General features: G+C 41.2%; 5 long non-coding RNA genes across 16 annotated transcripts; 2 read left to right on the top strand and 3 right to left on the bottom strand.

The window, feature by feature from the left end:
• Positions 1-19,946: 19,946 nt before the first annotated feature.
• LOC144320433 (uncharacterized) lies at positions 19,947-29,219 on the bottom strand. Its single transcript, XR_013385998.1, has 3 exons — positions 26,130-29,219; positions 22,317-22,480; positions 19,947-22,223 (listed from the first exon to the last, which is right to left on the bottom strand). It is a non-coding gene; the product is annotated as an uncharacterized LOC144320433 (long non-coding RNA).
• Positions 29,220-52,925: 23,706 nt separating this feature from the next.
• On the bottom strand, positions 52,926-59,490 carry LOC144320432 (uncharacterized). 11 transcript variants are annotated; one of them, XR_013385990.1, is made up of 5 exons: positions 59,081-59,490; positions 58,566-58,959; positions 55,757-55,867; positions 55,548-55,658; positions 52,926-53,160 (listed from the first exon to the last, which is right to left on the bottom strand). It is a non-coding gene; the product is annotated as an uncharacterized LOC144320432 (long non-coding RNA). The 11 variants fall into 11 exon arrangements; XR_013385996.1 differs by having other exon boundaries at positions 55,548-55,655; positions 59,081-59,489; XR_013385986.1 differs by having other exon boundaries at positions 58,476-58,959; positions 59,081-59,488.
• Positions 58,450-66,974, top strand: LOC144320434 (uncharacterized). Its single transcript, XR_013385999.1, has 3 exons — positions 58,450-58,845; positions 59,074-59,327; positions 66,522-66,974. It is a non-coding gene; the product is annotated as an uncharacterized LOC144320434 (long non-coding RNA).
• Positions 66,975-75,186: 8,212 nt separating this feature from the next.
• LOC144320430 (uncharacterized) lies at positions 75,187-93,867 on the bottom strand. 2 transcript variants are annotated; one of them, XR_013385984.1, is made up of 3 exons: positions 93,758-93,867; positions 77,734-78,156; positions 75,187-76,629 (listed from the first exon to the last, which is right to left on the bottom strand). It is a non-coding gene; the product is annotated as an uncharacterized LOC144320430 (long non-coding RNA). The 2 variants fall into 2 exon arrangements; XR_013385983.1 differs by having other exon boundaries at positions 77,734-78,151; positions 93,752-93,853.
• LOC144320431 (uncharacterized) lies at positions 87,500-137,857 on the top strand. Its single transcript, XR_013385985.1, has 4 exons — positions 87,500-87,574; positions 98,537-98,656; positions 132,101-132,266; positions 135,048-137,857. It is a non-coding gene; the product is annotated as an uncharacterized LOC144320431 (long non-coding RNA).
• The last annotated feature ends 6,322 nt before the right edge of the window (positions 137,858-144,179 follow it).

The following is a 144,179-nucleotide window of genomic DNA, read 5'->3' as shown; positions in this document are numbered from 1 at the left end:
ATTTTGTTGATGATTTTCTTTGCTGTACAAAAGATTTTTATTTTGATGTGGTCCTTATAGTTTATCTTTTCTGTTGTTTCCCTTGCCTTAGGAGACAAATCTAGAAAAATGTTGCCATGGCTGATGTCAGAGAAATTGCTGCCTATGTTCTAGGATATTAAAACTCTTTCTTTTTAATTGGTTTTTCAAGGGACCTGGGTGTACAATCAGATGTGGGAATCATAGTGTCTCCTATTTGCTATTTGTACTTAGTGCTTGGTTCATGTATTATAACTTTCCGAGCTCCCAGTGTGGAGGGATCCTTTCTTATTTATCTTTTTAATCTGTTCCCATCCTTTAGTACTAACACCTAGCACAGTGTTCTTCAAGTCTTATGCACTCAATGAATATCTTGTGAATGAATGATTAATGATTGAATGAATGAATGAATGAATGAACATTTCCCATTAGCTTTCTTCTTCAGGAGTTGAAGAGCACAAACCTCCAAAGCACATGTTCAAAATCATTCAATTCAGAGAATTTATTTTATAAATATGGTGTCAAATAAACCAGAGAGGGGAAGAGTCCTAGCTTTATCTTGGGAGTTTTTTTTGCCTTGGGGATGTTAAGAAATAAATGATTCCTTCTAAAAAGAACTTGGGCTTTTCATCAAAAGATAGATTATTCACCCACACAACATGGTGCATGTGAGTTATTTGTACAATATTTCAAAAACAGCAAATTGACTCAATAGAAAAGGAAACTTTCTAAATTATGCTGAAATTTTGCCTTGAAATATAAACCTTGAAAGAATAAGACCAGGAGCTTCTTTCATACTGGGAGATAGATGCAGTGATACAAATTTAATTTATTGTGTTATGGTTTATTTATCAGGCACTCTGCTTCCAAAAAGTTCAAAAAACCTGTGTCTGCGGAAAGAAGGCATGGCAAGTCCCCCACTTGGTTTGTATCTTGAAGGGGGACAATCTAGAAAATTTTGACTCTGAGAAAATCTTGGAGCTTGTTTGGCTATTTACATAGTCTGTGCTTCCAAGAGGCCCTTTGTCTTCTTTCTAATTTCTGGGGTTGCAGTCCTTCCAGAGGAGGCTTGAGGATTCCAAAAAGCTGCAAATGAGTGAGATAGAGAATCTGATTGGCCTGGACTTGATTGGCTGTGGTCTACAAGGTTCCAACCAGCAGCTTTAGGCAAGTTTGGCATTTTATCTAGGATGCTGGGGATTACAAATAATTTTTTTTCTCAGGTTCTCAAGAGTCTCTGTTAGGTGAATGCTATCTGAGTTTTTGGGCACCACTAACCATTTCTATCTTGAACTCAATTAGAATAAGTTTGTGAAATCTGTGCTTTGTATCACTGGCACCTGTACTTTGTTTTTCATTTTCTTCTTAAAAAACAAACACATGATAAGGTTATAATGTAATAAACTATTCAAATTAACATTGCACAGACAAAGAAAGCAATGGTGCTGAAAGTCAACCATTGGCAGGTTTGCTGTAGGGCCGTGCAATAACTTGAAATATTCACTATCAGCTGAAAGTCAAAAGGCTATGGTATGAAAGGTGTGTGGGAATGTCAGTGTTTAAAAATACACACTTCACAAAAGATACATTCACTGAAAGGTACTATAGGCTGGTTGGAGTAGAAACATCAGCATTGGCCTAGTTTTTGTCTGTGAGGTTTGGAATTGTGGCCACCAGGCCCTAGCCATCTTCTGCCCTGATTCCTATGTGTGTGTTAATTAATAGTGTTATGACAAGTATTGCTACTGCTACTTCTACCATTACTATCATTATACTCCTGGTTGTAATATTGCTGGCCCAGGCCATTCCATGAAGACAACTTGAGCAAGCCTGAGATTTGTCTTGGGCATAAGACTCCAGAACTATGACTAAGATTTGGACAAAGCCATGAGAGATTTGATCAGATATTCATTTAATACCTGTGAAGTATGTGACCCTACCTGACAAGGATATTCAAAGAAGGCAAGATTCCATCCAGTTCCAACGTCTGTACAAATAACCAAGACTTGAAAATATATTTTTTAAAAACTTATTTATTTACTCATGAGAGATACAGAGAGAAGCAGAGACAAAGGCAGAGGGAGAAGTAGACTCCCTGTGGGGAGCCCAATACAGGACTCGATCTTGGTACCCCAAGATCACACCCTGAGCCAAAGGCAGATGCTCAACCACTGAGTCACCCAGGCATCCCAAAGACTTAAAAATCTTAAGAACCAGAGAGGAGCATATGGGGGTTATACTAGAGTAGTAGTTGCAGACTTCTTGAGAAGTGGGCAATGCATTACTTCAGTTTCAGGCTTTTAGGGTGAGAACTCTCCATTTTGAGGGCAGTGATACAGAACTCTTAATAGGGCTCAAGGTGTCTCAGGGTGGTGGAGAAGAATTCAGTTGTTCTTGGCCAGGGAGCTCTCTAGTCACTAAGAAACCTTACCCTGCTAAGGAGGTGTTCCCAAAAATGTCAGGAAAGAGACCTCAAAACAGTTTTAGATGACAGATGATTTCTCTGCTGGATATGCATCTTTTGAACATTGAAAGGATTTCAGAATTAATTATAGAACTGTTTGAGAGAATCAAACCCATTCTGTTTTGGCTGTAAAAAATCTGGGACATTTTCATATTTTAAGCATTGTTAAGATGATCAAATAGTGATTTTTCTGCCCAAAAGTAGCAGTATAGTAGTAGCAGTATAGCAGCATAGGAAATCTGATACCATGATGTTCAAGGTTTTCAGCTTATCATTGTCACCACTGCATTGGCTGTCACTGAGAGATACTTACTAAAGACATACTTGAAAAATAAGCTAATCAGCTCTGAACTCTTTCCTTGAAATCTAGCAGTCCACTGAGTTGGTGAAAAAAAATTTTTTTTGTATATATATATATATATATATATATATTTTTTTTTTTTTTTTACAGAAAGTGATGATATGGCTTAATACTAGAAGCTCACTTTAAGCAAGTTAACTGTCCAGGTAACATTTCAAAGAAATCAAGTAGAGATACACTATAGAACACACTAAAAGTTTTCTAATTGGTTTTTATTCAGCAAAGACATTCTCTGACCATTGAAATCAACCTAGAACTCATACCCTCTTCTCAGCAAATTGCCAAATCACATTAAAACATATTGATATTTTGATGTGTGTCAAGCAGAAGCTTGCTAAAGAAACTCCAAAAAAGTGAGCTAATCTCTTGGCTTCAGGAGATGTCCACAAGTCTCTATCATTCTACTCTGTATCCTAGAAAGCTGCTGAATGGTAAAAAATTGAGATGTGATGACAAAATGAATTAAAACACTTTTCATTTGGATTTTTGGACTTTTTATAATTTAGAGCAAGAGTTAATCAATCTTTTCATTTCAGGTTTGGGTAGACTAAGCATTGTACATTCAAGAAGACACTAATCAAGCTGATTGTTATCTTTCATTTCGTTAGCCATCCACATTTACTGGTCCTAGAAATGTGCTAGCACCTTGGGAAATTAGAAAAGAAAATGGCGGTCTTATCCTCAAGTGTAAGTGAATGGAATTGTCTCTGGGTTTTTGTTGCAGACTTCGGCCGTCTTGGGCTCCTGAATTGTAAATTATTGGGAAGGAGGACCTTTTCTTCTATCTCCACCAGCATTTATCCTGTGCTCCGTAGAACACTTCTTCCCCCAGGGCAGTCCAGCTATCCATTTTTTTCCTGATTGTGGGATAGGAGCAGAGGTTTCTCCCCATTTTGCTGTTAGCAAAAGTGAAGCTAAGTAAATTATAAAGTCACTTCAGATAAATTCATCTGACTCAGAAATCTTAAGATTTTGCTGCAAGTAACAGAAGGAAAAGGGTTATAGATGACAAATGCAGGGTTTGTTCAATATTGGGTACTCTATTGTCATAAGCTATGCTTCCCAAAAGAGTATTGACAGGTGCAGAGTGATGTCTTCATGCAATTATAAAAAAGGGAAAAGTTACAGAAATCAGTGAGCCTGCACATCTCTCCCATGATGAAAGAGAATCCCCTGAATTTTCAAAGAGAGTTTTAGAAAGTCATGTATGTACTATCTTGAAAGCTGTAGTAGACGAAAAAACCCAATCCCCTCAGACAATAGACATATTTGGTGGAATTCTTGAGAGGGATGTAGTAATTTTATAACTGAGAAAACAAACGTAAATATTTAAGGAATGATAAGCTCTCCCAGTGGAAATCTCTTTCCCTTCCCTACGCGGTATGCAATTGCCTGCAGGCGTTTCTAGTCAAAGATGCCACCTGCATCTCTCACCCAGTGAATATTCAGGAAGACTCTCAGTACTTCTGCTAATTTATGTCTGTGTGATTAAGATTTATCGGAAAATTGTGCATTATCAAGATCAATAACAGGGGACTTTGGAACAGTAGCAGATATGCAGCAATTCCTCCGGTGGGATGGATGTGCAACTTGAAGAGAAGACACATCCCTCTGTCAATTAGGTTTTAGGTTTCATGGCCTGAGAAAATAATGAAATCAGTCAGGTATTTAGCAAGGGGGAGTAAGATACAATAAAATCTCTCATAATGAATTTAGTTCACTTGGAAAGCAAAGGGTAGAGGCCAAGAGAGAATGGTTGTATAGTTCAGATTGCTCCAAGATATTATAAATGGGCTTACTGACTGTGTCTCACAACAGCTATTGAGAATGTTTCCTTCTAATTGTACCATAACCAAGGTCTTAAACAATAATTGGGAGCAGGATTTGGATGAAAAAGGAAAAAAAGCCCACCTATATATTTACAGTAATTTTTCAGGACATATTTTTGGTCCTTTATTTCTTATTTTGGGCTTCTCTTGTTTTTTGAGAAAACCTGCATGTATCTCTAACTGGAAAAAAGAGTAAAGGATAACTTGAAAAATGTTTGTTTTCATTCCTTCACACTTGAATCTGCTCTGCCTTTGAGACATTTATGAGATGGAAGAAAAATCCTTTATACAGGACCCAGACTAGATGCTGCTCCCCACTTCCCCATAGCCTTCTTTTTACCCCAAACTCAACCACCTCCCACCACCAACTTGCCTTGGTGTCTTGATGTTGATCCTGAAGTGTTGCCATGACTTGACCTGTGGAGTGCATCCTTTTCCTGGAGTGCTATTAAAGAAGGACTGGGGTAATGCTGGAAGGGGCCCCAGAGAGTCCAGCTTCCCATAAAAGCTCTGCCCAGGAGCCCTAACTATTGTTTTTTGGTGCATCCAATTGCTATCTGAAGCACAAAAGTAGTTTTGAGTTCAGAGAGTCTTGAGGTATGTTTACATCTAACAGTTCTGTTAGCACAGTTTCCAGGCCAGAGGCTCAAGATCAGCATTTTAGCACCATGAATGGATATAGTCAGCAAATAACCACCTGTGTTTCCAGGCAGATCCAAAGAGAATTTGGGGAGTTGCTGTTGGGGGGATCAGCAATGGTGGCAGCCATTAGATTGGGCTGGTGCACATTCTTTTTAGCCCAAAAGGCCAAAGAGAGGCTGGTAAGACTCCCTTTCCTTAATAAAAGGGAATATTAAGACTAGAGGTGAAACAGAGAATTGCAAACAGGATCCAAGGAATTGCAATGCTGCAAAAAGGCCAAGTTCCCCATTATTGTACATATGGAGGCAGCATGTAAGGTATCGATGTAGCTAACTTGTTCTCTGGGTCACTTGAAAAGTTTTGTCTGGGGCTAATGAAACTGGACTAAACCTAAGTAATAGGTCTCCAAGGTCTTGCCCCAGCAGTGTTTTTGAGCCAACTTGCACTGACCTGGGGAGACCCAATTTTGTACATATCTTTCCAACTGTGTGTTCAGTGATATCGTGTTGGTAGCTGGAGATGGGCCACGAAGGGAGTATTTACACCATGAAAGCTGTAAAAATGTACAAGTCCAAGTTTTTACCTGTACACAGTTGTCTTGAACTCTTCCATTTTGAATGATTGGTCTAGTTTGGACTGAGGAATTCATTTTCCCTAGAGTAGATCTGCCTTTTGCCTCATAATCCTTGCCACTCACCTCTACTCTGGTGCCACTGCTATCCTGCTTGCCTCTGCTTAAAGCTCTTTCTCCCTTCATGTTTCTTCTAGCACTTTCTATATGCAGCACTGTGGACATTTGCAACCCTCACCTTGCTTGGGTTTGTTGTCATTGCTGTTTTATTGTATTCCCTGTATCTCCAACTAGAAGGTGAGGGTGTGGAGAGTGGGTACTGTTTGAGCATCAGCGATAATGGTAATAATGACAGACAGGGGTGGCCTAATAGGGGCTTGAACAGAAGGGAAAGTGACTTGAAAGGCATATTAAGATAAAGTCTCAGAGTAACACGCATTCAATACAAATGGCACAAGGGAGAATAATCTGTGGGTCTCATTCTGAAGATATTCAAATGTTTTCATAATGTGCCTTCCTTATGAGGCTTGCTTAGTGATTTTTTAAATCATCACTGTTGGTTCCCAGTCTGAACTGCTCAAGAAGTAGCCTTCTCTCTGGCTAGGAGAGGAAATTATGCAACCCCAGGAGATGCTTGCTGCATATCTCAAGAGATCCTTCAAGAGAGTTCTGGAATGGAAAGGAGGAGGGAGTAAGAGCTAACTCTAACAACTTCTGCTGTTTACTTGCCATGGGTCCTTTAGCAGGAGGTTTTCCTTTTGCTTTCTCATACATTACTGTCTTTTCTACTCCTTACTTTTACAGGCACTTGGGGCTTTTCTCCCATGTCCAAAGAGTCCCAGCAGGGCTCTGGCTCTCCATCTTCTGATTTCAGCATCCATGATCTTATATATTTGAAGGTCTTTCTACTGAAGGGATCCCAGATAAAGGTGACTTGTCAGAGGGGATCACCCAGCTGGTTTATAGAAGAAACTTCAAAGTAGTTGTAGGGACTTGAGCCTCCAGTGGAGGAGGTTCGGGCAACTACCAGGTGGGCACCATCCCCTTTGAGTTACAACAGGATACGGTGTCAGAGTCTGGCTTTTCTGGCGAATGTAGGTTTGCTTTTCTTTGTGAAGGTGAGCTGTCTTGATGTTGTATGTGTGTCTGTGTGGGTGGGGGTGGAGGAGATGTGCCAGAGAAGAGAGGTGAGTACAGGCTCTGCTGTCACCTTGGGACTGCGAGTCTCTGCTCACAAAGGCACTGGAAGAGGTTGCTGCTTTTGTTCTGCTTTCCAGTCATACTGGCCCGGCTAACCTATCCACTAATTTTACTAATATGTGGAAGACTCTTTGAAGACAAAAAGATGAGGGAGGGTGTGGGGCTTTGGGAATAGTAATGATGAAAAGGTGAAGACAAAGGAACAGCTTTATTTTCTTTCCCTGGAGGAGCCTTTCTGTCCTCCTGGAACATACATTGGTGTCCTACACATAAGGTATTGGGATTTTTTAAGCAAAATACTGTCTGTTGAGCAATGTAAATGCCATTCCACATCACCATTTCAAACATATCGGTAAATGACATTGCTCACCAATGCTCCTCTGCAAGTGGAGTTTACTTTGAAAATACTCAAAGAAGAGGATGAGAGGATAGTTGACATACGGGTTATAAACAGAAACATTTTCATTTGTTATTAATATTTAATTAGCTTTCCCCACCTCCACTAAATAGACACTGAAAAAATAGTAAAAGAATACTAGAGGAAGGGATGCTAAACTATTAGCCTACTCAGAGTACCCACATGTTTTGATCTGGGCTTGTGAATGAATGAGAGAATGAATGATGACTTGGAATAAACATCACTGTTGTCAGCTGTTCCAGAACCAAACCTAGAGGGGAAAAAACCTCTAGTCTTTGAATTAAGATGGTAAGATCATTTAGATGTGTGTGGAGGGAAGGGGAAATAGACCTATATGTCAAAATGATTGCTCCACTCTTTTAAAAAAACTTGGAAACTCTGTTTACTTTTAATTTGACTTGGCCCATTACATCTACCTGGGCTCATATTACTTACCTACTTTTCTTTCTCCTTTCTTTCTTTCTTACTTACTTTCTTTCTTTTTTAATTTGAGAGAGACAGAGGGAGACAGAGCAGATAGGGAGAGGGGCAGAGGGAGAGAATCTTCAAGCAGACTCCCCGCTGAGCACAGAGCCCCACTCAGGGCTTGACTCCACAACCCACAACAAGATCATGATGTGAGCTGAAACCAAGAGTCAAAATCCCCACCAACTGAGCCACCCACGTGCTCCCCTACCTACTTTTAAGTGCCTTGAAATCAACATTTGGAGGAACTTAATTCTTCACAAACACAGATTCTCTACCCGAACTGTCACTTTTGTCTTTAGGTGAAAGTAAATGCTATTTCAGGTGATCACAGTCCTAAGAAAATGATTAAGGTCTGCTGTCTCTTTATTCAAGCATCTGGCTCCTTAACACCATAAATTAAAGCAAGCCTTGAAGCACAGGTTATGATAAACACAAGGATTTTTGACATCAGGACAAACAACCCTGTTCCTACATGTTCCACATAATTGGACAGCAGACAATGCTTCTTTTCTTCCTTATGATCCTCTGTATTGCTGTGGAAATCTGAGCAAAATTGTGATAGTTCCTATGATTGTGCACTTAACATTCCAGCACAGCAAGGATGAAGAAAGAGTAGCAAGCTCTTTGTGGTTTTCACAAAATCTAGTAAAACTTGGGCTAGATGGTGGCCAGTTTTGGCCATTGATACCAGGTACTAAGATGTTCAGTTTTTGAAAAACACACTTACCAGTGAACTTCTGACAATTTTTTTTTAAAGATTTTATTTATTCTTGAGAGACAGAAGGGGGTGGGGGGTGCAGAGACACAGGCAGAGGGAGAAGCAGGCTCTGTGCAGGGAGCCTGATGTGGGACTCGATCCCGGGACTCCAGGATTACACCCTGGGCCAAAGGCAGGTGCTAAATCACTGAGCCACCCACCCGGGCTGCCCAACCTCTGACAAATTTTAAGTAACTGTTTCATCTGTATTTGTTGCAAATGCTCTTTGTGATCCATTATGTGTGGTGTTCTAACCAGACAGCCTACTGCTCATAAGAAGAGGCTAGAAGGCAAAAGGCACAAACTGTGGTTTGACTGGCTGTTTCTCCCTACCCTACACCTAAAGCTCTATCTAGGACTAACTACGTAATTTGTGGGGCTCATTGCAAAATGAAAAGGCAGGGTCCCTTGCAGAAAATTTATTAAGAATTTTAAAGCAGTAGCAGCAAAGCAGTAAATCAAGTATAGAACCCTTTATTTATTTACTTTTTAAAGATTTTATTTATTCATGCGAGACACAGAGAGGCAGAGACATAGGCAGAGGAAGAAGCAGGCTCATTCTGGGGAGCCTGATGAGGGACTCAATCCCAGGACCCTGGGATCAATCACACTCTGAGCCGAAGGCGGATGTTCAATCACTGAGCCACCCAGGTTGCCCCGCTTGGGACACTTTTAAGACCCTTCATTATTTCACTTTTAAGCAAGGGGCTCTGTGTGACTCATAGGTCACAGGCCCATGAAGCTGGCCCTGGCTCTGCCTTTCCTAAATAAGTAGATGGGATAGGAAGGGAAGGACCCTGATTCTTTCCAACACAGTTGACAGTATGTGCCAAATGCTTGCAAGGAAGAGGTGATGCTCCACTGAGGGCCCAGGGATCCTCTCCTCCTGCCCTTGGTGAATAGGAGACAGAAGGCCAAGTGAAATGTCTAGGACAACTTTGAGAAGCTTCTGATCCTCCACATGTATAAATTTGGAAGCCTTTATTGTGAAGAGACTCTACTTCTCAGATGTCACACTTTTCCTCATTACTCTTCACAAATTGAGAATCGTGGCTTTACCACTTAATAACAATTATGACTGGGGTATGACCCGTGGCTGGTCATCTTTGAGACTCAGTTTCCTTGTTTGTGAAACAGAGAGAATACTTCATGGGGTGTTTGTGAGGATTAAATTAAACACCAGATGTAAAGTGGTGCTCAGTAGAGTTCCGGGCACACGGTCAACTCTCAATAAATGGGGTTATTATCACTATTATTACGGTAACCCCTTGCTTTTGAAAAAGTGTATGTAGGAGAGAAAAGCCCTCTTTGTGTACTACCCACTCAGGCCCCAGAGTGACAACTCGGTTGAAGGCTTATGCTACCCCAGTAGGCCTTCTCTGACTCTTTTTTCCCCCCCAGCTTCCTCCAGCTTAACTCTTTTCAAATGTAGAATCTTTTGAATATGATGAAAGTCCACACACTAACAAAGCCACTGCTGCCAGCAAGGTCACCCAAGGAGAGGCAGCCTTGTCCTCTGGGCATGCAGAACCACATGCATTTATTCAGATGCTCTGGAGGCTGGCTGGCTGAGCCGAGCCCCAGCATAGATTCCCTACTATGGCCTCTTTCCAAGCCAGGCTGGGGGAGTCTCTTAAACAACTGATTCAGCTTAGAGGGGGTGGTCCAGATCCATTTGAGACTTTGTTGGTGACATCAGACCTTTTCGCAGATCCTCTTCTGATCAGAGTGACTGGGAGGCACGAGCTGGCTCTTTCCAATGAAGGATGGAGTCCGTGTGGTCATTCCTCGTCTTGCCTCAGAGAATGGGAGTGGGCATGGAGTCACTGGCCTGAGTTGGGTGAGAGGTGGGCTGACTCATTTGAAATCTTTCCAACGTCCACACTTGCTCCTCAGGATTAAGAGAATCTCTTAGACCCGGTGCACCTCCCCTCCCCCACCCTGAGACTTCCCCTGCCTTGGGGCTTTTTGTGGGATCCGATTTCTCTGCCTCCAAAGCTTTCAGGATGCGATCCTTCTCAGTGGGAAAGAGTGCGTTATTTTGGCAGTGGGGTATGGTTTTAAATTATTTGCACCTTTGCTTTAGCCTTTTGGAGCAGATGGCTGAGCACAGATCTTTGGCCATAGTAGCTTTGCCAGGACAAAGAGGAGACTAGCATTTGTCAAGCACCTTCCGGGTTCCTGGCACTGTACTAGGGTTGCCATTATTTCTTCTCAGAAGGTGGAAATTATTATCTCAGTTTTCTGTCAGTGAAGGAACTCGGGCTGTTTCAGTGTGTTATCCAAACGCACATAGCTGGTAAGAGGTAGAAGCAGCACTGAAATCCAATTCTGACTTAACATTTCTCTCAGCAACTGTTTGTTGCCTCAGCAGACTGGCATCCTCAAATAGGAACATTCATCCTCATGGGTGGGGATGGGGCTGCCAAGGCAGACACATGTTCTGTATACACAGGTAGGGAGGAGCAAAGAAGGGCAGAGCACAGTAGGGTGCCTGCTCCAGAACATGGGCAGTATTAGGAGGGCACAGGAGTCCCCAGAAGGCTGTCTGCTGGCACTTGGCTCTCATTAGAAGACAGAGTGAACATGGGGCCCAGAGAACCTTGGGTACTGTCTAGATATATAGTTTCTGCCATGATTAGCTATAAGAAGAGAAGCAACTAAAAGTAATTATCAGGATAGAAATATCTGGAGACATGGTAGAAAGAGACCCATAGAATTCTATTGTACATGGACTCAGGGAAGATGTAAAAACCAGCTCTTTAAAAATGTGGATGAAGGTGCTGAGCCAGGTACCCCACTGACATTTCTGGCAACATTGCCTTTGAGGCATCCCAGTTAATGGGGCTGTGACTTCTAGGTAGAGATTTTTTGAACAGCTTGGCAGGGCAACAGGTAGGTGTCAATAGAAGACTTGGCCATGCCACCATGAAACAAGGTTCTCTCTGCTTTAGAAGAAGGCTCCTACTGAGACCCACTCCAGACCCCTCCCATTAATGGGAGTGGTGGCCCCTGGCTCCTGATATCTCCTAGGGTGGGAGGGTCTGACTGGGAAACTGGGCTGCTGTTGGTGGAGGTCCCTAGCACTTAGCAGTTGGGAGCTATAAGCAACAGCCACTAATGCTTCCATTTTAGGTGTTCCATGATTATCCCAGGGTAGGGATAAGCTTGATAGAGGGTGGTAACATCAGTGGGACTTAAGGGTGACAGATTTTATCCCTGACCTCCTTGATTATGACAGTCCCTCTATTATGCACACTCATAATACAAGGAAAATGGTATCACAGTTTGTTTTTTCACATTATTGGTATGATTCTTTGAGTGATGTATCTTCCAGTCAGTCTGTTTTTGCTCATCACTGACTCCCAGTGCTTAGTACATTGCCTGCCATGTACAGCAAGTGTTCAGATAAATATTTCTTGAGTGAATGAATTAGTGAAAAAAACTTTGGAAGTACTAGGAAGGAAGAAAGTGCTTCAGAAATAGTGTAGCGCTGCGTTTCTCAGTTCTGCTGATTAAATGCACGACATATACCATAATTATTGGAGTTCCAGATAAGAATCCAGAACATGCTATTTTTTGCAGTGTCATAGGAAGACAACCTTTGTTCCTCTTCACTGGCTGGTGATACACTTGCCTTTGAATGAAATGAGGCACGGGGGCAGTCAATATGCCCTTTTGCCCTGGCCCTGGACTTACCAGTTACAGGTCCCCCAGTGGAGGCATGAGAGTTTTCAGGAAAAGCCAAAAGAAATAAAATAGATCTTCCATCTCTGCTTGGGGATTCAAGATCAAGGCAAACTTTGGGAGGTTGAAAGCAGGAAGATTTAGGGGTTGTCTGTGTGGTCTGAAGACATCTAAAAGCCTAGCTTGACAAAAACACCCCTTTTTATTAGCCTAATTGGAGATTCACATATTTCTATGTTTAGAAACATAGAATTTAAGAGTTTGGCTTATGAAATGACTCTTAAGGAAGTATAACAGTATAAACATTTTCCTGGGTGAGGCAGGCATGGGCACCTTGGAAGCATGGAAGCATGAATTATTTTGATAAGCTAGCCAGCTCTTACTGAGCCAAAGTCTTTCAAGGGCCAGAAGGAAAGTGATAGGCAAGATGGCAAGGAAATTGTAGCGTGGGGAGTTTGGAGGCTGGTGGGAGTTGGGGAGAGAGGTTTTGAGGAGGATGGTCTCATGGAGCATTCTTGTGGGGTCAAGTAGGCACTTGCAGAGAAATATTGCCAGGGTCCAGGCAAATATGTGGGTATACTCAAACTGGATAGTTTAATAAAGAAGCTATTAGAAATGTGTGATCAAGGAATAGGTAAATCAAACCAGAGACAGAATAGTACCTTGGGACAAACACTAATAAGGAGCCAGCTGGAGTTGCTGCCCTGATGGAGCAAGGGGAAGGGGAGAGAGCAGTTATTAGACCCTGAAAAGGTAGGTGTAGGAGAGACTCCTTATAAACTGTCATGGATTAAATGGGATTAAAGTCTAAAATTCTTTGATAACATCCTTATATCAGGAGGTGGGGGGGCGGGGTCTGTGTTCTCTCCTCTTGAATCCGGGGGGCCTCTGTGACTGCTTTGATCAAGAACACACAGCAGAAGTGATATTGTGCCAGTTTCTAGGCCCAGGCCTTCAGAGATTGGTAGCTTCCATTTCTGTTCTCTTGGACCACTCACTTTGCTGGGAGGAAGTCTAACAGCTCCCAGGAGAGGCCCACCTGGAGAACTGAAGGTCATTGGGATGAACCCAATGAGAGCCAGAGGACAAGAAATCTGTCGATGTTGTCCTTATAGGTCAGAACCCTGGGAGAAGATTGACAGGAGGGAGGGACAAATGGAAGATATCGAGCACAAGCACCAGGCAACTTAATGTTAATATCATGGTGTTGATCCCATTTGATAAAACTCAACTGTCCAACACAACAGAACACAAATCTTTTTTTTTTTTTTTTAAACAGAACACAAATCTTAAAAGACAAAGACAAGTGTCAATTTTGGAACGTAGCCAGGTATATGATCAATAAGCCAGAAAGGAGAAAAGTTTGCTTATAGACTTTAGGCTCGAAAATGTGGCAACACCCTATAAATGCTGGCCCTCCAGGACCAGGAAAGGCTGGGGCTGAGCTACTCCTTCTGTAATTTCCTAACTGACCACCTGAGGGGAGCCCTGGAGAACCAATGGAGGAATTGGATTTGCCTTTATATCCCATAAAATAAGTATTTGGGCTTCCAGAGAAATTGGAATCATCTCTAAGGAAGAGAGAGCTGCCTTCCTAGGACTGGAAGCCTCAGATAGGCATGGGTGACCTGGGTCTAATCAAGACTGGTATTACCTTGCTAGTCAGAGGCAGTTTGCAGAGAGGGAGGAGTCTTTTCAGAGATGCCTTTAGGAGTGGGGGAGGGCTACTCCCTGGGCTTCAGGGCCAGTTCCCGGACCAGAGTGATGCTAGCCAATGTCTAGGAGGAAATTTGCAAAACCAAAAGAACAGAAGCTTTGGAAAATTGCTCTGAGAGGGAGGTGGTGGAATGTGATGATTAGAGCTGGGGTTCAAGAGTCTAGCTACCTCGAATCAAATTCTGACTCTGCCTCTTGCTAGCTGTGTAATGGTTTAACTCTTCTATGACTCAGTTTTCTCATCAGTAAGATGGAAACACTAGTGCATATGATGTGCAGCTTCTGTGAAGGATAAGTGAGCTTGTGCCACACACTCAGGGAAACACTAGGATGAAGTGGTATTTTAAGGGCACAGGCCAGGCAGTCAGATTTGAATCTGGACTCCACCGCAGACCATATGCATGAAGTGGGTCAAGTTATTGGATTTCTCTGTCGTGGTGTCCTGTTTTATGGGGGTAATAACAGCACCTCCTTTATTTGGCTGTCATGAAGACTAATGAGTTAATCTAGGTGAAGGGTTTAGAGTGGGTGGTGGCTGTGCTCAGCGAGCAGTCCCTTAGCTGTGGTGACCAGGACGCCAGCTCCATCCCAATGTGGGTGAACTCTTGGGGCCTACAGTAACCCAGCAATAATATTTGCATTCTGCTGGAAGCACACACTAGAAGGAGAAATCCATGAGCTCTGTGCAGATTTATCAGGAGATCCCTACAGCCCTGCCTCTGGGCGGCTGGCTCTGTGGGTAGAGTTGAGCTGCCTGTTCCCTCCGGTTGTGGTCACACTGGCTTCTTTGTTTTATTCTTTTCTCTGTTCTAGTCTTATCTTCGCTTCTAGGCTGTCCACCAAAGACATTATTCCCCTACTGCTGCCCCCAGCAGTGTTCGTAGACCTGGCTGGGCAGAACAGGGCAGCTGCAGCCAGTGTGGGGTGACTGATGGCTCATGGGGAGCTGGGCTTCCTTTCTGCCCTAGGGCCTGGTTGTAGAAAAAAAAAAGCAAATGAAAAATGGTAGCAATAAAGAAGACTGCTGCTGGTAGACAATGCTTCTTTGTTTCTGGGTAAATGATAAGGCTTAGGCCTTCCACCAAGGAGTCTAAGTAACCTGGTTCTCTTTCCAGCTTCTGGAACCCACTTGTGTTACTGCTACTGCCCTGTTCCTAAGGTATACCACTCCCTTATGGTCCTGCCTTATAAAGGCCTCCTCATGATTTGCCTGTTCCTGCATGGCTTGCTTTGAGAGACAAACACAGGGGTGGGATGTGGCAAGACTCACAGCAGCTACTGGTAAACATTCCAGAGCACCACCAGGCAGGAGAGCAAACTCAGTTTTGGCCCATGCTGGTAGACTGGGGGAAGTCACATTAGTAATTAACCTCTTGGGGCCTTTTTTTGCAAAATGAAGGTGACATTAACTGACTTTAGGAAGTATCCTGAGACTAATGAAATCCTCAGAGAAAGAGCTAAGGGATACCAAGTGGTGGTATTTACTGTGTTGACAGAACAATAATACTCATTAGATCTTCTGATTTTAAGGCCTGAGGGTGATCATCCTCAGGTGGATAGTTCTTCCCACTGCTACCCTTCCCTCCTTCCCTCCAGTCCCAGTCCTTCTCTGAAGATCAGGAATATTTTCAAGAATTGTTAACCTTTGGACTGGCAGAGGGGCAGGAATTCTGGAAAGAGAGCCATTCCGGGAGCCTGGTTTGACCCTGAGATACAGTGAGGCGGGTCCTCTGAGAGCCTAAAGAATGGCTTTCCTCATCCTCCTCACCCATCCTCCTCACTGACCTGGGAAAACTGCCACCCACAGATCACACCCTGTTTCTTCACTCTGCCCTTTCCATAAAGTACCTTTCCTCTTGAGAGAACAGAGCTACAGTGGTGCTTGGGTGGCTCAGTTGGCTAAGTGTCTGCCTTCAGCTCAGGTCATGGTCTCAGGGTCCTGGGATCAGGCTGTCTGCTCAGTGGGGAGTCTGCTTCTCCCTTTGCCCCTCTCCGCTGCTTGTGCACACTGTCTCTCAAATAAACGAAAAAAGCCTTAAAAAAAAAAAAGAAAGAGGTAATACAAAGTCCAGCAAATACGGTTACAGTTTCCAACATCCAACAAAAGAGCATGGGGGCAAAATGAAGCTATCCTGTCGAACTGCAATTTCTGCAGTTAAGTGTTCAGTCAGCCACCAGAGGGTGCCCACAGAGCTCTCTGAAAATGACCAAAACCTGAAGAATTAGAGAAGAAAGATGATTTCCTGTGAATTTAAGGCCAAGACAAAATGTAGCTCGCTCACACCTGACTTGAACAGATGCACAGGCCAGCTATGAAGACATGAGTTTGCAGGGGAAGGACAGCCAGGGTGGGAGTGATAGAAATTACCTGAATTTTAGCTAAACAAGTTGCTTCTTGATTTTTCAATTGGCAGCTGCAATCGCACTTTGAGGATTGGCTCAGGGCACATTCTCATTCCTTGGCAAAACTCCCTTCCCCACCTTTTCCCCATCCTTGTGTACAAAGGAAATGCAAATACATGTAAATATTACCCTAAGCCACAGGCTTCTTGGAAGAGTAAGGCTGCTGCCCCTGCTGCTGTTTAAAAAAAAAAATCCTATAATGCAAGTGAAAGGACAGATTTTCTGAGCCACTGCTCCTGCACCAGGGTGAGGCCTCTGAAAGAAGAAATGGAGAAGCCATGGTTCTCTGAAGAGAGGGCCTGTATGGAGCGTGCCTGGAATGAGAGGAGCGGAGGGACAGCTCCTGCGCTCTCCCCAGCGGGGCCTGGCAAGCAGGCTGTGTCTGGCATCCTTGGATCTCCAGGGCCTGGCACAATGACTGACATACAGTAGGTGCCCGTAGATGTTTGTTGAACGAGTGAGTGAATGAATGGGGAGTAAGCTGGAGTGGCTGGCTGGGAGCATCACCAGCGTACGGGGAGAATTGGGAAAGGGGTGGGTGGGGGTTAGGGGGTAGGGTAACTTTTCAGGGACAAGAGGTCCCGTGTTCTGGTTTGCTTCTACCTCAGGCCTTTTCCGTGGATGTCCAAGACTCCAGAACAAAATGTTCGACTTTGTCCTAATGCTGGTCAAACTACTCAGTGGCCCCATTCATTCATATGGTCTACTCATTTATGGTGATCGAGCAGCAATGGGGGCCCACTCAGGGGACCCCGGTCTCCTTTGGCCATTCCTGGTGAAGCAGGGATGTGAATGTTGGAGAAACTGAGCACGTTACTAATACCGAGCAGGGGCTTTGGCTCTCTGGAAACCCAGCTAGTGTGGAAATGGGCTTAGGCATTGGTTACTGGGTAATTGCGCCATTGATCTTTCCGGACAAGAGCAGGCAATGTGTGTGTGTGTGCTGTTTAAAAAAAAAACATATATATATGTGTGTATATATATATATATGCTCTTTGTGTGCTTGTGTGGGTATGACTTTGCAAGCATGAGAATGGGTTGCATTAATGCCTTGCCCTTGATGTAACAAATTACTACAAACTGGATGGCTCGAAATAACAGAAATATATTCTCTCATGGTTCGGGAGGCCAGAAGTCTGAAATCAAGGTGTTAGCAAAACAGGTTTCTGCTGGAGGCTATGTGGTGGAGAATCTGTTCCATGCTTCTCTCCTACCTGCTGGTGGCTATCAATAATTCTTGGCATTCCTTGGCTTGTAGATGCATTGCTTCAATCTCTGCCTTTGTTGTCTTCACATGGTATTCCATGGTCTCTACAATTTTATTTCTGTCTCTTATAAGGATACTTGTCATAGGAGTTGGGGCTTACCCTAATCCCGGATGATCTTGTCTAAAGAACTTTACCTTAATTACATCTGCAAAGAACAAATAAAGTTATATTCTGAGGTTCTGGGTGGATATGTCTTTTTGGGGAACACCATTTAACCCAGTACAAACAAGATACAAATGTGTTTATTGCTGGATTACTCAGCTGGTGGATCACACATGTGTTTAAATAAGCAAATTTTGGGGTATTGAGAGCGAGAGATTGATTTTATTTTTGAAAGAATTTGATATTTCAAAAAAAATGAAGTCCTTGTGGAAAAAATGTGATTTAGGATTTTTTTAAATTCTTTTTTTTAAAAAAAGATTTATTTATTTGAAAAAGAGAGCATGAGCAAGCACAGACCAAGCAGGGGGGAGGGGCAGAGGGAGAGGGAGAAACAGACTCCCACTGAGCAGGGAGCCTCTATGTTGGCTTCATTCTAGGACCCCAAGATCATGACCTGAGCAGAAGTAGATGCTTAACTGACCGAGCCACCCATGTGCCCCGGATTGTTTTAAGTTCTAATTTCATATCAATATGGGAGAAAGAAATCATGCTTTCACTGCCTGGGGTCTCTAAAGGTGTTGATCAAGGCAGTTAATGAATTTTATGTAGGTCAATATGGTAAGAAGGTAGAATGTGAGAGTCTTTATTGTTTTGTGCCTTGCAGCGATCGAGGTCACTGGTGACCTTAGCAAGAGCAACCATCATATTGTTAACATCAGTGGGTTGGTGTTGAGGATTGAATGGAGGTGAAGAGATGGTTAGTGTGGATATCTTTTTGCAAGGAACTTGATTGTGAAGTGAGAGAGAAGATTTAGTGGTCCCGGAGATGTGGTCTGTGACCTTAGAAGGTTAATTAATAATTTGCTATTTGTGCTTGCTACAATTAGCTTTAACTGCTGCCAGAACTTCTTAGGGGTAGTATCCACGATCATGTCTCTTCAATAGTGCAAACGGAGGTTGCTAGCCAGGCCCAAAGCTTCCCCCCAGGTGCCTTTGTGTCCTGGGTAGAGCAGCACCTCAGCACCCAATTCCACAGCTTGACAGAACCTCAGCACACCATGCCAGTGCCTGCCCTGTCCTTTGCCCAGCTGTATCCCCTGCCCATGTGTTCTTCTTCTGTTACCTGCTCATCTTTTTTTTTTTTTTTAAAGATTTTATTTATTCATGAGAAACATAGAGAGAGAGGCAGAAACATAGGCAGAGGGAGAAGCAGGCTCCCTGCAAGGGAGCCCGATATGGGAGTCGATCTCAGGACCCCAGGATCATGACCTGAGCCAAAGGCAGACACTCAACCACTGAGCCACCCAGGCGCCCCTACCTGCTCATCCATTAAAGCTCAGCTGGCATATTCCCTGTTTGTTCTACCCTTCCCCCATGAAATTGCTCAGTCTTTAGAACTCCCATAGCACCCTTAAATTATGGACATAGCACTTATCACAGTAATATGGAATTCCTACATTTTCTGCCTCTTTCATTAAATCCTTGGGATCAGGATCCATGTCTTTCCTTTTTCCAGTCCTTTGCTCCTCACACAGTATTGGGTCTTTAGTATGAGGAGTTCAAAAAATATTTATTAAGTTAGTTTGCAATTATTACATTACCATTCAAACAATAAGTATGTGTGAAGGAGAACATTGTTGGATGTCCAGCAAAGGAATCCAGTTAGGAGAGAGAAAAAGAGGGGAATGGAGCGCTCATTACCAGCATCCTTTACCCATTTCCAGTGCTACTTGAATCCAGGTTTTGTGCAGGTATCTGCATTCTTCCAAGCAGTCATGTGCCTTAGAGGAAACTCACCCTTCTCCAGCCTAATTGGGTGGATCTGATTGGACTGCAGGTAATCACATTGCTATTGCCAGAGGTTGATTGATGAATGGGCATTACACCCAGTTCTGGCCAATGAGACATGGATGACTTCTGAGAAATGTTTTCTTGTTCCTAAGAGAACAAAAGAGATGTCTCTTCTTTCACAGGATGTTGTCACGTCTGGAGGGGAGACCTGGAATTACTGAAACCATCTTGCCATCAGCCTGAGATGGAGCAGATGCATGAGGATGGCAGAGCAGAAAGATGGTAAGAGGGGCGGGGAAAAAAAAAAAGAAAGAAAGATAGTAAGAGCCTGGATCAATAATCATATAGCTGGGCCACTGAAACTGCCTACCGAACCCTCTGCCCCTTAAGAATTACAGTTATTGCAATTAATGCCATTTCCCGATTGTTTAACGATGCTTGAATCTGTTTTTATGATTTGAAGCCAAAAGCATCCTAACTGAAACAACTTGCCATATAATAAACATTCATAAAATATAACTTGATTTTAAAGTGATGGCCTTAGAAACAAAAGAGCGTGTTCCCTGAGACCCCCCATGCACTAGGATTTGGAAAAGTAAAATATGGTATTCCCATGGTCTTCTCCCTATCGGCTTAAGATTATTTCATTTATTTGCCTATGCCACTCAGATGATAGAAGCAAAATTTCTTTTCCTAGGAGATTAAGAAAAAATTGGTCATGAGCTATCTGAGGGAAAATAAAGTTATAAGACACAGAGAAGAAACCTCGTTGCTTTGGGGAGATACATAAACAAAGCTTTAAAAATTGAAGTACAATTGATTTTGGTTAAGTTCTAAAATATTAAAATAGGGTACCGCTGGCTCATGAATAGAGAAATGAAACAGAATCAATATCCAGAAGTAGACCCCCAAACATATAGGGATTTAGCATATAATAAAGGTCTTATTTCAGATCAGTGGGGAAACTAGATGTTTTATCATTGGTGTTTGGACAACATGGTAAGCAGCTCTAACAATAAATACATAAATAAAGTTGGAGCCATACCTCATACTTTGCCAAAGATACTCCAAATGGGTCAAAGATTTTAAATATGCAAATATGAAGCCATAAAAATATGAAAAAATATGGACTTTTTCATGTAATTTATGACCAAAGAAAACTTTTTAGAATAAGACTCAAATTACAGCAGTTATAAAATAAAAGATTGAAAAATTTTACCATGTTTTAAAAAATATGCATGCAAAAACAACCATAAAAGGAGTCAAAAGTCAATGGACAAATTGGGAAATATATTTGCAATTCATTGCTACATAATCAATAAGAAAAAGACCAATAACGCAATATAAAAGTAAAGAATATTGTGTTAGGTGACATGGATTGGCAATTTGGCAGTATCTATCAAAATTACAAATATATATATAATCTTTGATTCAACAATTTTATTTATAGGAATTATTTATAATAATTCTGTTAGTAGCAATTCTATTAAATTACAGACATACTCCTAGATGTGGAAATCACTTATTGAACAATGTTATTCATTGCAACATTGCTTGTGGTATCAAAAAGTTGGAAATAATGGACGTGATCACTAATAGGAGAGTGGTTAGACAAATGATACTATGTTAATATAATGAATTACTACTCATCATGGAGAAAGATTGAGGAGCTTTTAGTGTACTGGTGTGGAGTGACTTCTGGTATATATTAAGTAAAAAAGAGTAAGGAATGGAACAGAATAGTGGGTTAGCTATCATTTGTATAAACAAAAGATGGTGAGAGGTGGGGTGCCTGGGTAGTGAATTGGTTAAGCATCAGACTTTTGGTTTCAGCTGGTGTCCTGACTTTGGGGTCATGGGGTCATGATCTTGGGGTCCTGTTGAGCTCCATGCTCAGCAGGGAGTCAGCTTGAGATGATCTCTCTCCTTCTGCCTCTCCCCGCTCAAATAAATAAATTAAAAAAAAAAAAAGATGATGAGAGATGCCTTGCACAAATTTACTTGTATGTTTCTGCAAGGAAAAGTAGGAAATCAGTGACACTGATGCCTCTGGAGTGGAACTGGAAGGCTGGAGTATGTGCAGGGGAGAGAGACTTCACTGTGTAAAATTGTATGCGTTTGACTTATGAACCATGTGAATGTATTAACTATTCCAATTCCAAAACAGATAAATTACAAGATATCTTGAAAGCAACGGGGAGAAATAGAAAAGCCCTCAATGCTTTAAAAATGAAAACTGAAAATGACGAACTGTAAATCAAATTCAATAAATGCAGGACACCTGATTCCAGCATGAGTAGGGCCCTGCATCTCCATCTTCTCTCTCTACCAACCACAGATAGGTTGGAGTTTGATTTGCCAGCCCTAAGCCCCCTCCCTACTGCTTCCCATTCCTCCTGCCCCAAGGTCAAGCTCTCTGCTGGGAATTCACCTCTGTGCTTTGTCTTCTTTATACCCAGGTCACAGCACTAAGCTGAGGGCATCCTACTTTCCTCTGCTGGGCGCAAGTGATGGGTGCAATTGTCTGTCTGAAGGGTGGGAGAGGAGTTGAGACACTTAATTTTGGAAAATTAGACTAAGGCCGAAGAAAATGAATATAGGTCAAATTAGGAGGTTTTTACGTGTAGAGTGCTGTAACAGGGTAGGTGAGAAGAAATGATGATAAACCAAAGAAAGGGGAACCACCCAGTTGCCACTTGGCTGAATTTTTCTCTTCCCAGAGTTCTGTAGTTGATGCCTTATTAACATCAGAGGGGATTTGATGACTTGTCATATTCAGTCCTGACTATTGAAATGAAAAGGATAGAAAATGAAAAGTATGGAAAATGTAAATCAATTGCATTCTTTAATTTTAGTCATCCCATTCCTGGAGCATATTGAATACTACTTTGGGTTCTTTCATTGTTCAGGTTATTAATAACAAAGAACCAAAGTATTTCACATTCCTAAAGAGTCTTTCATCTCAAAGGAGCCAATGTAATTCACTAATTCAGTTACCTGAACTACATTTGGTAATTATTTGAGGATCACTTCACCCAGGGGTGAATTTCAACGAGTTGTGTGACACAGCCAACAGTCACTTCATTCTCCAGTCAGTGCAAAAGAAAAATGAATAGCTAATGGGGATGTCCTCCTGAAGGATTTGCCCAGTGAAAACTTCAGGGAGATGGATGCTGAAAGAATGTAATTAACTGCCCGAAATTAGTACCTCCACTCTTACTCAAGGTTTCCTGACCTCTTTACTAAAGTCAGGGTGGAGAGGTGTCTTATCTGAGAATGGGGCTTTCTAGCAGCCAAGAGACCTGTGAACAGCAGTCACTCCATTGTTATGTCTTTTTGAGTGACTATAAATGGTATTGTGTTTTTAATTTGTGTCCACATATTCACTGTAAGAATATAGAGATGCAATTAATTTTTCTATTGTTACAATTGATTTTTGTATGTCGATCTTGTATCTGTGATCTAGTTGAACTTACTAGTTTGAGGAATGTTTTCTTTTTTTAAAGATTCCTTGGAATTTCTATGTAGACCGTGATGATCTGCAAATAGGGGCATTTTTAGTTCTTACTTTCTTATCTGTATGCCTCTATTTTCTTTTCTTGCCTTATTGAGCTGGCTAGATCACAAGAATAGCAGTGATGAGAGCAGACAACTTTGTAGACGTCTTTACCTTATTCCTGGTCTTAGGGGAAAAGTGTTCAGTCTTTTACAGTTTGTTAGCTATAGGTTTTTTGTTGATGTTCTTTATCAAATTGAGGAAGTTTCTTGCTATTCCTAGTTTTTTGAGAGTTTTTACAATCATGAATAGGTGTAGAATTTTTATCAACTGATAAAAATTGATACATCAATTGATACAGTCACATCAATTGATACAGTCACAAGATTTTTCCTCTTTATGAATATGGGTGACTACATGGATGATTTCTGAACTTTGAACCAGACTTGCACTCTGTGAATAGCAGTTATTTCAATATTACCTATTTTAAAGTTTATTTACAATGAATGGTGCCTCAGTTATTTGATCCTATAATGGAGGTGGCTGTGGAGGGGGAGAAGAGGTTCAGTTGCTGGAGCTTTTCCAGCAAAGGGCATGTGGCTTGATCCACTTTACTGAATCCATTAAGATTTCTTTCTCTCTTCCATCTACTCTGCTATTACCCAGAAGTCGAGAAACTGCTGCCAGTAAGCCACCTGCCCATTACCCTTGAGGCTGGTCATTAGAGAGTGTAACATGGAGTTTGGCTACTGTGAAAGTTTGTGTATGCGGGAGCATGCTCACCAGTCTGCTGTCTCAGAAAGAATGATCTCCACTTCCCTTCTGTATAGCAGATAGCACATGAGTACATTTTATTTTATTTTATTTTATTAAAAAGATTTATTTATTTATTCATGATAGAGAGAGAGAGAGGGAGAGAGAGAGAGAGAGATACAGGCAGAGGGAGAAGCAGGCTCCATGCCGGGAGCCCGATGTGGGACTCCATCCTGGGACTCCAGGATCGCATCCTGGGCCAAAGGCAGGCGCTAAACCGCCGAGCCACCCAGGGATCCCCACATGAGTACATTTTAATGGCAGAAGATAAATTATATCTAAAACCCTAGCAGAAAAAGAGTAGGAAGGCATGGCTTTAATTCTTCCAACCCCTGTGATCCAGTAGGGAGCATTGAAAAGAGGCAGAAATAGATGCAGAGGGCCAAGAAACAAAATTTAGCACTCCCATCTGCCTCACTGAATCTGATAGGAAACAGACCTTCCATCTACTCTTCTTAATTACTTTGCAATTTCTTTCTCTTAAATTTTAATGTCATCTTTCCTCTTTTATTTCCATCATCATCATTCAAAAACCTACTTAGAAGGATGTATTTGCAAAGGTGGAGTTGAGGTAGAAAAGAAAGAGGTAAGATGCAATGCAAAACGATATCTACTATTTTAATGATCTATTTGAATGAGGTGTGTTTGAGAAGATGAGAAAGAAAGAAAGGCAAACAGAGCTTAACTATTTCCAGAAGAGTCTAGATTGTAGCAGCTGGAGTGGTCTACATATGTAGCCTGGAGATAGTGTGCAGAGTGAGCAAGAGTCAATTAAGGGCAGGATTCATGAGGCTGGGGGCTCAGTGATGGGACATGACCTTTGCTGAGAGGAATAGATGGGCAATGATCATGTTCAGAGAAACAGAGCCAAGGACTTGAGTAGGACAAGCTACAGTTTGATTGGCAAGTCAAAGTGGAAATCAAGGTAATTTGGAAGGAGAATTTGGAGTCAGGGGCTGGGATTGTTCCAGGGACTCTGGTGGAGCAGGTACGAGTCCTCAGCCCTCAGCTGGTGGCATTGTGTGAAGAGTGTTCTATAACCAATGAGCCTTGTGTGTATCACTTTTGAGGATCTGATGTGATTTCTGTGGATGGACGAGGGGTTCAGCCAGACAGGTGCTGATTTCCAAGATCCCAAGATCTTTATAGTTTAGTTCTTTCCCCAGAGCCCAGGTAAGATGTTCTGCTAATAGCATGATTAGAAGTCAAAATTGTGTGAAAGACCCAGGGCTGCCTCCCTTCCTCTTTCTCTTCCCAAAAATCTCAGTTGGGAACTGTTGCCCATATGGAAGACTACTGAACCTTTGGATAAAGATGTGCACTAAGACCGATGGGTTAGAGAGGTCAGGACTATGAGAGGTAACAAGAGCCAGTGAGTGACAAAATGCCTTCCTTATGGACACAGCTCCCTAGATTCCTCCAGTCTCTATGTAATACCTCAGAGCCCAGCTATGCACAGCTTTCTGGCTTGTTAGTTATTCTTCAGAGGATCTGAGTGCACCTTGAAGGTATCGGGGCTGACTAATTTTATTCCTGCATGGATCAGGCATTTTGTACTGCTTGGTGGCCGCAGACTGTTTCCTTAGGTGATCTACAAGTGGGAGATATTGGTCTCAAGAAGCATTAAACTGGCATCATCAGATCCATTGGCGATGTTAGGAGAATATAATCTCAGGAGCAATGGTATGCTCCAAATGTCCTTCTCACGTACAAAGGACCAAACGTTTTTCCATGCCAGTGATTTTCAAATTCTTTTGGCATTTAGATTCTTTTTTACCCCTCCAAATGAAATCTTACTTGGAAACTCAATATAAAAATCAAATCGAAGAGGAACTGTTCTGATTGAATATTGAGCATTCTGATACCCATGTATTTACCCCCATATTCCTTTGGACTACCTACAAAAATTTTCTAGGGCTTCAGTAAATAGATTGTTAAAATCACTATATTATGAGTTCTTTAAAGCTGGTTAGGACCCCTACTCAACTTCAGAGAAGAAACTGAGGCATGAAGGGGCTAAAGCTTACTTTGCCAAGATCATGCTGTGTGTTTGTATCAGTCAGGAACTGTACCTGGTCGATCTGAAAATTGATTTAAGCAACATAGAACTTTATTTTCCTCTCACCTAATAAGTTGTCCAGAAGTAGGCAATATAAGGCTGATGTGGTGGTGCCTTGAGAGCTTGAGAGATCCAAGGTCCTTGCAGCTTGCTATTCCATAATCCCTAGGGTAAATCTTCATCCCATGTTTGTAGTATGACTTCTAGAGCTCCAGCCACTTGATCCAGCATCTCGAAGATATAAAAAGTGGAACAGAAGGGGCCCTGCCATCTGAGTCAGTCCCTTTAAAGAGGGCTTTCTAGAAGGCCTCAATGCCTTTTACTTACATCTCACGTAAGTCATAAAATTAAACTAGGCATTCTGCTGGGCCTAGCAATATGGGAGCTCTGACAGTGAGGAAGGAGAGAATTGTTACTGGGTAGGTAACTAATGGTTCTCCACAAATATGACATCCTTACCCTCTAAGTGAGCACGTGTCTTGGATTTGGGATTAGTTCCAATTGCTGATAACCTGCCTGTTCTCCTAAACCCACAAAGTCAATATTTTCAGCACCTCAGTCTGTTTTTCCTCTTCAGAAAAGGCTCAAATATCCTTTGTCAGATTCATTGGTCCTGAATTTTATTTTAGAAAATGAAATGTTCATAAAATAACTTAATTTGTTATTTGTTCAAATTACTTGATGGGTCATTTTTTTTTTTTTTTAATATTGTTCATGTTGTGGATTCTCTTCAAGTGGCAGGTAGAAAGGTATCAATAGGTAATACATGGGGTTGGTGATCAAAAGTGGGATCCAGATTATTCTTCGGGGCACATTAATCCCCATCCTTTGACCTTTTACCACATGAAGGTCTTTACTGATTTCTCACTGAAGTTTTATCGTTCCCTACACGTTTTCCTGTCCACCTAATCACAGGTGATAGGGCACTATTGGCACATGCTGAGCCGCCACTGTCTGTGATGTGGTATGGAGGACAAATGTTGGACATAGACTAAAAAAATCTGGACTCAGCTCTGTGCCTTCCCAGGGGCCTCGCTGTGACCCTGAGACAAGCCTCTTCAGGCCTTCAGTAAAATCGGCGACGGCGGCGGGGTGGGGAGTTGACTAGATGAGCTCTGTAGACACCTGTCAAGTCAAACATTCTGATTGTATCTCCTGCTTTCATTCCGCTTCCCTCGTCCTCACCTGGATTGGAATGTGACCTACAAATGCTGCCAGGCACTGTGTGAGGGCTCTTGCAAGTCACCTGTCCCCTTTCTGCCACCAGAAAGAAATGTGATAAAAACCAGCCTGTTTTCTAGTTTCCCCAAAGATTTGTTTTCCAGACTCTAGAAAGAGGTTTTCTTAGTGTAGGTCTTTAACTAAAATGCCTCCAGTTGTAATTTAATGCCTTTTTGCTTTTGCCCTGTTGTTTGTATGATTCTTGTCTGGTTATTCATAGGAAAACTTCAGACAAAATCAAAATTGCAATAGGATGAAGAACATTTTCCACAGGAAGATATAGGATCCAGATTTCTCACTGTCTATTCATGAGTTCACTTTTTAGTTCATTCAATCAACTGATCAAGAAACCTGAGTGCCTATGTGCAAGTCACGCTTGGAAAATGTGGGCTTCCACCCTGACCTGGTCTATACTGTAGATAAAAATGCCATTGTGTGTCAGGTCCTGTCCCATGTGTGTTACATTCTTAGTTAATCTTTACAACAGCCGTATATATAGGGATTTATCATGGAATTTTATTGCTTTTGTCTGCTCCCTCTTTAGACTAGAGGGGCACACAATACTCCTTCACTAATAATTTATTTACCTAATTTGGGGGCACCTATTATGTGCGAGGCATTAGAGTTATGACCAAATAAGACAGAAAGGGTTTACCTGACAGGCCTGCCAATCTGTTAATCATAGTGCTCTGACTACTCCAAGCTTGGCCCATCACAAAACTTTGCGTCTTTTTTGATAGTGATTGGGCTGAGGCTTAGGAGAAAGACCCAAGCAGAACCAATTAGAGTTTTTATATGCCACGTGATCTGATTCTGGTTGTTGGAAAAGACAAAGTTTCTTTTTATTCGTTTGAGCCCTAGATTCAGTGTATATGGTAGCTAATCCACTATTATGCTTTCCAGTTTCATAAAGCAATAAAATCTTTTTGCCTGAATCATGGGTTCTAACCGTATAAAACCTCCATTTTTTTCATATTGGATATCAATAATTTCATTTAGTTTAACCTAATGATTTGACTTTCTGCTGCCTGCAATTGAAAGAATCCTAACAAATATGGTAGGATTGTTAGTAGAGTAGGAAAAATGAAGCTAGGGGTATTTATTTACTCCAGGTCATTTGGCTATTAGGCATAGCAAGAACTAAAACCCAGGTAACTTCAAAGCCTATTTTCCTGATTACTCTGGTACCAACCATAAAGTCAGACAAAAACTGAAGAGAAGAGACTTGTACTTAAGGAATGGTCCATAGGCAGTTGCCTACCAGCAAACTCTTCACTACTGGTCCAGGAGGTGGTAGGAAGTAATGAACCGGAATGTAAACAAAATATATCTCTAAGCACACTCTTTCAAGGTCAGCTGACATGTTTGTTTGTTTCTTTTGTTTGTTTGTTTGTTTTAAATAGCAAGACTTTCTTGATAAAGTAAGCAGTATGTTGATTTAGATTCTGATGCATGCTCTTTGTCTCCTCTTGGGCTGGCATCAAACTGTGGACAGGTACTTGGAGGAGCACTGGTAAGGGACTGTTGGGTTTGCTGCCCAGCTGACAACCATCCTCCTGTCTCTAGAGACTTTCACAGAAGCTGGGTCTTTATCATGTGACCTTTTCCCCCTCTTCTGTTGGTCACAACTGATTTGTTCAGGTCTTTTGTTTGAGTCAAGCTAGATGAACCAGATTTTCCTAAGAATATGGAATCTTAAAAACAGCAACAAAGGAACTGGGAGATGTGAGTTGCTGAGCTACAAAAATAGAATAAGCTCAGAAACTCTTGTTTTCATATCTCTGGAGCTGGTGTGATTCTTGACTTCTGAGGAGTGGCTGTTCAATCTTACATCTTCTAAGGTTATGAATATCCTTTTGAATAAATTCCCTTTTGTCTTAAGCTAGCCAGAGTTGGTTTCAAGAGAACTTTAATACCATTGAAAAATATAGGAAAGACTCACCTGTTCCTGACTCAGTCCCTGACTTTCTTTCTTTCTTTCTTTCTTTCTTTCTTTCTTTCTTTCTTTCTTTCTTTCTTTCTTTCTTTCTTCTTTCTTTCTTTCTTTCTTTCTTTCTTTCTTTCTTTTTTTCTTCTTTCTTTCTTTCTTTCTCCTTCCTTCCTTCCTTCCTTCCTTCCTTCCTTCCTTCCTTCCTTCGAAACACTGAGACAGAGGCAAAGACATAGGCAGAGGGAGAAGTAGGCTCCCTGCGGGAAGCCCAATGTGGGACCCGATCCCATGACCCCGGGATCATGACCTGAATGGCAGGCAGACACTCATACACTGAGCCACCCAGGTGCTCCCTGATGCAAAATTCTATTTATCATTACAATTATTAGGTAGCCTGTATGACACTGTCCTCCATAACTCTAGGTCTCAGTAATAGTTGGAAATGTTGCTACCTAAGCTGGGGACCCCACTATAAAATGGAAACAAAGATATACATAATCAATTACCCCTGGTGACTAAAGTAACTCTGATAAATACTAAACATCTTAATTAAGGCAGATAAATAATAACCTTTGTCTGTTTAACTATAGATAAATAGGACCCAAATGAATGAATTAACTCATTGCTAACTTTAGGAACACTACTACTCTGAGATGGAGCACTCACATCTACCCATCTAGCTGGCTTTCAAAGAATGACCATGTGCTCTGGGAAGACAGACATTATGTCCACCAGCTAAATGCAAATGACAGTTTTTTGAATTCATATTTGGCTTTTGGAAAACAACAACAACAACAACAACAGTGGAAACACAACCTGAATCCTCTTGTTACTTGGCTATATCTTTTTAGATGCAATATTTGATTTAAAAAATATTTGGCTGCCTCCTGAGATCATCTCACTATTTGAAGTTGCCAGTCCAGACAGAAGCAAGTCTCCTCCAACTTGGTGAAGGAAGCAGTGAAAGTGGAGGTTTGAAGATCCTTAGCAGCTAGAAGGGGCTGTATGGAGTGAGAGCGGGAGGAGAAAGAAAGCATGCACACTGTGTCTGCTGCTCTTACTTCAGTGGCGGAAAAACAGTGCTGGAAGGTGCTGGGAGAGGCTTCAAAGCTTGAAGCTTTCATCGTTTATTTCTGAATCCAGACAATCGTCTCCTCTGTGCTTACCTAAAATCTCTGTGATCTTGGTTCTGAATAGGTTAATCTATTTTTAAAGGGTATCCAAATGCTATTAGGATAATTCTTGCATTCCTTTGCTCTTTCTATTTAAAAATTAAAGTACTTATAGTAATAGATACCTCTGCCAGTATAGCCAAGAGGATCACCTACAAATGCTCTCTGAATAGAAAAAAAAACTTGAACCTGAGATTCAAATATCTATGCTTATAATTCTCTACATATAAAACCTCTTCTTAGTCTCTGTTTAAATTCTAATGATTTAGGGCCAGAGTTCTTTTTTTCTTAATTGTATTGCTAGGCATATATTAGGCATAATCCATAAGATTTTCAACATGATATCATACATCCAGCATTTTTTATTGTACTAAATTTCAGGGCTAATTTAAGTTTAAACTCTTTATTTTAGAAAATCAGTAACAGCAACTAATTAGCACATCTCATTCTGGATGTATTTGCCAACCAATTTCAGAGACTCATTTGCCTGTTAAGAGATTTTATTGAACACCAGCACCACAGACTCTCCTTTTTTTCTAGTAAACAGCTCATGCTTATTATCTTATTACAGGAATGCCACTGGTTAAATCAGGCTCTGAATATAAATAGCCATATTACTGCCATCAGGCATCAATGTTTATTTAGTGGCTGTGAGTCATGCATACCTCTTTGATCGGGTTTGGAATGAGCCGTTGCAGTTTTTGTTCAAAAAGGTTATTTGCAAAGGCTACAGAAGTATCAGTTAGATTAAACATGAAATTAATCAGTGTGGAATTTTATCAGCCATTTCTGCCACCAAACACCAGGTGTCAAGAGCACGTGCAAATGAGGGCTGAATGTAATGAAACTGGGGGACAGTTTAGTAGGGAGGTCAGAAAAGATTCCAAGAGGTCTACCATGCTCAGGGAGGAAAGGTGGAGGGAGGGAGGGATGGAAGGAAGAAGAGGGGATGGGGAAGGAAGGAAAGAAGGAAAAGAGAGGGAGGAGGGAAGAAAGGATGGAAAGAAGGAAAAGAGAGAGAAGGAGGAGGGAAGGAAGGAAGGAAGGAAGGAAGGAAGGAAGGAAGGAAGGAAGGAATAAAGAAATATTGACAGCCTACTGAATCATCTGGAACTCATTGGCAGTTTCACCTTATGTATCTCATGGCACAGGATATGGAAAGGGAGTCAGGTGACCTGGGTTAGCCTGAGCTCTGCCCTGTCCTACCCAGGGATCTTCGGGAAACTGTTCAATGCAGTACATGCATTACGAAGGATACACATAGAATATATGATAAACTTGTACAAAAGCGTATTTTCTACCTCAACATTTTTTGAGACTGAAGGAACCAGATAGCAAGAGACCTGAGATAGCTGTCATAGGGTTTTAGTTGATGAAACCGTGTTGGTGGAGGAGAGGAGGCCCCTTGACTGAGGGCTTATTTAAGCTGGGTCCGTTCATTCCTTCAGCATTTAGTGGGTGCTCAGCCTGTCAAGCACATGTGCTGAGGAAAGCCTGTGAATCATTATAGCGTACCATGTATAGTGCTGTGATGATTGCCACTATAAATTTCTGGTGACCTCGCTCTCAAGGAGTCGTCATCACTGCTCACCAGAATGCAGCATTTCCATCCGGCCACTCTCCCTGCAGCTACCTTACTGCTTATTTCTGGTGTTCTCTACTGTCTTCCAGCTTCTGACTTTCCCTGAGTTTGTCTTTCTCTCGGCAGATGATCCAACCTTCCATACAGTGAAAATGAATTCACTCACATCCACACTCATCCTCTCTTTCTCCCTTATTCTCATCATAAGGAACGTCTTCCTCTTCTAGGAGGCAATCCTACCTGTTGTCTGGATCCTATCTCTTCCCAGAGTCCTTTTTCTATTTAGAATCTTCCATTCTTCCCTCTGAACTGGCTCTTTCCCATCAGTGTATAAAAATGCTTAGTGTTTTCTAATTTAAAAAAAGTCCTCCTTTGAGAGCACCTCTTCCTTTCTCATTACAGATAGCTTCTTGAAAGGATTGTCCACCTAGAACTCTCACTCCCTCAGGTTCTACTTTATCTTAGGTCAGGTTGTCTGGGAAACATTGACCCAGAGAGATTTGCATGCAGGTGGTATATGAGGGCAGGTGCTCTAGAAATCACCTCGAGTGTGGGATAAAGGAATCAGGATTGGCAATGGAGATACAACAGTGGCATCATCCAAATCTAGGGAACTCTAGAAAGGCATGGCCTTTCAGAGATGATCTGAACTGAGGCAAAGGGGACAGGCCTTTGTAACCCCACATCAACGTGTCATTGGATGCACACGGCAGGTATATACACTTGGGCAAGGCAGCTTTCTTTGATAAAAGATAATTCTTGGAGAAGGATCTGGCCATGGGCCACCAGCGGGCAACAGTCCTGGCAGCTGGGAGAAAGAGTGCTTCATTCCTTTAGGGGATTTCTGGGTGGCATAGCCTAGTGCATACTGCTTACCCAGCCTTCTATAACCTGGCTTTCTCTTCAGCTCCAGACTCCACCTACATTCAGTTGTCTATTGGCCATTTTCATCTGGACATTTCACAAAAGCCAATGAAACATACTCATATTTAACTCATTACTTTTACTCACTCGTGCCTTAGGGTTCTTTATCTTGGTAAATGGAAGATAGAAGATAACTTGTGAGAGTTATCCTTTCTCTCCTTTGTGGATTACTTCAAAGTCTGTTTGTTCTTTGTTCTTTGGAGCCCTTCTGAGGAGGCTTGCGTGCCAAATACACATGCGTATTAAGAAACCTGCTGTCTCTTTTTGCATCCTGTCATGAAACAGGAGTCAGGGTGGCAATGCAGCATACTGTGTTATAGCACAGCTGTCCTCATTCACTTCACTTTGCTTCATTCTCACTTACTTGGGCTTGCATCTACCAAATATATTGTTATGACCTTCACTCTGGTCTCAGGCCTTGCTTTTTGAGGATCCATGGAAAGATACCACCTATCCCTAACATCCTGCTTCCCAATAAGTCATACCGATTCCAACTTCTAAATAACTCTTCAGTCTGTTCTTTTGTCAACATCTCCATTGCCACCACCCTTCGTCAGGCACCATCACTTCCTCTTGGGTCATCACCTCAGCCTCCTAACTGGTCTCCAGGCTTGCTCCCCTACAAGCAATTCCCCAAGCTCTAGCCTGACACACAGTAAGAACTTGATATTAGTTGCCAGAGTGAATGAATACATGAATAGGTGTATCACAGGGGATTGCATATTATAACTGAGCTACCTTATAACATTGACATAGGAATTTTTCCTAGAATTTTTTAGAGTGTGCCCGAGTTGGGGAGGGGAGGGGCCAAGGGAGAGGAGAGAGAGAATCTTAGGCAGTCTATACACCCAGCATAGAGCCTGATGTGGAGTTCAATCCCATGACCTTGAGATTATGACCTGAGCTGAAATCAAGAATTGGATGCTTAGCCAACTGAGCCACCCAGGCGCCCCTTTCCTAGAATTTTTTAACATTTGACACTTGATCTTCCCCTTTGGGAAGAATCACACATGAGTGGACCATCTGGTGACCTCATAGACAGAGGCCAAAGGCTTCAAGAGGGAGATTAGAATTCTTTTTTAAAAAATATTTTATGGGATCCCTGGGTGGCGCAGCGGTTTGGCGCCTGCCTTTGGCCCAGGGCGCGATCCTGGAGACCCGGGATCGAATCCCACGTCGGGCTCCCGGTGCATGGAGCCTGCTTCTCCCTCTGCCTCTCTCTCTCTCTCTGTGTGTGTGACTATCATAAATAAATTAAAAAAAAAAATCCTGCAGTTACTACTCACATAAGAAACGTAGCACACCACAACGGTAAAACCACGAGTTTCTCAGAAAACAGTAAGACAGGAGGCCCATTCACCTGTAGTCGTCATGAGGTTCTACAATAAATAGCATGACCTATGTTAGAATTCCTGTGATTAGGAAATATTGCCCCTCTCGTGGCTACCATTTAAAAAAAAAAATAAAAAAATAATAAAAAAAAATAAAAAATATTTTATTTAAATTCAATTTGCCAGCATATATTAAACACCCAGTGCTCATCCCATCAAGTGCCCTCCTTAGTGCCTGTCACCCAGGCACCCCATCCCCCGACCTGCCTCCCCTTCTGCAACCTTTTGTTTGTTTCCCAGAGTTAGGAGTCTCTCATGGTTTGTCTTCCTCTGTGATTTTTTCCTGATCAGTTTCCCTCCTTTCCTTTAGAGTCTCTTTCACTATTTCTTTTATTCCACATATGACTGAAACCATATATGATAATTGCCTTTCTCCAGTTGACTTATTCAGTCAGCATAATACCCTCCAGTTCCATCCACATCAAAGTAAATAGTAGGTATTCATCCTTTCTGATGTTTTTTTTCTTTTTAAATTATAGTTGAAGTTTCCTCTCTCCCTCTCTCCCTCCCTCCCTCTCTTCCTCCCTCTCTCTTTCCTTTCTCTTTTTCTTGTTTCTTTGTTGTTCTTTTTTCTTCTTCCCTAGATGGGGGTAACCCACACAACACTTTTATTCTTCTCTGCTATTCTTCTACTTCTAAGCTTTCAGGGGTTTTTAGGTTAAGTGAGTAGTGGTAGATGTGGAGTGCTTAGAGCTGTGCTAGGTACCTATTAGGGACAAAATAGAGTTTCCTAGGAAGCAAAATAAAGTAGAGATCTAAGTGGTCATCGACCTAAAATTGGCACTGTCCAGGTGAGTTACTTAGTTTCTGTGCAATATGTTTTTTGTGTATATAAAATGTGATTTGAACCTTGAGATTGTAGAATTAATATTCAATTTAGAAAAGTTAAAATGTAAAAATAAAATGAGTTTTCCTTAAGCTTTTAAGTTCAAATTATAATTTTTATTTTAAAAATAAAAATAATCATAATCAAAATAAAAAATAACCCAGAGAGATATTTACCTATAATTTGATTGAGTAGCTGAACTGAACAAATTTCCCCATCTGTCCTTTTTACATCTCAATTTTTAAAATTCCCTTGAACATCTTAAACTGCATTTATAAAGTGAGTGTATCTGATTATTTAAAGCCCTTCTACTGCCCAACCTGCCCGCCAAAGTCTTCCCAGCTCTAATAAAGCTAATTAAGTTAATGAATGTGGTCCATCTCAAGCTAATCATATGTATTCCAGTTTTGCCTACAAACTTTGCATAATTCTCTTTGTCTTTTAACTGAAAATCTAAGTCTAAAATAAATTGCTCAGTTATACATTTCAAATTAGAATCAAAGGCTGAATCTATCAAATTCCCTAAAATCTCTTAGACACTTCAAATACTTCAAATATAAAATGTACACAGATCATTCCTAAATGCATGAATGAACTATTAGTAGCATGGTTTGGTTTATTTCATTCTCTCTCTATTTCTAAACATTCCAGAGTCGACAGGTAGCTTTTACCATCTCAAGCAAGTTGGTGTTGCTTTTGGCCAAGAGTTTTGGCTGGGATACGGTTGTAAGGTCTGAATGCCTGTCTGGGCACTGAAGTTGATGCTGAGCACCTTTTTAATAGCCACAGTGATAACAAGGGAGTCCTTGTCTGTGCCCTGCACACGGGGCTGTTTTCACAGCTGACCTTCTGGTTACCAGTTAGACCGTTATCCAAATCTTTCTTCTGATTTGGGCCTGCAGTGCTGGCTAATTTACCTGTTGATAGATATTAATTAATCTATTTGCCACTGATTAACTTGAAAATTTAAAAAATTTTACCTTTCATGTTTGAGTATTGGTTGTAATCCTAAAGATATTTATACTATCAGGTACACTCTTGTCATTTGTGGGAAAGGAAAAGAGAACAAAAAAGATAAACTGAAATAATTTAGCATAATTTAGGGGCTATACATGTGTCATTATGTATGTATATATTATTTTGCTTAATCTTTTTTCACAGTTGTATGATGTAGGCACAGTTATGTCCATTTGACAGAAGAGGACACTGAGGCTCAGAAAATTAAGTAGCTATTAAGTCACAAAGCAGGGGTACAAGTCTAGTTCTGATTCATAACTTGTGGTCTGTGCTCTGTGGGGAACTCTGAGTAAGCTTCCTGAGATTTTTAGCTAGAAAACAAGTTTGGCCACACATGCAGAAGGTTCTTGGGGCTGTATTTTTTAAAAGTTATTTTTCCTGCTATCTTTTTTTTTATAATAAAACAGTCATGAATAGTTTGGGGTCATAGCTATGAGTTGAACATTTGACACTCGCTTTTCCCTTGTGGGAGGGACACACATTAATGGACCAACTGTTGACCTCATAGACAGAGGCCAGAGGACTTTGAGATAGGAGACTAGAATTCCTTTTTCTTTTTTTTTTTTTTTTTGAATTGAAGTACAATTGAAGCTTGCTTGCTTGCTTGCTTGTTTGCTTGCTTGCTTCTCTTCCCTTCCCTCTACTTCCCTTCCCTACCCTTTGCCCATTTCCCTTGCCTTCCTTCTTTTCATTTGGAACTAATTTTAAGCTTACAGAATAGTTGTATGAGTAGATTAAAAAAACCCTCCTTATTCCTTTCCTCAAATTCACCAGTTGTTGATATTTTATCATTCTCTGAACTCTTTCAGAGTGTGTTGCACACATCATGCTTCTTTACTCCTGAATACTTCAGTGTATATTTCCTAAGAATAATGATATTTGTTTACACAACTGCAGTTCCAATATCAGATCAGGAAATTTTGAAATTGACATAATACTCTCATCTAACCTGCAGAGCTTATCAAATTTCACAGTTATATCCCTTTTAGCAATTTTGCTTTTCTGGCCCATAAGCCAATACAGGATTAAGTATTATATTTACTTATATAGCTTTTTAGTTTGCATAGTCTGGAATGATTCCTCAGCTTTCTCTGCCTTTTATGTCATTGACTTTTTTTTTTTTTTTTTTTAATGAGGATAACAGGCCATATATTTTTGAGAATAGTTCTCAATATAGGTTTGTCTAATGTTCCTTCATGGTTAGATTTAGGTCATGCCTTTTTGGCAGGAATCCTACCTAAGTGATACTGTGTCCTTCTCAGTGTGTTCTGTGAGGAAGCACTCTGTGTCAGTTTGGTCCATTATTGATGATGTTAACTTTGATTACTTGGTTAGGGTGCCACATTTCTCTCCTGCAAATTTACTACTTTCACCTTTGTAATTAATAATTTGTAGTGAGATGTTTTGAGGCTTCATAAATAAACTGTTTCTCGTCAAATTTTATACTAGTTTTACCATTCATTAACGAGCCTTATCTGAATCTATTATTATAATAGCTGCAAAATGTTGATTTTATTTTTAAAAATATTTTATTTATTTATTCATGAGAGACACACAGAGAGAGGCAGAGACACAGGCAGAAGGAGAAGCAGGCTCCATGCAGGGAGCCCGATGTGGGACTCGATCCCGGAACCCCGGGATCAAGACCTGAGCCGAAGGCAGACGCTCAACCGCTGAGACACCCAGGCATCCCAAAATGTTGATTTTCTAACTCCATCATTTTTTCTACATTTATTAGTTGGCATGCTGTGCTAAGGGAGACTTACTGGTATCATTAGTTCTTTTTTTTTATTATTTTTTTTTATTTTTTTATTTTTTATTTATTTATGATAGGCACACAGTGAGAGAGAGAGAGGCAGAGACACAAGCAGAGGGAGAAGCAGGCTCCATGCACCGGAAGCCCGACGTGGGATTCGATCCCGGGTCTCCAGGATCGCGCCCTGGGCCAAAGGCAGGCGCCAAACCGCTGCGCCACCCAGGGATCCCTGGTATCATTAGTTCTAAGTATGGACTAACAAGTTCTTTTTTTGTTCAATGATTATTGTTTGTTACTATAATTATTAATTTTGATGCTCAAACTTTCCCAGATTTGACCAGTGGATGCACCTTTTAACCTGGTTCTTGTGTTCTTTTGACATGTCTCACCATTTGTTGAGCACTTATTTAGTTTCTGACAAAAGATAGTGGAGACTGACTCATCTTGTACTTTCTCTGCCTGAGCCCTGGAATCACTTGTTTCTCTAGGGAGCCCTGGTTCCTTCGAGTGGGGAATGGTATCTAGAAACCCAGATTTGGATGCTACTGGAGTGTCACAGCTTTTAGGCCCTACCAGCAGGCAGACCTAAGAAACAGATGCACACAGCTATTTCTATGTCCAATAAACATATTAAAAACTATAAATTCATACTGTACCCAAACATTCACAGATACACAAATAATCATGTTTATTTCTATATTTATATATGCATAAAAACTAGAAATCCATACCATATCCAATTTCAATCTAACAATGCAGGACTCTTTAAAGCCTACCCCCTCCATTTTGTATGTCTTCTCCAAAAGTGAGTAACCTGGTTCCCCACATCCTCAAAATATTTATTCATTTGCTCCATCCTACAACACACAGAAAATAATTTCAGAATCATGCATCCCTACCAGTGAGAAAAATGTACATACTAAAGCGGAATTCAGTATTAGTAGCTGTTTTAGATTTTAGATCAAGGTTATATAAGCAAAGCACTATGTTCAAAAGTAATTTGGCTTAATTTACTTTTCTTCAGTGTGCTTAGGTTATTTATTTGAAATAGAGTAAGACTCTTTGGTTTCTTTTTGTATCCAATTTTAGATCTTTCATCCACCTCCATTCTTGTTGGTTTAATTTTATGTTTTTGAGTAAATAGAACAGTAACATACTTGCAAAAGCAAAAATGATACCTAAAAAGGATATTCCAAGAATGTGTAGTGTTTCTTTATCCCTTTATACCCTGTTTTTATCCTCTGGATAATCAAATTCATTAATTTCTCATTTATTCTTGCTGTGTTTCTTTTTGCAAAAATATGTAGATGAATATACATATTCTTATTTCACCATTATTTTCTTGCACAAAAGGTAACATACCATCTATACTCTTTGTACTTCACATTTTTTAAACCTAAATCTATATTCTGTAAATCACTCCATATCATTTCATAGAAATCTCCCTTATTCTGTTTAATAGCTATACAGTATTCCATTAAATGGATGTGCTACACCTTATTCAATTATTTTTGCTGTTACGTCTATTATTATAGTAAAGGTATAGTTTCAGGGTAAAGTCATAAAAGGGGGGTTGCTGGGTCAAAAGGTAAACATACACGTAATTTAGTTAGATATTGCTGAATTCCCACACTCACGAGTGTGTGCCATTTTGCATTTCCACTAGTAATATAGGAGAGTAACTATTTCCTCTATGTCTTTCCAGCAGAATGTTTTGTCAAGGCTTTTAAGTTTTGACAACCTGATAAGAACAAAAAGTTTTTGCAGCATTGTTTTAATTTGTATTTCTCTTATTATTTTGAAATTGAACAATTTCTAAATGTTTAGAATGGTTTGTTTTTATGTCTTTTTGGTACATGGTTCACATCTTTAGCTATGTGATTTTTAGTCATTTATTCTTCAGTTTCTCAGGGTTCTGTGTATATTGGGGGCATTAGGTTGATAGCCCTAATATAGAAAGATCTCTACCTCTATCATTGTTCCTATCTCTATCTTTATTTATATCTAATTTATTCATTGTTTATTTGCTTATTTACTTAACTAGGCTCCATGTCCAGTGTGGAGCCCAGTGTAGGACTTGAACTCATGACCCTGAGATCAAGACCTGAGCTGAGATCAAGAGTTGGTCACTTAGCCAACTGAGCTACCCAAGTGCCCCAATTTCTATCTACTTTTTTAAAAGACATAATTCTTGGGGCACCTGGCTGGCTCAGTTGGTAGAGCAGATGACTCTTAATCTTGGGGTTGTAGGCTTGAGTCCCACATTGGATGTAAGGATTACTTAAACATAAAATCCTTAGAAAATAAAATAAAGGACATAATTCTCTCTTTTTCATAGCTTTGTGACACATTTTCATAGTAACATTGTTTTAGAGGCTCTTAATGACAAATGTCTTTGCTTAGATAACTATCAGTGAACAGAGGCCCTGGAAAGATGATAGAAGATCATTTGCCTTCAACCAGCAGTTACAGGACAACGCCTTTTGGAAAGGAGGAATGATGTGAGACCAAGGCATATTACCGGAACACAGACTAGAAACCCCTTCAGAGATGGGACAGTGATCTGTAGAGGAGACTGAGTGTTCTGCAGCAATTTGTCTCTGTCTGAATCCTCAGGTTGTCACAGGTCTTATCTTAGGGAAGCACTAGAAGAAGCGAGGCTGCAAGATTCTGGGCCCATGTCAGCAGCGGGGATCCCTGTGCATGCATCAGGTAAGAGATGTTTATGTCATAGAACCAAAGAATTTGAGGCCTGTAGGAGAATTACAGATAACCTAGACTCAGAAACAATCTAATCCTATTTCAGAGGCAGGAATCAGGCCCCGAGAGGTAAGCAGCTTGCCCAAAGTCACAAACTGAGCTATTGTCAGTGCTATGTAATGTGACTTCTAATAGGTCTTTTCAAAGGTAATCCATGTTGAAGCATCTACATTTAGATGATTTTTATATTTTAACGGTGTCATCTTGTTCAGTCGCACACTTAATTCTAGCAACTGCCATGTCGGAACTTTTCCGAAATTCCCTTATTGAAGGAGAGCCGAAAATTTGCTTTGGCTGGTCTGTGTATTCATTCATTCTTTCATTTTAATAATACTGACACATTTTTCTGATTTCTATTTTAGCCTCGGGTCTGACACATACTCTTCTATCAGCACAGGTTTTTTGTTTCATTTTTTAAACTAGATCTCCGTGTAAATAATTAGGTTGGTTTTCTTTAGTTACATTCTTGTCTTAAGGATACACCCTAATTAACTTAATTGGACTCCTGTGTTTCCTTAGTCTCTTGTACAACCCATTTCTATCTAGATTAATCTAATCCATTATGTTAGTGGTTCCCAAACCGATAATCACTGAGGGCTCTCGTTAGACATACATATTCAAACCCACTACGACCTCCCGAACCAGACTCTCCATGTGACTGGAAATATGAAATTTTAACAATTTAAGAAGGATGCAAATTTTGGAAAATGATGATTCTGTGTTAGTTTTGGGAGTTTAACTCTCAGCTGGCAGCTTTACCCCAAATCCTCTTACATGTGGATTATCTCTAGGCTCTGAGGGTAGTGCCAATAAAACTTTGTGGACTATGGCAGAATCATTGGAATAAATATACAGCTTCCTAACACAGGCAATTCATCAACACATAGGGGGCTACTTTGAGAGGGAGAGAGCTCCTCAGAATGATGAGGTACGTGTATGTCAAGTCACAGTACTTTACAGTGACAGCCATTTTTCAGGAAATGCAAGAGGTAATGGGTAGTCAGTTCTTCATCCATTACAGAATTGGATGACAAAGGCAGTCATTCCTTCAGTCATCAAGATCTGTTGACCAGAGCACTTGATCAAGCACCAGAGCTGATTCACTGACACCAACAAAACTGGTGCTTTTGTGAACAGACTGACATCCTGTTTGGGCTGCTTTTCATCCCAGTTGTCTTACATTACTACCATTGGGGCTGTCTGCTTAGGCTTTCCTGAATTCACTTTTTTGATTTCTGTCTCTCATCTTGGGACATCTTGTTCTTCCTACTTTAACACTTACAATTTAATAAATGTTTGCTGAGTGATTACTTTGTGCAAGACACTGTGGGGTAGGGACGCAAGATGGAAAGCTGCTAAGAAAAATAAATACTCAGCCAAGTTGTCAAGGCTATAAAAATGCTTAAGCAACAGTTCCTGCTCTACAGGAACTTAAGTTCACTAGGGGGATAAAACAAATAAATAACTATTGAAACTTGGCAATGAGAATAGCCAAGGAAAGGCAGGTATACGGCAAGCATTTTTGTTGCAGTAGTTAAAACAGGTTAGTACTGATGTAGAAATAGATACATTAATGAAACTGAATGGTGAGAGTAGAAATATACCTAAATATAAAAATAAATAATATTTGATAATAGCCTCATTTCAAATTGGTAGGGGAAAATACAGATTCCTCAATGAATTATAGTGAGACGACTGGCAAGACTTCTGGAAAATAAGTTAAACTAATCCTTACCTCACTCTTCACATGAAATTAATTCCAAATGGATTTAAATGTAAGGAACTAAACCATGTATATTAGAGAAAAGATAAGTGACAGGTTTTCTAATTTTAAACACAGGCAACCTTAGTTTATTGCACTTCATTGTATTGTGTTTTGTGAATACTGTTTTTTTGTTTTTTTGTTTTTTTTTTTTAAATTGAAGGTCTGTGGCAACTATGCTTTCAGTAACTATACCAGCATCATTTTTCCAACAAGCATTTCATATCTCTGTGTCACATTTTGGTATTTCTCACAATATTTCAACTTTTTCATTATTATTGTATTTGTTACAGTAATCTGTGATCAGCGATCTTTGATGTTACTATTGTAATTGTTTGAGTGCCATGAATCACTCCTGTGTGCATTGGAAAACTTAATAAATGTGAGTGTGTTCTGACTTTTCCACTGACCAACTATTCCCCCATCTCTCTCTCTCCTTAGGCCTATTTCCTGAGATAAATTTTATTAGAATTAGACCAATTAAGAACCCTACAATGGCCTCTAAGTGTTTAAGTGAAAGGGAGAGTCATATGTGTTTCAAAATCTAGAAATGACTAAGCTTAGTGAGGAAGGCATATCAAAAGCCAACACAGGCTGAAAACTAGGCCTCTTGTGCCTGTTAGCCAAACTGTAAATACAAAGGAAAAGTTCCTGAATGAAATTAAAAGTGCTACACTGTGAACACAGGAATGATGAAACATCTTATAGCTGATAGAAAGTTTGAGTGGTCTGGACAGAAGATCAAACCAGTCACAACATTAATTTAACCCAAATCTTTAACTCTATGGAGACTGAGAGAGGTGAATACACTGCAAAAGAAAAATTTGAGACTAGCAGAGGTTGATTCATGAGGTTTAAGGAAATAAGCCATCTCTTTAACATAAAAGTGCAAGGTGAAGCCTCAAGTTATCCAGAAGATGTGGCTAAGATAATTAATGAAGGTAGCTACATTAAACAACAGATTTTCAATGTAGGTGAAAGAGCCTTTCATTGGAAGAAGATGCCATTTAGGACTTTCATAGTTAAAGAGGAGAAGTCAATGCCTGGATTTAAAACTTTAAAGGACAGGCTGACTCTCTTAGTAGGGGCTAATGGAGTTGGTGATGTTAAGTTGAGGCCAGTGCTCATTTATCACTCTGAAAATCCTAGAGTCCTTAAGAATTATGCTAAATCTATTTTGCCTTTGCTCTATGAATAACAACAAAGCCGGGTTGACAGCACATCTGTTTACAACATGGTTTATTGAATATTTGAAGCCTACTGTTGAGACCTACTGCTCAGAAAAAAGATTTCTTTCAGAATCTTACTGCTCATTGACAAGGCACTTGATCACTCCAGAGCTCTAATGGAGATGTACAATGAGATTAATGTTGTTTTTGTGCCTGCTAACAGGCAGGCCTATGGATCAAGCAATCATTTTGATTTTCAACTCTTTATTATTTAAGAAATACATTTCATTAGGGTATAGCTGCCATAGATAGTGATTCATCTGAAGGATCCGGGGATAGTAAATTGAAAACCTTCTGGAAGGGAATTACCATTCTAGATGCCATTTGTGATTCATGAGAAAAGGTCAAAATAGCAACATTAACAGGAATTTGGAAGGGCTGATTCTAAGCCTCGTGGATAACTTTGAAGGGCTCGAGACTTCAGCGGAGTAAGTAATTGCAGATGTGCTAGAAATAGCAAGAGAACTAGAACCAGAAGGGGTGCCTAAAGATGTGACTGGATTGCTGTAATCTTGTGATACAGTTTAGCAAATGAGAAGTTGTTTCTTATGGATGAGCAAAGAAAGTAGTTTCTTGAGGTAGAATCTACTCTTGGTGAAGATGCTGTGAAGATTGTTGAAATGACAACAAATGATTTAGAATATTCTATAAACTTGATTGAGAAAACAGTGGCAGGGTTTGAGGGGATTCTAATTTTGAAAGAAGTTCTACCGTGAGTAAAATGCAATCAGACAGCATCGTATGTTATAGAGAAATCGTTGGTGAAAGGGTCAATTTGGCAAGCTTCATTATTGTATTATTTTAAGAAATTGCCATAGCCACTCTATCCTTCAGCAACCACTACCTGATTAGTTGGTGATCATCAACATTGAGGCAAGAACTTCCACAAGCAAAAATATTACAATTCACTGAAAGCTCAGATGATGGTTATCATTTTTTACTAAGAAAGTATTTTTTATTTATTTTTTAAAGAAATTATTTTTAAATTAAGGTATGTGCATTGTTTTTAATACATAATGCTAGTGCACACTTAACAGACTACAGTATAGTGTAAACATAACTTTTACATTTACTGGAAAACCACAAAATTCATTTGACTCACTTTGTTGTGATATTTGCTTTATCGCAGTGGTCTGGAACTGAACCTGCATTATTTCCCAGATATTCCTGTATAAAGGCTTTTCCACGCATGAAAAAATAAACTAGAGGCATTTTTAAAAGAGTGATTTTCACTACATAAAAATCTAAAACACACCATAACCAAAGTCAAACACCAATGACAATGGGAGAAATATTTAAACCACATATGAGAAATAAAGGAGTGATACTCATAATATTCAAAGAACTTTTACAAGTCTATAGAAAGATAAAGAACTCAACAGAAGTTTAAAGAGACACGAATTGGGGATTTATAATAAAAGAACTACAAATGGCCAATAGATAAATAAAAATAACACTTCAATAATTAAATGTAAATGAAAGCATTTTTTTGGCCTCTCTGATTGGAAAATGTATTTTTTATTTTATTTTTTATTTATGTAGTTTTAAGATTTTATCCATTTATTTGAGAGAGAGAGAAAGAGACAACAAACAGGGGGAGGACAGGGGGAGAGGGAGAATCAGAGTCCCCACTGAGCAGAGAACCTAAGATGGCAGGATCCCAGGACTCTGGGGTCATGACCTGAGCCAAAGGCATCTGCCTAATCAGCTGAGCTACACAGGTGCCCTGGAAAATGTATTTTTTGATTGATAAAATGTCCAGTAAGGTTTCCTATGAATGGAGTATAAATTGGTACTTTTAGGAACAACTTATTTAAAATGGAAATGTGATTCAGAAATTCTGTGTTTATAAAACTACAGGTTTATTCTAATAACTACAAAAGTGTATATATAAGGCCATTCACTACAGAACTATTAATTAAGTGAAACACTGGCAAAAATCAGTGAGGCTAATAGATTATAGTACATCCATATGATAGGATAGGGTAACAACAATGCTCTGATTTGATGAGATCTGCAATGGGTAGTAGCTTAATTGAAAATTTTAAAATGGGGAATCATAAAAAATGATAGATATGTATTCCTGGGATCATGGCTTGAGCCAAAGGCAGCTACTTAACCGACTGAGTCACTCAGGTGTCCCAATACATGTATTTTAAACATAAAATTTTTACCTACACTCTCTAAATGTAGAATTATTCATTATTTTTTTTAATGCTAAGACATGGTCTTAATTCTTTGAGTGTGGATTTGCTTACTAGAGTTCTATGCATCTTTCTTGCATAAGCCATGCATATGATGTCTCTGCTTTTCTTCCCAATCTTGCGTCCTACTTCTTTCCACCTTGTTCACATTGGCCTCTATGTTGTTAAATTCCCACTGAATAACCTCTGCATTGGTTATTTTTCTCCTTACCTTTTCTTGCCTCTTTGCAAAGTTGACTCTCATGCTTTAAATCTCAGTCTAAATGTCATTTCAGAGTCACCTTCTCGGGTGACCCCAGTATATCCATCAGGATAATTTTTCTTACAAGCAACAAATTCCAGGTTAATTGACTTATATTATAAAAAGAGAATTTATTGTCTCACACAAGCTAAATAACCACTCATAGATCTGGCCTACCATAGCCATAGTTTAAACTAAATGACCAAGATCTATCTTCTACTTTTTATCCTACTTCCTTAGTGTTGGCTTGAGTCTTCTCTTCTTTCCAATGGCTTTCAACAACTCACCTAACATTTGGGTGTTGAGATAAATACACATTGGCCCTGATAGTCCTGATATGGACCTTGTGCTTATTTGTCTTAGGCCATTTTTCCAAAAGCAGAATCTGAGGTAGGTATTCAGATGCATGTGTAAGTGTTCTTCAGGAAATATCTGTAAGTTCTCAAGTATCTTTTCTGACCACATAAGAAACTTGAAATCAATAACAAGAGAAAACTCAGAAAATTCACAAATATGTGGAAATTAAAGAGAAAAACCAATGGATCAAAGAAGCAATCGAAAGGGAAATTTAAAATATCTTGAAACAAAGGAAAATGGAAACACAACATACCAAAAACTTGAAGGAAGCAGAAAAAGCAGTTCTAAGAGCTATGATTACAGTGATAAGCACCAAATTAAGAAAAAGAAAGATCTTAAATAACCTCAGGGAACTACGGAAAGGGGGGCGGAGAGAACAAACTAAGCCTTAAGTTAACCGCAGAAATAACAAAGATCAGAGTAGAAACAACATGAAATAGAGACTAAAAAAACAATAAAAAAAATTAGAAAAGAACAAAACGGAGAGTTGGTTTTTTTTTTTGAAAAGAGAAATAAAGTTGACAAACCTTTAGCTAGACTAGCCAAGAAAAAAAAAGAAGACTCATATAAATAAAGTAAGAAAAAAAAGAGGAGACATTATAACTTTTGCCACAAAAATGCAAAGGATTGTTAGAAATCACTGTAAGAATTATACACCAAAAATCCTAGAAGATAACCTAGAGGAAATGACTACATTCCTAGAAATGTATAACCTACCAACACTGAATCATGAAGATACAGAAAATCTGAACAGACCAATAATGAATAAGGAGATTGAATCAGTAATAAAAAGTTTCCCAACAAAGAAAAAATTAAGACCACCTGGCTTTACTGGTGAATTCTACCAAACATTTATAGAAAAATTAATAGCAGTCTTTCTCAAACTTTTGCAAAAAATTGGAGAGAAGGAACTATTTCTAAACATTTCACATGGCCAGCCTTACTCTGATACTAAAGACAAACAAGGACACTACAAGAAAACTATAGGCCAATATCCCTGATGAGCATAGATATGAAAATCCTCATCAGAATACTAGCAAACCAAATCAACAGCACATTACAAGGATCATACACCATGATAAAGTAAGATTTTTCTCTGGAAATCAAGGATGGTTCAACATATGCCAATCAGTACATGTGATATTAACATAAAGACGGATAAAAACCATATGATATCTTAATAGATAGGGAAAAGCGAAAAGCATTAGACAAAATTCAATATCCTTTCATGATAAAAACTTTCACAAATAAGGTATAAGGTACCTAAACATAATAAAGGCATAATAAATATGACAAACCACAGCTACATCATTTTCAGCAGTGAAAAGCTGAAGCTTTTCCTCTAAAATCAGGAACAAGACAAGGATGTCCACTCTTGCCACTCCTATTTAAAATAGTACTGGAAGTTCCAGTCAGAGATGGTAAGAAAAATAAATAAATAAAAAGCATCCAATCAGAAAGGAAGAAGTAAAACACAGTTTGCAGATGACGTGATCTTGTATACAGAAAACCCTAAAGACTCCATCAAGATACTATTAAAACTAATAAATTTAGTAAAGTAGCAGGATATAAAAACATACAAAAATCAATTGCATTTCTAAACAGCAACAATGAGCTATCTGAAAAAGACAAGAGGACAATCCTGTTTATAATAACATCAAAAAGAACAACATACTTAGGAATATGTTTAACCAAGAGGGTGAAAGATCTTTATACTAAAAACTATAAAACATTGATGAAAGAAGTCAAAGAAGACACAAACAATGGGAAGTTATCCCATTTTCATGGATTGGAAGTATCAATATTATTATAATGTCCATACTACCCAAAGTGGTCTACAGATTCAGTGTAATTCCTTTTTTTTTTTTTTTTTAAGATCTTATTTATTTGAGAGCAAGAGAGAGCACAAATGGAGAGATGAGGGAGAAGCAAGCTACCCTCTGAGATGGGAGCCTGACAAGGGGCTAGATCTCAGGACCCTGGGATCATGACTTGAGCCAAAGGCAGCCGCTTTACCAACTGAACTACCCAGGCACCCTGATTCAGTGTAATTCGTATCAAAAATTCTAATGGCATTTTTCACAGAAATAGGAAAAAAATAATAAAATTTATATGAAATGATAAATCAAAATAGCTATAAAGTAATCTTGGGCAAGAAAAACGAAGCTGGAGACATCATATTTCCTGATTTCAACTTATGTTAGAAGTTACACTAATCAAAACAGCATGGTACTGGCATAAAAACACATAGATTAATGGAACAGAATCAAAAGCCCAGAAATAAACCCACTCACACATAGTCAACTGATCTTCAACAAAGGTGCCAAGAATATACAATGTGGAAAGGATAGTCTCTTCAATTAATCATGTTGTGAAAACTGATTATGTACAAGCAAAAGAATGAAATTGGACCCTCCACCATTAGAAAAATTAACTTAGACTGGTTAAAAACTTTAATGTGAGACCTGAAAGTATAAAACTCCTAGAAGAAAACATGAGGGAAAAGCCCTTGGCATTGATCTTGGCAATGATATTTTTTTTGGATTTGACACCAAAAGTACAGTCAACAAAAGTAAGTGGGACAACATCAATCTAAAAAGTGTCTGCACAGCAAAATTAATTAACACAATGAAAAGGAACTTACAGAATGGGAAAAGACATTGCAAATCATATTATCTGGTAAGGGGTTAATATGCAAAATATGTAAGAAATTCAAACAACTCAGCAGCAGAAAAACCAAAAACCTGATTAAAAAAATGGTCAAAGGATCTGAATAGACATTTTACCAAAAGACATACAAATGGCCAACAGGTACACGAAAAGATGCTCAGCATCCCTACTCATGGAAATGCAAATCAAAACCACAATGATATATATTGCACCTATTAGGATGCCTGTTATAAAAGAGTCAAAATATAAGTGTTGGTGGGCATGTGGAGAAAAAGGAACATTTATACATTGTTGGTGAGAATGTAAATTTGTATAGCCATTATGGAAAACTCTATGGAGGCTCCTCAAAAAATTAAAAATAGAACTACTGTATAATCTAGCAATCTTACTTCTGGGTATATATATCCAGAAGGAATGAAATTACTATCTTGAAAAGATATCTACACTCGCATGTTCATTGCAGCATTATTCAAGTAGCCAACATATGGAGACATTCCACATATCTGTCAATGGATGAATGGATAAAGAAAATATGGAGTATTACTCAGTCTCAAAAATGAAGGACACCCAGGGGCACCTGTTTGCTCAGTTGGTGGAGTGTGCAACTCTTGATCTCGGGGTTGTGGGTTTGAGCCCCATGTTGAATATAGAGATTACTTAAACAAAATCTCTAAAAGTTACATTAAAAAATTTAAAAAGGACATTTTGCCATTTGTGACAACATGGATGATACTGGAGGACATTATACTAAAGGAGACAAACCTGATAGAGAAAGACACTGCATGATCTCACTTACACATGGAATCTAAGTAGGTCAAACTCATAGAAACAGGAAGTAGAATGGTTACCTGGGGCTGAGAGGTGGGAGACATGGGACAGTGTTGGCCAGGGTGTACAAACTTTCAGTTATAAGGTAAATAAGTTCTAAAGACCTAATATGCAGCGTGGTGACTATAAAAGGAAAGAAAGGATGGAAAGAAGGAAGAAAGAAAGAAAAGGGAAAGAAAATAAACAAGGAGAGAAGGAAGGAAGACACATTTGTGAGTAGAACAAGATAAGGAAGGGAAACATTCTGAAGAGTTAAGAAATCTCAGGTCAATTCTAGCCTTGACTTGATGCACAGAAGGAGCATAAACCACAACTCAGGAGTCATGTAGCTTTTTGTGCCTATAGATCAGTCAGTTATTGTCTGAGGGCTACCCCCAGCTCCTGTCAAGCCAGGATAATTCTCTGGAGAATAGGGGCAACTGTGTGCCTTAGCAGTCAATACAGCATCCAGGGGATGTGTGTGCTGCCTGGAAAAGAACATCTAAACTGCGCACCATAGCATCTATCGCACCACTGGGGACAGGAAGATTGCTGTGTTAATTGTTTTAAGCCAGGTAGGGTTCACTTTTGGAGCTATGGATGGGTCAATCCCACCCACTAAACATTGCTGGAAAATTCATGATAGGGTAAGCATGGGAAATGGGGAGAATGGGTGGGACCAGGTACCCAAGAAATGTTCATATACCTCCTACTCTTAGTTGTCATGTAACCCTGTTTATTTCCTCAGAACACTCTCCATAGACTATAATTCTCTTATTGATTGATTGATTGCCTGTCTGACTACTAGAATGTAATTTTCAAGAGGCTAGAAATGACTGTTGTAGCCTAAGAATCTATTGGCATGTCTGGTACTAAATATGTTGATTGTCTTCCTTCCAGATAGGACTCTAAATGTGCAAAGGCACAGAGATAAGAAGGAAAAGAAGTATGTAGATAAGGAAGATAATTCTATACCAGTCGTTCTCCAGCTATAGTCCCCAGAGCAGCAGCATCAACATCACCCAGAAACTAGTTAGAAATGAAAAATCTCAGGTCCTACTCCAGACCTAATGAATAAAAAACTCTATGGGTGGAATCAGAAATCTGTTTAATAAGTCTGCTAGGTGATTTTGATGCACAGCAAAGTTTGGGAACTGCCATTCTAGAACAGTTTGACTAAAACATGGGATTTATGCAGGATAGGTCGTGGTAAATATAGTCGTAAGAAAAATTTAGGACCATATCATTGTGAATTTTAATATAGTGAGTACTGTGTGTTGTTTGTTCTTACTTTTCTGAAATATCTTTTGTTGGAAGAGCCATGAATTCTTTGAATTCTAGACATCCTTGTTGGTGTTTGGGAGGTAGGAGTTGAGTTAATGCTGTTTTGATTTTTCAGGCCAGGAGGGGATGTAATACTCCAGATTACTCATCCTCATCTTCATCCACACCCTCACCCTCATTCACAGCCAGGTTCTTGCTCTGTGCACACGGTTTCCTTTTCTTTTTTTAAATAAACTTAATTTTTTTAGCCTGGTTTTAGACTTACAGAAAAATTACAAAGATAGCATAGAGAATTCCCATATACTGCCACACCTAGTTTCCCCTACTGTTAACATCTTATATTCATTCATGTGGCACATTTGTTACAATTAATAAGCCAACATTGACCCATTATTCTTAACTAAAGATCAGATTTCATTAGTGTTTATATAATGTCCTTTTTTTTTCTGTTCCAGGATCTATCCAGGATACCCTATTATATTTAACCATCATGACTCCTTAGACTCCTTTTGGCTATTACAGTTTCTCAAACTTTCTTTGTTTTTGATGACTTTGACCGTTTTTAGAAAGATTTATTTAGTTAGAGTGAACAACTGGGTGGGGGGAGGGGCAGAGGGAGAGGAAGAGAGAGACTCTTAAACAGACTCTGCACTGAGCATGGATCCCTGATGCAGCAGGGCTTAATTGATCTCAGGCACCCTGAGATTACAACCTGAGCTGAAACCAAGTGTCAGATGCTTAATTGACTGTGCCATCCAGGCCCCTGACCTTGACAGTTTTGAGTACTATTTGGGTGTTTTATAGAATGTCTCTCAACTTGGGTATGTCTGATGTTTCTCCTAACAATGAGATGGGGTTTGGTTTTGGGGAGGAAGATCACAGAGGTGAATTGTGCCATTTTCATCACGTTATTATTAACCCCTTTCATCACATTATATCATATCAAGGATACATGATTCATCACTGTTGATGTTGACCTTGATCTGAAGCCTCAGCTAGGGTAGGTATAAAAAGAGGATGGATTTATGAAATGTTACACAGGGAAGGTTTTCAGAACTTGACATTTGCTTAGATTTTGGGAGGATGGTTGGAATAAGGAAAAGGAGAAGAGGAGCCAAACCTTTTCCTTGGGTTTCCTAATATGGGTGACTGGGCTCATGGCTACTATATGACAACTACAGCTGAGATGCTGGTGATCTGTCCAGGTAAAGAAATTGAGTCTTTAGTCAATTTTCTTCTTTGGGAACTGGGGGAGGGTTTGGGCAAAAAGGGTTCCATGGCTGAGGGTTCTCATTGTCCTGGAACACAGAGGTAGAGAGTGTGATTGGTATACAGGACCTGCTGGCTGAGTCTGCCAGTCAGATCAGCTAGGACAGTCCTTCTCAGAATGTCTTATATAGTCATTTGGAGGTGACATCAGGGACTTTTTAGGGCCTTGGGCTCTGAGTTTAGGGGTATGGTGGGAGGTGTCCAGGGATATTCCTCAGTATTCTCTCAGCTGCTTAGTTATTTGAAAAAGCAGAGGATGCCTGAAGTCAAGTAGGAGAGGCATAGCTGAAATTTTCCCGGAGGAAGACTGGCCATATAGTTCATAAGAGGCATTTGACTAAAGAAAGAATCAAAAGACATACATTAAAAAAATAATATTGTTTATCTCTGGGTGTGGTGAGTTTTAGGGTTGGGTCAGTTTCCCAGAGCTGCCATAACAGAGTACCACAAACTGGCTGGCTTAGAACAACAGAAATTTATTGTCTCATAATTCCGGAGCCCAGAAGTCCAAAATCAAGGTCAGCAGGATTGTATTCTCTCTAACGGCTCTTGGGAAAGATCTTTCCTTGTCTCTTCCTAACTTCTGGTGGTGGTCAGCCATCCTTGGTGTTCCTTGGTTTGCATGCAGTCCTGTCTCCAAAGTCTCTGTCTTTGTCATCACATGGCCTTCTTGTTGTGTGTCCAAATTTCCTATTCTATGAGAACACCAGTCATTATATTTAAGGTCCACCCTAATCCAGTATGATTTCGTCTTCTTCTTTTTTTAAAAAAGATTTATTTATTTATTTATTTTTAGAGAGAGAAGGGAGTGGGGAGGGGCAGAGGGAAAGGGAGAGACTGAATCCCAAGCAGACTCCTTTCTAAGCATGGAGCCCAATGCAGAGCTTGATCTCATGACCCTGAGATCATGACCTGAGCTGAAACCAAGAGTCAGAGGCTTAACCACTGAGCCACCTAGGTGCTCCTAGTGCTCCTAGTATAACTAGTATAACTTCTTAATTACATCTTCAATAACCCATGCGCAGGTCACTTCCACAGATTCTAGAGAGACATGAATTTGGGCAGGGGAACACTCTTCTACCCAGTACAGGGGTGGTGATATTTCCTGCTTCATATATTTCTATTTCATTTAGGTTTCTCTTTTGCAACTGACATGTGTTACTTCTGTACCAGCAGAAAACAAAACAAAGCAAAACAACAAAACAAACAAACAAAAAATGCTATCCTCACCACCAATGCTCTGGAAAATACTACAAACTGCATTTGGTGAAGGGGCCAGTGCTGTCCTGGAACCCAGAGGAAAGGTTACTCATGCCAATGATGATGCCCTGTGCCAGGAGGCTTCCTACATACCCAGCCCAACCCTGGTAACAAGAAAGGGAGGGGTGTTGGGCTGGAATGCCTGGGGAAATGCCTGGCCATCTCTGCTCAGGCCGGGGCTGCTGAGGGCAGAGGCTTTTCTGTCTTGCTGTGGGCTGGGCTGCTGGCCTCTTAGATACGGGGCTTCCCCAAAAGAGATCATTTAGACTTCCTGTGGCAGCACCCCCTTCCTGAACAAACGCAGGAGGGCAGCTTGGAAAAGCATGAATATGATAACTAAAGCTACATTCACCCTAGCTGAGTAAATACTGCCTGGGAATCAATCGTTGTTTTCCCCAACTTTCTTAGGTACTGGGGCCCTGTGGGGGAGGTGACTTCTTTCATGACAGCCACACCCTAGGTCTCCTTTATTAGTCACAGCACATGCTTAGCTCTGCTTGGTTCTGCTCCCCTGACGTTCTGCACGTCCCACCATCCCACGGTACGTGTTTACCCCTCCCCAGGGCTGGTTGGACTGAACAACATTTTGTGCAACCCGTTCTAAAGGAGCAGCTGAGAATCAGGCTTAAATCACGGATTTCCAGCCATGACAGAATTAAAAATCCCTTAGACACGTTTGTTTATGAGTGCCAGGGAGAGAAAGCAACCAAGGGAGAAAAAGGAATTCTTCATGTGTTTCATTTAATCACAAGTTCCTCCAGCTTCCTTTAGAAGGCACTGGTGTCCAAGTGATTTTTTTATACGTAAGAGCATCCAGTTGAGTTGGGGGCTTTGAATGGATAATTCTGGCTATTAAGGAAAAAAACAACAACAACAACAAACGGGTTCTGTAAGGGGGGGTGAATGGGCTTTCTTCAAACAACTGTTCCTAGGCCTAAAACTCTCTTAGAATGTCAATATCAAGTTCAGTCCCACGTGACTGAGGCAAAGGCTTTTATCCTTTTTCTACAGACATTTAACCCTTTACTAGGGTAAAGGACAGCTATCGGATAAGAATGTCTTTAAAACAGTCTCTGTTTTTTTTTTTTTTTGAACATTAGTCATAATTTTATTTTTCTTATCCATCACTTTTGTTTTTTTTTTATTATTTTTTTATTTTTTATTTTTATTTATTTTTTTTTATTGGTGTTCAATTTACTAACATACAGAATAACACCCAGTGCCCGTCACCCATTCACTCCCACCCCCCGCCCTCCTCCCCTTCTACCACCCCTAGTTCGTTTCCCAGAGTTAGCAGTCTTTACGTTCTGTCTCCCTTTCTGATATTTCCCACACATTTCTTCTCCCTTCCACTATTATTTATATTCCCCAAATGAATGAGAACATATAATGTTTGTCCTTCTCCGACTGACTTACTTCACTCAGCATAATACCCTCCAGTTCCATCCACGTTGAAGCAAATGGTGGGTATTTGTCATTTCTAATAGCTGAGTAATATTCCATTGTATACATAAACCACATCTTCTTTATCCATTCATCTTTCGTTGGACACCGAGGCTCCTTCCACAGTTTGGCTATCGTGGCCATTGCTGCTAGAAACATCGGGGTGCAGGTGTCCCGGCGTTTCATTGCATTTGTATCTTTGGGGTAAATCCCCAACAGTGCCCCAAACAGTCTCTGTTATCAAAAGACTTCTTTTCCCGATCCTCACCTAGCCACAACTGACTGAGGGCTCCCATTCTGTATCCCCCACCCCTCCCCGCATCGTTATTCACATTTCAGAAAAGAGAAAACCGAGGCTCAGAGAAATTGAGTAACTTGCCCCAAATCATAATCGTTGGCAAACTTGAGCCTAGATTTGAGTGTCTGCAAAGCTTGGAATCTTGACCTCTACCTGGAGCTGCTTCCAGAGAGGGTTACACCTCAGCCTCTGCTGGGGAGAAGAGCAGGCATTCACAGATGGGAGTTAGATATGCTTTCCATTTCCACCTTGACTACTCACTTGCTGTGTGACATTAATAGCTCACTTACATTTTCAATATTGTAGGTGGCATATTTGTGGAGGACAGCGCCCTCTCTCAGGGGTTCCACCATCACCAGGTGCTTTCCCGGCAGGCACTAGGATGCCATATTTTAGGGAGGCTAAGGATTGAAAGAGGAACATACAAAGGGTAGGTACCCGCAACACCAGGCTCAGGGAAGCCCCAGCCCAGACCACTGACTGGCCCTGGCCCTATTCCTGCCCCTATTCCTGTACCCTCGGGCACAGGCTTTCGAAGGGTGTAGTCAGAACAGAGGGGTCCTGGGAAGCCAGGACTTTCCTCTTTTGTGACCCAAGGTTCTGGGCATGCAGGCCTAGGTTCACCCAACAAGACACACTCTCCAGGCCCACCCCTTTTATAACTCTGATAGCACTTGTATTGCAAGGTCGTAATTATTTTTAACTTGAACATACAAAGTACAAATGAAAAAGTAAAGATCACTCATATTCTTGCAACCCTGAATTGGCCAGTATTGGCATATTTGCTTCTGATTCTATTTTGTATATCTCTACTTTACAAAAACATGAGACTTCATGATATATACGTACATCATTCTTTGCGACAGTTAGTATAATATGGAATAAGCTAAATCCCTAATGACTACCATGTCAAATCCTAATTCTTCCTCCTCTAATCCAGAGATACCTTTAAATTTGGTGTGTATTCTTCCAGTATTAAAAAAAACCATATAAATATAAAATGTATGGATCTTTGTGTATGCATGCTTTATATAAATGGCATGCTTGTGTGCATCATTTTGCAACTTTTTCAATCAATATATTTTTTGAGATTTATCCGTTTTGATACACATAGATGTAATTTATTCCTTTTAATGGCTCTAATATTACTCCATGGTAATGTACATTTATAAATAAATGCATTTCAATTTTCCATTTTTTCCTATTATGGACAGTAGTAAAATAGATCTACTCCGGGCTACCACAGGGCACAACTCTGGGAAATTCCATTCACATCCATGTGTATGTGCCTCCTGGAGTTATGCAGCACAGAATCTGCCTGGCTGTCCTGGGCCCTGCCTGTGTCTCCTTCATTCATTTTTTAAACAGTATTTATTGAGTCCCTAGTGAATTCAGGGCATCGTTCAAGTGCTTTGCTTGTATTAATGTACTTAGTTCTTTGAAGAGTCCTAAAAAAAGTATTGTTTTCCATTCTCATTTTTCAAACAAGGAAAATGAAGGGGGTCGAGGGCAATCATTGGCTTTGCATTAAGCTGCAGAGCTGGCATGGGAACTTGGACGGCCAGGCTCCTGAGTCTGGGTGGTGAACCACTGTACGAATTCTCCCTTAGGTTTCCCTCTACTTGGTTGACTTTCCTTCTCAAATGTAAACCCTTAGGAGTAGGCGCCATGGGGAGCCACTTATTTTGCAGTCCCGTGCCCAGGCTCACCTCCATGAGGGGCTCTACGATATTGTTGATCACTTTGCTCTCCGTTCAGTGCTCCTTCCCTAGTTCACATTTCCTCTTCCCCTGTCCCAATCTCTCCCTTCCTTTGCGTTCTTCTCCCGCCCCCCTCCCCCCAACCCGGCTACCCCTGGGCACAGGCTTTCAGAGTGACAAAGGCGCATCGCGGATACATAAAAAGGCGCCGCAGCGTGCCCTAGTTTGGGAAAGAATATTTTCCACGAAGGGTAAAGGAGGACTTGAATTTTTTCTGCCCTCAGGAGGCCCAGCCTTGCAACCCCGTAGGTCTAGGGCTGAACAGGAGGCACTGCTGTGTTCACACGTTTAGTCAAGAGTACTTCTAATTCTGTCCTTCAGCCGTCAGGCACGTAGGCAATTTCCTCTTATAAAGTTGGTGGTTGTAACTAAACAGGTGCAGATTTGAGGAAATGCAGGCCGCCTCCACTAGGCCCCCGCTGCCTGCGAGATGAGGTTGATAAGGGACTTCCCCCTCCTCCACTTATTCGCCCCCCCCCGGCCCCCCCCCCCGGCCGCCCGGGCACGCACCCCGCAGCTGGGCCCCACCGCCCGGCGGGGGAACTGCCGAGTCGCGCCAAACGTGAGCAGGCGATGTGCGGCTCGCAGCAAAGCACACGGGGACACGGAGGTCGAGCTCCCGCGGGGGCTGCACCGCCGGCCGAGCCCCGTCCTCCCCGCCCCCTCCCCCTCCCCCTCCCCCGGCCGCCCGTGCTTCCGGGCTGGCTGGCCGGCGCCCACGGGGCGGGGGGCGGGGGGCGGCGGCGCCGGAGGCCTCCGCCGCGGGCAGGCGAGCCCCACAGCCGCGCGGCTGGCCCGCCCGCTGCCTCCCGGGCCCTCGCGCCGCCGACAGCCTCTCGGCCCATCGGCCGGCCCAGCGGAGCGGAGGGACGTGCCGGCGGCCGGCGCGGCTCCAGGGAGCCCTGCCTGGGCTTCGGGGTGCGGCCGAGCGCGCTGACTCACGCTCTCGCTACGTGCGCTGCGAGCCGGGCGGCTCGGGCCGGGCGTGGGGGCCCAGCCCGCGCCCCCGCCCCCGCCCTCTCCCTCCCCCCCTCCCGCGCGCTTGTTTAGTTGTTCGCGCAGAGCTGCGCGCGCGCCCCGCCCCCCGCCCCCTGCGCCCGCCCCCTGCGCCCGCCCCCTGCGCCCGCCCCCCCGCGCCCCGCCCCTGCGCCCGCGCCCCGCCCCCCCGCGCCCCGCCCCCTGCGCCCGCCCCCCGCGCCCGCGCCCCGCCCCCCGCCCCCCGCCGCCCCGCGCCCGCAGAGGACTTCACCCCCAGGCTGGCCGCTGGTGCGGATTTTGATCTCCTTTACTGCTTTATGGCCGCTGCGGGGCTGTGATCTTCGATCCGCAGCGACGGCACCTGGGAGCTTCGGCGAGGCCGGGGCGGCCGGATCGCGTTGGGTCCGCGTGGCGCAGGGCTCGGCCTCTCCCGGCTCCTGCGGGTCCACTGAAGCCCGAGGCCCGGCCTCCGGGGCTGCTTTTCCCAGCCCCTTACCCGAGTGAAGAGCCGTCTGTAGCCCGGCAGCCGCCCCCTCCCTGCTTCCGCCGGTCCCTGAACACCCCTGTGACCCGGGAAGCGCAGGAAGGGCAGGCGCTGTTCGGCGCGTTTGACCGCCGAGGAAACCAAAGCGCATGTTTAGGTATTTCGTCTGTTGGCAAGAAAACACTTCGCTGTGACGTGTAGGTAGAAGTACTTAGCTCCTGGATGAATACCTTCAGTGCTGGCATAGCCTATTTTACCAGCATCTTCCATTCTGGGAAGACAAGTTGAAGAGAGAGAAAAGGGTCCCGGGGGGATGCGGGTGGAGGGCCCAGGGGGAGGGAGAGTTTTTATTAATATGTGTGAAATCGTCCCACTGTCTACACAGCTGTTACCTTTTGGTAGGCTTCGAAGGGACACAGCTGAGCTCACAGCAAGACCGGTGTTCGCCGAGGAACAGGCCGGTCCTCCCCAGATACACCACGGGGCGTCCCTGGATCCCTGCCATGGACGAGGGTCCTCCTGCTGCTGGTGCAGTGGACAGGGGCCTGCGTCTGAACCCCGGGGCTTCGGTCATCGCCAGTGACTCTGGGCAGTGTGAATGCCACCCCTCAGCGTCTTCTCATTTCGGGTTGCCATGAGGTTCGAGTTGAGAATGTGTTTGGCGTTTCCTTAACTACCGTGGCCCTCGAAACGAGAGGCGGGTTTCTTTTCCTTGGTCCTACAGTATCAGGGGTGGGAAGTGAGAGACATTGTCCACTTCAGAAAAGTCTGTGTCACTCTTGTTTGCTCATCTTGGGTAAACACAGTTTCTATAGAGTCAGTAGGAACAGAAATGAGTTAATTCTCATGGAAATTCTACCTTTAGACACAGAGCACTAGGTTACGGGATCTTGACTGGAAACAGAGCTGAGCCATTTGGAGAGCACTCTTCAGTGTGCCTACTTTGTTTTGGAGGGGGTACCTGGTTTGCCAAACTCTTTCCAGATTATAAAATTAATACATGATTTTGTAGAAAACTAAGAAGCTAAAGAGAAAGAAAACCCTTAAAAAAAAAGATTTATTTGAGAGAGAGTAGGGGGACAGCCTGGAGACAAGCAGACTCCCTACTGAGTGGGGAGGCTGACAAAGTGGGGCTCAATCCCAGGACCCTGAGATCCTGACCTGAGCCAAAACCAAGAGTCAGATGCTTAACTGACTGAGTCACCCAGGCGCCCTGAAAAAAATCCTTTTATAATCAACATATATATCTATATCTATATATATATCTGTATCAATAACATCAGCGTTTCAGATAGATTTCTTCCTAGGTACTTTAAAAATTATTTTTAATATAATTGAGACCACAGTCTATGTTATATTATTTACCTTGCTTAATGTTATATCATACACATTCTCCCATGTCATTAAACCTTTATAGTCACTTCTGTGAATATATTGTATTTTTCCAACATTGTTGGAAGTTTAGGTTGCTTCCATTTTTTGATTGAGCAATACTCCAATGAATATCTTTGTGTTTAAATATTTGATCACTTTATTTATTATCTCCTTAGCATGGGTTTCCTGAAATGGAATTTTTAGGTCAAATAAACATTTTCATGTTGAGATCACGTTGGCCAGTGGCAATTTCCATGAGTGTAGGGACTAGCTCTGCTTTTACTACTGTATTGCCAGAGCCCAGCATGGAGTTGGTTAATGTACAGTGTTAGGGACTGGCTACAAAGAAAAATTTCGTTTACAGCAAAACTTGCCTCAGAAATATTAAAACCAAAAGTTATGTTTCTTCCCAGGTGAGGCTAATAAAGGACCTTGAACCTTAAGGGACACTCTTTCCCCATTTCCGGAGCTGACTGAAGACTCTTCTGACCAATGAGTAATGAGACTTCTTTAAACCTACTACCTCTCCAGGCTGCTAGTTTTCAGCGCTTGATAAGAATAACCATCAGGCATTCCTCCTTCCTAGTACTTAAAACAAAATCTTGACGTTTCCCTCTTTAGGGTACTAGTCTGCAAAGGTTTCCAGCAGTGTGTGCTCCCTTGGCTGGTAAATTAGTAGACTCAGCTGTGATTTAGAAAAAAAAAAAACAAAACCCTCAGGTGCTCTTAGTCTTTATTCTTTGACAAATAAGTATAGTTGAATTGAAATACATAAAATTGGTAGCAATCTACAGTTTTTCTACTAGTTTCTAAGTGCGTTTCATTGTTCCTTCGCTAGTACTGCATATTATAATTTTCATAACCTCTGTTATTTAGTGGATTAAGATGTGAAAATTTTTTTGCCTATTAAATGAGCTAGACTGAACCTTTTTATTTATTTTAAAGATTTATTTATTTAATTTAGAGAGAGAGAGAGAGAGAGCAAGCAGGGGTAGGGGTGAGGAGAGGGCAGAGGGAAAGGGAAAGTCTCAAGGAGACTCCCTATTGAGCACGAAGCCCAATAAAGGGCTTGATTCCAGGACCCTGAGATCCTGACCTGAGCCACAACCAAGAGTCAGATGCCTAACTGACTGAGCCACCCATGCACCCCTAGACTGAACCTTTTTAATACAAATGTTGTGATTATCTGTTTATATTTTTATTTATTGAGATCTTAGCGATTTATCAGTTTGTATGATCTTTTTACATACTAAGGATATTGCAGAGTAATTTCTTCATAATATTTTTAAAGTGAAGCAATGCCAGGAAGATCCTGATACAGCACATTATTTTGGTGTATTAAATTTTTGAAATAATTATATGTTTAGATTACTTATTGCTGGAGGTGTTCTTAGGTGAAATGGGTGGTTTCTAGCCACTGGAATGATCTAAGTAGAGGTCATTTGATCCCTTGGGGAAGAACTGAAACATCTAAATGAGAGGTTGGACTAGTGATCTTTAAGTTCTCTTAAAACCTAGAGATTTTATGATCCTATCATATGTCTAAGGATATGAGGCTAATAAGTTTTGGAGACTAGCTTTCTATTAGTCTATAAAAGCAACTGGATCCTTCAAGAATCAAAGGATGATTTCCTAAGTCCATTGCCTTTCTGTACATTTTCTGAGAAAAGCCCAAGGTGTTGGAAGAGTGTGAATGTGCTTTGGGTTGAGCTGTATCCTGGCCCTTTAGGGCTTTATTTATCAGAAATAAATATGCATTTTGGGGGCACCTAGCTGGCTTAGTTGGTACAGCATGTGACTCTTGATCGGGGTTCTAAGTTCAAAACCCATGTTGGGTGTAGAAATTACTTAAAAATACTTTTTTAAAAAATATTTTATTTATTTATTTGACAAGGAGGGAGAAAGAGAGCGAGAGCGAGAGAGAGAGAGAGAGAGAGAGAGAAAGAGTACAAGAACAGGGGAGGGAGAAGCAGACTCCCCATTGAGCAGAGAGCCTGACTCAGGGCTCCATTCCAGGACATTGGGATCATGTCCTAAGCCAAAGGCAGACCTTAACCCACTGAGCCACCCAGGCGCCCCTCCAAAATAAAAATCTTAAAAAAAATAATTAACATGCATTTTTACCAAAAGTTTTTACATGAAGAACATTGATTTTTGCAATCTAATTCAATTTTTGGTTTCTTCTATATAATAAAAGTTTATAAACTTATATTTTACATATTTATACTTTATTAAATTATCTTTATTAATATAGATTTTTACATATTTACATATATAACTATGCATGGTTGTATATAAAAATCATGTGTACTGTATTTTATTGGTAATATGTTTTTTTTTTTTTTTATTAAAGGTGATTGCTTATGTAGTTTTCTGTTCTGTGCCAACTTTGGAAGTACTTCCAACATAAAAGTCGGCTCCACTGTGATATCTGTGCAGATTTCTATTGCAGATGTCTGTGATTGCTGAGTCATGACACAACATAAGTGACATGGATTTTATGTATGCATTTATTATATGATATGAGAACTATATGTGTTCTGACAGCCTTTGCATTTCTCTTACTGGTGTGCTCATTACTGTGGGAACTACATATTTAATCAGCAGTGTCCACTATAGGACTACAAGTTTTGGTGGGGAGGGAGCAAGTGGGACTTGATCCTTTTGTATCCCTAGCACTCAGTTTAGTGCTTGGCGTTTTACAAAGGTTTTGTTGAATCGATTTATATGCAATAAATCACATGCAAAAACCAGACATGAAAACGTGCAAGAGGTTAGGGATTGAATTTGTGCTGAGAATGCTGACAGGGTGGGCCTACGGCCTGCACTGGGGTGATAGTTAGAGGAAGCTTTTTTTTTTTTTTTTTTTAAAGATTTATTTATTTATTCATGATAGACATAGAGAGAGAGAAAGAGGCAGAGACACAGGAGGAGGGAGAAGCAGGCTCCATGCACCGGGAGCCTGACGTGGGATTCGATCCCGGGTCTCCAGGATCGCGCCCTGGGCCAAAGGCAGGCGCCAAACCGCTGCGCCACCCAGGGATCCCCTGAGGAAGCTAAATGATTTGAGTGCCTCCCAGGAGCTAACATGAAGCTGGCATTGCACAGGCTTTCCTGTATTGAATCCTCACAACTTTACTGTTTAAGAGGCTTTTTGTTATTGTTGTTTTTACAGAGCGGGTTTAGAAAGGTCAATTAACTTTGTCAATCAGTAAATGGTAGACCTGGAGTTTTCTCCAAGCTTATGGTGGCTTGGAAATCCAGGCTCTTTTCTCTTGACCAGGAGGCCGGCAGTAAGCAGCCCAGTCTTGATTAGGGCAGAGCTGGGGAGGAAACGAGTGTTGGTTTAGAAAACTACTTGGTTCCATCAACCTAGATGAATTTTGTCTTTGTATCTCTCGTCTCCACACCCTTCATTTCTGTATGCCCTCTGCCTCAGCTTTTCTCATCCTCTCAAAACCCGGTGCCCCTGTAGTCCCAACTCCTTATGGTGTCCCCCCTTTGACCTTCTCTTCTACACAAGCCACATTCTCTCTCCTTACCATCCAGCTATAGTCTTTGGTATTCTTCTTCCATTAAATCTGATAAACTCTTCTAGGAAAAGAATAGGATAGTTGTTAGAATGTTTCCCCTCCTGCCACTGTGTTTTGTTAAATACAGATGCTAGTTGTAAAGATTCTAAAGTTGGGAGGGAGGCATTTGGGCAGAAGGATATTTTGTCTTTTCAAATAAAATCATAGAATGCAGCCACTTACTCTCTGGCCAAGGCACCAAGGGCCCTTAGATCTTAGGGTCAGTAGTAAGAACCAACATTTCATTTGTTCAGTTCACATCCATGTGTACTACTCTTCTAGATAATGTAAAACTCTTTTACATTTTAGCTCTTTTATCCTCCAAACATCCCAATGAGGCAAATGATAATGTTGTCCATACAGTTGGTGAGAGGAGAGTGAGGACTAGAACCCTGTAAGTTTCGTTCTGGAGCAGTCAGACAGTCAGCTTAGTTGGAGGAGGTGGGGAGGCAAGGGGAGAAGGCCAGGGAGAGGGAAGATGGGATGTAGGGTAACAGAAAAAGAGAAACTCTTAATGGTGGCATAGGAATTTGATTGGACACATAACAAAAAATAAGATTATCCAGTGAACTGTTCTGAAATCCACTAAAGAGGTAGTTTAGAGCAATTAGAATGGGGGAAGAATTAGCACCTGTGCCAAGGGGGCAGCCACACATTGTTGGGGTCCAAAGGAGTGGGAATACCACTGGGCAGGGGTCTGCCACTCTGTAGTTTATTTACACGTAATTTGCTATTGGGTGCAACTTGCTGGAAGCATAGCCAGCCAGGAGGGAGTGAAGAAGGAGTCTGCCAAGGAATATTGTAGGGGAAGGTTCCAGGCTGGGAGTGTGAGCCAGAGGGAGGGAGGAAATGAGCTTTTCCTTGTGGGTGGATTTCACCCAAATGGAAGTCCAAATATGGACCTCCGAGAGCTGGAGGATTGCAAGAGGGGGCCTGGTGTGTCTGGGAATCTCAAAGCCAAGATCATTCCTAAGCTGAGTGGGGGTGGATTCCTGGGAAGCTTCCTCATCATTACAAAGTATTTATCAAGTTCTAAGCTGTAATAGTTTCTCAAAAAGTGAATATTTCTGAAAAAGACATTTAAAAGATGTGAGAGAAACGTATTTTTGGGTAAGTGGCCGAAGGCTGGCAGCCAGGCTCTCAGCAGCATCCTGTGCTGGGGTGATCAGTCAATTGTTCTGATTTTCCTGGGACTATCCCAATTTTTGCACTGAAAATCCAGCCCCCCTTCAAAATACTCCACACTCTCCTCATGTGCTGCCTCTTGATAGAGGCCTTCCCTGATCATTGTCTGAAATAGTATCCTACCCCATCCCCAGTGGTCATATCCTATCCCTTTATCTTGATAACAATTAGGCCCTTGAAATCATCTTGTTTGCTTACTCTCTCTTCTCCAAAACCAGAATATAAGTTCCAGAAAGGCCGGGATTTGGGTTTGTTTACTGTTATATTCCAAGCACATAGAATAAGACTGGGCATTCAGAACTTGCTCATTATGTATTTGTTGAATGAATGATCACTTTTTAAGGTTTCCAGTACTGTGCTCAGCTCTGGATATACAAAGATGAGCAAAACCAGAAATGGTTCTTGCACTTACGAAGCATAGAATTTAGTGGAGGAGAAAGACACATTAATGATGTATTTTCACATATACAAGTAAAACGAGGGGATCCCTGGGTGGCGCAGTGGTTTAGCGCCTGCCTTTGGCCCAGGGCGCGATCCTGGAGTCCCGGGATCGAGTCCCACATCGGGCTCCCGGTGCATGGAGCCTGCTTCTCCCTCTGCCTGTGTCTCTGCCTCTCTCTCTCTCTCTGTGTGTAACTATCATAAATAAATTTTAAAAATTAATTAAAAAAATTAAAAAAAAAACAAGTAAAATGACGACTGGGTCAAATGAACTGAAGAATAGGAGCCTGACAGAGAGGTACTGATGCTTTGAGAAGGTATGATGCCAAGTGGAGTCTGGAGGCCTGAGCTAGTGAAACCTTGCCCAGGGAAGTAATGATAGTTGAATCTGAAAGTTGGAGAAAAAAATGCTTTCTTAGGAAGAAAGAACTGCACATGCAAAAGCCCTGTGACAGAATGGAGAAGGCTTATTTGGAGAACCACAGCCAGGCCCTGAGGCCGGCACACAGAAACCAAGAGCACTTAGGGTACCCTGTGAGGCCAGGAACAGCCAGGTCACTTGGGGCCTTGTACATTGGAGGCCTTGCTGAGGATTTGTCTGTTTTTTCCTTAAGAGTTATGGGAAATTACTGAAGGGTTTTGTTTTTTTTTTCTCACTGAAGGATTTTAAGCAGGAATTTTGTGTACACGTGTGTGCATTGTGTATGTGTGTGTGTGTGTGTGTTTGTGTATGTGTACGTGTATGTGTGTGAGATTATTAATCTTTTGTATTTTGAAGTGAGCATTCAGTTGATTGTCAGGGTCCCTCCATCCCCATGCTAGATGGTTAAAAGTAGTCAGGGAGAGAACAATTAAAATATTTATAATTATAAAATGTGGCTCATGGTCTTAATTCTTTTCTTCTTCTGTCTGTTGATGGACTAAGTTCCTGTGATCTAAATAAGGGCAGAATAAGGGGGGAATCAAATCTGTGGCCAAATAGTGTTTTGAGGATCTTTCCAGAACTTGGTATTCCATAAATACGTGATGCCAAGATTTCAAAGAATTCTTCTAGGCTCTGTGGGGAGAGAAAAAGGAAACCATGTTCTTCCCCCTTGGGGAGCTGAGAAGTTTAGTGACAGGTAGCAAATGAAAAAGGCGTAAGATAGACCCAGAAACAAGTTCTACACGAACTGCTTCCTAGAGATACTCAGGCACATTGTTAATGTATAACCTCCTAGGAGCGAGGTCCACGTCTGAATCATTTTTGTTCCTCTCACAGAAGTTAGCTGAGTGCCTTGCCCAAGAGATGTGTCAGATGAATCAAGTTGAGTCTGATCGCCTCAGCAGAGAAGGACCATTAGTCAAGAAGCAAATCGGGCCTCTGGTGACGTTTGCATTATAAAAAGTACTTCTAAAAAATGGAAGCTTTGTGATGACAGTTTTGTGTCCATTTTCTGTTTATTCACTGCTGTGTCCTCAGTGCCTAGGATATTGTCATTCAATATAATGTTTGTCAAATAAATGAATTTACTAGCTTAAGTGAGAAGCTCTGGAATGATCAGAGGACATAAGTGAGGAATTGGTTAAGTAAATTAATGGTCCCGCCATATGATGGGATACTGTTCAACATTTAAAGAGTATGGCCCTGGAGTGCCGACTGGCTCAATTGGTGGACTGTATGATTCCTGGTCTTGGTATTGTGAGTTCAAGCCCCATGTTGGGTATAGAGTACTTGAAGTGAAATCTTAAAAAAGGAAAAAAAAAGAATAAAATAAAGAGTATATCACAGAAGAAGCCTTACTGATTATGCAGGGTAGTGAAAACACAGGCTTTGGAGGCCCACTGCCTAGAGTGGAAGCCCAGTTCTGACACCACTATCTGGGTAACCTTGGGAGAGTTATTTAACCTCTCTGTAATGCAATTGCCTCAGCTGTACAATTGGAATAGTAAGAGTACACACCTCAGAATTCTTATGAGAATTGATAAGCTGATAGAGTTTGTATATAAAGTGTGTAGGGTGGTGCTTGCTATGCAGTAAACACTCAGTGAGTATCAGTTTTAAGTGCTTTACATATGGTGACTTCTAATCCTCACAATAACGCTATGAAGCAGGCATTGGTTTGATCCCTATATTTTATTTATTTTTTTAAAGATATATTTATTTATTTTAGAGACAGAGAGTGTGCAGTGTGACAGTGCAAGGGGGTGGGCAGAGGGAGAGAGAATCCAAAGCAGACTCCTCACTGAGCACAGAGCCCAGTGTGGGGCTCCATCCACAACCTTGAGATCAGGACCTGGGCTGAAACCAAGAGTCAGACGCTTAAGTAAATGAACCACCCAGGTGCCCCATATTTTAGTAAGTGATATATTACAGTGATTCCTCTGAATGTGTTGGGTAGAAATTGGACAGTTTTGTGAAGAGGAATGACATGATCTAATTTATATTTTAACAAGATCACTGTTTACTGTGTTGAAAAGAGACTGAAAAAGGTGGAAGGGGCAAGGCCAGAAACGAGAAGGCTACTTAGGAAACTATAGCAAAAACAAACAAACAACAACAAAAAACAAACAAACAAACAAACAAACAAACAAAAGAACCCCCAAAAATTAAAAAAAAAAAAAAGGAAACTGTAGCAAGAATTCAGGTGAGATATGCTGTTGGTTTGCATTAGGGTGGTAGCAGTTGAGGTGATGAAAAACAATCTGTTTCAGGATATCTTTTGAAGTTAGAACTCCAGGATCTGCTGATGGAATGGGTAGGAGATATGAAAAAGATGAGTCATGGGTGCCTACTTAATTTTGGATCCTATCAACTGGAAGGATGGAATTGCCATTTACTGAACAAAGAAAGACCACAGGAGAGTAGGGTTGGAAGGGATAGTTGGAGATGCCTATTTGTCACCCAAGCTGAGATGGTAAGTATGCAGGTAGAAATATGAATCTGGAGTTTAGGGAAGAGTTCTGGGCTGGAGAGACGAATGTGAAAATCATCAGCCTACAGATGATATTAAAAACCATGTGACTGGATAAGATCACTGAGGGGGTAAATAGAGATGGAGAGCAGAAGTTCAAGGATTGGACCCAATCTTTAGAGGCTGGGGAGATGAGGAGGAACCAGCAAAGACTGAGGTGGACCAGCCAGTGGGGCAGGAGAAAAACCAGGAGCATGTCAGAATCCTGGTAGCCAACTGAAGAAAAGATTCAAGTGTTTTACATGTTTAAAATTTGATCTTGGAAATATCCTTGTCAGTTACCCTGTGGCTATGTCAGTGATGTCACATGAAGGAACCAGGACTCATACAGGTTGGACCCAAGGTGCACCATTTGTAGCAGAAATTGGATTACAGACCAACTTGTCCGACTTTATGTCCAGTGTCTTTTCACTGTACCACACATCTGCACCAAGGTCCCCTCTTGGTCAGAAGAGGGAGACTTGCTGCATCAATTTTACTGAGTTAGTCCCCTCACCTTGAAAATGGTCTGTTCTAAACTAGTCATTCAACTTGTGTGCCCTGGTGCAAAAACTTACTTGGTATTCAAATAGGAGCACTACAAAAAAAGACCAAAAAGGAAATAGGTTAGGCCTCTTGGTTGTCACAGCTGAAGGATGTGATAGAATTAGTGTGGCCTGCTTAGGGATTTCGGTTTGGAATTCCCCAGCCTCAGGGGAGTTGATGGGCATGATTACGAGCCTATGCTCAGGGCCACAGAGAGTCAGTTGTATAGAAGAGTGTTGGTGTGCACACACATGTGTATATGTATGTGTGTGTGGATGCACGTGCATATGAGAGAGAGAGAGAGAGAGAGAAAGAAAGAAACAAAATCTCTTGCCAAACTCTTTAGCCTGCTTGTGAACTGACCCTGGGGTACCTGGACCCAGTGGGCTGGCAGGACTCTACCAGAAGCCTGAGATCAGGTGGATGAGAAATGACAGTGATGCCCCGACTCTGGAGAGAGAGGGCAGAGACAGTGATACATTCTCTGTTTCCTGTCCTTATGGAGAGGAGGGAGTGAAAGCCATTCAGAAATTTAAATATGTTTTACCTATGCCACCTTCTTCCATCTGTCAGTGGCATGAACTTGGACCTGGGAAAACAGAGTTGGACAAAACTGAGGAATTCTATGGGGTGACACTGAAATATCTGTAAGAGCTGTGGCGCTGAAAAAATGAATAAGAAAAAAGTTCAAGATAGAATGGATCAGTAGATAGGTTGGTTGAAATAAAGCACATGGCAAACTAGGAGAGAAGGGAATCAGGTAAGAAGTTACCTGGATCTGGGGGAGGTAGGCTGTGGGACAAGGCAACTCAGAGACACTCTCTGACATGACAGTGGGATGGAGGCCTGGGTTTGTGGGGTCACCACCAGTGGCCTCTGGTTGTTAGCAAACCTATTCCAGCTGAGACAGCACCCCCCAAATTGCCTGGGAGGAGAGCCTGGGCTACTTAAGCTGACATTGTTTCTTAGAGGGAAAGCAACTTTTTAAAAAATGAAGACTTAATTTGTTAGAGCAGTTTTATGTCAGGTTTTAGAGCAGCAAAATTGAAGGGTAGGTACAGAGATTGCCTGCGGATGCCCTGTCCATCACATAATGTCCACATAATGCCTCCATCATTATCAACATCCCCCAGCAGAGCGGTACATTTGTTAAAATTGATGAACCTGCTCTGATAGATCATGTTCTCACCAAGTCTATAGTTTATGTTACAGTGTCACTATTCGTTTGTATTAACTAGCCAATAGAATGTACAGCACTGAAAGTGAACCATAATGTAAATACTGGACTTTGGGTTAGCATTTTCTAAAAAGATTCTTATTTATTTAAGAGAGAGAGAGAGGAAGCAGCAGAGGGAGAGGGAGAAGCAGGCTCTTGCTGAGCAGGGAGCCCAATGTGGGGCTCAATCCCAATGTAGGGCTCAATCCCTAGACTCCAGGATCATGGCCTGAGCTGAAGGCAGATGCTTAACCAGCTGAGCCACCCTGGTGCTCCAGCATTTTTAATCTTCCAAAGATTTATAAGTAAATGTAGAAATGTTTAAGAGAATCATCAAACTCATAATAGTTTTGTTAATTTGTATACATTTGGTATTTTAAGTATTTACAATATTTAAGGAAAATTGCCCATTAGAGTAATGTCATTTTTTGACCATTTTAAATATGTAATTAAGAAATTGATTTAATTTTGTAATTTTAAATTAAAAGACATTCTAAAATTACTACCAATATTGGCATACTTGAGAGACCGTAAGATCTGTCATACTTTAAAGTTTATTTTATTAGAGCTATTAAAGATTTTTAGACAACTGATATACTTATAAAAGATTGAATATATCATATTTATTATATGTGATATATAAATATCAAATGTATTTATAATTTAAATAATAAAATTATACCATTTACATATTAAATATAATATAAACATGTTTTTAAATGTTTGAGTGAGTTTCATAAACTGAATTTATAACTGGAATCAAACATTAATTAAAAACCTCTTAAATGTGATTAACATTTGCTTTATTTATAAAGATTAATAATATCTCTAAATTGAACTTAAAAGTTTAAGAAAGGCTGGGGATCCCTGGATGGCTCAGCAGTTTAGCGCCGCTTTCAGCCCAGGGCGTGATCCTGGAGACCTGGGATAGAGTCCCACATCGGGTTCCCTGCATGGAGCCTGCTTCTCCCTCTGCCTGTGTCTCTCATGAATAAATAAATAAAATCTTAAAAAAAAAAAAGTTTAAGGAAGGCCTAGATGTTTAAGTTTGTAACTTTAACAGTTTGAGGACTAAATTTTATTTTTTTTATTTATTTTTTAATTTTTTAATTTTATTTTAAAAATCAAAACAGCTCTCTGTGATCTTTCCTATGTAAAGAGAGGGTCCTTGAGATTCCCCGGAAAATCTCATTATTCTATCAAGGGCCCCGTGATAGCTCCTGGGTGTCTTCCATATGTTCAGTGACTCTTACTTCCAGGTAGCTTGCTATTTGAGGAGAGCTGCCTAAGAAAGGACCCCATGGGGGAAGCACAGAGCCTTGGTGTCCGGGAGACTGGGAGGTAGAGTCAGCTCTGCTCCCCTTTTCCTCAGGGGCATGTTGACCTTACATCCTGGATACAGGGCAAAAGGGCTGATAGCTACAAAGACAGGAGGAAAAGCAAAATGGGAAAGTGGATTAAGAGGCAACTCTAGAAACAATAAATAAAGATGGTAGAAGCTGTGAACGCAGGTGGTCATTGTCTCATTGTATAGATAAGGAAACAGAGACTCAGGTTAATGACTCACCAAGATCTCATGGCTAGTCAGAGGTAGAGATAAAACTGGGGATTGGATTCTCTAACAACTCCTAGTTCAGGATTCTTTTTAGAGCATTTCTTGGTGTCAATGCAGGGCAAACGGATTTAATGGTCAACATCAAGTCAGAGCACAGGTTGGTGGTTCAGGCCTTACAGTTTGTCTGGAGGGCTACTGCCTGACTTCCAAGGCTTTGGATAGAAATGAATTGTTAAATATACTCACCTCCACCCTTGTAGTCTGGATCCTGGTCCTGGGCCATTCAAAGCAACCCAGTTCTGAGGGGAATGTCTTCAGGACTAAGATGTCTTATCCTGGTAGAGATCTTAGGAGGAACATGCCTTTGAGTCTGTCTCTGAGGCCCTGTGCAAAATGCCAGTGTGGCAGTGTCCAGCTAGGATGGGTCCAGGTGGGAACAGGAGTGGGAGTGGTTGGGGGAATGGGCCCAATGGGGAATGAGGGGCAACTCAGTGCATTCTGGTAAATGGAAGGTTTCTGAATACGGGTGGGGAGAGAGGATCTGATTTAGCAAGGCTTCCCCTGAAGGTAAAGGAAGGAGGAAGAGCCCAAAGAAGGTGTCTTTGAATTTCATCCTCTAGCTCCTTTCAGAAAGGAGCTTCCTAGGGATTTCCCTGAGTCGGGCTGAGGAAGCTCTGAGTGAATGCACATCTCTAGGAAACGGGGGCAGTGATGCCATCAAGAATTGCGTGAAGTACAAAGAGTTCCTTATTATGCATGTTCTTCCTATGGCCCTTACCACGTCTATTGTTTAACACATGCTTTGCAACTGGGCAGCTTTGCACACTTTTTGCAATAACCTCTCTAGGGAGACAGAGCAGATAACAGGATCCCCATTTTACAACTGAGGAATCTAAAGCCCCAAAAGGATAAAAACATGCCTAATGTTAGAAAAACCTAGGAAGAAGTAGGGCCTGATTTCTGAACTCAAACCTACTCCCCTGGCTCCTTTGTTCCATTCTTCTTCTTTTCTTTCTCTTTTTAATTTTAAAGGTTTTATTAGTTTTTCTTCTTTATGGAGGCAATATATGATCCTTGTTAAATGTTATTAAATATATTAAGATAGAATAAAATATAGATAAAATAAAATTTAAAAAGAAGAAAAATTGTCGTTCTACCACTTAGAGATGATCACTGTTAACACCTTGATGTGTGTCATTTTGCATTTTTTTCTATGCACACAATAGATATCATTATTAATATGGTCTCATACTAATAATTTCTATAACATGCTTTTTTCTTTTTTCCCTTTTTCTGCATTGATCCAAAGAGGGGGAAGAAAAGAGCCTTCAGACCAAACTATTTTAAAAAAATAAAATATTTTAGAGATAGAGAGAGGAGAGGAAGAGGGACAAGCCAACTCTGCACTGAGCACAGAGCCCCACACAGGGCTTAATCCCAGGACCCTGAGATCATGACCTGAGCCAAAACCAAGATTTGGATGCTTAACTGACTGAGCCACCCAGGCACCCCTAGACTAAACTCTTAAAAGTTTTTTCTGCGAGGGCACCGGGGTGGCTCAGTCAGTTAAGTGTCTGCCTTCGGCTCAGGTCATGATCCCAGGGTTATGGAGACCGATGTTGGGCTCAGGCTCTATGCTCATCAGGGAGTCTGCTTCTCTCTCTCGCTCTACTCTGTGTCTCTCTCAAATAAAAAATAACTGAAGTTGGGGGATCCCTGGGTGGTTCAGTGGTTTGGCACCTGCCTTTGGTCCAGGGTGTGATCCTGGAGTCCTGGGATTGAGTCCTGCATTGGGCTCCCGGTGTGGAGCCTGCTTCTCCCTCTGCCTGGGTCTCTGCCCCTCACCCCTCTCTATCATGAATAAATACATAAAAATCTAAAAACAAAAACAAAACAAAACAAAAAACCCTGAAGTCTTTTTTTTTAAAAAAAGTTTTTTTAACTGAAGTAATATATGTAATTGAAAAAGTCAAAAGAGTACTACAACTCTTACGTCAAGAAATATTGGCTGTGTTCATCCTACCCCCACTTGATTCTACCCTAGAGACTACTACTTCTAAATCTTAAAACTTTCTTAATAACAAGCTTATAATGCTATTTTTAGTTTTTTGGGTTTAGATATTACACATTGACTTCCACTGTGTAAGATAATGATTTGGTTTCTTACATTTGTGTCCTTCATGTCTCTCACTCTTCTCTTCCTCCCTTTCTCCAAATATGTTCTTAACACTGTTTGGTAATATAGATTAAATGAATATTCAGTGATCACATTTTTATAAGTATATAAGTATCATTAGGGCTGAGCCATATATTATACTAGGATTATTCTTCCTATTTTATCTAACCCTTTGCTCCTGGAGTTAATACTTGATTTATTTTTGTTTTAATCTGCTTAGTTGCTTGGCTATCTATACAGAGCTTTTTTTTACATAACTGTTAATCACATCTTGATCTATGTGCAAACATTATTATTTTTTTTCTTGAGAGAGAAAGCCCTCCTTGAGGCTCCTGTACCCCCACCCCCATCAGGACTGGTGGCTCTCCAGGACTGCTCCATGTTTTCCTCACCATCACCCTGGAACTTTCCTCTATCTCTTGAGTTGGATCCCCTAGTTCTAGGCCTTATGTCTTCTTATGCCTTGGTTTACTCTTAGTTTTATTATATATACTATCCAAGAGTGGCCCGAGACTGTCTATATGCTTTTTACCCTACTACATATAAACCTCACCCTTTTAATGATTGAGGAAAAAATGTTGGTTTTGTTTTCAGTTCAGCATAAACGAAGAAGAGAAATTCATCCCATATGGAATCCAGCAAATCCTTTTCCCAGAATTATAGTCAAATTTGTTTTCTTTCTAGATTACTCAAGATTTTTACAGTTAAAAGTTTTGATTTTCATTGACCTTCATCCTACAAGGCAATAGGAAGAAAAAACAAAAGAAAAAACCTGTATATGAAAATCTAAGCTGAAACTATCAAATGAAAGATCAGTATAGAGTTTGCTCCATTTAAAGAAAAGGAGAACTTTAACTGAAAGTCTTCAGCCCACCCACAGTCTCCCAGCTTGGGGAGATTCTGGCAGATGATGTGCAAATTGTCACATGTGTCTGGTCTGGCCTGGCTCTTTCCCAGATTTCTGCTTTGTACGTGGCCTATGGGCTCTCAGATGTGGTTCGGTGCTTCGTTTGCCACATTTTATTTCGGCATAAATACTAGTTTTGGACAGGTGCTGGGGATGTCGTAGTGGCTTCTGAAATTGTTTCCCAGAAGGCAGTGACTCATCACAGGAAACCCCTTTGTTTTCTCTCTGACCTTCCCTCAGCTTCCTGCTCCACCCCTCTGTGCGTGAGTTTTCACATTCCTCACCAACAGACAACTTACCTCTAACTTCAGTCAAGAGTGGTAAGTGGAGACAGCTCTGGGAGTAAATTGGGACCACCTCTTCCAACAGCAGTGCCCATGAAGGCAGCAGGCCTGTTCTTGATGCCTTGGCATCTCCCCATTGAGCTATGGGTCAGTTTCCATTCCATAACTCCTGGAAAATCCCTCTTCCTCTGTCCCTAACCAGATGGACTGTCACATTGTGAAAGAGGTAGATTTGCTCTGTTAGCCCTTGCTCTAATCAGGGACTGCTTTTGCAGAACCCCTTTTCTGGAAAATATATACCACTATACATTTAGTAACAGGTATTCAATTGTTTTTAATTGACATGAGCTAAATCAAGGAGGATGTTTGTGGTTGTTGACCTACAGTGCTTCAGCTACAGCCAGGGTCTTCAATGGCTAAATGTTGAAATGAATCATACAATTCAGATTCCCATATGTTTAGAGTTAGAAAGTTGCTTAGAGATTGTCCGGTCTTGCCTTTCCTTCTATAGGCAAGGTTCGTGAAGCCCAATAAAGTGACTCTCTCATGGTCACCCAGTCAGGTCCTGGCCTCATTGGTTCTGGCCCTTCAGAGGCTGTCTGTATACTCACGCCTGCCTCCGCACTGCTCTCCAGTTACACTGTAGTCCCATTTCCAACTGCACCTCCTCTTCACTCCCTGTACCTCAGGGTGGAGCCTCAGGCTGGCAAACACCCTTCCACGAGGTCTCACCACTTCTCTGTCACTGGTTTCCCCGAAGTCCCTCCATGGCCAGGGTTCTCTCTGGACTACAGGCAAGTTCAGATGGTTGACTTTGGTTTCCTTTGGCTGAGAACCCATGACTTTCCATGAAGAGTGTGTTTCAAAGTAGTTCTTCAAAATTTTAATAGCAAAATATTAGCAAAAGGGAACCTGAAGAAGACCAAATAAGTGTTGTTGTTGTTGTTTAAAACTTTTTTGATGTTTTCTTTGGACATTTCCTCACTAGACCCTTCCATTCCAAGGAATAGGTTGATTATTTGTTTTGTTGTAATCATCATCTTATTCATTCAGTTCTGTATCCTGCTACTTTCCATTTGTGTTCTTTTACTGTAACTCTATGACAGAAGGATTGGGAGTAAATACTGGTTGACTTTTTAATGATAATTTCTATTAGAATACTGTCACCTATTTAGAAAAATAGATTCTCTACTTTTTGGTAGGACAAACAATAATATGCATGTCCAAAACACATTTTGGGGGGACAAGAGACATTCCATATGCTCCCTAAATCTTCCCATCTTCCTCACTACCCTATATGGGGGAGTTGGGGTTGCATTCTCTGTCACTGTCGATGTAACACTGTGCTTCCTGACAATTTATGAACCAGAACTCTTCCTTTGCCACCATATTCACATTCAATCACGTCTTCTAGTCTCTATGATGGTAACGGGTTGGCCCCAACCACCAGGTTGACCTGTTTGCCATCTCTGATGTCTCGTTTATCGTGAAGGAATTTGTTGTAAAATAACCAGCTGTGAAGCCTGCACACCCTACAACTCTGTGAAAGCAGGAGCTAAGTATATTTATAAGTCTTTGCCATGATTCTGTATCCTCAGTATGATGCCCAGTATACAGAAGACACCTAAGAAACGTTCAGTGAGTGAATGAAGGGTAACTCTACTTGTGATTGCAGAATAGACTTCCTTTTTTGGTGACTCCAAAAGAAAAAAAAACACATCTATGTTGGGAATATCCTCACCAGAGTATTTCCTATAACAAGAGAAGAAACAAACTGAATTAGAAATTGAAAGTCAGAAAAGCTGAGAAGTATCTTGGGTAGGAATGATGGTCCCTGGTTTCTCCTGTTCTTGCTTCTTATGCTTCACAGCCCAGAAACCCTGGATAGTACAAAATCCTTTTTATCATTTAAGAGTCTTCAGTGCCTGATTTTTCTTTGTTATTCTCCTTAATTTTGAAGCAAAATTTTGTTATTCTCCAAGATAGGAGCCACAAACTCCACTCTAAGGGAAAGCCCAAATCTTCATAAATTCCCCTTAATGCCTCAAAATCTTAGTCATGGGCTAACCTTGCTTGCAATGTAAAATTGCTTCTCAGTGGAAGACTATCCAGCAGTAAAAAAAGAATGAACAACATGATAGATACAACGACCTGAATGAGTCTCAAAATAATTTTGCTGAATGAAAGAAATCAGAGCAACAGTACATATTGTATGATTCCACTTATACAAAAATTCTAGAAAATGCAAACTAATCTGTAGTAATAGAAAGTGCTTGACTTATAGGCAGGAAAGGAAGGAAGAAGTAGGAGGCAGGGGTTCTAAAAGGGCACCAGAAAACTTTGAGTTGTGATGGCAATATTCATTTTTATGATTGTGGTAATGGTTTCACAAGTGTACATGTATGTTAAAGCTCGTTGAGTTGTACATTGTAAATATGCAAATTATATTGTATGTCAGTTACATACCAATAAAGCTGTTTTTAAAATTATTGCAAGGAAATAGACTCCTATTCCCCATCCTATACTTCCTACCTCACTTTCCAGCTTCCTCCTACTAAAAGGTGATCACACTCCATTTTATTCCTCACATGCAATCAGTCCTTCATTATAGCAGACACTGAGATTTCTTTGCTTCTTCTGGAAGTAAAGAAAGTATTTAAACTGGGTCACCATTTCCTCCCACTGAATTCCCAGGCCCTCCTGAATGTTGCAGAGAAGCTTACCCTCTTCTGTCTATAGCCATTTGGGGACTGCCCCCACCCACTCCTGGCTCCAGTGACAGGTTTTTGAATAAACAGCGGCTGATTGTGTAGCTGGCACTTGCGTTACTGCAAGCCTGGGTGGGCCATGACTTACCAGCCCCAATGATGACAATTCTCAGACCCTTCACATGTCTTGAGGATACTTTTCAAATACCCATCGGTTCTACACAGGATGGTCCGGGACAGTGACTTGCCAGTGTTTGCCTGTCCCTTCCCATGTGGTTTCCTCATTGCTCTCCAATGTGCTTTAGGGTTAGGTAGGTCCAGATTAGCAGCAAGAAGTGCAGGCAGATCCCCTCCGAAGGAAGTCAACATTATTCTAATGTTAGAGATATTTCTGGAACCCCAGGGGAAGAATTGGAAATGAGCCCCTGGAACATACAGATGGGGGCATCGCTGACCTGCTGAGATGTTGGCTGTTCTCCCATCTTGCATAGACAAGAGGTTCAGGGTTTCCTTGGTTAAGTAAGCAGCAAAGGCCTCATGTTAGAGCGGGGCTACTCACACCTGTGCTGGCCTGGGAATAAGGTGAGAAATTGAGAGCAAGTGTTTAGAAGCGTTTATAACAACATGCTAGTATAATTTTATAACTGTTGGATCTAATAACAAAAAAGTTGGACTTATATTTTGCATGTCTTTTAAACTCTTTTTTAGTAACTTATTTTTATTTTATAAAAGTTGGAGTTCATAATGGATTGGAAATTACAAAACAAATGAACTGGCTCTTCACTACACATCTTTTGAGAAGCACAGCTAGTTCCATGGCTTCTGAAGGACAGTTATGGGCACCTTCCTTCCAAAAACACGGTAGATGAGCTATGGAGGGATGTGGACAGTGCCAGGGAGGAGGAGGGCAAGGAGTCACTCTTTGTCTCTAGTTCCTTCTCCTCAACCAAACTGCACACACATCCCTGGGGAAGCATTGCACCAAGAATAACCACAATTGAGACGAAATTGGAGGGGACTACAATCAGAGGAGGGACAGGAAAACCTATGATTATCACCTGGAACTCCTGCCTTAGGCAAATGGATCCTTCACAATAGATCTTAGGGGCAGGTGGAGGAAGTAGCTGAGAAATAAGGATTTGAGGAGAACCATAGCTCATACTTTACTAGTCTGGAATGAGCTGAAAGTGTGAGTCCGACTTAAGGGAATTTTCTACATTTAAGATGCTTCTATAACCCAGGAGGAGGAGGTAGGGAGGTGGCAATCATTGCCGTGCAATAGATGCAAATACACCAACATATTTTTCTGGAGTCAGAGTGGGGAAACCATCCCTGTAAAAGGCAGAGAGGGAATAGCACACTGGACAGAAAAGTTTTAATGAGACGAGTTGGGCTCAGAAAAGGGCTGAGTGTAAAATGGCCTACTTTTTCTGTCTTAAAATGGGGAGGTCCAAGTAGCTGAGAGGCATCAAGAAGGACCTATACTTGAAGTCTTTACCATCATATTTTAGAGCTGTCTCTGCTGTCCCTGCTCTGTTTTTGTAGTAAGTCATGATGTGAGGTGGGATTCAAGTTCCCAGGGGACATGAAACAGACTACCACCCCGCTTGTCTTGGAAGCAGTCAGCTGACAACCCCTTGCCATTCCATACCCTGGAGAGGTGGTAGGACAGAGATGACAGCTTCCTCTTGCTGCCTCTTTACGTGACTCAGTATGCCCTCGTCCCTGTTGTTGATTGAGAGGAGAGAATCAGGTTGGGTGGGTTCCGGCTCTTTAATATGAGGAAAGCTTTTGTGTCTTAGCTTTGGGAAAGAAAGGAAACACCCAGCCCTCTTGCTTTTTTGTTAAATTAGAGGGTGCTTTCTGCCTTGTAAATTCTCCTGAAATGTATGTTGGCGTTGACTTGGTGGTGACACAGGCATGTCTGAGTGTGCCCGCAGTGTGGCAATGCATTATTTCTAGTCTGCAGTGTTGGGGTTCAGGAAAAGCTGAGATTAGACCTTGGGTCTCATGTTAGTTGGCACCATGCCCGGAAGAGGAGCTTGCAGGATGGTGGGCTATTGGAAAGCAGAAGCAGGACTGAAAACTTGGCTATCTATTCCTCTTGCGCCAAACCCAAGTGAGTGACAATGCAGTCATAGGTTACTTACTTTGAGGGATGCTTTGGAATGTCTGGACCCAACTGCAAGGAATTTTAAAGGGAATGACAAAGGAGGGCAGGAGTAACATGAAGGCTGTTACCAGATAATGTGATATAATTTATGAAGCCAAGCTGGCAACTCCCTTGATCAGGGAGACCAGGCTGTGGTTCTAGGTCTTTACCTCTCCCAGTTTCCTGCCCTGAAATACTCAACCCACAGCCACTGCCCCCTAAAAGTTATCATCTGTTTGGCTTACAAGATTGGCCCAGGAGGAAACAATGTTGGTAAGCATTGGATTGTGGCAAAGTAATACAGGTGTTTCAAGAAAGAGGGACGGATGTGGGTCTGAGGACTCAGGGAAAGCTCCAGGGAGAGTGGGGGTTGGACTGGCACTGAGTCCTTCCCTCCTTGGGAATGGGGTTTGAGTTCTGGGCTTTACATTAGTTGAATATATGACACCTCTGGGCCACTAAACGGGGAAGATAACAACTACATCCTACACTCTCTGTGAGCATTAAATCCTAGCTGAGTATATGCTTAGTAACATTCCCTTTCTTCCTTCATTTCCATGGCTGCAAGGAGTTCCTTCTGGGACAAATTCCCTGGGAATGGCTCACCAATTTGGGTCCAGAGCTTAGATATGCAAGGTTGTAATTTCTCCGTGTGAGGAGGCAGTGCTGTAAACAAACCAGGAGTCAGGGCACCTGCATGGCTCAGTGGTTGAGCATCTGCCTTTGGCTCAGGTCATGATCCCGGGATCCTGGGATCGAGTCCCGCAGCAGGCTCCCTGCAGGGAGCCTGCTTCTCCCTCTGCCTATGTCTCTGCCTCTCTCTCTCTGTGTCTCTCATGAATAAATAAATAAAATCCAAACAAAACAAAACCAGGAGTCAGCAGCAGCTTATCCTAACTATGTACCCCGTTCCTCCACTGGGCTGAGTATGTCTCTCTTATGCCAGGATCTCCAAGGCAGAGCTTGTGTACACAGAGAGATACTTTTTCCCAAGTACTCACTTGGCTAAAAATACCAGAGTTCTCAATATTCATATTGTGATTAATATGAATCAATATTCATATTGTGATTAATATGATTAATCAAGTTCTTGAACAGTATAGCTTCCTTCCTAGCCTCTCCTAATTTAGAAACATTTCCCTATTCTACTATACACAAAATAGGAAGTTAGAAAATCCTAGCTCTGTACCAAAGTGCAGTTCCTTCTGAAAAAACAGACCTAGGAATATGATGCCTTTAAAATTTTGTAATCAGGAAGAAATTGGTCACAGATAGAGAGGAAAGATAGCATGATGGGTAAGAGCAAAGATGCTGGATCCAGAGTACCTGCACTTGCTTCCTGGCATTGCCACTTCACTAGCTACATGTGTTTGGGTAAATTATTTCACCTCTTGGTGCCTCAGTTTACCCATCTATTAAGTGGAAAAATGAGCACATCTCATAGGGTTGCTGCGATAAGTAAATGAGTTAAGATTTATGTAAATCACTTAAAGCAGTAAGTGGCCAATGTAAGTAGTAAACGTGTTGGCCATAATTAATATTATTATATCCTAGTGAAATGGGGGGAAGGAAGGTTTCAGGTCTTGGGGGATGCTGTGCCCTAAAGAAGAGGGCCCCAAGACAGCCAGCACCATGGATCCTTGTGACAATGGGAAGTGTAGAAAAGAATACTCTTAGGGAGATAGGAACCCAAGTACCAAATCCTAGCAAGATAACTCAGTTTCGATGACTAGCATTGAAATTGCCATCAGAGAGTCCATTAGAATTTGACAATCTCTGTTCTAGATTCTGGAATTCCTGGATACAGCCTCTATGCCAGCCTGGCTCAAGACTTGTTTTGGTGAGGATGACGTGCTAACACAGGACTGAGTCAATAACAGGTCCTTTGTTCTGTCTCCTGGACCTCTGGGTGCCACTGTACGGACATGTCCAGCTTGGCTGGCAACTGGCATCTTAAGGGTTCAGGTTGTTATCAGATGGACACTCGCTAAACAGAGTCCCTCCCAATCTGGTGGTGTGTGCAGCAGCGCACGTAGGCCTGCATACCTCATATCTCTGCCTGGGCAATTACATCCCAACCACCCTGCCCCATTCCAAGGCAGCCGGAGCCAGCTGGGACACAGCACTTGGGGAAGGAGCCAGGTGTTTTTCCCCTTTCATCCTTTTTGACTCCATAGGCATTTTCTTCTAAGCTGGGGCTCTAACTGCAATGTCCAACATGGAAAAACAAATCCAAAAGGCAGGAACTGAGCTAGGTCTGCTCACAGTGCTTCATTTTGATGTTCTGAAATGAATCCAAAAGGCACAGCCTCTGTCCTCCAGGACAGAAAACCTAGAAGCAACATGTCCTTTCCCCAGCTGCTGCCCGCCTGGGGAGGGTACTGCATATCTCTAGATGGGAGTGGTTCACTGCCTGCTCTGATGTGCAGATCTATACATAAGTACCAGTATGGGTTTCAGAATCCAAGTGTATAGAGTGCATGTCTGGGCATGGTCTCTTGGCCAGGCCCCAGGCTTTGTAACCCACCCAGCTGGTCCCCAAAGTTGGTCTCTTGCATCATAAGTGATCCCACGCAGTTCTGATGACATATGGTTCATGACAATTCATCCTGGTTTGGGAAATCTCCCTGCTAATGTTCTCTTATCTCGATGGAGAGAACCATGTTTGAATACTAACAATTGGTACCATTTATTGAACACATGCTATGCCCCAGGCAGCTTGCTAAGGAAGCCTTACATAGTGATTTCCCCACAGTCTTCCTGCCAGTACTCCGGTGCAGGTAGAGGATCAGCTCTACCTTACACATGAGGACCCTGAGACATGGTGATGTTAAGTAGCATCCTCAAGGCCACTCAGGAACGAGGTGGTAATGCCAGTATTTGAACCAGGCAGTCTGGTCCAGGGCATGTTCCTACCCGCTACAGTGCCCACTGCTATGCTGTCTCTCTGTTTACACATCTCCAAGGATTGAATCAATGCCTGAGAATGATCATCCTCATTGTTATCATTAGTTTTATAGCCGGTGGGGCACAGAAGCCTCTACCTGGTTGATACTTTGTCCTGATTTGCTACATCTTTGATATTAGGGATAATAATGAAAAAATCAAGTAATTTCCTTATTGATTTCTAGTACTTTGATTCAATAAATATTTAGTGAGCATATACTCTGTGCCAGCCATTATACTAGGCCAAGCAAAGAGGGCTATTGCAGGGTACTTGCTTTCAAAGAACCATAGTCTTGAAAGATAAATAATCTTAAATTTCCAAGGTGGCCCACAAGGCTGTCTGAGATGGGCCCTGCCTTTCTCTTCAGTCTCATTGCTTTGCATTCCTTGCCTTTGTGTCCTTTTGTTTGTTGAGCTTCCTACCACCTCAGAGCCTTTGCACCTTCTGTTCCATCAGCCTGAACTACTCCCCACCATTGCCGGTTAACTCCTCATCTTTCAGGTCTCATCTGAAACCGCTCCTTCTCTTCAGGGGATTCTCTCACAGTCCTAAAGATTACATCAAATTCCCCGTCTCAGCTCTCATAGCTCCTTCTGCCTTAAATTTTTGAAATTATTTGATTTCTTCACCAGCTCCTAAAGGGCTTAAATAATACTTTTGTGGTTAACCATCGTACTCCCAGCACACAATCGTTGCCTACTAAATACTCTGAAGGGAACAAAGATTATAGGCAATCTATTAGAGCAAAAAACTGGAATGTGTTAATAGTCCTCCAAGAATCAGACATCAACACAGGATTAACTGTGCCAAGATTTTGTTCGGGGGAAGCCATTTGGGAAAAAAAATCAGGAGAGGGGAAAGCCGGGAGAGTCATCAGAGTGTGATGCAAGTCTAATCCTGGAGTGAAGAAGGGAAGACAGGAAGGTGGGGAGCACCATCACATGCATCTTGGCGCAGCCTAGGGAAAGTTCCAGAGGCCAGCCAGCCAAAGCTGAACCCTGGAGGAGTGCGGGTCTCCCAGGAGCAGCATCCCAAACCCCGCCACCTTCCCTGATTGGCTGGGAACACCGTGGGAGGCGTGGCCTGGCTGCGGGCGAGGCCTCCAGGGGCAGCTGGGGGCACTGCTCCTGTGGCTTCCTGCCCCGCCCAGGGCCAAGTCTGAGGGGCTCTTTCTCCCAGCGGCCAAGTGGCAGTTGCGAGGTGAGAGGGGATGACATCTGGTTGATAGGGAGGACGGAGATGACCAAAGGTATGGCTTCTACAAAAGGGCAGGAAACCTTGGTTTTGAGGCTCAGCAAGTCTTATTGGACACACACTATTCTCTGGCACTGAGGAAGATACAACAGGATTGGCTGTACCTGGACTTTCCTCAGAAAGACTTAAGCTAGTTAAGAGACAAAGTCAACTCACACACATGCTCCTGAAGCTCAGCTTTCTCGCTTCTAAAAGGAAGATGACTGTGTCTACCTGGTGTGAGGTGTGACAGGTAGATCCAGTGGCTTCCGTGAGTAGGGTAGGTGATCCACAAATAAGATTTGAATGAATTTAAATAATAACGATTCCTTGTCTTCCTCAGTTTTTCAGCTTTTCTAGACATTTGCACAGGGCTGAGAGTTTTCAAAGAAACTTTCGACTGGGGATGCCTGCTTTCCTTGTAATTACTCATCAACAGTCCCCTGAGGCTTTTTCTTTAACAACATTTCAAGTAGAGGAACCGCAGTTTAAATATGTGATCAGCAACAGCACCGAGGGAAGATTTAGTGTCGAGTTAGTACATTGAAGGAATCTCTGGGAAAAGGCTCCCTGGTGTGTGCTTGGCCCAGTGAGCTCATTCCGGGGGTTGGTTTCTTAACTCTTAACCCCAAGGCAGTGTTGAGTTTGTTCTCTGTTACAGGAGAGTCATTGGGACGTTGCTTAATCAGGTTCTTGCCATAGGTGAAGGCTGTGCATCCCTGAGGGAACTGGAGATGTGGGATGAGGTGGACTTCCTCCCTTTTCCTCACTGGAAAGTAAGGGGGTGGTCTGCCTTTGCCTTTCCCCACCTGCAACATCCGTATATATTCCTCTTCCAATACATTTTCCCCTTCAATGCTGCCCCCCCCCCCAATTAATCTTATTTTGGTTCCACTTGTTGAACTGGCCTATTCTTTCTAGGAATTGGTTTTAATCCACAACTATTTCCTGAGCAGCTAAGTAGTCGATGAAGATATCATGTCTCAGTATTCTCATATATAGCATGAGGGGAATCGACTGGCAAAGGCATAAGATGTATATATGAAATGTGAACTACTCTAAAAAAAAAGTATCATGGGGATGAAGACGAAACAGGTTTTCTGGGTGAGGAGGCAGCATTTGGTCCGGGACTCAAGGTTAATCACTGAGAAAGGGGTGAAGTAGCATGAACAACAGCAAGGTGTATTTGCCATGCTCCAGGGAGACAAGTAATTTGTAATGGCTGGAAGATAGGAAGGGATCCAAGGACAGATGAGAAGAAAAAAGTGGAGTGGTGGGTATGCTATGGCAGTCCTTGAAAAACTTGTTTAGAAACATCATAGATCAAGGAGAGCATTGACGTTTTAGAAGCAGGGGGCAAACTTTGGACTATTTAGGAAAAAAAGTCTAGGTGAAGGATTAAAATAAGGCAGAGCAATACAGTAATTTTGGTGAGAGAGAATCATTTCCATAGAAATGAAAATAAGAGGGCAGATTGGAGAGATAGAATGATGTAGGAGTAGAGAAGAAGGCTGTGAAGGTTTCAAGTTCAAGGTTTCAAGCCCATGTATACTGGGGTCAGGGGTGGGGGAGGACGCCACTGAGAAGAGGAACTGAGGAGCAAGTGTCTGCTAGGCTGGGAATGGGGGCCTTCACAACAGATCATGTTGCATTTGAGGGGCTGGCAGGATATCTGTCTAGATATGATCCTGGAAATTCAGATGTGGAGCTCAAGAATGTAGTGAGGGCTGAAGATGAAGACTTGGGAGTTGTTATCACAGGGGTAGTAGTTGGAATAGCAAATTGTTTCACTTCCTCAGTCACCTAAAGAAAGGCCTGGGATTCCAGTTGCATGGGTGAGGGCAGGTGGAGGATGTTTTCTGGTGCCTTGATGGCTAGTCCTGATCCCCCCAACACAGTCCTTGGATCTTTGAGATTCCAAGAAAGGAGTACATTAGTCTTATCCTCCTTCACTTAGCACAGTTTTGCCTCTTTTCCCTCAGTTGTCCAGCTTCTAATTCTGCAAACAACAGCTGGAGAGGGTGAGTGAGGGCCAACCTAGCAGCTGTGTGTTGGGAATCAAGAAGGCATCCAGGATGAAGATACTGTCTGGCTACAGCTGCTGCCAAGATGAGTGTGTGTGTGTGTGTGTGTGAGAGAGAGAGAGAGACAGAGAGACAGAGAGAGAGGAAGGGAAGGGGAGATAGGATAGGGAGAGAGAGACAGACATAGATAGATAGATAGATAGATAGATAGATAGATGATAGATAGATAGTTACGGGTGGTACTCATATACTCATAGCAGGGAGAGGGTAAAAATTGCCGGCTAACTTTCTGAGATGATTTCATTTCATCTCTTATTCCAAATCCTGGTGATTAGAAAATTAGAAATCAACTTTTCTGGATCCTCCAATTGCTAGTGACCATGCTTTGCACGCATACCCTGGCCACGTTGGCAGCAGAGTATGCTCAAACACTCTGGGGTTGGCTGGAGGCTACTTCCAGGCTGGTGCCTCAAGGAGAAGCACAGGGATCTAGAAATATGTGAAAAGATTGAAAGTTCAAGAAAAGGCTGTTGTTCCCAATCCCAGATGAAGAGAGGCCTCTTCCTGGAAAGTGATTAGGGATTTGGGTGTGTGGTTTTGTTCCTGGCCAAACATAAGTCTTGAGCTGGGTAATCTGTTTCTAATCATAATTTGGATTACCCTTCACACTAACCAAATGTTTGTTTGTCTGAGGAGGCCAATCTTCAGGCCCCAGAGAGGCATGACAAACCTCTGCTGAAGAGCCAGGAAACTCCTAGCTAGTAGGCTCATTCTGAGGCTGGCAGGCAACGACTGCTGCCTCTTTGTGTTGGAAAGGGCTGGAAGTTACTGTTCACAGTATCTGGGCTTCACCAGCCTGGAGCTGTCCCCTTTGGTCACTGATGATATACTCCTTTCAGAAATGGCAAGGAGCTGCCCCTCAGGCCAGGCTGAGCCACTGGAGCCATGTCAGGTTTGGAGGTGGGGCTCCTAGAAGGAAGCCACAGTGAATATTGAGACATCAGCAGTTCCCAGGTTTCTCCCAGGTCTTATTTTGACAGGTAGGAGAGAAACCAAAGGGCTAAGCACATTTCATTGATTTTTGAAAGTAGCCAACTTTTAAGAACTGTTTCACCCAATTTGGAGATACACTGTTCTTTAGGAAGGAAGTACTGCACTTCAGGACTATAAAATGAGCTAGGAGATGAGACAAGGGTGGTTTTGCTAAGTCGGGGTATGGGTGGCTTTGAGAAGATGAATGAATAAAAGGAGGCAGGCAATTTCACAGATGAAAATGGATTCCATTTCATTCATGATGTGCAGGAAAACTACATCATTATTAACACTTATGGTATACAGATGACATGGGTGCCACCCCTGCTGTGAGCACAGGACAGGATGTGAAGAATTCCACTGCTGTGTCACTGTTAAAAAATCTCTCTCCTCCTCTCTCTTCCTCTGGCTCCCTCTCTCCCTGAACGTGCATACGTGTGTGTGGGTGTGTGCATATGTTGTTTCAAAAGAAATGTTGGTAGCTCTTTAGAGAGCAAGACATATAATTGTTGTGTTTCTCTTTTCAGGTCTTAGGAGGAAATACCTAAGAAGAGGTGATTAATTACTATCTGAAAAGTGCTTTGAGATCCTCTGAAGAAAGGTAATTAGATGTATGAGACGTGATTCCTGGATGTGTGATTACACGTGATTATCTGTTAGATCGGTGCTAGGTACTTCAAATGCATTCCTCTCCTGCATCTCCAAACAGGCACGTATGTGCTGGGAGGGGAGGAGAGAAGAGCTACAAGGAAGAGGAGATATTAGAGCAAAGACTAATATGTCATGTGACCCAAGAGGAAGACAGCCTGGGGTCCCGGGTCTTTCCAGAAGATGCACATCTAACAATGGAACCAGGGCCTTCCCTTGATCCCCAGGGGAGCCTGCCCACCCACCCCCTTACAATCCCAACTTTGTTGACTTTTAGGGTGGTCTCTTTGCTCAAGTTTCACCAGAGGAGTCACTGACTGCTGTGGCAGCACAGGGGAGACCACCTTCAATTTTCCAAGAGAGCTGGAGGATTGTTTTCTGAGTAATTATTATGCAGGTAGTAATCATTGATCATTAAAATCTTTATTATTCTCTGCACTTATGGAGCTGCTTTTCTTAGAAGCCCTACATATATTTTTTTCCAACTAAACCTTATTTTGAGAGGAAGGTGCTCTAATATCCAGTATTTATCCAGAGTGAGGCCATTTGTCAGAGAGTCAGCAGTCTCTGACCTCAGGGGCCCAGAGGCAGTGCCTGTGCTGGTTAGACCTTGGATCCTGAGCCGGCTTGAACGCTGGATCAAGTCACAGGATTTGAAGCAAGTTATTCTACCCCTCAGGGTGGTAGTTTCTTCATTTGTGAAATTGGATAGGAAAATCTACGTCTTTGAATTATTGTGAGCATTCGAAGAGTAATTGTATCTCACGCTTGTAATAGGGCCTCGTAGGTTGGAAGCGCCAAATAAGTGTTTGCTGCTGCTGCCGCCACTGCCTATGAGAAACTAGAGGCTCATTTAGAGCAAATTTTACGACTGTTATTGTCATCATTATTAAAGTACTCCTAAAGAAACGAAGGTTGATTTCAAGCTAAATGCTCAAGTAGCTAAAATTATGTTTGTCATTCTTCCACTCCTATTCTTAGTCTCTCCCTTTTTTGTTTTGGATTTTCCCAATTTCTGACACATTACCATGGTTTGAGGTTTTTGAGATATATTAAATATATCCGTCTCCTATGAGCATAAGCTACTCAGGTACAGATACCTACAAGGATGGATTCACACTTTCAAGGACACTGAAAGCTTGATGCTTTTCTGAAAAACAAAGTAATAAACCTTATAGACCTCTAGAACTTTGAAGCTGGACTTCAGAAACCATCCAGTTCAAACCCAGGGCAGGCAAATGATTCACCCTTGGAGACATGCGTAGCTGGTTAATGGGAGAATGGGATTAGAGTCTTGGGTTAAGTTGGACAATTAAGTCCGATGAACACGTGAAACATGGTATGACTCCTTGTAAAGCTGCTTCTACTGAACTATACTGTGGCAATATGCCATTGGTTTCCAAAAAAGAATATTATGATTGCCTAATAAGTGCTATTTTGTGCACTAAAGGAAATGTAGATGAGGATGTTATCCTGATACTCTTTATGAAAACACTTGTGTGACCACATCTTTCAGTTCTAAGTACTGAGTAACAGCTGGCACTTCTGGAACAACTGTGTTTTCTGTCTGATGAATGTCATGAACTTTTTATGCGATCATTGATCATTTGATTAATGCTTTTTGCATTGGTTACTAGGAAGCTCAAGGCCAAGTTTACATGCTACCTCTGTGAATCAAACCTGATTGCTACTACAAATTACAGATGTTCACTATAGCTGAAAACTTCAGAGTCACTTTTTTCTTTTTCATCTGCACTCCTGTTTGGTTGTAGACTTTATCCCCTCCCCCTTCCTGCCTTGATAAAGGCTTACATAATGGGGTGATGCAACTTCATGGTGTATCTTGAGTGGGTTGTGCAACTAGGTTTATTCCTCAAGTACCCAGCACGTGTAGAACCCACAGTGTTCATTTCACAGGCACCTTTGCCTTTAAGATCCCTTCCTCTCCACTCTCCATTAAAACTCAACAAACAAAAACCAGCAAGGACCTCAAACACCAGCCACATGTGTATTACTTGGGTGGGAGCCTGGGACTTGCCTCAGACAACACATACAGCTTCTGGGGTTGCTCCATCCCTTTGACCTGTGAGCTGGACCCAAGGGGAAATTTCGCAAGGCAAAAATCACTGTCAGAGAGAAGAGATAGGCTGCTGGGAGAAAGGACAGCCTCTTCCGGTCAGGTCCTTGCTTGACCTCCAGTTCCTTCAGTGGCCAACCTGACATGTCACCATACCTCCGGTGGCTCTCATTGCCTTTTCTTTGTGTATGACTGTGGAAGGTATGCAGTTCTGTTACTTCCCTGGTCCGCTTGTCTCCCTGATTTTCCTTCTGTGCTTTTCTCCATGTCTGACAATACCTACTATATATGTCAGGTATCATGTCACAAAAATGCATATGCTCCTGTCCTTGCCCTTGAGGAGCTCACAGTGTAGAAGAACAGATGGGGCACTGGAACCAATTTCCATTCAATGTGACAAAGACTCTAAAAGAGCCATGTATAATGACCAGGGAGGCAGTAATGGAGGTGACATTTGAGTCAAGTCTTAGAGGATGTGTTGGACACTGATTTTTCCATTAATAGAATTACTTTTTCTGCTTAATGGCAACCAGCCTGCTAGAAGGGGTGGTATAAACCAATAACTTGTTTGGGATTAAATGAGGAGACTGACAGAAACTATTAACTAAAGGTTAGACTCTTATTTCAAGCAATTCACTGAATGTTCAGACCTTCATCATTTCAGTGCTCAGAGGACAAGACCATCTAGAAAGTGGACTCTCTAGAACTCACTCTCAAGCTTTCTTGATGTAAAAATGTTCTAGGGATAGTCTTTGATTTTGGAAATTCCTAGAATTAGCTTTGCTTTATGTTCAATAATGCTTCATTTCCCAGTCTCATGGCAGACAGAAAATAAATGGCATGTTTAAATTGCTGTGTGGATGAAAATAAAGCTCATTACTGAAGCACTGGTTTTAATTTAAATTTCAGAAGAAATTTTACAAAGTGCCAGAACATGTGGGGTGAACTGGCTCCTTGAGTTTGCTGTTCCTCAGCTGACACTGAAAGGTAGTTAGCAGACCTAACACTGGGCAGAATTTTGTGGATTTTTTTTCAAGTTACTTTTATGAGGCAAAACCATGGTGTCAACCATGACGTTATATCCATCGCCTCTCTGTCTGTACGAATAGTTCTCTAATGTTAATGGAAAATCTTGCTTTTTAGCAAATCCTCTTTTTCTTTAGACTTAGCACTTCAGATCTTCCCTTTCTACCTTCCCAAAATTTAGTTTAGTAATGATTTTTGACTCTTTATGTTTATTATATCTAGACCTGATAGTATCTTCATCTTCTGTTCTATTGGGGTTGAGGCTGTATGCATCTTGATGGTTTTCCAGACCCCAAACTTAAATAGGACCCTTCACCACCAAAACCATGGGGTCAGCCTAGCATTTGAAAGCAGAGCTTATGTTCCAGGGTCTAGTTTGAAACTTAGGATCTTCTACTTCCAGACTTGAGAGTTTCGCTCCCCACTATCTCTCATCATTCACTCCCTCATGGTATTTTAATATGTATGTGTGACTCCTACCAGCCCTCAAACTCATTAAGAACAAGGAATGTGTTTTATTTGTCTTTGTATTCCATAGTTCATTACATAAAGGAAGTGCTTAAGAAACATTTGTTAAATATATATGTTTATCCTAAAAGTTCATAAATTGGACAGTCAGATGTAGATTTCCCTGTGCAGGATGTGAAAACAAGAAAATATGTGTACAAGTCTCAGAACTTGACTTCTCATAATAATTCTTTTTGAAAAGAGGGCAGATTGGGGAATCTTCTCATAAATTAAATGTGAATTCCTCCCCAGTGTAATCCAAGAATCCTGATTTACTTTGTGCTCAAATGGGACATTCTACTCTAGGATCTTGCATTTGTGGGTCAGATACTCTCTCAGGAAAGATGATATCTGGACTGAAAGTAAAGGATCTTGCCCTCTGTGGAAGGCCAAGACAAAGTTGCTTCAGTATTTCTTGTCTAAAATCCTAATAACACAGTTACCGGCTACTGGGCATCTACTCTGTGTCAGGCATTTACAGGTAAATGGTTTCATTTAATCCTCACAAGGATCTCTTCAAGGCAGAGAGAGGAAAAGGCTTCCTTGGGGTCACACAAGGAACAAGCCTCCCCCAAACTTGGCATTCTTCAGCGCTCCCTGTCTCAGTGAATGACAATTTTAGCATCCACTTCCTCCAGTGAAGAATCCTCCCTCTATGTCCAACTTTTGAGTCCTGCTGATGTAACATCTACCCATCTGTAGACACCCTGCATGGCTTCCATTTCAGCCCCAGCCACCATCTGCTCTCCACGCACAGTTCAGTAGCCACCTCAGGAGTCTACCTTGCCCTCCTCAAATCTATCTGCCACACCAAAGCTTGAGTGGTCTTCTCAAAACCCTTGTATAATCATGTAGTTTTCGTGAATAAAAATCCTCCACTGGGACCCCTGGGTGGCTCAGTTGTTGAGCATCTGCCTTTGGCTCAGGGTGTGATCACAGGGTCCCAGTATTGAATCTTGCATCATGCTCCCAGCAGGGAGCCTAACTTCTCTGTCTGCCTGATCTCTGCCTCTCTCTCTGTGTCTCTCATAATAATAATTTATTATTTTTATAATTACATTATTAATAATATAATTATTATGTTATATATTATTTATATATTATATTATATATAATAATTAAATCTTTAAAAATCAAAATCAAAATCAAAATCCTCCACTGATGTTTCTATTCTCTTTTAGAGTAAAGACCAAAGTCCTTAGCCAGGTCCACCATGCCCTGCCTGGTTTGGCTCCAGATGACTGTTCCAGTCTCTTCTCATTTTCTGGGCTTCCACCATTCCAGCTATTCCTTCAGCCTAGATGGTTCTATGAACTAAGGGACTATGTCCCTTTCATAGTCTAGGCTGTTGCTCACTCCACTGATAGAGCTCAGCTCCACAGTGTCTTCCTCAAGACTTATATATACTTTTATGGCATGTGTGCCCCTCTTTGATAGTTTTAATATTGTTTGTACTTGCTTAATTATTTTATTGCTCCCTGGCTCTCCCATGAGCCTGTAAGCTGTGTGAGGGTGGGGTATGTCTGTTTTCATTCATTAGATTCTAGCCCAGAACCTAAAGGGAGTAAATAGTTGGTAAGTATTTATTGCCTAAATTAACACACTAACAGCTGGCAAGTAACAGAACAGATTTGAACTCAGAAGCTCAGCACTCCATGTCTTTGGTGTATGGCCAGGACCCCAAATGGCCATTCTCATCAAAGGACCTCAGGTGGGGAGACAGAGGAAGGTACAGGTTGGGAGTCTGGCTCATGCCTCCCTCTGGGCCCGGAAGGGGCTATCCAGTTAGCTTGTGATCTTTGAACACTCATCCTGCCCCGGCATTACTCCCATTACTCCGGGCGCTTTGCATAGATTCTTGCAATTAAGCTCTCTCAGCAAGCCTCCAGGAGGTTAAGTAACTTGCTTAAAGTCACCCAGAAATTAGGTGTGGAGCCTGGGTTCAGGCCTGAGCCATTTAGCTCTCGACCCCCATTTACAAGCTTTTTTGCTATCTGTCCTTGGCTTACTTTGTTCCATGCTTCCCCCTATGAGTCCCTCTTTGATTTTGGTTTCTGTTCTTTTTCTTTTAAATCTGCACCCATTTTCTTCTCTAATTTATCATCTCTCTTCTCTTCCCCTACTTCTCTCCTCCCTGTCTTCCCTCCCTTTCTCCCTCATAATTCCATTAGCGATGAGAACCATGATGCTATTTACCTGGAATTTATATCTCAGGAAGCTTTCTCTCAGCATTTGGGAGCTTCCTGCATGCTTTGCAACTTTGTAGAATGAAATGCAGATGAGCATTATAAATCTCTACACTTGCATGCCCTTACTTTTATGAATCATTAAGATACAGTTTTAAAATCACCTCTGATTTTGAGCTTTGAATTTGGACTAGTAGAGGTAGTAAAAGCAGTATAAAGAAAGGGAAATAAACTTCAAAACTGCTCCCCCCCCGCCGTGAGAAGTCCACTATAAATTGTGGAGATGCTTCTCAAATGAAATTAGATTCCACTGCTGCCTGATGCCTCCCTCCACACTTACCTCTTTTTTCTAAATCGCTGGAGCCTCTCTCGGGACACTAGGTAATCTGGAGAAAGAATAGAGTGTTCAGGCACAAGTTCTACAGAGAGCTCAGGCACATTGATTTGCATTTCTGGGTCAGCATGATTTCGCTTTCATTTAACCCTTGTACTGACCCTTGTTTCTCAACACTTTGGCTCTTCCCATCCTCTGAGAACAAGCAGTGTGCTTCACCTGCAGACGGTAAGTGGCCCCCAACAGCGCAGAGCATGCGGACTACTCCAGACTCCCGTTTCCAATGTTCCCAGTATCACTAACATACTAGCCAACATTTGAGGTGTCTCTGAATGCAGATATTAGTCACATTGAAGAAAACATTTTATGTGTCACTGGAAAATGAAATGAACATTACAAGATATCAATTCAGATGTCTCCATGGCTTCCACGGTTTTGTACCTCCTGTGTGGTCGTTAATCTTTGATGTGATGAGAACAGCAGTGGAGAAAGACAGATGTCTTATTGTCTCTTTTTTAACATTTTTTTTTTAGATTTTATTTATTTATTCAGAAGAGACACACAAGAGAGGCAGAGACATAGGCAGAGGGAGAAGCCGGCTCCCTGCAGGGAGCCTGATGTGGGACTCGATTCCAGGACCTGAGCCAAAGGCAGATGCTCAACCACTGAACCACCCCGGCATCCCTCTGTCTCTCTTTTATATGAGTCATGCTGGGAATTCTGTGAAGACCCACAGTGTCAGAAAGGGGGACACAACCTAGATCTAAGGCTTTACAAGAAGGCTCTTTCTATTCTCTATTTCACAGTGTAATTTCTATTAAGAGGGAGCAAAGACCTCAGCAAGATTTAGTTACCTGTGCTATGTATGGTAGGTATAGATCATTAGTTGTTTGTCTGGGATGAGGTCTTCACTAGAAGACCCTTGTGCAAAGGTAAAGGTGCATTGTACGATGCAAAGTGCTGCACAGATGTGGGATATCAATCTGATGTTAAAATAATTGAGATAAAATATTAAAGCAATGAATGAAATGTTTGTCCCCCCAAAGCTTTGCCTCAATCAGTAAGAATATTGCCTTTTTCTTAGAATAACATAAATGTGTGACAGATGGATAAATCTTGACATAATTCTTTTAAAAATGTAGTAACAACATTATTAAAAAGATAGGTAAACAATGAGAATCAAGTAAAAATCACCAGTATTCTCAATTTGCAGAGATAATCACTGATAGCATGATTTATTTTCTGTTAGTTTTGGTGTGTGAATACAAAACTGAAATAGTAGTGTTGAAATCTTTTCACTTAATGTTTTACGAACGTTAAATTTTCTTCTGCTTATGCATAGTGTTCTATCATATAGATGTTTTGGGATCCCTGGGTGGCGCAGCGGTTTAGCGCCTGCCTTTGGCCCAGGGCGCGATCCTGGAGACCCGGGATCGAGTCCCATGTCAAGTTTCCTGCGTGGAGCCTGCTTCTCCCTCTGCCTGTGTCTCTGCCTCTCTCTCTCTCTCTCTCTCTGTGACTATCATAAATAAATAAAAATTTAAAAAAATACTATCATATAGATGTTTTATAAAGAAATTAAACAGTTCTCTGTTGTTGGACATCTAGGCTGTCTCCAAGTTTTTGACAATGTAGGCAACTCTCCAATGAGTATCCTTATAGCTATATTTTAAGTACATCTCTGTGATGCTTTCTTAGATAAACTTTTAGATATCTAGTTGCTAAATTGAAGAATGCTATTCTTTTAAGGCTTTAAAACACACACATGTACAAGCACTCCTTCAGAAATTTATACTGTCAGTGCATACCATTGTATTTATTTTTATATCACTCCCAAATACTACATATTATTTTAAATTTTTTTCCAATATGACAAGTGAAAAATGGTGTCTCATACTTGGAATTTTGACTCCTTAGATTCTCAATGTCCTTAAACGTCCTTTCAAATGATTATTGGCTATTTAAAAATTATTTATGTCCTTTGAACATTTTTCTCATGTGTTGTGTATATCTTTCTGTCAATTTGTAAGATTTTTTAAATCTAATAAGGCTATTAATTCTTTTTTTATTTGAGTTAAAAAAAAAACCTCTAAAATGAAAGTGATTCAGATTTTTCCTTAGAAAGAAAAGTAGCTGAAATTGGTTACACAAAGGCTGCTCCCTAATGCATTCAACTGCTGTGTGTATGGGTTTGTTAACTTTGTGTATACCTCAGTTGTTCTCTGGCAGATATTCCTGAATCAAGGGTCAGAAAACATCATTTTTACAAATAGTTGTGGTTTCCTTTTGAGACAAATAATTAAGTTAAGTAAGGGAAAATTACAAATAGTTTTGAGCATTAGCTGATTTTATATTTATAGCATCCATTTCCAAAGACTCAATTCCAAATATTTTTAAAGGAAAATTTATGTTTTCTTTTACTGCACCTGCTTTTTGCGTGGGGTTGTTGTTTTCTCTGTTTTAGCAATAATCTAAGTCGGGACAAACAGGCCAGAACTCCAAAGTAGAGGACAGGAACTCCTAAGATTGGATGGTCTGCTGGGCTAGGTACTTAAATAGAAGCTGATGTTGGATGAGACCACATCCTTCCTCCTCCGCCCCTTCCCTTGCCCTGCTGCCCTCTCCCTCTGTCCCTCTTTTTTTCTCCCTCTCTTCCTCTCCCCGCCCCTTCACTCCCCACCCCTACTCTCTGTACTCCGTTTTCTCTTTAATCGGCCACAGGACCTTGAGTAACTCCCCTCTGCTTCTAGGCAGAAGGAAATATTAGTGCCTCTACCTGCCTGAGGCAAGAGGCTGGGGGAAGTGTTTGAGCTGCCAATGAGATCTCTTAAACATGCAAAATGTAATTCTTCCTGCTACTTAAAAATGTAAGTGTACTCAGGTGTGCACATGCTCAGAGGCACACGTGTATTAGTTTACCACTTTTGTTGCTCAATCACTCAGCCATAATTTTTTTTTTCAAATTGCCTTTCAGAATGATAAAATGTACATGCAGTATTTAAAATCTCTAATAAGACTGCTATTTTTTAATGACTGGTAGTAACTCCTTTTATTAACTAATGGAGATAGTGTTGGCTACATCTTGACCCAAAGAGGTGTTGTGTAAAGGTGATTAAATGGGTCTGGTAAGTTGCCCCTCATCTAGAAAAGGACTGCCATCTTTAAACAATGGCATGGCTTGTTTCCAGATTGTGGGGTGGGAGTGAGGATAACACTTTTAGTGATGAAGTTGGCATTTCCCATCTGTTGTACTTCAAACAGAGGCCTCCTTCTCTCTACCAATCACAAATATAAAAACTCTGCTGATACTTTGACCATCTGGATTTCCCATGGTATCCTGTTTTCACACCTGGAGAGTCAGAGCAGACCTTTGATTGATGTTTTTCAAAATTGTCTCATAAAATTAAAGGACAGACGAACAGCATTTTTCCAAAATTGTAAGCAGTAGAACCAACATTCATAACTTTTGTTACTGCTTTTAGAAAAATGCTTTTTTTTTTAAAAGCAAAACATTGCATTCTGACTCATTACTGCTTATGTTTAACAGGGTGAGAGCTAAGATTAAAGCAGTGGGTAATAGTCCCAAGTTCAAAATTAAATTCAATGAGTTCTGTATTCTACTTTAATTAAAATATTTACAGGTTTGTGGTTTACTTTCTCTTAGGGAGCCAGATACCATCTTCATTTGGTCAGCTGGCAGACTTTGCTAATTGGAGAGCCATGTAAAATACCACTTTGAATCTGTTCTAGGGTATGGCTTTATTCTGAATTACTATAAATTAGCCATTTCCGCAGACCTATCTACCTCTGTCTGCGGTACCAAGCCCAGCTTGAGTTCTAACGGCTGCTTTAGAAAAATGCAGTAGGCCCCAAATTTCCTTTTCTCTCCTTAGTTACTCCTCAAGCAGCAATTTGCCTATTTTTGCTGTTTCCTAATTTTTAAGAGTGACAGGCAAGGTATTAAGCTTTGGTTTCTCTCTAGATCCTATCAGTTTCCTCAAACACAGTTATCTCCTCTGTTAGCCCTGGTGTGCTGCTGGGGATTACCGGGCCCCCCTGGCCAGCTGCTGCCTTGCCCCTGAAGAACTATTTGCTTTTAGGGAGCTAGGAACTAAGTCCCCTAAGTGTTACACACTTGGAAACCCCTTAGCATGAACCACAGTGTAGAAACAGGAACTCTCATCCCTTTCCTGGCATCAGAAAAAAGGACCTGGGCACTTTTAAATATCATATTTTTTTCCTTTCATTTTTAGGTCAGAATAGGGAGCAGGTGCAGTCCTGTGGCAGAATGATGACCCTGGCTAGGATTCTTTTGTCCGTTAATTCTGCCCCAGTGAGGGAAAGTCTTCTCAATAATTATTAATATGTTTGAAAGGTACAGGGCACAGGGAGACAATTAAATACAAGATTTGGGCCATCCACTCTGAACTGCATAGCATTACTAATAAATATGATAAAAGAAACTTTCATCAAGTTAAGAATGTGGCATTTAAAACACATTGCTGCCTCATTGGTGGGTTTACTTCCTTCTTTCTTTGTAAAGCTTCACAGTAAGTGGCCCAGTGTGAAACTGGAACTCGGTATGGGGAAAGAGGACGGGTGGAGGAACGGTCATGTTATTAAGTTATTGCAAATGTAGTGACTGGTGATTTCACACGTACGCATTCCACATTACAGGAAGCTCACACATATAAGAAACCGTGCCCTGTTGGCCCCTTACCACCAGATTTTCCATTGCCTATCTCTAAAATCTAATGCTTGTTTTTTTTTTTTTTATCATGTCAGTTTGCTTTTCTATAGTGAAGAAGGAATGCGGTCATATGAATTTCAAGGATAAGAAAGCAATCTACATGCATCCAGCAAATCTAAAGGACAAAAGAATTTTTTTCAGTCACTTGAAGCATGGTATGTTCTTCCTTCACTTCACAATGCTTCCTTTGAGATGACTTTTTGTGTTGTTGTTTTTTTTAATGAAACCAAAATAATCTTGCCAGTAGGGTCATGGAAAATTTTACCAACTCCATTTGTTCATAGTTGCCCATCCCTGCTCATTTCTTTTCCTTCTTTATAGACAAAAACTTTAAAAAAAAAAAAAAAAACCTTTCCTTTTTCTGTTATAGAAAGTTATTTCTGGAAAAAAGCTTCTAAAAATTTGAACAATATAAAGGCATATAAATTTGAAAAAGACATACTCTGTCTCCCACTGCCCTTTCTTCCTGCCACATTTGCTTTTTACCTGTTGGTAGAACCAGAGTCTGTTTTCTTTCTTTCTTTCTTTCTTTCTTTCTTTCTTTCTTTCTTTCTTTCTTTCTTCCTTCCTTCCTTCCTTCCTTCCTTCCTTCCTTCCTTCCTTCCTTTCTTTCTTTCTTTCTTTCTTTCTTCTTTCTTTCTTTCCTTTCTTTCTGATTAATGTATTGAGAGAGAGAGAGAGAGATTGAATCCTCAAGCAGAGGCCCTGCTGAGTGCAGAGCCCAACACAGGGCTCCATCCCCAGACCCTGAGATCATGACCTGAGTGGAAACCAAGAGTCCGACACTTAACCAACTGAGCCACCCAGGCGCCCCTCACTTAGGGTTTCTATGAATCCTTGACAAGTGTAGTAAAGACACATGGAGAACTGGATATCAACTCTCCTTTTTCAACACTCATGTTTCTAGAAGATGCACAAGGTGAAGGAGGGAGAGAAAACTGAACTAGACCAAAGAGAGATGAGAAGAAAGATGCAGCTCCTTTCTCCTCCCTTGAAGGTCAGCTCCTTGAGGATGAGGTTTCTCTATTAACTGTCTTTATAATTTATCAGGTTAGGAAAAACTACTACCAAGTAGTAGTGCTGAATGAATGAATAGGAATGAAAAGCAGGAGGAGTGCCTGGGTGGTTCAGTGGGTTGTGTCTGACTCCTGATTTTGGCTCAGGTCATGATGTCAGGGGTCAGGAGATGGAGCCCTGTGTCGACTCCGTGCTGAGCATGGAACCTGCTTAAGATTCTCTCTCCCTTTCCCTCTGTACCCCCTCCCACAACCAGGCTTGCGCACGTGCTCTCTCTCTCTCTCAAAAAAAAAGAAAAAAAAAATGAAAAGCAGGAATAAACTGGCTAAGGTTAGGCAGAATTCACTGAAATAATTTAAAGGCTTCTTGTATTTAAAGGCTTGTATTTTCTATGTCTACCTTAGGTTTTTATTCTGTAAGTAGCCAGCAGATGCCACTTTGAGGTTTAGTACCATAGGTAGTTGCTGCTAAATTAAACTAATATTAAAGATAAAAACTTGTTTGGAATAAATCCATACTTGGAAGAAGAAACTTTGAACCATTTCTACCTTTAACTCACTGGGGGATTTGTACTTCAATGGTCATTAAGATTCATAAGTCCATGGTCTACTTTTGGGAAAAAGAGGCCACAGGGAATTCTCTAGACTTAGTGCCCATCTCTCCCACCACTGTGGCAGCAACTGGTTGAGCCAGGAGCCAACACCTGACCAAAAGGATAGCCTGCTTTAGGCTCTCCAGGCCCCCTCGAGGTAGCTGGGAGTGGCACTAGGTTATTATCTGAACCAATCAAAGCCTTTCTCTTGGGAAGTCGGAACTTGAGACAGAGAGACCTGGAAAGAGAAAAGAGCAGACTCATTTACAAACCAGGTAGTCCAGTGTCCATGCAGAAAACTAGGGATGTGGGAAGAGAAGATAGTAAGCAGAAACTATGAGCCAAAAGATGACTTCAGTAATGCAAGTGATGAAAGAAGGTATAGAAAACCATCAGTTAGTAGAATAAGTCTGCCAGGAAAGGAATAGGATGCAGCAGTTGCTTCAGGAGTGGTGAGATGCTGGAGAAACTGCTGTTTTATTTCAAACAACATTTTAGTTCTCTGTGAGGCCTGCCACATAGTTCTGGAAACCATTTACTTTGCTTCCTCAACCCTCCCAAGTCTCCCTACACTGGAAACTCTTACTCTGAGGTGAATGAGTAGCCTCCATATTTTGCAACTTGAAAAATCCCCATATGTCAGAAGAGCAGGTTGTTTAGAGATAATCACAAACATCCCTTCCCTTGCAGTTTGAGAGAGACATTATAGAACGACATATAGATGGTCTGAGCAGAGCTTTACATGGTGGCAAATGCTTTGGGAGGGTCACTACAACTCAAGGTCTTATTTTCTCTGCTGTGGACTTTGAAATTTGATTTCATCCATGTAGCCAGTGTTGGCTTACATCAAGTATACAGAATTACAATGTGAGGTAGGACTTTTTAGAGATAGGGATCTCCTTTTTACAGTTTTTGGCACTACTGAACTCCTTTTCTTTACCAAGACTCCCTTTGGGCTCCTCACCCTTTTTTCTGAGCATTACTTTTTTTCCTCCTTTAGTTTCATAAACACATATGTTCCTTATGGTTTGCCTTTCATCTCTATCTCCTTGCCTTCCATGGAAGTGCTCTCCACTGCCACGGTTCTCCTCTATCCTGATGACCACTTTAACACCCTTCCAGATTTCCAAATCTCTTGGACACTTGCACCTGAAAATCTCACCAGCATCTCATTTTCAATGAGTTCAAATGGAGATTACTTTCTTTCCCTTGGAAGTTCTTCCTCCAGTGTTCTTTCCCCTTCTCTAAAATGGGACCTCAGTGAGTCAGACTCAAAGTTCAGAATCCGTTTTACTTGTTTTTTTTCTCCTATGGCCAACAGCTATCGTTACAAAGTCCTAGCAATTCTACCCATGTAATGCCAGTGTCATCCATTCTCCTCTATGTTCATTATCTAGTGCTGCATAATAAATCATGCTGAGGTTTAGCAGCTTAAACATGACATATTTATTGTTTCACACAGTTCTTGAGGATTAAGAATCTGAGAGTGGCTTAGCTTAGTTGGTCTCATGAAGTTGTAGGCAGACTTTAGCTGAGGTTGTAGTCATCTCAAAGCTTGATCAGGGCTAGAGAATCTGCTTCAGAGACCATCCATGTGGTTGTTAGCAGGTCTCTGTTCCTTTCTGGCTATTGGCCAGAGACTTCAGTTCCTTACCTGGTGGGTCTCTCTACAGGGTTGCTTACCACAGGACAGCTTGCTTCTCCCCACAGGTAGAGAGAGGGGGGGAGTGAGAGAGGGAGGGGATGGGCGAGGGGAGACTTAAGATGAAAGCTGTAGTCTATTTATACCCAATCTTGAATATCATACACCATCAGTTTTGCAATATTCTATTTGTTAGAAGCTAATCACTAAGTAGAGCCCACACTTAGCATGAGGGAATTAAGGGAGAAATGTCAAAGAATTTGTGGACATTTTTATTTTTAACCGCCCCACTTCTTTGTTTCTACTTCTAAGGTCCTAGGTCAGGCTCTCCTCTTATCACTCCTCATCAGTATTTGTTCTTAAGATAAAAGCCAAGATATTTAATATGGGCTACCTGGCCCAGGTGTCTGCTTCTGTGCTTCCACTTGACTGTATTCTATTTATCTATTGGTTTGCTTTTTTCTCTTTTTTCTCTTTCTGCGTCTTTCTCTCCCTGTCTCCCATATTCAAACTTCCCAAGAGAGAAGCTTTAAGTAGTTCAGGCAGTCAATAGCTGGTGTCACTCTAGGTCACCTCATAGGGGACTGGAGAGCTTTGGGGAGTCTGTCTTTTGGTCAGGTGTTGGCTCCTGACCCAATCAGCTGTGCTTAAGGTGGTGGGTGACTTAACCCTGCCTTATGCTTCCCTATGTCAAGCCACAATCTCCCCCCCAGCTTCTGCTGTGCAGCACTGGCCTTTTTTGGAAGGTCACAAGAGCCATTTTCCCATCTGCCATAGAGCCTGTGCTTGGCCTGCTCCTCTGCCTGGCCAGCTCTTCCTTCTCTATCTCCTTCTGGTCCCCGCTTGACTTCAGAGCATCTTTACATCCCAGTAGATGTTACCACTTCAGGTGTGAATTCCTGATCCCTTCATCTACATTAGGTTCCTTGTGAGCTCTCCCAACACCTAGTACTTTTCCTTCACAACTCTTGCTTGTGTAGTCATTTAACATTTCATTCCTCCATTGGACTATAGCCTCTGTGACCCTTTTGCTCACAATGTCTGACACTTGAATTGAGCACAGTGACTATTTATTATAAGTTTCTTGGCTCTTCTGTCATATGCTTGGTGGCATAATTACTCTTTTTCCTGCATTCATGCTTTTCTCTTGCTCACACACTTTCAGTGATCCCTGAGTGCCTGCAACACAGAGCCATCACTCTTTTGTCTGGCATTCAAGGTCCTTTGTAATGGGGGCCAGCTCTCTTTTCTGGTTTTGTTTCTTAGCATTCCTTTTAACAGACTCAAGAGCTCCAACTGAAGTGAATCACTTGCTTCTTCTAAAGCATACTTTACGCTTTACTCATTACATCTTTGCTCCTATTGTTCTCTATATCCTGTAATGTATTCTTACTGAGATTATATAAAAATCTTTAGGAAACCTTTTAGTTTGTTTCTTGTCGGTTGTTTATATATATAACTCCTGAAAATTTTGCTGAAATTAATTTAAATCATAGATATCATGATATTTAACTCTTAAATACTATGAGAAAATAACTCTTTCTCAAACACAATTCTATTTTTATACTTACAAACGAACAATAATCTCTTTATGTCATCTAATATTTAATCTGCTTTATATTTCCTCAATGTCCTCCAAATGTTTAATTACAATTGACTTAGTCAAATTAAAAGTCAGACCAGGTCCACACACTGCATTTGGCATTTATGCTCTTGATTGACTAGTTATTCATCACATGCAGATTTGGGCCAGTGTCATTTCACTTGGCCTCAGGGATATAGGTCTGACAGGTTTAGGGCACAACCAGTTTGAGAACCCCAAGAAGGCCACAGGTTCAGAATTTTGACTGCTCTGGGAGCAAGCTAAGATGACCCAACTATTTCTTTCTAAACCCTTCCAAGAGTAAAATCTGGCCTGATCTCCTGCTCCCCACCCCTGTTGGTCATGCTCCACATTGAGCTGCTCTCCCTTGTCACTCACTATACCCAGGCCCTTTATATACCAAAGCCTTCCTGTTTGCTTATGTGGCCACCTAGATTCTCTAACTCCTACTTTCCTGCCCTCCTTCCCTTCTCCCTCCAGCCTATCTTTCTACACACTTTACACATTTTATTTGCCTGATGAATTCCTATTCTTCCTTTAAGAATCAAGCACAAATGTTACTTCCTCTGAGAAGCTTTTTTTTTTTTTGTCTCCCCCACTTCCCCACCCAGACTAGGCCAGAAATCCCTAAACTCCTGTTAAGTTCTCTCATTGAACCATACTTTTCTTCTAGAGCACTGATCCAACTGCAATTATATAATTACTTATGGAATTATCTTTTGAATGTGTCTTTCCCAGCTGAGACTTACAATTCCATAAGGAAAGAGCCATATTTGTATTGCCCACAGTTGTATCCCAGAATTTTACATAGGGCCTCACAAATACAGGCCATCAGTAGAATATTAATGACTGGATGGATGGATGGATGGATGGATGGATGGATGGATAGAAGTAGATATGAAGCCAGTCAAGTTTCTGGGGAGCTCTGAACAGTGAATTGACTGGGCCAGTAGGATACTATAGGGCCTGCTTTGAGTCTGGATGGGCAGATCTGGAGAATGGTCAGAGGTAAGCTCCTTTTGGGTAAGAGAAAATGAAAGGAAAGACATTTGTTCCATGGTATCAACTTGGTCAAAGGATATCTTTACTTTCCTTGCATTTACTCTGGAGATACAGAAAATTTTTCTCAAATCCACTTATCCTTGATGACAAATTACAAGGAAATTTAAAAGTCCCTGCAATTTCTTGGCTTTGGAAATTTTTTTCTTTTTAGGTGAGCATCTCAGAAATTGACTTGGATTCCACACATTTCCCTGAAAATTATTAGACTCAACACAACAGAAAGTCTGTTCCAAAGCATATTCATCTTTTGGAGAATTTCACTAAATAATTTCCTACAGACATCTCAGCAGTTCCTTCCATAATGTTCTGAGCAAATGTGTTGGAGCCACTTACACACGGTGCTTTCCTCATGATGGCAGAGCCCACAGACACTATTTACATGCACCAGTGCCATTTAGATCTTAACTATAAATTACCGCATAAAGGTTAATAGAACTGAGCCAAGCTTTAGGAAAGGCCTTATGCACAAAATTGCCTCATATATTGGTGGATGATAATAGAAATAAACACTGGAAAGAACAAGAGGTGTGGCAGGGATAAAAGAGCAAAGTTCTTTGAATATTACTGGAAATCCGTATCCATGGATCAGCAGGGCAGAGATGTTAATTTCTAGGGAGCTTTTTTATTCCAGCAGCAGAAAATTCATTTTATGGTCATTTGTTTCCTATTGCCCTTTTGGCCTTCAATTGGTAAAACAGTCTGTTTAAAATGCCTCCTGAATTAACTCCAAGATTTTCCTTTGGTGCTGATAAGGCCTTTCTCCTGAAAGAGTAACAGCTAGCAATGTTGGTCAGAGAGGCCTTCCACTCCCCAAACTTTATAAATGTCCAGTAACTTTTTTAGGTGAAAAAAGGCCCACCTGGCTTATATGATGCTAATGTGATGGTCAAATGATTTTACTTCAGCCTCGTGCGTGTTGGTTATATTTCTTATCTGCTTTTGAACAGTTGCTGGGAACCTAAAACATGTCTAAGTCCATCACTCTCTAAAATGAAGCATGACAGGTACATGTCTGGGTTTGAAATGAGTTACAACCAACTTTGTAGTCACTCTGACAATTTACACAGGAAAGCAAACAGATGAAGTTGGTAGCTTCAGCTCTCATTTTTTGAGTCTGTCAGATTCTAGATCAGAAGGTGTCCACCATACCTAGTTCCTAAATCTTACTGGTTTAAAGACCTAAGTGAATGTACAGGACTTTAGCCGATTCTCACATGTCAACCCAGGACACTGAAAGGGTGAGCGATGCTCAACGTCTGGTCTTCGGGTCTCATCCCATAACTGTGAGAGCAGTTGCAGTGATGCTTCCATCAAACCGTCCCCTCAACGCCCCCTGATCAGGCCTCATGGGCTGCAACAGGTTCAGACTGATCCCATGTCTCCCATCCATGCACATGTGGACCTCTGATCTGGAGGATGCAAGAACCAGCAAGGCCCGGCAGAGTTTATAGGTGTCACCTCATCCATCACGGTCTTGTAGCTCCCTGAGGAACTGAGTGCTGTTCGGCAGCTCAGAGGAAGGCACTCCAATAAGAAGTAGAGAATACGGTCTGAGAAGGGGAGAAGAACCTGTGGAAGGGGAGTAATCAATCATGTGTGGGTGCAGCAAGAGAACAGTGGTGTGAATGACCCCCCCCCCCTCAGGTAGGAAAGATGCTCTCAGCTGCCCAAGATGCCAGGTTTCAGTTTCCTCCCTCAAAGAACACATGAGGACCTTTCCTGTTTGCTCTGTTTGGACCGAAACACATCCACGGTATAGTGTGGTGGGAGAGGAACAGTTTCGTCAGCTTTGTTATTCTCCAAGGAAGCCCCAAACCGGGGATCAGAAACAGAAATTGTCCTACTGTGTCGGCTCTAAGTCGCTGGAAGCTAGGTCTGTCTTGGACAGAATTTTGCAAGTCGGGCTGAGGAAAAGCAAATTTTCTGTATGACCGAGGCTCAACTTTCATTGCAAACATCTTGTTTTCCCTGACCTCATTTTGAATCTGGCATCCCTGAATTTATCCAAAAAATTTAAATCTTTTTGTATTTTCAGCCTCTCCGGATAAAAGGGCCCCACATTGCATAAATAACGGTTTCCTTTTCTTTCTTTCTCTCTCTGTCCTCTCCACCCCGCTTATCTCAACCTATCTATCTGTCCAGCTGTTTGTCCAGCCATCTATACTAAAGCTACTTTTTTTGTTTCAGGGAGGTACTTCTTGGCTCTGGTAAACTGGCATTTAGTAAATAAATCCAGACTCCCTTTATGATTTTATAGATTGAGCATGTATCCATACTGAGCTTTTGTTTTTTACATTCATCCTCTAAACTATGAAAAGAGCAATCTGAAATCCTTCGCACTCAAAAACACTTTCCCTGATAGCTTTAGTCAGCATTGTTGTCTCTCCCCTTCCTAATTTATTTAGGATAATACTTGGAGTTTTATTATATGTTGTATCAGCTTTCTAGCTGCTGTAACAAATTATCATAAACTTAGTGGCTGAAAACAACTCACATTTATTCTGTTGCAGTTCTATAGCCTAGAACTCTAAGAGTGGTCTCATTGGAGCTAAAATCAAGATGTTGATGGGATTTTGTTCCTTCTGGAAGCTCTGAGGAGAATCTGTTTCTCTACATTTTCCAGCTTTTAGAGGCTCCCTGCGTTCCTTGGCTCATGGTTCCCTTCCTTCATTTCAAAGACAGCAAAATAGTATCTCTGTGAGCCTGCTTTCTGTCATCACATCTCTTTAACACTGTCTGCCTCCTTCTTCCCTTTGAAGTACGCTTGTGATTACATTGACCCACCTTAATAATCTAGAGTAATCTCCCTATTTTAAGGACAGCTGATTAGCAATTTAATTACATCTGCAACCTTAATTCCCCTTTGCCATGTAACCTAACATAGCGAGGGGTCCTGAAATTAGGTTGTCAACATTTCTGGAGGGTGTTTCCCATTATTCTGCCTCCCATATATTGTTATTCCTTTATAAAGTTTTCCCCATTTTGATGTATGGAGATTTTGATCTAAGTAGATGGTGGACTTCTTGAAGGCAAATCTGTGACAAAATATTTTGCTTTTCTGTGTTTTTGGTCTCCCCCATCAACATTTTCAAAAATGCCAGAATTTGATAGGATCTTGGTAAATACTTACCAGCAGCTCCCAATGGCTTTGATGACTATAGTCATCCTTATTCCATTTGATTCTATCTTTCGTGGAAGTTTGTACATACAGAATATTCAGGTGCAGATGCACTACATTTATACATCTGGTGGTTAATTTTTACTGGAAAGACTTACTGAAAATGGCTAGTGGTTAGCCTCTTCACAACTCTATTTCAGTTTTATGGTGGATAAAATAGACTAAGTGGAATTCTGACAGAACCTTCCTTCCTGGAAAGTCCCAGAATCTCCTATGGTAGAAAACAGCCACAATATTCCTAGCAGATTTCAAAGAGAATCCTGCCTCTGGCTTGGACTTGACCAGGGATGTCACCTTCTCTCCCTAAGACCAAAGAAGTTTTTCCAACAAGGAGCTCAGAAATGAAAAGTAGCATTTTACCCTTGTTAATTCAACTTTCTGTTTAAGTTTTGGCCCAGTTAAAATATGTTTAACCACAGGCACTGTAATTATTAATCCATTTAACTACAATAGCTATTTGTCAGGTACTGGATTGGTCCAATGGTCAAAAAACATTTTTCTGATAAACATTTTTATAGGGTTTACTATGTGCTAAAGTTTTTTTCTAAGTGACTAAACCATACTATTTGATTAGTCCTTGTAATAACCCCCCAAATAAGGTACTATTATTATGCCAGATGGGGAAGAAGGTTCAGAGTGATTAAATAATTTGGTTAGGTGGAGGGGATCCTGGGTGGCGCAGCAGTTTAGCGCCTGCCTTTGGCCCAGGGCGCGATCCTGGAGACCTGGGATGGAATCCCACGTCGGGCTCCCAGTGCATGGAGCCTGCTTCTCCCTCTGCCTATGTCTCTGCCTCTCTCTCTCACTGTGTGCCTATCATAAATAAATAAAATAAAATAAAATAAAATAAAAATTTGGTTAGGTGGAAGATCCAGGATTCCATCCTAATTCTGCAGTTATTGCTCTTGGCCTCTATCTACATCATGCTGCCTCCCTTTTAGCCAGTTCCTGCTTACAAAGAAGTTACATGATAGAGAAGGTTATATGATAGGTTATGATACGGAGGACAAAGAATATGCAAGAAACCACAAATACAAATTGAACTACATGTTTTGTACATTGCTGTATCCCCAGCACCTAAAACTAGGGACAGAATAAATATTTGTCGAATGTTGTTGAAATACTTTGTGATAAATACTGTGAAGCAAACAAATTGGACGAAATGACAGACTCTCATGGGAACTGACTTGCTTTATATGGGATGGATGAGGGAGGGCCTCTCGAAGGAGGTAACATTTGAGTGGAGACCTGAAAATTTTAAAAAAGGGGAACCATGAAAAGAACATGGAAGAGCATTCGGGCAGAAGACCAGTATGGTCAGAGGCTTAAGGTGGACAAGAGCCTGAGATTTGAGAATGGTGGGAACCAGCATGTGGGGAGCAGGTGTGGAAGGAGGTGAGGTAAGGGTGGGCAGAAGCTGGATGGCATAGGGCCTTAGGTCACTATAATTCCTTGTGGTAGGATACTGTGTAAATGCCATAGAGGGCCTCAAAAGGAGGGCACAGGGGACCTGTCCTTGGCATCTTTCAATTCTGTTAGAAAGACAAGGCAAGCAAGAAAAAAAGAAAAAGAAAAGAAAAGATGTATTTTAGCCACTACTCCCTGTTCTTTGGTGAATATCTTCATTTGTGACTTTTTGCTTCATTCCTTATTTCCTTTTTGGCGACTTAAAAATTACTCTTACATCCTTTTCTGATCTTTAGAGGACTTTGACTCAAATCAGGGACTGGCTTTTAACTAGTGCACCTTGAAACATTGGAACATCTACTTCGTTATCTGGTTAGATTTTGATCCATGTGATGAAGCTCTGATCTACAGTAATTTTAACTGGGTCCAACTAGGTCATGAGGTCCTAAAGCTAATATTTTACATTTGCAATGTTTTCCACAAGGTCTAAATTTGGTTTGCCAGCTTGTTCTACCTTGTGGCCTTTGTTTGAAAGTTCTGACTCACCGTGGAACATTGTACTGGAAGACCACACACTATTTCTGTAGTGGTGTCTTGGTTATGAAACTATATCCAGGAAATATTACAGCAGGCCTGATAACAGCCAAAGAAATGTAGGAAGCTGAAATGAACTTGTAAAACCATAATTTTCTTCCTTTTTTCAAAATGGCATTTGAAATAACACCCACCTAAAACGTACGATGCAGTGTTTTAGTATATTCAGAGTTGTGTAATCAACACAATTAATTCTAGAATACTTCCTAACCCCAAAAAGAAACACTCTACCCACTAGCAGTTACTGTTGTGTTGTCCCCTCCCTCAGCCTCCTAGGCCTATGCAACTATTAATCTAGTTCGTGTTTCTATAGATCTGCCTGTTCTGAACATGTCATGTAAATGGAATAATACAGTGTGTGTAGTCTTTTATGACTAGCTTCTTGCACTTAGCATCATGTTTTCTAGGTTCCCCTATATTATTGGACCTGCCAATACCTCATTCCATTTTGTTGCTGAATGATATTCCATTTTACAAATACTATATTTTTGTTTATCAGTTGGTGGGTATTTAAACTATTTCTACTTTTTAGCTATATGGATAATGCTGCTATGGATGTTCACCTGTGAGTTTTTGTGTGGGTGTAGTTTTCATTTCTCTTGGCTTAAGAAATGGGAGTAGAATCGTTGGGTCATGTGATAACTCCACATGTAGCATCTGAGGAAGTGCCAAATTACTTTTCAGAGTGGTTGCATCATTTCACATTCCCACCAGGGCTCTATGGGCCTTCTAATCTCCCCATCTCCTCACCAACATTTCTTATTGTGTCTTTTTTAGTACAGTCATCTTAGGGGGTGTGAAGTGGTAGCTCATTGTGGCATTAATTTGCTTTTCTAATTATCATTTTCCTTTTTAAATGCCCCAATCTCCAAAACGATATTTTTTGAATCACTGTGGTATGAGCATGCCCATGCGAAGGAGGTCACATTGTGACCTAATGGTATTGTGAAAGTGTGGAAATAATAGATGAACAATGAGCCCCATGTAGAACCAAAGGTTTTTAAAGTAAGGATTTGCAATCCTAGTTTAAGACATTCATTAAAGATTCTAATGTTATAGACGATGCTGTAGCCCTGAGAATTGCATTAGATCACTTACAACAAATGACTTCATTTATCTACTAAACGTGATCTAAGTACTTCAGAAACATTCTCAATCTTACCCGTCAAGTTTCCATTGGTCTAATCAGTGTTATTTCTCCTATTTTAGAAACAACTGTCAGAGGGAACTTGAGTTGCCCAATATTATATGGTGGATGAGTGGTGAGGACTTCTCTCCTGATCTTTATCATTAATGTAGAAAGTCATTTAGCCTCAGAATCAGCAGAGATCTTGGAAGTCCTATATCTTATCACTCAATATAAGAATTCCCACAGTAATGTACATGATTGAACACTTCCAGTGACGTGGAAGTTTTTCACTGTATAAAGCAGCCTATTCTGTTGGAAGTTCTGACTTTTTTTTTTTTTTTAACTGAGCCCCCTTCTACTCCCATGTCTCTTCTATCCACTGCTACTTATTTTGTCCTTTAGAACCAGTAAGAGTAGAAGTACCTAAAAAGATGCTCAATAAATATTTGTTGAATGATTGAAATTATTATCTAATTATTAATAGTAAGTGTTCATGTATTGTTTTTATAATTTAAAATAAAAATAGAGAAAAAACAATAATCTCTCAGCATACACATATACATACTCACACATTCCCCTCCTGCCACCTCAACATTTCAGACTTTTGTTTCTGCTTTCTCTTTTGTCTATATGCAGATTTTAATATTAATATAGAAGTAATATTATTATAGAAAATTCATAAACATTAAAGAAGAAAAATTTTATTTTTTAAGCAAATTTGTTTTGTACTTGTACTCTGTCACTTTGTTTTTTGAATGTGAGATTCTTAATGGCTGTGTATAGTGCCCCATAATACAGACATGCTATATTTAAATATTTTCCTTTTTAATTATTTATTTATTTGAGAGAGCGAGTGAGTGAGAGAGAGCATGAGCAGGTGGAGGGGCAAAGGGAAAGGGAGGAGCAAATTCCCCTGCTGAGCAGGGAGCCCAACATAGGTCTTGATCCTAGGACCCAGGGATCGTGACCTGAGCCGAAGGCAAGATGCTTAACTGATTGAGCCATCCAGGTGCCCCTAAATATTTTCCTTTTGATAGACATTTATGTGCTTTCAAATTTATAAAGAGAGTGACATCCTCTCTTTCAGTCTTCTTTTCTCCAAATGAACCATACCTATTACCTTAAAACCTCCTTATATTCCCTTTTGCCTCTGGCTTGTTTTACTATTGGACACATACTCTAATTTGCCAACCTCCTTCTTCAAAAATGGCTTGCAGAACTGAGCATCTGATCCAGACAGAAGATGATGAATGTGGAGTGGAGGTGAACCACTACATTTTTTTGAACATTGCACTGTTATCCATGCAGACTGAAATGGCAGTAGTTTTTCTTATTTCCTTTTATCGGGCTTCTAGAAGCACAGGTCTGCCCAGCCTCACAGAACTTACCTGCTGCTCTTTATTTCCAGTGTCCCTGGCTATTCCTTCGTGGCCATCTGAATTCTCAGGTCTCTTCATTTCTGCTGCACTATGGGTGATTCGTCCCCATGCAGTGGCCAGCCACTTCGTTTGGTCTGGCAGATCTTTAACACCAACAATTTGCATCCCCTTAAAAATACTCTAGATAGAAGTCTAAGTGATTAAATGCAAACAGCTTTTCTTACTTGACAAGACTTTCCTTCCCAATGGATAAAAGTAAGGAAGCTAAGTGATATATGAGGTTTCATAACTCATTTGTCTTCCTCCCATTTTGCAATTCGGGAGCTAATATTGGAGATTAAATAATGGACTTAGTTGACTTCAGTGCACCTGCTGCTGAATGTGTAAATTCATCCCTTCTCATACAGTCAGACATGACTTGCTAAGCAGCTTCCAAAGTAAAAGTAGTGACATGAATAATTCTGCCTGGAAATAAGGTCAACCCTGTTCTCCTGAGATCTGCACTGTGCGCAAGGAGCAAAGAGCTACATAAACCTTGTACCTCGAAGAACTCTGAGATCTGTCCTCCTCCCTTCCCCCAATGCCTCAACACCAAGAAATGTAATACAGGATAAGAGATTTTTAAAATCTGGATTTTGGGATCCCTGGGTGGCGCAGCGGTTTGGTGCCTGCCTTTGGCCCAGGGCACGATCCTGGAGACCCGGGATCGAATCCCACGTCGGGCTCCCGGTGCATGGAGCCTGCTTCTCCCTCTGCCTGTGTCTCTGCCTGTGTCTCTACCTCTCTCTCTCTCTGTGAGACTATCATAAATTAAAAAAAAAAAATTAAAATCTGGATTTTTGTGGAAAGAAAGAGCATAATATATTAAGACATGGCTGCCATGTAAAACTATTCTTGCAAAAACTAGAAAGTCTAGAAAATAAGGATATAGCAAATCAAAGTGTTAACAGTAATTTTCTGAAGTTAATGACTGGAGAAGAGGGTTTTTTTTTTAATCTTGATTTAAAATAATTTTCTGCAATGACCATGTATTACATTGTAACATGAACAAAACTAATTAGTGTGTTTATTCCTTGTACTTTGACTAAATTAAAGGGTCAGTTTTTTTTCTTCCTTGTGATAAATTATTTGGATGAAAAGTAAATTTGAGTGGGAGACTGGACAAAATTACTTCAGAGTTCATTCCAGCCCCTAAGTCTTTCTGAAGTTACCATCAGATTCAGTCAGCAAAATAGATGGCAAACCATGACACAGCACAAATCATATTTTTTGGATTTACAGTTGTATATAACAGAAATCACTCAAACTACCTGAAATGAAAAAGCAGAATTTTTTATAAGGACACAGACAAGGCTGATAATTAGTTGATTGCTCTTATATGGTGATGTTGGTTATTTACATTTTAATTTTTTTATAAATTTATTTTTTATTGGTATTCAATTTGCCAACATATAGAATAACACCCAGTGCTCATCCCATCAAGTGCCCCGCTCTGTGCCCGTCACCCAGTCACCCTCACCCCCCACCCACCTCCCTTTCTACCACCCTTAGTTCATTTCCCAGGGTTAGGAGTCTCTCATGTTCTGTCTCCCTCTCTGATATTTCCCACTCATTTTTTCTCCTTTCCCTTTTATTCCCTTTAACTATTTTTTATATTCACCAAATGAATGAGACCATATGTTTGTCCTTCTCCGATGGACTTACTTCACTCAGCATAATACCCTCTAGTTCCATTCACGTCGAAGCAAATGGTGGGTATTTGTCCTTTCTGATGGCTGAGGAATATTCCATTGTATACACAGACCACATCTTTTTGATCCATTCATCTTTCGATGGACACTGAGGCTCCTTCCACAGTTTGGCTATTGTGGACATTGCTGCTATAAACATCGGGGTGCAGGTGTCCTGGCGTTTCACTGCATCTGTATCATTGGGGTAAATCCCCAGGAGTGCAATTGCTGGGTCGTAGGGTAGCTCTATTCTTACCTCTTTGAGGAACCTCCACAGTTTTCCAGAGTGGCTGCACCAGTTCACATTCCCACCAACAGTGCAGGAGGGTTCCCCTTTCTCCACATCCTCTCCAACATTTGTAGTTTCCTGCCTTGTTAATTTTCCCCATTCTCACTGGTGTGAGGTGGTATCTCATTGTGGTTTTGATTTGTATTTCCCTGATGGCAAGTGATGCGTAGCATTTTCTCATGTGCTTGTTGGCCATGTCTAGGTCTTCCTCTGTGAGATTTACATTTTTAAATGCTCTGTTCCTGGGGCGCCTGGGTGGCTCAGTGGGGTAAGGGTCTACCTTTGGCTCAGGTCGTGATCCCATAGTCCTGGGATGGAACTCTGCATTGAGCCCTGAAATGCAACAGGCTCCTGCTGAGCAAGGAGCCTCTGGCTGCCTCTGCCCTTGTTCATGCATGCATGCTCTCTCTCTCTCTCTCAAATAAATAAATAAAATATTTTTAAAAAAGGGAATTCTTGGGGATCCCTGGGTGGCTCAGCAGTTTGGCGCCTGCCTTTGGCCCAGGGTGCTATTTTGGAGTCCTGGGATTGAGTCCCACATTGGGTTCCCAGCATGGAGCCTGCTTCTCCCTCCTCCTGTGTCTCTGCCTCTCTATGTCTATTTAAATAAATAAATCTTAAAAAAAAAAAAAAAAGGGAATTCTTCCTTCCTTTAAAAATAAAGAAATAAAATGCTCTGTTCCTGGGTGCTCTGAGACCCCCAAAGGCCTCCTCATGCCTCAGCCACCCCTGCTTATCTTCTGGGGATTTCTCAGGATTCTGTGCTCCATCACAAAAAGGGTAATGCCTGGAAGGGCAGCAGACTTCCAGGACTGTGTAGTAGCCATCTGACCTTCACCTGATTTTTTTTTTCCTATGCCACTGTTAAGTATTTTGAAAGTCACCCTAGGTTACATAGAACTCATGGACAAAGATTTAGCTGGGCTTCAGGAAGGCACTAGAAGCTGTCTGGCCTCTCCTACCATTCTTTTCTCTGTGCATCTGCTCCATCCTCTCCTAATGCCTTCTCTTCCTTTGTGTTCATGGGATGGAAATTATGACCTTTGCCAGTTCACAAAATTTTCATCTGATGCATCCGGCCACTTAAAGAGGGACTGATTTTTCTCCCTTTCTCTGTCTTTTCCTTCTGATTTCAAATGTCCAGGGAAGAAAATAAATGGCCAGTCTTCAGTCATGTGCCTACCTGTGCCAAACATTTATGACCCTATGGTGAGAGGGGAACATAGCACCCAACCATTGCTTTTCCCATTATAACACATAGATGGAGGGGTGGGCACTTCCAGATAAATGGGGAATCTTCTAGAAGTCAAGGAGTGAGGCATAAAATATAAGGTCCCTAGTGCATAACTATTTCTCAACCTTTCCTTAATTAGGGCTTCTTTTTCCAACAATCTCATCTCTCCATAAAGGAGCCTCTAAATAACTGCATCCTTACAATTTTACATATATATAAGTACTCAAAGTGAGCTTTTAAACTCTTGTTCTACAACACATTTTTACAAACTTGCTTATTAGTGTTTATGTTCAAGGCAAATTAGAAGTAGAAATTAAGAAGGGGGGACACCTGGGTGGCTCAGCGGTTAAGCATCTGCCTTCAGCTCAGGGTGTGATCCTGGAGTCCCAGGATCGAGTCCCACATCGGGCTCCCTGCATGGAGCCTGCTTCTCCCTCTGCCTGGGTCTCTGCCTCTCTCTCTGTATGTTTCTCATGAATAAATAAATAAAATCTTTATAAAAAAAAAAAGAAAAAGAAATTAAGAAGGGGCAGTAAGGGTGCCCCTGGGTGTCTCAGTTGGTTGAGCGATTGAGCATCAGACTCTTGATTTCAGCTCATGATCTCAGGGTTGTGGGATCACCCTTCATGGGCCCCATGTTGACTTTGCATCAGGCTCTATGCTCAGTGGGGAATCTGCTTGTCCTTCTCCCTTTGCTCTCCGCTGCTAGCTCTCTAGCTCTCAAATAAATAAAAACATAAAATCTTAAAAAAAAAAAAAAAAAAAAAAAAGAAGACGAAGAGGCAGTAAGAAAGTAGGCAGGGTTGCCAGGATGGAATCCGTGTGTGTGTTTGCACATGTGTCTTTTTGTGTATACACACATATATATTCAAGAATGCAAAAGGTAAAAATATATCTGGGGCCATTTTTCCATAAAAAATGATCATAATTCTAAATAATCTAAGAAGTCATCACTGCAAAGAAGTTAGTATATCATTGTTGATAAATCATCTTCATAACTAGAACTCTCCATTTTGAAAGGCTAAATTATGTTCAATATACATTTAAGAAGGTACAGAAAATTTTGATGCATTGATGAAGAGAATAATTCTCAATGTAGGAGTGGGAGTCCTTGATATCTAAAGACATGAGTTTCATGTAGCTGGAAAATTACTGCTCAGCAATGCTCGATGAGTACAGATTGCTGGGCAGTTGTTATCAGTTAAGCAGTCAAAAGGCTAACTATATTTTTCACTTGAATATTTGGGCAGTGGATTATCTTGGACACGTCTTTAAACAATTCTTCCACCACAAAATGAGACTGACCATTACTACCCACTTGTTAGAGTTAGAAAAGCTTCTTATATGTGAAAATCTTTTGAGATCTTTGAAGATGTTAAGAACGTTATTAAGTAAGAAGTTATATAAAAATCTATTTTGGATTTTGTAAGAACCACTGTATTGGTAACAAATTTACTTCTGATGAAGGAACATGAAAGTAAATGGTTATTCTGTTTAGGGGCTTTATGAGTCCATTTTAAATCATTATTTATTCAGATCAGACCTTTATTGGTCACTTGTCATAAAGTTTCTATTAATTATTTCGTATTTTAGTAGTTTGCAACTCCAGATTATATATCTTTTTTGAAGTTAGATTGAGGACTTTATTTCATAAACCACAGTTGTTCAGATCGTGTTTTCTCTTATTTTTATTATGATTATAAAATAACATCATAATGCCTCATAAAATTCAAATTATAGAGAAAATAGTCACTCATAAATCCCATTCCCTATGCAACTATGATCATTTTCAATATAAATACGTGTTTTTATGAAGCTTCACTAGTAGTTATGTTCAGTATTGTATTTCTCTTTTTTCCATGCTGCTACTTGTTATTGTAATTGTCATCTTCAAAATGTGAATAAAATTCTATTGAGTGAATGTACTAAAATAATGAAATAATCTACTTCACTGTTTTTGGATATTTAGATTATCTCCTTTTTTCTGTAACAAAAAATGTACCCCTTCTCCCTTCCTAAATTGTGTAGTTCTAGGTAGTCCATGAAATTCTAAATACCTGCCATGGTCATAGCCTGCCTCTGAGGAAAATAGCCACAGACAATTCTTTCCTCATAAAGTTTCATACTCTAGGTACTAGTGGACCAAGGGATCTGTGTCTGGGCCAAAGGAGACACGTTTAGGCTGGATATCAGAAAGGCCCATGAAGTGGCTCTGTAAGACACTCTGCCCAACAGCATGGCACCATGTTGGATGGGCTCAAACTGATCCAATTATCTCCTATGTCTTGGTAAGTATAAACCTGAGATTACACAGAGAAGTCCAGATGCTCTGTATACCCTTTTGGAAAGGGCAAAAGAGTATCAGTACACAAGTCATGACTCACCAAAGCTACTACCATGTTCTGAATAACTATGAACTGCATTTCTCACTTGGCATGAGGTGTAGTGTACTTGCCAGTGTCAGAGTGCTGGGACTCATTGTCATAGGTCAGCTTCTGATACTGTCATCCGTGTCAGTTCCTCATGGAAGTAACCTTCCATTGTCTAATCATTTTTTTATTCTTTTAGATGACTTTCTTAGGATAAATTACCCAAAATGGGATTAAGGAGTATAAATATTTTTGTGGCTCTAGATACATATTTTCAAATTATTTGATTCTGATATTTCTGAGACTTTTTCAGTGAATCTTCTGCTCTTTTTGTTCTGTATTTTCTGAATCTTTTAGCCATCTCTATGGCTATAAAGACCGTCAAGTTTTAGAGTCCTTTCGATCGTAAGGTTCACCATTACTTTGTGAATGGCAGGAGTAAAGCATGGTGTTAATTAGGTTGACATGATGCTTTCATATCACTTAAAAGTTTCATTTCATAACTTTTTAAAAGTTCTTTTAGACTTTTGTGCATGTATAAAAAGGAATTATAAGCACACTATATTGATCAATATATTATTTAAGTTTTTTGGAATCCAACTCCTCGGAGCTACTTTTTGACTCAAATTCATCTATATGTTTGTTTTTCCATCATAGCGCTATCTCTTGTTCTATCAAGAACATTGATAAATTGACATTACTTGAAAGAATTAATAATGTCTTGAAGAATTTTTCCAAGTCATTGACACCTACACTGAAGATTTTTAGGTTGGCTCTTTCTTGAGCTTACCAAAACTTATTAACAGAGAGTCTTCAGACAACAACTCACATACCTTTCTCAAACAGTCTTTGGGTTTTGTTGACTGAAATGTCCAGAGATAACATTGTCTCTCTAGCCACCTGGACATGCATAGACAGCACATCTGTTCCCTGACAATAACAATTATATTATCAATTGTAAGACACATCCTGATTTCAGAGATGTTAAAATATACATAAATACACACACACATATATATGACATGTGCAAATGACTAATTATAGATAGCTATATAATTCCATCCCAGACCTCTATATAAAACTGTCCTAGATCTCGACATGGATGACTCCTACATACCTCAAATGTGTTTATATTAGTTCTCCATTGCTGCTGCAAAAAATCTCCACCAACTTAGTGGCTTAAAATGACAGAATGTGTTATTTTACAGTTATGAAGGTCCAGAGTCCAACACAGGCTTCACTTGGCTAAAATCAAGGTTTTAGCCATACACCCCACATTTGGGGAGTTCTAGGTAAGAACCCATTTCTTTTCTTTTCTTTTTTTTTTTTTAAGATTTTATTTATTTATGACAGACACAAAGAGAGAGATTGAGAGAGAGAGAGGCAGAGACACAGGCAGAGGGAGAAGCAGGCTCCATGCAGGGAACCTGATGTGGGACTCAATCCCGGGACTCCAGGATCATACCCCAAGCTGAAGGTGGCACTAAACCACTGGGCCACTGGGGCTGCCCAAGAGCCCATTTCTTATCTATTGCAGCCTGTAGAAGCCATCCCCATTCCTTGGCTTGCAGCCCCTTCCGTCTTTAAAGCCAGCAGTGGCCCATCTTTCTCACATCCCTCCACTCTCTCACTCTCCTTGCCTCTTTCTTTCACTCAAAAGGACACTGGGCCCATCCAGACAGTCTAGGATAATCTCATCTTAAAATCTTGAATCACATCTATAAAGGCCCTTTTCCAGAAAAGATAACATATTCATGGGTTCTGAGAATTAGAACATGGACTTCTTTGGGTGGGGCGTGATTCTGTGTACCACAGTGTACAAACTAAAGTCATGATACTCCTTCCTGATCCAGTGTGCTCCTCCTTCCATCTTCTCTTTCTCAGTAATTTAAACCACAGTCTATCAATTGCCCATATGAGAAGCCTGGATGTCACCCTAGGATCCTTCCTCTTACTCATTTCCCACATCCAATCAGTTCCTCCTAAAAAGCATATTAAGTCTCTTGAGTTCTAACTGCACTGTCACTACCCGGGGCCAGATCCTCATCACCATCTCTTACCTGTTTCCCTACAAAGGCTTTCCAGCCAGTCTCCCTGTCACCAGATATGATATATCTCAAAACATACCAGAGTGAAATTTATGCACAGACGTTTTCCATCCTCTTCAGCATCATAGCAGCCGGAGAGAAGATGCACTCATAGTAAAATGCTGAAGACACATATTTGGATAGCACTTTACAAAACACTTTCACATTCTGACCACAGTTAGTCAATTCCATAGCCAGGTGAGTCAGGTCCTACTCTCCTTATCAGTGGGAGATAGTTACAGACTAAGGTTTTGAAACAAAGTTTCATGACTCTCAAATCAGCTTTCTATGGTGTCACCTCCTTACTCACTGTCAAATGACAGTGTCCAATGGCTCAGTGTCATTTCAAATGCCACACATTCAAAGGCACTTCCTTCCTCTGGCTTCCCTGGTTCTGTCATTGAAATCCCCACCCCAGCCTTCACCCACCTCCAGATTTACCCTTGACTTTACTCCATCCACATCTAGCCGGACACCAAGGCTGGTTGAAATTTCCTTTGAATTCTCTCTTGCCTTTTCCCCGCCTATAGTCAGAATGTCCTGTTTTCCTTTACTGCTAAGCCAGTTCAGCTGCCTTGTTTCTAGTCTGACTTCATTCTCTGTATCACTGTCAGAAATAGAATCTGGAAACATTTTATAATATCACTCCCTAGGTCAAAATCCTCAGTGGACTCTGATTTTCTATTACACTAACCACTAGCCTCTTATAGCTTTATTTTTTTTTTAAAGATTTTATTCATTTATTCCTGAGAGACACAGAGAGAGAGGCAGGGACATAGGCAGAAGGAGAAGCAGGCTCTATTCAGGGAGCCCAATGTGGGACTCCAACCTGGGACTGCAGGATCACGCCCTGAGCGAAAGGCAGATGCTCAACTGCTGAGCCACCCAGGCGTCCCTTGTGTAGCTTTAAAGCCCCATCGTAATTGGATGCCTATCTATCAAATTTACATAATTGCCAGCATACTCCAAACCCCTGTAGTAGACAGGCTGACCACCCCATTGACCACACTGGTTTTTCTCTCTGTGCATTTGCCCTTGTCAGCGTCTCACTTGGAATGCTTTCTCTTCTCCCTCTGCCTTTCCAAACCTTAGTCTCCTTTAATACTTGACTCAGTTTACCTCATCTCTGAAGCCTTTATTCATTAACCAATCCTCAGGGATTATGGCCCCCTCTAATTTACCGAGCACCATTATGACTTAGTAATCAAATGCCTCACATTGTACATGTTGTCTTATATACATTAGTCTTGTCTCCAACCAAACTGTAACCAGCTTGAGAGAAAGGCCTAAGTTTTCTGTTTTTACCAGAAGTAAATTTTTTTTTACTGGTTCCTTTAATTACCCCCGAACTAGAGATTCATCTGAGAAGTAATTAACTACTTTAGGAGTTAATCCAGCATATACTTTGAAGCAGAAGCAATTCTGCTTATTAGTTCAATTCCTTTTAGTATTTCAAACCATTAAGATATTGAAGTCTACTTGACAGTTCAAAAATTTACAGTGATTGATGATAGGTAACTGATAATAGCTGAAAACCCCAACTGAACCATCCACAGTTTTTGAAGAGGGACAGAATGTAAATAACTAATATAAACTAAACACAACCATCAAGATAGTAAAGTCATAGACTATTTGATGAGATCTTCCTTGCTTGTCAAGTGTTGCATGAGACTATAAAGTTGGAGAAGATGGAAGCATTTGGAAGAAGGTCTGACTCGCTTCCCCAGTCACAGGGAACTCAGCAAGTTTAGGAAGGGTAGTATGCGGAACATAGTCTAATGATCAAATCAACATAGGCATAAAATGAAGGCAATGAGAATAGTGTTAAAATAAGATCTTTTTTTTTAAAAAAAGCTTTTATTTATTCATGAGAGACACAGAGAGAGGCAGAGACACAGGCAGAGGGAGAAGCAGGCTCCCTGTGGGGAGCCTGATGTGGGACTCAATCCCAGGACCCCGGGATTGTAACCTGAGCCAAAGGCAGATGCTCAACCACTGAGCCACCCAGGTGCCCCTCAAGTAAGATCTTTTGATCAAGAAAATGAGAGGTTAATTTACAAACTGATGGAGTTGTTGCCCTGAAGACAGTCACAACACTGATTTACAAACAGTAACAGCACCACCAAAACCAGCCTGAAAGCAACTCTGTAACCAGTGTATCCAAGTGCAAGAGCATAGACTCCAAGACACCTTATAAAGATTTCTCTCTACATATTATTGATTTACTAGTTTTGAAACTTAGTTTTTTTTTCTTTATTTATTTATGATAGTCACAGAGAGAGAGAGAGAGAGGCAGAGACACAGGCAGAGGGAGAAGCAGGCTCCATGCACCGGGAGCCTGACGTGGGATTTGATCCCGGGTCTCCAGGATCGTGCCCTGGGCCAAAGGCAGGCGCCAAACCGCTGCGCCACCCAGGGATCCCCTAAACTTAGTTTTAAAGTCTAATCAAATAAGCGTTGTTCAGGTCTTTCCGGGGAGAAGAGACAACTTTCTTATCATACAGTGATTTTCAAGACACTATTCAGAAAGCAGTACAACCTCTTCCTCTACAACACACACACACACTACAAAATGTCAAAGTCATTAGCTGTTTGTACCCTAGATGCGGAAGAAGGAACTCCCCAGATGATTTTTAAATTCTGGGGCAATTACTACATACAGTTTCAAGAGCCAGAAGTAGGAATCAATCTGCCAGGCAACTATTAGGAATGGAATTGCTTCTGCTTCAAAGTATATGCTGGATTAACTCCTAAAGTAGTTAATTACTTTTCAGATCATGCTGTGGTGACACAGAGTCTAAACAGAAAACTGCTGCCACCCAGGCCTAAGGAGGCGGAAGAGAAGGAAGGTCACGATTTCTGTTATCTTTTGGACTGTGTCTAATGGGACTAGCTTAAAAGCCAAAGAAGCAAAAAGCAGGGTTTTGTTTGTTTTAGCCAAAAACGAAATAACAAGTCTTTTTTTTTTCTTTAAGTAAATTAGTTGTTTAAGTGAATCAACTACTGGTTGTTTGATCATTATAAAGATTTTACTGGAATTGAGCTGCTTGTCAAAGACTCTGTAAGTAACCAAATGCTTTGGTTGAATTACCTTTAGATCCATTTCGACTTTGATAATGGACTAAATTTTCCTAGTGGAAGATGATAGAATACCCAGTCCCCAGACTCATTTCACTTCAGAGGTACTTAACGGGAGGTGAAGAAAACACTGGTCTAAATGGAAAGATGGGGAACACAGATGGCATGTGGCGTGCCTGTATTGCTGTCTTCCCCCTTTCGGACCCAAGACCATCCCTGTTCCTCATGGCACTCTTAACTCCCACCAGGTTTGCACCTGGCTTCAGAAACCTTCTCAACATAGGGGTGTGGGAAACTGCTAGTGTCACGAGATTTCTCTCCCCGTAGCGCCCTCTGTTCTCAGTCACACGCATGCAAGGATGAAGAGGTGGACCAGATGGGGAGTGGTGGGCAGCCAAGCAGAGTGCTATTGAGGATAGTACAAAGCTCCCGAAGAGGGAGGGGATCCCAGAGGGTTGCCCTCGGGGTTTCGAAGTTTAGGGGTCTAATGAGCTCTTTTGCAGAACAACCTTAAGCAATCAGGGTGTGCTGAGTGGTGCCAATCAGGGCTTTGGTCATGTATCTGTCTACCTGGTGGGCTGATGGTTTTGGGGGGCTGACATCTGAGGCTTAGGTCCTCACTCCCCGTTGGCCATGATAGGGACAAATGCTTTGTGGTTAACTGTCTTATTTTAGGACATTCTGTAGAAGTCATTTCTGCAAAGGCTGCAAAGCAGTATGTCAATACGATCATGTCTAAGTTGCAGACAGGATGTTAGTGCTGTCTTCTCTTAGCTTTCCTGACTCCATATTTTCTTGTTGTGGGCCCTGGCCCTGACCACCTCACTGTCCAACCAACTCCTAACACTACTGCTCAAATGGACTGGACCTGGAGATGACACTTATTTGCAATGTCTGATTTAGAAAGAACATTAATTTTGGGGGAAAAGAAACAATTAGAAATAGACACTCATTTTCAGAGTCTGTCAATATCTGCCAAACCTATGGGGAAGAGTCTATTTAGTTGTTGTTTTTTTTTTAAAAGATTTATTTATTTATTTACTCATGAGAGACACACAGAGAGAGAGAGGCAGAGACACAGGCAGAGGGAGAAGCAGGCTCCATGCAGGGAGCCCAACGTGGAACTCAATCCCAGGGCCCCAGGATCAGACCCTGGGCTGAAGGTGGGGCTAAACCACTGAGCCACCTGGGCTGTCCCTATTAGGTTCTTTGAACCTAAATGGTTCATTGATACCTCTGATGGATTTCAGTCTCAGGATACCTTATCAAAATATGAAAGTTGGGGACACCTGGGTGGCTCAGTGGTTGAGTGTCTGCCTTTGGCTCAGGTTGTGATCTCAGGGTCCTGGGATCGAGTCCTGCATTGGGCTCCCCATAGGGAGCCTGCTTCTCCCTCTGCCTGTGTCTCTGACTCTTTCTCTGTGTCTCTCATGAGTAAATAAATAAAATCTTAAAAAATAAAAAAAAGAAAGTTGAAGAGGCCAAAGTCACCCTGTTCTAGCCCTCATTTCTACGACTTGGGAAACTGCATCTGACTTGAACCGTGTCAAGCTGATCATCCAGGCCTCTTGCTCCTGTGTTCTTCCTCCATCTCATGCTGCCCCTCTGCTGACCACGTGCCAGGCTCAACAGATCTTCAGTGTCTTGCTTATATTGTCTGTGTATTTATATATAGATTTGTATATTGTATGACATATTCCTGCATGAAAATGATTCGTTAGTAAACTAGCAATTTTATCGATTTGTAAAATTCTTTTTTCTTTTTAAAGATTTACTTATTTATTTGAGAGAGTGAGAGAGAGTGTGTATGAAGAGAGGGAGGGCAGAGAGAGAGAATCCTGAAGAGATTCCCTGCTCAGTGCAGAGCCCAACCTAAGGGCTCGATCCCAGGACCCTGAAAGCATGACCTGAGCTGAAGGCAGAGGCTTAACCGGCTGAGCCACCCAGGTGCCCCAGTTTGTAAAATTCTAATCACAACTTACTTCAGACGTTAACTTAACAATCAAAAACTGTATAACCTAGTTTGAATAGCAGTAAATTTAGCATCTCTTTCTAATGTGGGCAGAAAGAAATTGAACCAGATTTCACAATGAAAATACCAGTTTATATAAATTCAAAACGTAACAGAGATGATTAAATGATTTCTAACAGCTTCTAGGATTTCAGCATTTCCTATGCTGACTTAAATTTCTAATTAAAATGGAAGACTCACTAGTGTTTTTTTAAGGTTCAGAAATGTAATATTCCTGGGTCTTCCTAGGACCCACAGAGGAGGCAGAGCACAGACCCCCTCAGGCTTCCCTTTCACTGAGAAAATGGCCCTGGCCTTGTCATTGGCGTCTTCCTCTTTATGCCAGAAGCAAAGATAATAATACCAACCCTCTGTCACATAAATAAGAGGCCTGCTACTTTAGTTATTTTTAAAGATTTATTTGAGAGAGAGAGTGAGTGGGGGGAGGGACAGAGAGAAAGAATCCTCAAGCAGACTCACCAGTGAACACACAGCCTGACACAGGGCTTGATCCCAGGACTCTGAGATCATGACCTGAGCTGAAATAAGAGTTGGCTGGTTGGCCACTTAACCGACGGAGCCACCTAGGTGCCCCAGAGGTCTACACTTTAAACCAGCAGTTCTCAACCTTGGCTACAATTAAGACCATCTGCTTTTAACACTCTCGACCCAGATCAGTTGAATCGGAATCTCTGGGGCTGGACTCCAGGCATTGCTAGTTTTTAAAATTCCCCATCGTTTCCAGTGTGCAGTCAAGTTGACTAACCACTGACTTGAACCAAAAGGATGAAAGGTTACTGCAGGAGCATCATAAATCAGATGAAGGTCAGGCCCCAGACACAGTTCTGAGAGCATCAGAGCCACACCCCAAACTGTCTTTCCTGTTTCTTGTGCACATCACTGTAAATTTAGCATGCTCCTCCAGAGTGTAAGCAATCCCAAGACTGAGGCAACAGATAGATAGATCCCAGTGTTCTGGAGCCAGCTGGCATTAATCTTGCAAGGTGCAAATGTGAGCATTTCTCATATTCCTAGGTTGAACTTGACCATGGTGAGAGTATTTACACCATGGAAATTGGCAAACTCTACCAGCTGGAGCTTGTTTTTGCCTAGAGAGGCAGTGATTAAGCATTTATCAACACTAAACTGAATAGATTTCTAGTCCCTGACCCGAGTCAAACCTGAGAAAGGGAAACTTAAAGTCACCCTTGGCTCATTAGCAAGTCTGACTTTATAATATTATTGCTTCTTTAGTTGTTGGCTAAGAAGAGGGGGGAAGAGGGGCACCTAGGTGGCTCAGTTGGTTGAGCTTCCAACCCTTGATGTCGGCTAGGGTCATGATCTCAGAGATCCAGCCCCGCATCAGACTCCGTGCTCAGCAGGGAGTCTGCTTAAGATTCATTCCCCCTGTCCCTCCCCAAACACCACTGGCTCACACTCATTTGTGCACACTCTCGCTCTTTAAAATAAATAAATCTTTAAAAAGGGGGGGCAGCGAGTAAAGTCAAATAGCAAGAAAAAATTAGTAGTTTGCTACTGATCCTAGTAGCGTCTCTGGTAAGTAGGAGAGGATAGCAAGAATTTAACATAGCCCAATAGATCCCTTTTCCTTATTATTTCTGTTTAAGTATCTGTTATTTCTTTATTTTATAAAATTTTTTTGTTATTTCTTTAGGTAGAAAACTAAGGCAAAGGTAAGGTAGATAGTTACTGTGGTAGTTATATTATAGTATAAACTGCTCTAATATAGACACTCCAAAACACGTGACTTAGACAAAAAAAGAAATGCTTATCTGTCATGGAAATTTCCATAGGTAAATGGTCCAAGGCTGTTATGGGAGCTTTCACCTCTGACTACTCCCAGCTCCTGTCATCACATCTACATACCGACCAGTCAGAAGGGAAGAGGGAGAAAGGGGAGCACATACCTTTCCCATTAAGGACACAACCCGGAAGGAGTTACATCACTTCTCATACCCCATTGGTCAGAACTTTGTCTAATGGCCACACCTATAAGGGAGGCTGGGAAATGTAGTCTTGACTAGGCAATGTGCCCAGCTAAACCTCAAAAATTTACTATTAAAAGAAAGAGGTGGGGGCAGCCCCAGTGGCTCAGCAGTTTGGCGCTGCTTCAGCCCAGGGTGTGATCCTGGAGACCAGGGATCGAGTCCCACGTCGGGCTCCCTGCATGGAGCCTGCTTCTCCCTCTGCCTGTGTCTCTGCCTCTCTCTGTGTCTCTCATGAATAAATAAATAAAATCTTAAAAAAAAATAAAAGAAGGCGGTGAGGGTGAATACAGATGGATAAGTAGAAGACTTTGCCACACCATCCTACTTGTTGAAATGCAAGTTTGTGTGTTGTTATGCTGGACGTAGAGGCTTAGAAGGACAGTACTTTAAAACGTTTTACAGACTACAGAAGAATATCTTCTTAGGGTTTTCAAGTCCTGACTGTACCAGGAGCTTCCTATGTTAGTAGAAAACATCATCTCTGGAACTTCACTGGAGATAACTTTTAGAGTTTATTTTAATGAACACATGTGAAAATATTGTGTATTATAAAACTTGGTCATAGACTTTCCAATATAACATTTTATGTGATATATTTTTGGCCCAAAAAAAGACCATTTTATTAGGACTTATGAGAACACATGGGATGTTTTTGCAATCACAACCTACAAAACTGTAGCCATAAATATGCTAAATGTAAATAAATTGGACTTAATGTAATTTCCAGTCTTTCCCTCTCCAATTCACTTTACAGTCATCACACTAATCTTTCTTTAAAAATCACTTCTTTCATAGCACTCTTGTGTTTAGAAACCGTAGTGCCTAAGTTTTAAAGTCAAAATGCTTTTGCTTGGCATTGTAGGCTCCGTGTACCTGTGCTGGAGTCCTAACCAAACATGTATGACAGAAAACACAGAACTGATCAGGAACTTAGGAGACTTGGATTCTAGGTCTAGTTCTCCCATTATCTAGGTGGCTGACATTGGACACACCCACATTCTGACATGAGATAGAGCTGACCCTGAAACTAAGATTCGAGATTGACTAGACCAGCAAGAAAAAGAGCCTTCTTTAAAGTAGTTGTGGAGATCAGCTTCTCACATTATTTTTGATGATCCCTGCCTTTTGGTGTGCACCCCCTTGTCTAATCCCTTCTCCTGGAGTGCGGGCTGTACCTAATGACTTGCTTCTAACAAAATACAGCAAAAGCAATGGGATGTCACTTCTGAGATTCAATACAAAAGAGCAGGCTCTTTGCTCCTATTCTATCTTTGGCTTTTCTGGCTTTCTCTCTGATGAAGCAAGATGCCATGTTGTGATCTGCTCATGTAGAGGCCCATGTGGCAAGGAACAGAAAGCAGCCACAAGCCAGCTCCCATGCTGTGAGCAGCACTCTTAAGAAGCTCGCATGGCAAGGAATTCCTGCCTCTAGTCAACAGTCTGCTAAGACCCAGGGCCTGCCAACAGCCATAGGAGGGAACTTGGAAGTACATCTTCCCCGGGGTCGAGCTTTGAGATGACTGCAGTTCCTGCTGACACCTTGATTGCAGCCTCTTGAGAGGCTTCCTCTGAGCCAGGGAATCCAGTTAAGCTCTGCCCTAGTTCCAGACTCCCAGAAGCTTGTGATAATGAAGATGTTGATGTTTTAAGCTACAAAGTTTTGGGATGATTTGTTACACAGTGATAGGTAATGGATACAGTAGTACTAAAGACCAAATATCATCTGAAAATGTAGGGGAATTAGGAAAACATTACTTAGAAGTTAAAGCTATTAAAACTGAATTTAATTATTAAAATCACATGCACAGTACAAGGAAATAAAAAATTAAATAAACAACACCAATAAGTCTTGATCTAGTGACTAAGATTTATTCTCAAACTTTGGCCTTCAAAGGGACTTGTTTGATCTTCTAGAGAATGACTATTGTTCTGGCATAATATAAAATATTGTCTCCTCAAAAATTGGAAGGTAAAAGATCTGAAGAAAATGTTGGTAGGTAGGCCAGAAATTATTGGTTTCAACCAATTTCCCAAAACTTGTGATGAAAAAGAAGAGGAACCTCATTTTTATGAATATTATAGAGCTGCACTGGCCAGTACACTAATGTGTACTGTACACATGTGATTTTTCATATATACGTTAAAATTAATTAAAACTGAGTAAAATTTAAGATTCAGTTTCTCAGTCAGACTATTCACATTTCTAGTGCTCAAAAGCCTCAATAGCCAGTGGCCACAATATTGCACAGTGCCAATATAGAACATCTCCAAAATTGCAGAAGGTTCAATTGGGCAGCTCTACTATAAAATGCTTTCATGAATCCTAAAACCAATGTTTATGAAGTCTGTTTCACTATTGTTCTCTCCATATACAGTTAAACCAGGATAAAATGTCAAGTGTTCCTGGCTACTCTGGAGGTATTGGCAGCTCAGCCAAACTAAAGATATTCTGAACACAAACTGAGTGAGGAGAATTTATGTTCTAAAAAGCATTAGAAGGCTGGTACCATAAAGGACTACCAAAGACTCAGTCTGAAGGTGAACCAGTGGGAGGCACCACTTCTGATACCAGTTCCAAACACAGGCCAAATCACATTATCGCTCTAGACTTTAGTTTCCACATTTGTCAAATGAGAACAAAGGGCTGACGATCTCTCAAGTTCCTTCAAGCTCTAAAACTCAATGACTATACAGCCATCAAAAAGAATGAAATTTTGCATTTGCAACTAGGTCAATGGAACTAGAGGGTACTATGCTAAGTGAAATAGTCTGTCAGAAAAAGACAAATGCCATATGATTTCACTAATAGGTGGAATTTAAGAAACAAAACAGATGAACACTGCGGAAGGGAAGGAAGAATAAGATAGAAACACAAAGATAGGCAAACCAGAGGAGACTCTTAACTATAGAGGACAAACTGAGGGTTGCTGTAAAGGAGGTTGTTGAGGGGGGAGGGGTGGGCAAGATGGGTGATGGGCGCAAAGGAGGGCACTTGTGATGAGCCCTGGGTGTTGTATGTAAGTGATGAATCACTGACTTCTACTCCTGAAACCAATACTACACTATGTGTTAACTTGAATTTAGATAAAACTTGGAGAAAGGGGCATCTAGGTGGCTCAGTCGGTTGAGCCTCTGCCTTTGCTCAGGTCATGATCCGGGAGATTGAGTTTGTATCAGATCAGGCTCCCTGCTCAGCGGGAGGCTGCTTCTCCCTCTGCCCTTCACCCCGCTCCTGCTTTCTCTCTCTCTCTCTCTCAGTCCCTCTGCATAGCTCAAATAAATAAATAAATACATAAATAAATACATAAATAAATGCATAAATAAATAAAATCTTAAGAAAACTTGGAGAAAAAAATAAGAGAATAGAGAAAAACAAAACAAAACAAAACTCCATAACTATATATGTTACTCTAATGAAAAAACTGACCTGCGTAAATTATTTGATGACTCACAGATGCAGGGTAGGAATCCTACAACTGGTTTTAAACTGCCTCCTTCAGGTTCACCCCGGTGTCCAGACTCCTTTCTTCTACCAGGATGATATTAGGGCAAAGACAGGAGAAGGGGGGAGGGAGCAGGATTGCACCTAGGGAGTTCAGCCACCTTCCTCTAAAGATCTGGCCATTCCTAACTCCTAGTCACCTTCGGTATCCCTCAATGGGTCTTGTAAGCCCTTGGGAATTTCTTTCATATCATGTGACTACCATAGACAGTCAGGCCAGGTGGTCTCTCAGTGCTTTCTCTACCTAAGGATATTTTGCCACCATTTCCATTGCCCTGGGGTTACTTCATGTTGTGGGCTAAGATGCTTGAGTGTTTCCTGAGCTACTAGGTCTTGGAGGGCAAGAAACAAGCCCTTGTACCCAGGATTGTCTCAAATTTATCTATTCATTCCAAGTACTCCCTACTCCCCATTGACTCTTGGGTCTTTAGGTTTGTCCCAGGGTGGGGTGGGGGAAGGAGCACCCACATTCATACTTGACCTCTTGCCCTTCATCTCACTTCTCCTTCATGTCTAACCAAAAATGAGTTTTCACCTTACCCTGCCTTTGTACACTGTTTTTAAGCAAACTTTCCTTTTACACCCTCTAAAAGAATTCTGAAAGCTTTCACATTTTTAGGTTGACATCTGAAACTTTTTATCTCAAAATTTAATAGTTGAAAAAGATGTTATCTCTGGTGTATTTTACATTGGATGTGTGCTCTAAATATATTTTTGTTGAAACCTTAGAACATTCGATTTTGCTCATTCAATGTATGGAAAATAACCACACAGAACCTGGCTGGCAAAGTCAGTTTTTGTTATCTAGCCAGTCAGCGAAATCAGCCATACTTTCTGTCCGGACAAGTCTGGATTTTATTTTTCAATTTAAGTCAATGTTTCAATATAAGTCCTCATGACAACCATATCACTTCTGAATTCTAATACATAGAAACAACGATAAAATAGATGAGGCACTTAGCCATGGATGACGCTATAGCTTTGTTGAGATGAGTTCCCCCCCACCCCCACCCCATGGCCCTTAGTATTTTCCTGGGAGCTCACCTGGTGTTGCTCTCAAAGAACCTTCCCTCAGGGGCATGCATTCTCCAGTCATTTGGTGACCTAGAGGTTTTTGTACCCTTAGACAATGTATTATTTTAGGATTCTGGACAATGAGAGGTAGGCTTTTCTTTTGTGAAGGAGAATACTTTTAAAAAGCAGGGTAATCTGCAAATGCTAAAAGCAGGGTAATTTTCGGAACGAATACACATGGAAGTTGACCATTTTGAAAACTGTTCTCTTAAAATTCCCAGTGACCATGCATCCCTCAGCAAATCTTCATGTACTCCCAGAGGGACACACACAGCAGGGTGAAGACCAGAACATTCTAGTGAAGTTCTGGGCTCAGACCCCTGAGCTTTGCTCTTTAAGTGTTGAAAAGAAACTTTTTGAATTTAGGCAAAACCCTTTTTTCTCTTAACAAAGCCTAGAATTATCTTGCTGTGAACTTAAGAAATCTAGTTTGACACTCTAAGCTGGGTAATGACTTTGTTCTACTTAAGTATGCAGCCTTTCTCTGAAGTAGTCAAACCCATTGATTCAACGAGTGAGGGGTCATAGGACGACACCACTTATAGGGAATGAAAATTACTTTGGTTTAATATTTCAAGGGCATCATCTTTCCTTTTTCTTTCATTTGGAACAGGGATGAAACGGACTGAGTTGTTACAGAGCAGAACCAAAGGCACGGAGGCAGATGCAGATTGGGAGCTGCTCTGAGGCAGGAGCAGAGCTGTGGAAGGCGGGAGGAGGCCTCGCTGGGGCCTGTGGAACACAAGCAAGATGGAGCCTCCTCCCTCAGTTTCTGCCAGGTGAGGGTCCAGGGCTGTGACCAGGAGTTTGGCAAGTTCTGGTCTTGGGGTTAATGCCAACTCTGGGGGTCCACCTTTACTTGTTCAGTGTCCATTTCACAGCAGATCAGTCAAGACTTAATGTCACCCACAACTCTGATTTTCACTAAAAGACAAGGAGCTGTTAACATCACAGGGAAAAAAACCCCCAAACAAACCAAGTAACAGTCTCGTGGTGCGCTAGGGAGAAAGACCGCCAGCTGGCCCCTCTCAGAGATGGCTGCGGGGGTCCCAGCCTCTCTCAGCTTGTGACATGCCCCCTCTTCTCATCTTTCTCTGCAAAGCTCTCTCCCATTCCCCTCAGGAAGAACAAAGATTATCCCTCTTGTCTTATACAGAGCACTGGGTCTGCCCCCTGGTCTTGGGGGCTCACCACACCCTAGTACCTTTAATATTCTGTATTTCTCCAAACTCTCTTCCCCTCCCAGATGGAATTCTGCTGTCATCAGAATTATCTTGTTATACTTGGAAAGTACTGAGTTTCCCATTCATTAAGTCTGGGTGAGGGTCTATCAGAAACCTCCAGAATGGATTCCAGCACTGGCAGTAAGAGGTTGGTAGTGGGAGAATTGGATTAGGAAAGTTTTACTGTTTCTTCTACATTAAAACTCTTGGACTCAACCCTTCAAGCTGAGATTTTAAAAAATGAAAATAATATTACTATTGGTTCTACTATTAATTCTAATTCAAATAGCTCACCCATCATCTAGGGTGTCCATCATCTAGAGAAAAGCACTGCCATTTACATTTTGGCATACATCATTTGAAACTCCAGATTCATACAGTATTATTTATTTACTGACTTACTGTACAAAAATGGGATTGAAACCTGCTGCTTTATAACCTGTTTTTTTCCCCAGTGAATATATTTCCATGTCAACAATTATGGGCCTACATCATTTTTAATAGCTACAGAGATTTCTATGGCTTATTTAACCACCATCCTATTGTTGGACATTTAGGTTGTTTCCAGTTTTTAGATCATGCTGCAATAAGGATTCTAGCACTTAGCTCTTATAAAGAGGCTTTCTAAAGTTTGCCTTCCCTGAAAACGTTTGAAAGTAACCACTCATGGAAATCCATTTTTCCTACACTTTCTTAAGTTATTTAAGATGCAATTGCAAAGTCATTTTAGAAGATGATGGTTATTGGGATCCCTGGATGGCTCAGCGGTTAAGCATCTGCTTTTGACCCGGGCATAGTCCTGGAGTCCCAGGATCAAGTCCCACATGGGGTCCCTGCATGGAGCCTGCTTCTCTCTCTGCCTGTGTCTCTGCCTCTCTCTCGGTGTGTCTCTCATGAATAAATAAATAAAATAAATAAATAAATAAAAGAAAAAGATAGTTATCAAATCAATACCATGTTGTTGTATCACTAGGTAAAGGCAGCTCTTAAAAAATTTAAATAAAGGCTTTTTTGTTGCATACACTCCAATGTAATATGCCATGTTAGAAAATATTTTCTGTAATTATTATTGGTAAATCTCATAAGGATAATTTTTATCAATTTGCAGCTCATTCTATCACTCCAGGAAAAGTTGGAATAATCTCAATCTCCTACAGGGAAATCCAATTTACATCAAGTTATATATCCATGAAGAAACAGCTGGACTATGATCCAAATGACTGTAATGAAGCTGATGATATTTAACAATAAAGTTTTCTGTAATTAAATTGAAGTGAGCTCCAAAAATTCTACCTAGAAAAAAAAAACTCTCAGATGCCCTCAAATCTAATGGCAGGATTTCCTCTGGAAAAAGAATTTTCTCTGTTAATGCTTTGGGGTTGGTCCATCTGAGTTTGTATATGACCTGGTGGCTATATTAGTTAGACATACCTTTCTGGGTCCAAGTATCAGAAATCAGTTCATGCTAACTTAAGGTAAAATGAGAAATATGTTATGGGAATACAGAGGTGTCTTGTCAACAGGATCTTGAGGAGGTTCTGACACAGGACCTGGAAAGCTGCGTAGCCGCTCTGGCTACCCAGAGAAGCCACTGGCTTCTCTGTGCACGCTGCCTCCTTCCCTTTGCTTATGCTCTGGCCTCTCTTGAGTCTCTGCTGTGGAAAGGGCTTGCCCCACAGCTCAGCTTCACTTACCTTTTATGTGTCTAGCTCTCCAGAGAAGGCAAGTCAGCTGATCTTTTGCCCTCTCTCTCCCAGTTCCAAATGTATAGAAAAAGGACTCGGGACTGGGTCAGATGACTGCCCCTTTCTCACTGTGGCCTGAGGGCCAGAGCACATCCCACAAGATGGGTGCCTGGGAGGTGGTGATGGAGTAGTCATGGTGAGTTGGGAAAATGCTCCAAAGTATTCCCTCTGAGTATGATGAAACTTGTGAGAGAGGTGAGTCCTAGAGAAAGTCAAATGATATTAGATGGTAGGTCTTGATTATAAACTTGGGAATAAACGAGATGGTGTAATTTTTAATTGTGTGAGTAAGGAAGGAAAGACAAGCAAAGAATCCTGAGGAATCTGACATGAGGGCTGAGCAAGGGAAAGGGAACCATTTCTCCCAAAATAAACCTGACTCGGTGAAGAGAACTCCAGGAATGTGTCAAGAGCTGCCAAGGGCATTTGCTTTTCATTTCTGGAATTTATCAAGTTCACTGCTTGTTTCCCTCAAGGGATTTTCTAGATCCTTTGTCTGCTTCCCTTTCCACCTGGTGTAGGTTTTATAAATTTTCCACCTTGATCAATAATGATACAGTTGTGCTTTCTGTTCTGGCATTTCTTCACACAGGGATGAATCCAGGCTTGAATGGGACCTTGAAGCTCACATGATAGTGGAGACCATTTTAAGAAAAAGAATACAAAATTGTGGATAGAAAACAAGGTATGCAAATATTTATGTAGAATGAAAAAAAAATAACAATCATTAGAAATTTTTAAAAGTTGAAAAATACTACAACATCACAAGATCTAGAAAGTCATATAAATTTTTTTAAAAATTTACTCTTTTAAGTACCTCTAAAATGCATTTCCCCTAAATTTTTTACTTCATAGTTTTTTTTATCACTGATTTATATGATAATGAGTTTGCAATATCACTCTTCGTAAATAGGTATTTTTTCTTTCCTCTAGCATACTTGTTTAAACTTTTAAAAATTGGTAATTTAGAAACTTTTCTTTAAGATTCACAACAATTATTGATGATGTGTAAATATTTAAGATTGTTGTCAAATCTGGGAAAACTGTCAAGCTTCTTTCCTCTTTGAGCTGTAAAATTTGGAAAAGTTTTCCATAGACCAGCTTCTGGCTCCATATATTTCAAACCTGCTTCTCCACTAAACACATGCATCCAGGGCTGGGCTCTACAGGATGCATTCATGTTGCAATATAGCTTCTGTCTCTGTACTTTTGTGTTAAGAAGCTCACACAGGAGAGGTCAGCAACTTTGTGCGGGGGCTGGTCTTGAACAGGCTAGTTGCCAGGGTGGGAGAGAGACAGGTAAATGTGTGTCTTAAGGTAGGAGAAGGGATGGTAGGAACTTGAGAGAGTTCCTGCTAATGACTTCAGATTTTACCAGGAGACAAAGGTGGCTGTGAGAGAAAGAGAAATTAGGGGCAGGGTTGTCAGGTTTTAGCAAATAAAAATATATGACATATTAAATATGGCAGGGAACATACACTAAAAATTATTTGTTGCTTATCTAAAATTCAAATTTAACTGGGCATTCTGTATTTTTTCTTACAATAGATAGTAGACCTTCAAGAGAAAAGTGAAGCTCTGGAACAGTCACTGAGAGAATGGAAGAGCTAACCAAAGATTAGTGCAAGGAGGGCCCAATTAAGATTAGACACCAGAAAATTCATGGGGGGCAGGGGTGGATCTCTAATGGAGCTCAGACGCTCAGGTGCATTGGGATTCACACAGCCTGTGATTACCGAAACAAGGTTTAATGTAGATGATAAAGGATAGGATTCAACTAGGTTTCTCATCTCTTTATGCTTACTATTTGTGCTTTCAATAAAACCAAGGCAGCAGAAATTTTAAAAGAAAGATGTACTGATTATGGATTGGAATCCAAATCACAGAATATGTTAACATAAGAATATTTTATTCTACGCTTCCCAAACATGCCATAATATATTCACCCAAAGCAATAAATCCCAAGCTGCACAAGCAAATTATAAACAAATGATAGAAGCTGAAGTTTCCTCTCAAAAGAGGCTAAGGAACAGATAATTTAGAAAGAACAGATTTTATTGGAACGTCAATAGTTTTCATGACACAGATACTTAAACTACTCGTTTTCAACATTCCCATATAAAGAAAATTATAAAGGTTTTTTGTTTTTTTTTAAGAAAAGATAATTTGACAGATGGAGTCTTTTTATGGGATCAGTAGAAGTGATAAAATTGAATAAATTACCAAGATTTTATCTCCATTTCTGTAATTCTCCCTAAAGATTTAGAGGTGGCAGATTGAATCAACTGGGAAATAAATTTGCATGTTTATAACATGTCTAAAACAGGAATTAAAGACAAAAAACTTCTCACTTGCTTTCGAGAGTGGTTTGTCTTGAGGAAACCTGCTCTTATGAGATCACACATTTCCTAACCAAGTATCAAGGTTCATCAAATGGAAACGTATTGCAAAAGGTACACAAGGTTCAGTGAACAGGGTAATGCCTATTATTATCATTAGTGTTAAAGAACAAATAAAAATAATCATGAACTGAAAAAAATTGAGGCAACTTAATTGAATTCTAGGTAATTTTATATGAGAGGATTTACTTATGCAGGCTGGACTAGATTTTGAGTAAAGTTGATCCACAGTATTTGGCTCACAAGATAGCCGCAAGATAGATAGCTTTAATGATACCTGAGCCATGTGACCACATTACAGAGCCCACAGTCCTGACTGCCCCGTAAGGAGCAAGTGCAGAAGGACCCCTGCCTGGGTGGTGGTGGGATGTTTTATACACAGTGTATGTGTCTTACTTCAAGAAAAGCGCCTAAAGAACACATGCGCCTCCTTCTCCTGAAGAATCCTTAGTGTTACTCACACATCCAGTGGCTTTGGCTTAGACCAGAACATGAATGAGAAAAGGCGGTGGGATGTACAGTTTACATCGAACCATGGGAGATGGTGTCTGGAGAATCTGCCAGTCGTGTGCCCCTCACCTGACAGGTGAGAATCATGAGACCTGGGGGGCACAACTGACTTCTTCAAGCCTCATACACTTACTATGTGAGTGGCAAAACTGGCCCAATAGCGAGCCAGACAAAGGCTGCAATGGGAAGCCTTAGAAAGTGGAAACATCTTTGAGGGCCTCGTCCTAAGTCCTAAGTCAGCTGGCATTATCATTTTCCATTGGTTTCTTGGCATTCTCTAATTCAGGATTTACATAAGGAATATTCTGTGTTCTGTAATTATTTTTCTTTTTCGTTTGAACTCATTCCATAAAAACAGCTTTCTGGATGTACTTTATTTATGTACCCATTGCTAAGAAAAATCTGCAGTAGGCAAGGAGTCATGTGGAATGGATTCATCAATTTTTTAAAAAGCAGAAAACCAACTTTTGTTTCCTGGTATATTTTTGGCTGCTCACCCCTCTCCTCCATTTGCAAATGTTTGCCTTTGTTCTTGTCTTCAATTAATTTTGTAATATAAACAGTGAGCACATCAGAACATTTAAGGATTCTTTCTGCTTAATGTATTTAATAGTACTGCACTGTGTTTGAAGTGGGACCCCTCTTATCTCCCAACTAAATCTATGGTGGGTAAAAAAAAAAAAAAAAAAAAAAGTTTAGAATTTCTTTTCCTCTTGGGTGTTTTCCCTCTTTGTGTAGGATTCCAATTCCAAATTAGTGTGGTTGCTATGTGTGGAAGAGAGCTGTCTCAAGAGAATGTGGCCCCAGGGGAATTGGAAAGGAGTCAGTGCATCCAAAGTAAGCACACTGATACCGTCTTTGAGGAAACATTAAGATATTATTTGGATAAAAGATGGCCCTAGAACAAACATGACGTTGACTTGGCTGGAGGGAGAAGCTAAGAAAACTTGTAACTACAGTTCTCTTTTCCTTCTTCTGCCAAGAGCAGAGCATATCTGCTGGCCAGCTCACCTGGCTGAAGGCACATCCTGCACTCACCTGGAGACCTCCCTGACTCCACTTGGCCCGCCTGGCCCATGTTTTCGATAAGGGGAACTTTACTTTTTCTCTGATGGAGTGATAGAGGTGAGGCGTTGGAAGTAGACCGGGCATAAATCCCGGCACCATTGCCGCTCAGCGGTGTTACTCTAGGGAAGTCACTTGACTTTTTTTAGCCTCTGTTTCTGCAGCTCTAAAACAGGGATCATAATTTGAAACTTGGAGAACTGCCATGAAATGAAATGAAGCAAAAGATGTAAAGCACTTAGCAGCGTCTGGCCTAGCAGAGGTGCTGACTATGTGCCACCTGCTCTTGGGCCTTCCTTGCCCAACTCCCCTGTTGGTCTGCTCCACTTCGTGCCAGGTTCTGAGAGCAGCCTGCTCTGTCCCCTTTTCCTTCTCTTCTTCTCGTTTCAGTTCCTGGTCCTAACACGGCCTTTCTCCAAGTTTAGTATCACTTGATATTGAAGGTGTTCCTTTTAGAAATCCTATGGATGTAGGCTTCATTTTTTTGCCCCTCTTCACCTCTACTGCATTCTGACTTTGTGATCCCATCTGTAATTGTGGCTTTGACTCATTCATAGTGAAGACTCTTGAATCAACTTCCTATTCCTATCCTGACTCCTTAGGCCAGTCATTGCCCTCACCGTTCCTAGATCTGAACTGTTACGAGGAAACCATACTATCTGCAGTTAGGCATTTTGCAGACACAGCCTGTGAATGCATATTAACGTTACCTGTTTTTTGAGCATGTAGTAGATCCGCACCTCTGCACCAGAATACATACTGGAGGGAAAAGATGTGGTTCCTGCCCTCAGGGTCTCCTGGGTCATAAGGGGCTCCAGTGCCAGTTACATGCATAGTATCACTATAAACCGGTGTCACTGAAAATAGAAAGATATTTCCATATAAACACTGTATCACTTGTCCTTTAATGCTATCAGTGGAGGCGAGAATAAAGCATTGGCAGTACTATCAAGTGGGAGAAGATAAAGGAAAGGAAGGAAAGAAAGAAGGATGGACGGGAAAAAGGATTTATGAACAGAAAAGAAAGAGAGAACCTATGAAGGAAGAGAAAAGTGGGGGGTATGTATGATATACCATGGAAAATCTCAGAATCTTGGTATTCTTGGTAAAAAAAGAAATGTCACAGAGTTGAACTATCAAATGATTGTTTCCCCTAGCGTTTCCACCCAGCTGTGTTATACTTCTGCCTAGAAAATTCTAGGACCAGCAACTCGCTGATGAATACTTCTAGAGCCCAATCCATGCTGGACAGTGATAATTTTCAGAAGATTCATCTAATAATATGTAGAATCTAAAATTGCTTCCTATTTTTTAAAGATTTTTACAAATTAATTAATCAATTAATTTTTTGATAGAGAGAGAGAGCACAAACATGCAGGAGAGGTGGAGGCAGAGGGAGAAGCAGATTCCCCACTGAACAGGGGCTCAATGCAGGGCTTGATCCCAGGACCCCAAGGTCATGACTTGAGCTGAAGGCAGCCACTTAGCCCAGGTGCCTCTAAAATTGCTTTCTATTGTTTTTGTTTTTGTTTTTGTTTTTCCCCTCATTGATTTTGGTTCCCCTATGGGGCCTTGAAGCTAGCCCATACTTCTTTTCCTGACCTTCAGAACCTTTATGATTTGGGCCCTTTCTAGCTCTTGCATTCCTTGTACACTGTGTTTGCTAACACCCGGGCCACATTCCTTCCTTAGAGCCTTCTGATGAGAGTGCCTGTCTCCTGCTCTTTGCATGCATGAGGCCCCTCACACAAATAGATGAACATGAGATCTTTGAGGTTTCAGCTCAAGTGCCACCCTTTCTGGAGGTGACTTCCTACACTGCCATCACTAAAATTGCCCTCTCTTGGAAGGCTGAATTGGATGACATTTAAAAAAATCTGATGGTAAAGCCCCTAGAAACCAAGTCAAAAGACCAATAAAAAAACTGGGAAAAATATTTGCATATTACATATTGCTGGGATAATTTTCCTAAAATAAAAAATATTTCTATAATTCAGTAAGAAAAAGACCAATTAGGTTATTGGTCTACTGTAAAAACAAAACCAAGCAAAGGATACAAACAGTTCAAGTAAGCAACCCACATATGCTGCTCAAATATATGAAAAAGCACCCCCCCAAAAAAAAAAAAGAAAAGGAAGAGAGAGAGAGATACAATTTTTCATATGTCACATTGGCAAAGATAAATAAATAATAGTATTACCAGCAAGGGTATGAGAAACAGGTACCCCCATTTCCTACTGTTAACAGTGTATGCTGGAACAATTTTTATAAAGGTAATTTCATAATATTTATCAAAATTGATATGCACAAATGTACCTTTCACCCAGTGATTTTAGTTCTGGAAATTTGCCCTACAGATATGTTCTTGAATGTAGGAATTAATGTATGTACAAAAGTACTCATGGCATTGTTTTATATAATAGCAAGAAGCTGGAAACAATATATGAATCTATCAATATGGGAATGGATAAGTAAATTATAGTGCATTCATACAATAAAATAGTATGCAGTTATTAAAAAGAATGAGGCAGATCTGTTTGTGGCTCTGTAGTGCTCTAAGTGCATTTCATATTAGCTTACAGACATTTTATATCTGCTACTTTGTTTTTTTAAAAAGAGAGCCCCTAAAATTCTATATTGTGAATATAGAATGTGTGGGCTTCAAGCCCCACAAAATCTGGATATACCCCTGGCCCCAATGCACTTGGAGACAGACACAATCCTGTGGGTAACAGAAGTTCGTTCTACAGTATAAGGTGGAAGAGGAGGGTACGGAGGGATGTGGGGTTGGAGGGCATGGCGGAGAGGGTTGGATCAAAATGATCCAGTTTGAAAAAAAATTTACAGGTGATTCTGGTATGCTTCCCTCTTTGAAATGCACTACTACCCTGTGTTCAGCCCACAATTCCCCAATCCTGCATAGCCACCCTTTCTTCCTCTTCTCCTTTAAAGCTCTAAAACCACTTTCACTGTCAGATGAAGACTAACCTTGCAGCTAAAGTCCAGACGGCCTTTGTCAAGCCTAGTTCTCTGGGTCCTTAAGGTGCCTGAAGAAGGTGGACCAGCCATGCAAACTCCAGAATTGTTTCCTCTCTCGGATTTTCTGACCTCTAACTTGAAACACAGCTACCATTCACCTCATGTTTATTAAAAAAAAAAAAAAAAAAAAAGGCAATATGCTGAAGTTCCCAGATCATTCTCTAAGCCACTAAGTCTTCTTATAAGCAAGCAGCCTTTAAACAGTTCTTATCTTTTAAAAATCACCTGGGTATTCACTTTCTCTTTGTTTCCTTTTTGCCAGTTTTCAAACACGTGCTGCTGCTGGGAAGGTTTGGAGAGATTTTGAGGAGCATGGGGAGTAAACCATATTGGCAGGAAAGATTATGGTCTCATAAATCAAGAAGTGAAGTTATGTGGGCTTTTTTTTTTTTTTAACCACATTTTTTAAAAAAGGGAATGAGGCACAGAACTTTGAAAAATGAAGGAGCACTCAGGAGTAACTCCACCGTATTTAGTAAGACATGATTCCATTTATATTCCTAGATTTTCCTCCTCCCTCCTTCTTTCCCTTCCTTTCTTTTCATGAATAAAATGAACTAAAAACACTCTATAAAGGTTTCTTTTTTTTGGTTTTAAATATTATTTTGTGGTACCGCCTAGGCTCTGTGTTCATCTGAGTTCCATTCAGATTTATAAAACAAAGACATCTTCAGGCAGTCCCCAAACTAAAGATTCCAACTCAAATCTACAATATTTGAGAAAAGCAATTTATGTTTTAAAAATGGAATTGGGGTGCCTGGGTGGCTCCTCTGGTTAAGTGTCTGACTCTTGATTTCAGCTCAGGTCATGATCTTAGGGTCTTGGGATGGAGTTCCGCATGGTACTCTGCGCTCAGCGGGGAGTCTGCTGGAGATTCTCTCTCCCTCTCCCTCTGCTCCTACCTGCCCATGCACATGTGCCCACTCTCTCTCAAAATTAATAAATAAAAGTCTTTAAAAATTGAATGGAACCTGAATGCAATTGAGAGGGAACAAATGAGATGTGGCCGAAACCAGTTACTCTCAATCGGTCCAGGAAGTTTTGTCAAAAACCCACAGCCCGCTCCCCTTCCCTTGCCAGTAGGAGCCAACACTCAGAAGAAAGCAGATACAGAGTGGGCTGAGACAGCCACCAGCCAAGTGGCTGACTCAGTTCTCCAGTTAGAGAAAAGAGGCCACTTTGGTGGGGATCACACTGAAGAGGCACAGGCCTGTTTTGAATAAAGTCTCGGCTCTTGAGCCGGGAAGCCCATGAAGGTAGGCACATCAGCAGAGCTCCAGAAGACTCTCTGCCCTGTGATAAGGACCAGAGAGGGGGACACAGCACCAGAACTCTGGCATTAGCCTCCCATGGTTCTCAGCAGCTTGTCACCGAGAGAAGCTAGGGAGTGACAGCCACATCCGTACTTGTGTTTCCTACAGCCTGGGCCACTGGCAGGGGCCCGGGGGACTCCCAAGGCATCTGGGAACTAGATTGGGATACCAGTGTTCCAGAGGTTCCTGTGAAGGTCTGGAATGGGCCTCCATTCCAGAAGTCCATCTCCATTCCAGAAGTACATCAGAGGCCTCTCAGATAAAATGACTAACCAAATGGGGCGATTCAAAAGGCATCTTTTTCTACTGATAAGAGCTAGACACCAGGAAGGATATGTGGATATGAGCCCTTTGGAGAGAAAAATAAGCCCATGTTGTTGGGAGACTTGACACCTACTGGTCCCATGCCAGTCCAAGCACCGGGGACTCACCACAACTCCTGCCAGAGCCTCTACCTGCCTGATTCCGCCATGCCCGGGCCTCCCCCCACATTCTCCACCCAGCTGCCGAAGTCACCTTTTAAAAAGGGAAAATGAAATCACGCTCCCTCCACAGCTGAAAATTCACCAGCTCTTGATCTAATTTCATACATAAATAAAATAAAATAAAATAAAATAAAATAAAATAAAATAAAATAAAATAAAATAAAATAAATAAAATAAAACAGAAGCAGCAAACTTCTGTGTACAGTGGGCCACTCAGTATTTTAGGTTTTGGCTGACAGGGCAGCTGTTGTGCTGTTGTCCAGGGTGGTGGGCTATGCCTGCGGGAGACAGACAAGTCGCCTAAGGGAAGGAACAAAGTTAAAGGAGATAGTTCCTCTTGGTGACTGTCACGCAAGTGTGGAAGTTGACACAGATGATATACAAAGAATGGGTAAGGCCATGTTCCAGTAAAACTGCATCGGGCCCCCAGGCTGTACATACCAAGTTCTCAGTCAGAGTCTTTGCATTCGCTCTCCCTTCTTCCTGGAATACTTTCTCTTCAGATTTGTGCAAAGATGACTCTAAGTGCTAGATGACTTGGGAAACAGATGAAGAGTATACTTGGAGACTCAGAAAAAAAAAAAAAGCCCTAAAAATGAGAAAGTATTTTGGAATGAATTTGATTTTAGATATTTTCCCCAGTGGGGACGCCTGGGTGGCTCAGTGGTTGAGCGTCTGCCATTGGCTCAGGTCATGATCGTGCGGTCCTGCTTCTCCCTCTGCCTATGTCTCTGCCTCTCTCACTGTGTCTCTCTTGAATAAATTTAAAAAATCTTAAAAAGAAAAATTAGATATTTCTACAAACGTATTAAGTAGTTGTCATTGAGGTGGGGGGTAGGGTGATCAGAGCTTTGTTGACCTTCTTCACACTTATTTTAAGCCTCAGTTGGCTTTTTAAATTTTTAATTAAGTG

The sequence above is a fragment of the Canis aureus genome, chromosome 9 (assembly GCF_053574225.1).
Source record: "Canis aureus isolate CA01 chromosome 9, VMU_Caureus_v.1.0, whole genome shotgun sequence".
NCBI classification, from domain to species: domain Eukaryota; kingdom Metazoa; phylum Chordata; class Mammalia; order Carnivora; family Canidae; genus Canis; species Canis aureus.
The sequence above is the reverse complement of the archived record's forward strand: the minus strand, read 5'-3'. Positions and strand labels throughout refer to the sequence as shown.